The sequence below is a fragment of the Salmo trutta genome, chromosome 31, assembly GCF_901001165.1.
Source record: "Salmo trutta chromosome 31, fSalTru1.1, whole genome shotgun sequence".
NCBI lineage: Eukaryota > Metazoa > Chordata > Actinopteri > Salmoniformes > Salmonidae > Salmo > Salmo trutta.
In genome coordinates, this window is record NC_042987.1 from 35,451,064 (window position 1) to 35,564,089 (window position 113,026).

A 113,026-nucleotide genomic window follows, 5' to 3' on the forward strand; every position below is an offset into this window, starting at 1 on the left:
GCAATACGCCAGTTATGTGAAGTACTGGTGCCATGGCAGTGTAAAGGACCTCTGTACCAGTCTGGTTCGCAGCGATGCCCCACGGGGGCAGGCTGCACCTGGAGAAGACAAGGTGGCCATGTTTGATGACCCGGTACAGCAGGTGGGAGGATCAGATGGTTTCTATTATTAATATCTATTAGGATAGATACTTTATTGTACATTTAGTAGAATTGGCTGGTCAGTATGATGTCTAGTACAATTGGCTGGTCAGTATGTTGTTTAGTAGAATTGGCTGGTCAGTATGTTGTTTAGTAGAATTGGCTGGTCAGTATGATGTTTAGTAGAATTGGCTGGTCAGTATATTGTTCAGTAGAATTGGCTGGTCAGTATATTGTTTAGTAGAATTGGCTGGTCAGTATGTTGTTTAGTAGAATTGGCTGGTCAGTATGTTGTTTAGTAGAATCGGCTGGTCAGTATGTTGTTTAGTATAATTGGCTGGTCAGTATGATGTTTAGTAGAATCGGCTGGTCAGTATGATGTTTAGTAGAATTGACTGGTCAGTATGTTGTTTAGTAGAATCGGCTGGTCAGTATGATGTTTAGTAGAATCGGCTGGTCAGTATGATGTTTAGTAGAATTGGCTGGTCAGTATGATGTCTAGTACAATTGGCTGGTCAGTATGTTCTTTAGTAGAATTGGCTGGTCAGTATGATGTTTAGTAGAATTGGCTGGTCAGTATGATGTTTAGTAGAATTGGCTGGTCAGTATGATGTTTAGTAGAATTGGCTGGTCAGTATGTTGTTTAGTAGAATTGGCTGGTCAGTATGTTGTTTAGTAGAATTGGCTGGTCAGTATGATGTTTAGTAGAATTGGCTGGTCAGTATGTTGTTTAATAGAATTGGCTGGTCAGTATGATGTTTAGTAGAATTGGCTGGTCAGTATGATGTTTAATAGAATTGGCTGGTCAGTATGATGTTTAGTAGAATTGGCTGATCAGTATGATGTTTAATAGAATTGGCTGGTCAGTATGTTGTTTAATAGAATTGGCTGGTCAGTATGATGTTTAATAGAATTGGCTGGTCAGTATGTTGTTTAGTAGAATTGGCTGGTCAGTATGATGTTTAATAGAATTGGCTGGTCAGTATGTTGTTTAGTAGAATTGGCTGGTCAGTATGTTGTTTATTAGAATTGGCTGGTCAGTATGTTGTTTAGTAGAATTGGCTGGTCAGTATGTTGTTTAGTAGAATTGGCTGGTCAGTATGTTGTTTAATAGAATTGGCTGGTCAGTATGTTGTTTAGTAGAATTGGCTGGTCAGTATGTTGTTTAATAGAATTGGCTGGTCAGTATGTTGTTTAGTAGAATTGGCTGGTCAGTATGTTGTTTAGTAGAATTGGCTGGTCAGTATGTTGTTTAGTAGAATTGGCTGGTCAGTATATTGTTTAGTAGAATTGGCTGGTCAGTATGTTGTTTAGTAGAATTGGCTGGTCAGTATGATGTTTAGTAGAATTGGCTGGTCAGTATGTTGTTTAGTAGAATTGGCTGGTCAGTATGATGTTTAGTAGAATTGGCTGGTCAGTATGTTGCTATCTGTTGACACTGGAATTCTCCAGTCAGCAGCATAATAAAAGGGTTAATAGATGTGTATTTTTCATGTTGTTACAGTGAGCATGATGGTAATGATGATGATGATAATGTGTTATATTTTATACTCAGGTGTTCACAGTAACAATGACAGAGCTGCAGAAGGAGGACTCTGGATGGTACTGGTGTGGTGTGGAGGTGGGAGGAGTCTGGAGTGCCGATGTCACAGCCTCCCTTCACATCAATGTTATCCAAGGTGAGAGGACACAAGTCCCCCCTTCTCCCTGAAGTGTGTACTCATTTGTGCACTCTTTCCCTTCATTTATGCACTCGTTCACACACCGAGTCACAGTCCCACTCCCCATTCTAACCCCTTCTCCCTTAAGTGTGCACTCATTGGCTGTGTGGCGGAGTCAATCACCACCTTCCGGAGACACCTGAAACCCCACCTCTTTAAGGAATACCTGGGATAGGATAAAGTAATCCTTCTAACCCCCCCCTTAAAAGATTTAGATGCACTATTGTAAAGTGGTTGTTCCACTGGATATCATAAGGTGAATGCACCAATTTGTAAGTCGCTCTGGATAAGAGCGTCTGCTAAATGACTTAAATGTAAATGTAAATGTTCTGATTGGCTGTGTTCTGATCTTAATCACGCCCCCTTTATGCATGTAAAAGCATTAGATTGGTGCAGGCACGGCTAGAGGGAGTGCCCACCATATTCCACCATCACACTACACCATTCCTTATAAATCTACGAGGGGGAGTGAACGAATGCACACTTTGTCAGAAGGGTAGAGAATTGGAATGTAGCCATTCACACTCATTTGCTCCTCTTCATGTATTTGAAGCATTGGATTGGTGTGCTGGTCTGGTGGTTGTTATAGTATGCTGTGGTAGTTAGTCGGTATGGCTAAACTACATGTTAATAAATATATGTGTTGTTCTGGTGGTGCTGTACAGGTATGTCTGTGGTGAACAGCATGGTGAGCGGAGAGGAAGGGACCAGCGTCACTGTCCAGTGTCTCTACAGCCAGGGATACAGGTACGACTGGACATCACCTCTGTAGCAGGGCTGGAGAATCGCTGTCCCTGGAGAGCTACTGTCCTGTAGGTTTCACTCCAACCCTCATCTAACGCACTTGATTCAAATATTTATAAGCTGAATAAGGTTAGTTACAACTGGGGGTGGAGTGAAAAGTGACAGGAAGGTAGCTCTCCAAGAACAGGGTTGGAGAGTCCTGCTCTATAGGGTACATAACCAAATCAAATCAAAGTGTATTCATCATGCACACAGTTTAGCAGATGTTATAGTGGGTGCAGTGAAATGTTTATGTTACTAGCTCCTAACAATGCCGTAAAAAGTAAAACAAGTACACAAATAATACAATAAAACATTTCAATCTTGAAATGTCAGAACGAATCCAATTAACCCAAATAGCACTGTAACAGTGATCCAGATGCAGTCTATACTGATCCAGATGCAGTCTATACATATATACACCAGATGAATTTACACAAGATATACTAAGAATGACATATACAGCAGTAGATATACTAAGAATGATATGTACAGCAGTAGATATACTAAGAATGACATATACAGCAGTAGATATACCAATAATGATATGTACAGCAGTAGATATACCAATAATGATATATACAGCAGTATATATACTAAGAATGATATGTACAGCAGTAGATATACTAAGAATGATATATACAGCAGTAGATATACTAAGAATGATATGTACAGCAGTAGATATACTAAGAATGATATGTACAGCAGTAGATATACTAAGAATGATATGTACAGCAGTAGATATACTAAGAATGATATGTACAGCAGTAGATATACTAATAATGATATGTACAGCAGTAGATATACCAATAATGATATGTACAGCAGTAGATACAGCTATGTCAAGGATGCTATGTCAAGAATCCAGTATATACAGGGCATTTTGAAAGTATTCAGACCCCTTGACTTTTTGTTACGTTTACAGTCTTATTCTAAAATTGTTTTTGTTTTTTAATATATACTCATCAATCTACACACAATACCCCACAATAACAAAGAGAAAACAGGTTTTTAGAAATGTTTGCAAATATAAATATAAAAAACAAAAATGGAAAAACCTTATTTACATTAGTATTAAGACCATTTGCTATGAGACTCGAAATTGAGCTCAGGTGCATCCTGATTCCATTTATTATCCTTGAGATGTTTCTACAACTTGATTGGAGACCCTGTGTGGTCAATTCAATTGATTGGACATGATTTGGAAAGGCACACACCTGTCTATATAAGGTCCCACAGTTGACAGTGCATGTCAGAACAAAAACCAAGCCATGAGGTCGAAGGAATTGTCCGGAGAGCTCCGAGACAGGATTGTGTCGAGTCTCAGATCTGGGGAAGGGTACCAAAAAATGTCTGCAGCATTGAAGGTTCCCAAGAACACAGTGGCCTCCATCATTCTTAAATGGAAGAAGTTTGGAACCACAAAGTCTCTTCCTAGAGCTGGCCACCTGGCCAAACTGAGCAATTGGGGGAGAAGGGCCTTGGTCATAGAGGTGACCAAGAACCCGATGGCCACTCTGACAGAGCTCTAGAGTTCCTCTGTGGAGAGGGGACAACCTTCCAGACGGACAACCATATCTGCAGCACTCCACCAATCAGGCCTTTATGGTAGAGTGGCCAAACGGAAGCCACTCCTCAGTAAAAGGCACATGACAGCCTGCTTGGAGTTTGCCAAAAGGCACAAAATTCTCTGGTCTAATGAAACCAAGATTTAACTATTTGACCTGAATGCCAAGCGTCACGTCTGGAGGAAACATGGCATCATCCCTACGGTGAAGCATGGTGGTGGCAGCATCATGCTGTGGGGATGTTTTCAGCGGCAGGGACTGGGAGACTAGTCAGGATTGAGGGAAAGATGAACAGAGCAAAGTACAGAGAGATCCTCTATGAAAACTTTCTCCAGAAAGCTCAAGACCTTCAACAGGACAACGATCCTAAGCACACAGCCAAGACAACGCAGGAGTGGCTTCGGGACAAGTCTCAATGTCCTTGAGTGGCCCAGCCAGAGCCCGGACTTGAACCCGATCTAATATCTCTGGAGAGACCTGAAAATAGCTGTGCAGTGACAATCCAACCTGACAGAGCTTGAGAGGATCTGCAGAAAAGAATGGGAGAATCTCCCCAAATACAGGTGTGCCAAGCATGTAGTGTCATACACAAGAAGACTCGAGGCTGTAATCACTGCCAAAGGTGCTTCAACAAAGTACTGAGTAAAGGGTCTGAATACTTATGTAAATGTGTTATTGCATTTACATTTCATATATAAATTAGCAAACATTTCTAAAAACCTGTTTTTCCTTGGAAATTATGTAGATTGATGAGGGGAAAAAATTATTTAATCCATTTCAGAATAAAGCTATAACGTAGCAAAATGTGGAAAAAGTCAAGGGGTCTGAATACTTTCCGAATGCACTGTAAATAAATATGTGGTGTGTATAAACCAGTGTAACTAAAATACAATGTGCAATAGAATCAGCAATGTGGAGAATACAGTATTTAAATACACAGTACAAAACCCCATGGTAAAATGGATAGAAATTGGAGGAATTTAGCTTCTGGATCAGAGTCCGGAATATAAACATATATGTATGTGAATGGTGTGTAACCTGTCTATATAGAATACCCTAGTATTAGATCTGAACACCTGCTCAAAATGTGACTTGTGGCAGAGAGAGTACATCTACAGTAGGCCTGTGATTTTGTGCAGTTGCCAGTAGGATTGTGGGTCTGTGTCTGTCTGTCTGTGTGTTGTCAGGCAGAGTGAGAACTGCTGGTGTCGTAGTGACTTGTGTGTGTGTGTGTGTGTGTGTTGTCAGGCAGCATGAGAAGCGTTGGTGTCGTAGTGGTGACTGGAGCTCCTGTCTAGTGACAGATGGTGAAGGGCGGTATGAAGACCAGGCAGTAGAGATCAGAGATGACCTGACCAAGGCTTTCACTGTCACCCTGAAGGGACTGGCCCAGAGAGATACAGGTTTGGAGAATATAACTCATAAGAAATAATATACCATGGTGCAGTTATGTGGATTTTGATGATGAAGACCATTATCTATATATTATATTGTATCTGCAGGATGGTAATGGTTATTATTATCATGGTAATATTCTAATGTATCTGCAGGATGGTAATGGTTATTATTATCATGGTAATATTCTAATGTATCTGCAGGCTGGTAATGGTGGTGGTTATTACCATGGTAATATTCTAATGTATCTGCAGGATGGTAATGGTTATTATTACCATGGTAATATTCTAATGTATCTGCAGGCTGGTAATGGTGGTGGTTATTACCATGGTAATATTCTAATGTATCTGCGGGCTGGTAATGGTGGTGGTTATTATTACCATGGTAATATTCTAATGTATCTGCAGGATGGTAATGGTTATTATTACCATGGTAATATTCTAATGTATCTGCAGGCTGGTAATGGTGGTGGTTATTACCATGGTAATATTCTAATGTATCTGCAGGCTGGTAATGGTGGTGGTTATTATTACCATGGTAATATTCTAATGTATCTGCAGGATGGTAATGGTTATTATTACCATGGTAATATTCTAATGTATCTGCAGGCTGGTAATGGTGGTGGTTATTACCATGGTAATATTCTAATGTATCTGCAGGCTGGTAATGGTGGTGGTTATTATTACCATGGTAATATTCTAATGTATCTGCAGGATGGTAATGGTTATTATTATCATGGTAATATTCTAATGTATCTGCAGGCTGGTAATGGTGGTGGTTATTACCATGGTAATATTCTAATGTATCTGCAGGCTGGTAATGGTGGTGGTTATTATTACCATGGTAATATTCTAATGTATCTGCAGGATGGTAATGGTTATTATTATCATGGTAATATTCTAATGTATCTGCAGGCTGGTAATGGTGGTGGTTATTATTACCATGGTAATATTCTAATGTATCTGCAGGATGGTAATGGTTATTAATATTATCATGTGTGTGCAGGCTGGTACTGGTGTGCTGCAGGACAACAACAAGTGGCTGTCTACATCCTGGTCACTCCTCCATCCACAACAGGTACATGATGATTAGATATGATTGGCTGAATCAGGAGTTAGAACAAGCAGGATTAAGAAACCTGTTGTGTGTGTGTGTCCCACAGCACCTGCTCCTACAGTGACATCCCCACCAGAAGAAAGCCCCCAGTCTGTTCCTGTGTCTCCGTCTGTGTCTCCGTCTCTGTCTCCTCTTCCCAGACACGTAGCTAAAGGAGCAGACCACCACAGGTAACACTGCAGACCAGGGAGGGATAGGTAACCATGGGTAGAAGTTACCACAGCTATAGGTAACCCTGTGTGTGCGCGTTGCAGGCCACTATGGGAGTTTCCTCTGATGGTTTGTGGAGTTCTGTTCATCTTGATGGTTCTGGTGCTGCTGCCATGGAAGATACTGGACCAATACAGTGAGTCCTGAACTGGGTATAGTAGGTTCATAAACAACCAGAAGGCATGACATGCATATCACATTGGAGGTTTCTAGTGAACCAAATGCAGGCCATATTCATAACTAGTTCATGGAAATGTGTCCTGTTACAAGTTACAATGACGCCGTCTGCTGGTAGACAATGGAATAAGCATATTATATTGCTCTTAAGTTAAACCTCACCATATCTTTCCAGACAAAACACACAGGACAAGACAGGCAGAGCTGGAAGCCAGACTCAGTGTAAGTCCACTACAACTTTCAGCTGATCCAGATTCAGTGTAAGTCCACTACAACTTTCAGCTGATCCAGATTCAGTGTAAGTCCACTACAACTGTCAGCTGATCCAGATTCAGTGTAAGTCCACTACAACTGTCAGCTGATCCAGATTCAGTGTAAGTCCACTACAACTGTCAGCTGATCCAGATTCAGTGTAAGTCCACTACAACTGTCAGCTGATCCAACACACAAGGGGTGTATTCATTACACCAATTCTGTTGCAAAATGTTTAGTCTGTTGCGAAACGTTTTGCAACCATAAACCATTTACTCCAAACAGAAAACGCAAATGAGTTTCTATTGTACAAGGTCCCTCCTCGTTTCGTTTGCTTCCGTTTGTTTCTTAAATAGTAAACCGTTTCCATAATGAATACACCCTTGGTCCCCTTGTTATAAACACCTGTTAGTTGGTTGACTGACTGACACACACCCTCCCCCCAGGACCCCCCAGGTGACGACTGGCAGAACACCTCTGTCGTCTTCCTCAACTCCGCCTCACAGAAGGTGTACGGTTTCTGACCCCGTCCACCCTCCAGTCACCTCTGACCTCTAACGTCCACCCTCTATCTCTGGCCACCTTTCTTCAGAGCTGGGCGCCATGTTGCTGCCACTAAATATTCCATCCATCCAACGATATGTTCAGTACCATGTTGTATGATCCATCATTACCACAAATGTTATTGTGATCATTACCTGACATGTTAAATAATGTTACCATGTTTACTGAAATCAGTGTGTATATAATCTACTGCAACTATTTGTTTGTATTACATATTTACATTTTCTATAAAAAAAAAACATTTTAAGAAAGAATTACAGGAAATGGACTAGTTATTATAGTTCTCAGTATACTGGTTGGACAAGTTGGTATAGAAAGGGACTAGTTATTATAGTTGTCAGTATACTGGTTGGACAGAAAGGGACTTGTAAGACCCTACTTATTTTCCCACATAAGTTGCATAGGCAGAGAGCTCTAAATATTGTACAACATTTTGTTATTCTTTTGTGTCTTTTTATAGCCTGGATTCGAACCATGGTGTCTGTAGTGATGCCTCTAGCACTGAGATGCAGTCGCTTAGACCGCTGCACCACTCGGGAGCCCACTCAGGGTTAAGCTTAGGGGTAGGTAAGGTTAGGGTAAGGGTTAAGATTAGGTTCACTGTAGGTACGTCCCAAGGATCAGTATACATTGTATGCGTTGACCTCTGCATGGTATCTTCAGAGATTCTGCGTGAGCCCATTTAAAGCACTACGTCCAGTTACATCCAGACAAAAGCGTCAAATCTCTATTTGAGATGTAAATGGCATGTCATCGAACTGCCCAGCCACAATTTTTGCGATCTCACTTGTTTTGGAGAAACGTATCCGATCATCGATACACTTCCTCTTTCAGCAAAACATGAACAAAGGCTTCAAAAACACCCATAAAGCAATGCTATCAGTCGTGATGCAGCTCTTTAAAAATGTTGTACACCTGAAACTGTATTACATTACATTATTATATTCCATGTTGTGCGACTCGAGCGATACATCTGTGTAGCCTACGATACTTTTCCCTGTGCGCGGGCAACATGGAGAAGCAGCACAGCTAAATAGGGGAAAACCACATGAGTCGCATAAAATGGAATATAACCTTGCAGATAAAGTTTGGAAGTTGCAGATAAAGGCAGATCACAAAAAAGTTTCTGGTCACTTCTAAAACATGCCATTTGAATCGAAAATTGAAACTTATGAAGTGAACTTCCTGTTTAACGGATCAACAGGAAGAAAGCCTAATGTTCCAAGTCACTTCATGTTTCTTAGCGCACCCAAATGTCAATGATCAGCCATACTGTACACACCATACACACCCTGCCTTTCAGCTTGTTCATTCATATTAGATGAATGGGGCAAAACTTAGAGCGACATCAGGTTTTGATTAAAGAGAGATCAGTAGTCTGCAACCCTCAACAGGCTCAAGAACACTAATGGACGATTTATTTATTCCCCACCTGCAATATGGGAACAGCTGATAAAATGTCACAATTAAAAAATGATTCACTTATTAATTACACCCATGTGTCAATTCCTCCCTAGGAGAGGTGGTTGTGAAGTCAGGCGCAGGACAGTAATAATATAGAGAAGGCGTTTATTAAAGAGTCCATCCATAGAACAGGCACAGGACCACAACAGCAGCCCACTAAATAATCCGGAACACAGTCCAGAAAATACACCTGTCTAACATAACAAAATAAAACGCAAACCAACGACAGGTACGCAAACAATCCCGCACGAAATCAAACTGGTAGGGCGAGATAAATACCCCACTAAGTAACCTAAACAAGACACAGGTGAAACACAAGACAGACAAAACCAAACAAAAAGGAAAAGGGATCGGTGGCAGCTAGTAGACCGGCGACGACGACCGCCGAGCGCCGCCCGAACAGGGAGAGGAGCCACCTTCGGTGGAAGTCGTGACACCATGTCCTTTTTGTATATTTTCCAAGAAACCGAATGCCCTTGTTTGAGCAGAAAGGAAAACAGGTAGTCTGGGTATCAGTCTTAAATCAATACACACACACACACACATACTGAGTGTACAAAACATTGACACCTTCCTAATATTGAGTTGCTACCCCCCCCCCACCCCATACAAAAACATTTATTCCAGAAATGTTCCATAAAACTAAATGTTCTCTCAAATGTGTTGTACACATTTGTTTACTTCTCCTTTTCCAAGATAATCCATCCACCTGACAGGTGTGGCATATCAGCAAGCTGATTAAACCGCATGATCATTACACAGGTGCACCTTGTGCTGGGGACAATAAAGGGCCACCCTAAAATGTGCAGTTTTGTCACACAACACAATGCCACAGATGGACGTGTAGGACAGCGTGATCCGGCGACTTCACACAGCCATTGAAGAGCAGTGGAACAACATTCCAAAGGCTACAATAAACAGCCTGATCAACTCTATACGAAGGAGATGTGTCGCGCTGCATGAGGCAAATGGTGGTCACACCAGATACTGACTGGTTCCGATCCACGACCCTACTTTATTTTTAAGATATCTGTGACCAACAGATGCATATCTGTATTCCCAGTCATGTGAAATCCATAGATTAGGGCCTAATTCATTTATTTCAATTGACTAATTTCCTTATATGTACTGTAACTCAGCAAAATCTTTTAAATTGTTGCATGTTGCATTATATTTTTGTTCAGTGTGTGTTCCAAAACAAAACAAAAATCCAATATTGAATATCAAGAAATAAGGTTGGTGAGTTCATACACATAAACGTGTCTAAAACATGGGTTATGAGGACTCATCACATCATACATGAATGGCATGTCTAAAACATGGGTTATGAGGACATACATGGAAATCTGTTGACAGCAACAAGCAGAGTGCGGGTGCAGCAGTTCGTGGGAGAAGGATGCAGTGTGTAGCAGGGATGAGCAGCGGGCTCTCTCTTATTGCAGAAAAATCACCTTCCCAGTCAGTTTGAGTGTATTGGACATTCATATTGCAATGTACAGCCTTACCTCTGAAGTTTGCACCCATGAAACGGGGGTATCCGCCTACTCAGTGACACCAACAGATTACAATTCTGATGAGTTGATAAATATTAGCGCCGTAACTCTTATTGCGGGTCTTTAACTGTGGGAAATCACTTCACTAGTCAGCCTATTGTGCGCATTGAGCATTCGTTTTGGACTGTAAAGTCAGGCAATAATAGCTATGGACGCTAATATTTGTGTAAACTCTTTGGAATTGTAATATGTGGGTGTCACCGTGTAGGGCTTTAGGCTGACATCCCATTTCATGGGAGAGTACTCGATAGGTGTCGTCAAACTTGTTCCACGGAGGTCTGAGTGTTTGCAGGTTCACACTCCTTTGTACTTGATTGATGAATGAAGGGCACTGTTACGCACGCCTCTCGGAATAGGGAACGCAACACCCTGCTACAACTCAACTCTCCGTGGTGTGAAAGAGGTATGGACTGTAGGTGTGAGTAAGGATGACAAAAAGGCAGAGAACACCATTTACAGGGAATTTATTCCATCGCACAGTAATTTGGGGGAAAAGGTGCTGGACAGAACCAAAGCAAAGAAAGTAAATATTAAAGCCCCCTCCTACCTTACCTGCCTCCCCACTACTTACCTAACTAGCACCACCTGGTGCACTAACCAAAATACAGGGGACGGTCCGCCCAGGTCTTACCTAGTGTGCATAGACAGTAAACTACTACGGGTTATGTATGCCCGCAGGCCTCTTGCCTAAGCACTCCCTAGGTGCCTTCCCCTTCCCCCCTGGGAACAAATGAAACAGAATAACACAAATAAGTTATAATCAAAACACTGCGTCCTATTGACACACAACCAATCAGCAACAACGAACACAGTACATACCAAAATTCTTAGAAACAACCAACATGCTATAACCCTCAGCCATTAGCCTCCTCTCTCAGCCTCCTCTCTCAGCCATTAGCCTCCTCTCTCAGCCATTATTAGCCTCCTCTCTCAGCCATTATTAGCCTCCTCTCTCAGCCATTATTAGCCTCCTCTCTCAGCCATTATTAGCCTCCTCTCTCAGCCATTATTAGCCTCCTCTCTCAGCCATTATTAGCCTCCTCTCTCAGCCATTATTAGCCTCCTCTCTCAGCCATTATTAGCCTCCTCTCTCAGCCATTATTAGCCTACTCTCTCAGCCATTATTAGCCTCCTCTCTCAGCCATTATTAGCCTCCTCTCTCAGCCATTATTAGCCTCCTCTCTCAGCCATTATTAGCCTCCTCTCTCAGCCATTATTAGCCTCCTCTCTCAGCCATTATTAGCCTCCTCTCTCAGCCATTATTAGCCTCCTCTCTCAGCCATTAGCCTCCTCTCTCAGCCATTATTAGCCTCCTCTCTCAGCCATTATTAGCCTCCTCTCTCAGCCATTAGCCTCCTCTCTCAGCCATTATTAGCCTCCTCTCTCAGCCATTATTAGCCTCCTCTCTCAGCCATTATTAGCCTCCTCTCTCAGCCATTAGCCTCCTCTCCAGCCAGTATTAGCCTCCTCTCTCAGCCATTATTAGCCTCCTCTCTCAGCCATTATTAGCCTCCTCTCTCAGCCATTATTAGCCTCCTCTCTCAGCCATTATTAGCCTCCTCTCTCAGCCATTATTAGCCTCCTCTCTCAGCCATTATTAGCCTCCTCTCTCAGCCATTAGCCTCCTCTCTCAGCCATTAGCCTCCTCTCTCAGCCATTAGCCTCCTCTCTCAGCCATTAGCCTCCTCTCTCAGCCATTATTAGCCTCCTCTCTCAGCCATTATTAGCCTCCTCTCTTAGCCATTATTAGCCTCCTCTCTCAGCCATTAGCCTCCTCTCTCAGCAATCATCTCCTTTCTGAGGAACAGAACACTGTCTTATAAAGCTTCAGAAGGAGTTAGTAATTGGAGACAGCTGCGTCCTGACGAGGGGGCGGGGTCAGCTCTCCAATCAGCAATGGGGCCGACCAATCAGCTGCTTGGAGAATTTCAGGAAGCCATTTCCTGAAATACCTGCATGAAAATATACAAACCATAACACAGAAAATGGGGAAGGTAACAGGCACTAATTAGTAAGAAACTCCCCTAACCTGGTTGTCTAGGTCTTAAATTGGAAGGAAAACCCAGCAGAGACTAGGCCCTCCATGGAATGAGTTTGACACCCCTGCTCTATAGGCAAGGCTGTACCGTTCAATTCGAACAATGACCAAATGACCCCCCAAATGACCCCTGACCTGCTGGACCTTCTGATATGGTGACACATATTTTCATATGCCGCCATAGCATTTTAAAGTGGCCTTTTGTCCCCAGCACAAGGTATAAAATACATTAAAATATATACACACATTAGTGTGTAGAGCAGTATTCAACTCTTAGCCTAGAAATCCGGAGCCTGCTTGATTTCTGTTCTACCAGCTAATTGAATTGCACCGGTCAAGTCTAAAGCAGTCCCTGATTGGAGGGGAACAATAAAAAAAAACAAGTGGACCTGGCGTTGAGGTCAAGAGTTGAGTTTGAGGGGTGTACAGTCACCTCTCGCTGTACAACCTCTATAATTAGAAGTTATACTAACATACTCTGGAACACAGTTCATATTAGATGAGAACCACGGTGGATTGGTAAATGAACAGATGAAAATAAATGCTGGACAGGGATGGATCAGGTTTAATATGTTTCCAGCTATTGCAACGGCTGTCGTAATGAGAAGGGACCAAAGCGCAGCGTGGTAAGTGCTCATGATTTTATTTCACTATGAAACACTCAAACAAAAATAACAAAACAAAAACAAGTCAACAGTTCTGTCAGGTCACAGATAACAAAACAGAACACAACTACCCACAAACACAGGTGGGGAAAAGGCTGCCTAAGTATGATTCCTAATCAGAGACAACGATAGACAGCTGCCTCTGATTAGGAACCATACTCGGCCCAAAACAAAGAAATACAAAACATAGAATGCCCACCCCACACCCTGACCTAACAAAATAGAGAAATAGACCGTCTCTCTCAGGTCAGGGCGTGACAGCTATTTTATCTTTAGTTTTAAAATACCTTTTAGTCTGAGTCTCATTAGTCATTTCATCCTTCGTTAGTTTTAGTTATCAGTCCACGGAAACCGTGGACAATGTGTCTAATTTTTGTAATTATCAGTCGACTAAAACCTTGGACAATGTGTCTAATTTTAGTCACAACTCAAAGCATTTTTTCCCGCTATTAAATAATGAATATTTAGTGCTAAATATCCTCTGAGTTCTATCCTGGGTACATGCGGAGCGAGAGCGGCAACACAGATGAATGAATAACGGCATACATGGGAAAATAGAGCTTCTGATGTGACCAAAGCAAAAATATCCTCCATGAAAGTAAGAGAGGAAGTAAACATTGCTTCTCGTTGAGATTAGTTACAAGTCATGTGTCCTGGTGCCTTGCATCGCATCAGTTCAAAAGAGTGAGGAGCTGTGTGGGAGGATAGCCAGGCAGATCAGCTCGATCAGACCGTGCAACTGAAATATATCAGTTCTGCAAATAAAATGTCCCCTTTTCTCCGATCCTAAACATGCAGAATATTTCATACAATACTCTTATTGGCAGAATTTACATCTTATCTTTGCGAAAGGACAAATGCTCACTAACGGGGATGCAAACAAATGTGGACAAAACGAGAGAAATAAGCTTTTTGTACTGAGTGTACAAAAAGCTACTGAGTGTACACTGAGTGAACATTTCTGGGGTCTTTTATTTCAGCTCATGAAACCAACACTTTACATGATGCGTTTATATTTTTGTTCAGTGTAGAAACAATACTGTTTACTCCCTCTCTTACTTTCATGAAGGCTATTTTTGCTTTGATCACATCAGAAGCTCCATTTTCCCATTATTCATTCTCCCGTGTTGCCGCTCTCACACAGCATGTCATGTCAAATGTCCATTAGCCTCAGGTGGAATTCTCCTCCAGTCATTTTCGTAGACTAAAATGGAAAGTACATTTGTAACAGTTATCGTTCCCCCCTTAGGGAATCTCGTTATCATCATCATTTTTGTCAGAAAAAAATATGTAGACGAGTATTTTGTGTCGTAGTTATTGTTTACGAAATTAACACATGAAGGATGGTTTAAGGTTGAGTGTATAGTTATACTGCAACTTTAGCAAATGATGCCGATGTTGTGTTGATAGCCACCTATTGTAATCATTATTGAAGCAGATGTATTGATACTCACGTTTGCACTTCAGTCCCTGCCACCTTAAGAGGCGAGAATGGTCCTCGGCAAACGACACATTTCTCTATTCCAATTTTGGTTTCAACGGTGTCATGCTTTGGGCACTGTGGAGAAAATAAAATTGGTAAACTGATTATTCATAAACCCTGCCTCGACATCATTACAGCACCATAATGTTCAATTTGTTACCTTGTGCAGGGCCCTATAAAATCTGCATTGTGGAGATTAAAATGGATAAAATAAAATAAAAAAGTTGTGGGAAAGCAACTAAATGTATTGAATTAATTAGCCTGTTAATCATGAAGAACAAAATGAGTCAGTGACTTATTTTCCTGCAGCTTTCTTAAACGGCACAGGAATGCCCGTGTGCGTACGCACGCACGCAAGCACGCACGCACGCACGCACACACACACACACACACACACACACAATTTATAAGGGCTAACATGGTGTTGAATTACATGAGTACATATTTAGAAAAATATTATGTCATACATACATTTCAATTGCCCTATAACTCCTCCTGCTCTCACTCGCCTCTCACCTTTGACCCAGAGTCCCCGTCTAGCTCATCCTCCATGTTGCTGTGCACTAGGGGGTCCTCTGAAACAGGCGTTGAGGGGGGTTCCTCTGAAACAGACGTTGAGGGGGTCCTCTGAAACAGACGTTGAGGGGTTCCTCTGAAACAGACGTTGAGGGGGTCCTCTGAAACAGACGTTGAGGGGGTCCTCTGAAACAGACGTTGAGGGGGTCCTCTGAAACAGGCGTTGAGGGGGGTTCCTCTGAAACAGGCGTTGAGGGGTTCCTCTGAAACAGGCGTTGAGGGGGTCCTCTGAAACAGGCGTTGAGGGGTTCCCCTGAAACAGACGTTGAGGGGTTCCTCTGAAACAGGCGTTGAGGGGTTCCCCTGAAACAGACGTTGAGGGGTTCCTCTGAAACAGGCGTTGAGGGGTTCCTCTGAAACAGACGTTGAGGGGTTCCTCTGAAACAGGCGTTGAGGGGGGTCTTCTGAAACAGACGTTGAGGGGGTCCTCTGAAACAGACGTTGAGGGGGTCCTCTGAAACAGGCGTTGAGGGGGTCCTCTGAAACAGACGTTGAGGGGGGTCCTCTGAAACAGACATTGAGGGGGTCCTCTGAAACAGACGTTGAGGGGGGTCCTCTCTGTGTGCTGGTCCTGGAGGCACAGAGACATAACATACAGAATGAGGCCATCGTTACATTCAATAAAAACATTCTTGATTTACACCTGCAAGCTGCAGCTCTGCCAAACTTCTAGCTACTGCATACAAAATGTACTCGTTTAGCTGCTTGTAAAGTCATCAGCTAGTCAGCTGTGGTAAATTCAATTTATTGGACATGATTTGGAAAGGCTGAGGGAGGGAGGTTGAGGGAAAGATGAACGGAGCAAAGCTCCCGAGAGATCCTTAATGAAAACCTGCTCCAGAGAGCTCAGGACCTCAGACTGGGGCAAAGGTTCACTTTCCAACTAGACAACGACCCTAAGCACACAGCCAAGACAACGCAGGAGTGGCTTCGGGACAAGTCTCTGAATGTCCTTGAGTGGCCCATCCAGAGCCCGGACTTAAACCCGATCGAACATCTCTGGAGAGACCTGAATATAGCTGTGCAGCAACGCTCCCCATCCAACCTGACAGCTTCAGAGGATCTGCAGAGAAGAATGGGAGAAACTCTCCAAATACAGGTGTGCCAAGCTTGTAGTGTCATACCCAAGAAGACTCAAGGCTGTAATCGCTGCCAAATGTGCTTCAACAAAGTACTGGGTAAAGGGTCTGAATACTTATGTAAATGTGATTTCTGTTTTTTATTTTTAATAAATTAGCAACAATTTCTAAACCTGATTTTGCTTTGTCATTATGAGGTAATGTGTGTAGATTGATGAGAGAAAAAAACAACATTTAATTCATTTTAGAATAAGGCTGTAACGTAACAAAATGTGGAAAAAGTCAAGGGGTCTGAATACTTCCCGAATGCACTGTATATACAGCCTGAGACTTGTGCAAAAATAAATGCTCCTTACAAGCCAGAATTCTGATTAAAATTGCATTTAAACTTGCTCTACTGGTGGCCTGTGCGGTTTGTTCTACTGCTGCTCCAAAATGTAGACAAAATATCAACTGCGTAGAATTATTAACCAGAATTTCAGTATGCTGGTCTGTATATCAGTTTGTACTTCCGTTTTCAATACTGATGCAATTCGCACATGACAAACACTTGCACAATATGGCAGAGCCTGACCATACAGCAAACATTCCCAGCTGATTGCAGGAAATGTGCTTCGGTCACTTATTTCAATCGGTTACATTTAGCTATTGTTGACATATTGTGCAACACCTGCAATGAGTCAAGAGATTGAAAATAGAAGCGGCAGAATATACCGGCGCCGCAAGTCAGGTAAACAACACTTTCCTGTGGATACCCCATCTCCACCTCATACCATCAAAAGGACCAACAACATGTACAACATTCTGGCTTATAGAGATTGTCCTTTTTACAGCGACTTCTTTCAGACTGGTAACCATGGTAACAGTGTTTAGGCAAATATGTATCCTTTGATCCAATAAGTGTACACCAACACGTCTAGAGCCCTTGATCACATATTTAACCCTGAGAGAATGCCTACAGTAAATACCAGTACCGGTTCAGTAACAGTAAATACCAGTACTGGTTCAGTAAATACCAGTACCGGTACAGTAAATACCAGTACCGGTACAGTAACAGTAAATACCAGTACTGGTTCAGTAAATACCAGTACTGGTACAGTAAATACCAGTACCGGTACAGTTACAGTAAATACCAGTACAGGTACAGTAAATACCAGTACCGATACAGTAACAGTAAATACCAGTACTGGTTCAGTAAATACCAGTACTGGTTCAGTAAATACCAGTACCGGTCAGTAACAGTAAATACCAGTACCAGTCAGTAACAGTAAATACCAGTACCCGTACAGTAACAGTAAATACCAGTACTGGTACAGTAAATACCAGTACCGGTACAGTAAATACCAGTACCGATACAGTAACAGTAAATACCAGTACTGGTTCAGTAAATACCAGTACTGGTACAGTAACAGTAAATAACAGTACTGGTACAGTAAATACCAGTACCGGTACAGTAACAGTAAGTACCGGTACAGTAAATACCAGTACCGGTACAGTAACAGTAAATACCAGTACTGGTTCAGTAAATACCAGTACCGATACAGTAAATACCAGTACCGATACAGTAACAGTAAATACCAGTATTGGTTCAGTAAATACCAGTACCGGTACAGTAACAGTAAATACCAGTACCGATACAGTAACAGTAAATACCAGTACCGATACAGTAAATACCAGTACCGATACAGTAACAGTAAATACCAGTATTGGTTCAGTAAATACCAGTACCGGTACAGTAACAGTAAATACCAGTACCGGTACAGTAACAGTAAATACCAGTATTGGTACAGTAAATACCAGTACCGGTACAGTAACAGTAAGTACCGGTACAGTAAATACCAGTATTGGTACAGTAAATACCAGTACCGGTACAGTAAATACCAGTACCGGTACAGTAACAGTAAATACCGGTACAGTAAATACCAGTACCGGTACAGTAAATACCAGTACTGGTTCATACAATCTTGGCTGAAGCAAAGGAAAAACCCATACAATTTTCCCTCTTCTTTGATTTTTCACGTGGCCAAGCAATTGAGGCTACGGATTGTACCTGTAATATTCCCCTTGAGCTTCTCCCTCCCTTCAATGTGTACAATATGAACAAGCTGATCTCTGTGTGCATGTCACAGACAGGGCTCCACAACCCACCTGGCAGCAGTGGAGAGAGACATTACTGAACAAAGCAGCACTATTTCTCTCAATATGCTGGTATTCATAATTCCATAATACAACAGACAAGTATGTACACACCACAAACACACACACCAAAGGCTGTGGCAAGGGGACTGATGCTAGAAGGCCAATATGTGACGTTGGCTTCATCTAGTGGCCAAATAGGGAAGCAGAAGCTTGGCTTCCCAAAACACCTTTAGTGTCTTCACCTAATTGCCTCCACACACCTGTTTCAGCTTTGTTATTAACTGAGTGTACAAAACAATAGGAACACCTTCCTAATATGGTGTTGAACCCCCTTTTGCCCTGAGAACAGACACAATTCGTTGGGGAATCTACAAGGTGTCGAAAGCGTTCCACAGGGATGCTCGCCCATGTTGACTCCAATGCTTCCCACAGTTGTGTCAAGTTGGATGGATGTCCTTTTGGTGGTGGACCTTTCTTGATACATACAGGGAAATGTTAAGTGTGAAAAACACAGAAGCATTGCAGTTCTTGACACAAATCGGTGCATCTGGCAACTACTACCATAACCCATTCAAAGGCACTTACATTTTTTGTCTTGCCCATTCACCCTCTGAATGGCAAACATACAGTAGTGGCCAAAAGTTTTGAGAATGACACAAATATTAATTTTCACAAAGTCTGCTGCTTCAGTTTGTATGATAAATAAAGGTGAAATAAAAATAAAAATAAATGAAAAATGATGGCATTTTGCATATACTCCAGAATGTTATGAAGAGTGATCCAATGAATTGCAATTAATTGCTAAGTCCCTCTTTGCATTGAAAATTAACTGAATCCCCCAAAAATATTTCCACTGCATTTCAGCCCTGCCACAAAAGGACCAGCTGACATCATGTCAGTGATTCTCTCGTTAACACAGGTGTGAGTGTTGACGAGGACAAGGCTGGAGATCACTCTGTCATGCTGATTGAGTTCGAATAACAGACTGGAAGCTTCAAAAGGAGGGTGGTGCTCCTCTGTCAACCATGGTTACCTGCAAGGAAACACGTGCCATCATCATTTCTTTGCACAAAAAGGGCTTCACAGGCAAGGATATTGCTGCCTGTAACATTGCACCTAAATCAACCATTTATCGGGTCATCAAGAACTTCAAGGAGAATGGTTCAATTGTTGTGAAGAAGGCTTCAGGGTGCCCAAGAAAGTCCAGCAAGTGCCAGAACCGTCTCCTAAAGTTGATTCAGCTGCGGGATCGGGGCACCACCAGTACAGAGCTTGCTCAGGAATGGCAGCTGGCAGGTGTGAGTGCATCTACACGCACAGTGAGGCGAAGACTTTTGGAGGATGGCCTGGTGTCAAGAAGGGCAGCAAAGAAGCCACTTCTCTCCAGGAAAAACATCAGGGACAGACTGATATTCTGCAAAAGGTACAGGGATTGGACTTCTGAGGACTGGGGTAAAGTCATTTTCTCTGATGAATCCCCTTTCCGATTGTTTGGGGCATCCGGAAAAAAGCTTGTCCGGAGAAGACAAGGTGAGAGCTACCATCAGTCCTGTGTCATACCAACAGTAAAGCATCCTGAGACTTTATTTGGATCTCTTTTATTCCACATTTGGACTAATCTTCCAAGAGTCCTTAAACATTAAAATACAATTTATAATACAAACACATTTTCACTGTTACAAACATACATAATATACTAACATAATGACCCGATATATACTCAATCTAAAAAATACTATAGTCCCACAACATTTCTATGTATTATATTTAAATGGTTTTAAAAGAATGTTTAAATGTATATATTGAAAGGTTCATTTATTCCATTTCTTTATTGCTCTAAATCGAAATGTTATTTTGCCTATTTCTCTTTTCTGTCTGGATAACACATAGATGGTGGACAATCTATTCCTAGTATTTACTGAATGTCTGTCTCTTACCAACTGAATACTGTTGTGAATAGAATTTGGCCGTTTTAATTGATGTATATTATGAAATAAAATAAGTATGTTTTTTTTCTTCAATTATCTTGTCGATTGATGACCAACCAAGAACATTGCGCATGACTGCAACAGAAGAACCATATCTCCACCTTAAAAGAATCCTTGCTGCTTTGTTCTGTGCATTCTGCAGCCTCCTAACTTCACTTGATGATGCACTTCCCCAGACTACAGAACAGTAGTTCACCTGACTCTCAATTAATGCTTGTGTTATTTTCTTAAGAATTTTCCCTGGTAAATATTTAGCTATCCTTCTGATTATGCATGCTGTTTTAATATTTTTTTTTTTTTACATAGATTAGTTATTTGAGACGACCATGATAAGCTGTTGTCTAGCTGTACTCCCGGTAGTTTGGTTTTTGCCACTTCTTCAATTTGTACTCCTTCCATACTTAATTGTATCCCATGTTGTTTTGGCCTTTTCCTAGTGGAACAGACCAACATAACTTTGGATTTCTTGGTGTTTAAAACAAGTTTGTTCTGGCAACCCCACTCCCTAATATTCTCCAAATCGCCTTGTAAAGCTTGCTGTACCTGTTGAACCGATTGTCTTGCTGCATAAATTGTAGTATTATCTGCAAACATAGTAGCTTGAGTTTCAGCTAAGGCATAAGGAAGGTCGTTGGTATATATTTAGTAAAGAAGTGGCCCAAGGCAGCTGCCCTGCGGTATTCCACAGTTTAAAGCATGAGGGGAAGAAAATGAACCATTGATATAGGTGGACTGTTTCCTGTCAGTTAGATATGACTGTATCCAATTCAATGCTACCTCCTTAAAACCATAATGCATTAATTTTGTCAAAATTATTTCATGATCCACTCAATCAAATGTTGCACTGAAATCGAAATATAGTACACCCACAAACTTGCCATTATCCATATCATTGAGCCACTGGTCAGTCATGTCAACCAATGCAGTGGTAGTGGAATGTTTTTTGCGATAAGCATGCTGATTAGCTGTAATCAGATCATTCTTTTCCATATACTCCCATATTTGTCTACTCACAATACCCTACAATATCTTACTGAGTGAAGGGAGTAGACTAATTGGTCGACTATTGGCAGGAATAATGGGTTCTTTGCTGTCTTTCGGAATAAGACACAGTTTCACATGCTTCCATACACTTGCAAACATCCCCTTTTCCAGTGACCCATTAAATATGTATCTCAGTGGAACTACAATCTGGGGAGCAGCACAGTGAAGCAAAAAGTTGTCCATAAGACAATAACCTGTAGATTTACCATTGGGTAATGACTTCAATAGGTTTAACACCTCCTCCACTGACACCGTTTGCAGACTAAAAGAGCAGGTCTTGTTGCTCATAATATAATCATCAATCCATTGGACAACAGCTTGTTTGGAAGAATGTATGTTTACATTGTTGCTCAATAAATGAATTTTCTTTGTAAAAAAATCTGCAAAACAACTGGCAATATCAACTGGTTTTGTTATTATTCTTAGACCATTCATGAAATTGAAATTCATCATTTCATTCAAGCACCAACAATTCATGCAAATAAGACAGGAAACAACTGCTTTCTATAGTTTTATTGCAATAAGATACAGATATACTTCCAGACATTCAATTAATGACATTATATTGAAATATTGCAAGAGACAGTCCTCAATGATATTGATCCGAATATGAACAACTAAGTGACTAACAACATTTTCAACAGATAAAAGATGACGTTTTTTTTCTTCAAAAGAAATGTAATGGAATAAAGCAGTATAGATTAATACTACAATATACAACAGACTGGTACTGTGCAAGAAGAAGACTCAAGAACAATGAGATTTTCATGAAATAGTTCATAATAATACAGCTACTGGTAACTTGGGGCGCGTTCGTAAATTCACTCTGGCTATCTACTCCGATTTCAGAGCACTCTTGTCTGAGTGTGCTAGAGCGCAGAACAACTGACGAATTTACGAACATTCAACACCTGTTGAATATGGCTGGTGTCAGTAAACATCGGCAAAAAGTGTAATAAAAATGGTTGCCAGCAGCACAGTTAGTCACCAACGCTCTGAATAACATGAAAACAGCCTAAATTAGCTCTTCTAGGGCGAGACATTCTCAGTGGGGTTTGTATCTGGAAGTACCTAGCAAGCTAGCCAACGTTAGCTTGGGTGCTTGACTGCTGTTGAGGTCAGAACACTCGGCTCAACCCGACTCCTCGGTCAGAGTGTCCAGTGTGCTCTCAACGCGCCAAGAGCAAAACGCTCTGATTTTACCAACAGACAATCGGACAACGCTCTGAATTTACCAACGGACAATGCTCAATTTACAAATGCCCAGAGGGCACTCTGGCACTCCAGATTGAATTTACGAACGCACTCTGGCTCTCCAGAAGACATCAGGAAACAGAAAATCATTGAAAATGAACAAAAAAAAAATACTAAAAAAAGAGACTAACTACACAGTGTGCAGTTGTAAGTAGTACACTTGTATTGTACAAGAGCCACGCGCAGTTGAATAAAGTTCAGGGAAACACGACAATGAAGAAACAAGCTGGTGATCTACCGGAGGTCAACAAGCTCTGAGAACGGGAAAGATCTACCGGAGGTCAACAAGCTCTGAGAACGGGAAAGATCTACCGGAGGTCAACAAGCTCTGAGAACGGGAAAGATCTACCGGAGGTCAACAAGCTCTGAGAACGGGAAAGATCTACCGGAGGTCAACAAGCTCTGAGAACGGGAAAGATCTACCGGAGGTCAACAAGCTCTGAGAACGGGAAAGATCTACCGGAGGTCAACAAGCTCTGAAAACGGGAAAGCAAGACAGTGCTTGTACCCTTTTCACACTACTGACCCGTTCACAGAGCTGCACTGCGCCCGCCTGGTTACACATCCAGCATAGCTCCAGGAACCGGCCAGGACTACCGTTCGGGTCGACAAGATTGTGTGAAAAGGGTATGAGTGTCTGGAAGATACTCCTCAGTCTAGACATTGAGTCCATCTGTGTAGAGTGTGGGATATCTGAACCAAGTGACTTTTTTCCCCCTTTGCTCTCACAAGCTCCACTCTACCATTCCACAGTGGGGTGAACTTTCTTCCCAGAACATTTTGTGTTGAACAGCAATACAAAATATTATGCAAACCACTGCCAACGGGTTTCTCAACCACAAGTTAATCATTCACTATTCTTATGGCAAGAAACAAACATGTTTGTGGGACTTGCTGTAAGTAGCCACATAGCTAGTTTTTCTATATACATTCCTCTACACAAAATAAATGACAAAAATCGATCAATATCAACTAGATCAAAAATAGGTAGTCCATCTGATCATATATCCACACATTAAATATTCTACATTTCTGGTGCGAGTCCCCAATAATGAGAGTACAATATACTCTTGACAATATGCCTATTGGTGGTCAAAATGATAGTAAAAAAAAAAGTATAACTGAGCAAAATAAACATTACACTGAAAATAAAAAGTTTTGATAGCCAAAAAAAGGATTCTGTTCAAGTTGAACAAAGTGGGCTCATAATTGATCAATTCAAAATATATTTGATATAGAATTCCTTATATGACATCTTTATTTTTTTAATATCGTCCTCACTAGCATCTAAAACAACTCCAGCCAAAAAAAATGCAACCTTACGAACAGACGGTATTGGACCACAGCCCCCATAATGCAACACTACAGAGAATTGGACCTGGACCACATTGGTTTCTAACGGAGTCCCCATGCATTCACATGGGTCTCCATCGTTGTCCGTTAGCATGACTAGAATACCAATGAAGGCAACAACAAAAGCCATCATGAAAATACAGGCATCCGAGTTGAACTGACAATACTATTACAAGCGATCGTAGAATGAGTATAGTAAGCTTAAGGACATATTGCCTGCTTTGCATGGCTTAGATAAAACTGAAGGGAGAAGGGGATTGATGTCTACACACAAATGTCTTAGCTCCTATACTGCGCTGCGTTTCTAAGGTGTAAAAGGTTTGGAATTTGACACAATCGTTACAAAAATGAATAAATGTACCAAAATCCCTTGCTGACACTTTGACATGTCTTCCAGTATGAAAACAGCATGCATTGTAACAACAATTAACGTGTTTGGCACTTGAATTTTGATGTCCGATTCTAAATGGCGAATACAAAACTTTAAAAACAGGTTTTCCATTCCATCTTTGCGGTCTGCATGTACGTGGCCTCAGAATACATTTCTTCTAGAAAGCGGTATCTCAAATGACCCGTTTTATTTTTGTTGTCCGACTGCTTGTAATGGACATGACTCTAATGAACTCTGGTTTTATGTGTGTGTGTGTGGACAGAACCGATCACCCAAACAAACATTTCTCATTGAAAATAATAAGTACCGCAAAGAACCACAAGGCTGTTTATTGTTAATGCTGTTCATCTGCCGACGCCATTTTTTTTCTTCTTTTGTTCTCTCACCAGACATATTTCGGCAATACCCCCAATAAGTGAGGTCTTTCTTGGGGTGGGGTAAACTAGGGATTTTGGTCCATCCACATTAGTTATAGTGGCGTAGCCAACGGTTGGTCAATCGTAACGTCCGATGGCTGCCTAGGAGAGATCAGACTCATAAAAAAACAAGAGCTGAACTGTGTACAGAGGGCCAGATGCCACTGCTAGTACATGACCTTGGCCCAGTTGGGTGACAATAGACCAAAGGACAAGGTCGTGTTCAGTAGGGAAATGGGAAAATGTGTATATTTTGGTTCCCATTTGAATTTTGTTACCATGTTTTGCAGCTACTGGACACAACACTGGGCTTAGCCTAACCATGATTGTACAAATCGGAAGTTGTTCATAAGACAACAGTCTGGATTTGAGGGGTAGGTAGACGAGATGGCAGTACTTCCCCTAGTAAAAACAACGATTCCTTAGCTCTTTAATTCCCTCATCTGTGGAAATTGTCAAGAGACTTTGCCTCACAGCAGAAACGAGACATACAAGGGAAGCATTGTAGCAATAGTAAACAACAGAGTGGATGAGTTAACTAGAATGATATGGGATAAGTCATAACGTAAGTACCGAAAAATAGGGAAAACGTCGGGAGAACTAACGTGACAACTTCCTCAGACAAACATCTGTTAAGTTAGTTTGCATTTCTCTGTTTAAATAAGCCGGGGATTTTAGAACCACAATAAGGCTTCTCTTTTCCAACGTTATAGACATTTGACACCGGTGTCGATACTCAGACGTGGCATCTGTATAGTTGGTGGAAGATCGGAGCAGGCAAGATGAAGGTGTCTCCTCAGCGAGGTTGACCTGGAGGAGGTGGGAGGTTGTCCTTGGAGGAGCACGAAAGTGGAGGAGAAGGAGGTGGCAGTGATAAAATGTTTATGTTTGAACAGGCAAGGGCTTTCTCTCACCATCTCCTTCCTGCTCTCCTTCATCCCCCTCTCCTCCTTCTTCCTCCTCCTCCTCCTCTTCCGTGTGCTGCTCCAGCTCCTCGCGGGTGATCATCTCAAAGTCATTTCCATTGCTGTGCTGCGAGCCCTCGTCCTCACGCCGGTCGCTGTCTGTGTCAGAGCGCTCAGCGGTACTCGCTGACATCCCCGTCCCCTTCGCCACCTCACCTTCTTCCGTCCCCTGTGGAACTGTGCCCTCGTCTCCTTCACCTTCCTCGTCTTCTTCCTCCTCACCGTCACCCTCTTTCTCATCGCTGGTCTTGCCCTGGCTCTTCTTGCTGGAGTCCCGCGGGCCCTTGTACTCGTGCGTGTAGAGCGGGCGGAAAGAGTCGATGAAGCCCACGTCAGCCGTGAGGTTGGGCAGGAACCAGAAGTGGTGGCGTCCACCCGTCACCAGCCAGATGATCATGAACAGGATGCAGCGAGCTGAGGGGAGATAAACATTGTCAAATGGCATTGTAATGTCAAAGCAAAGGCCAGCAACTAACGTCAACGGTGCTGAGGGGAAGCAACGCAACCCTGTGACGTCAGCTTTGGTGCCGTGTCACCCAGTTTGACTCACGTCTCTAGGTAAACACAAGATACATTATTTAAAAAAAGTAAAGGAACAAAACGGAATTTTAACTTTATTGGAATTCCCTGTTAAATGGTTACTGCAAGATTCTGGCATTTAATTGGCTCGCGAAACTACCACTTAAGTTCTTGCATAATGCACACAGAGACATAAAAATGGTATCCACGAGTTTCTGACTCGTAGAACAAGGGCTTAATGTCAGAATCTGGCAGTATCCCTTTAAGGGTTGGATAGGAGTATTAGCAATATGGTGATCACACGCACAGGGAACGTGGGGGGGGCAGGGGACTGTTCAGCTGTGTGGAGAACAGGCCGTAGCTCAGGTGGCTGAGTTCCCTGATGATCTTCTTGTCCTTCCTGCGACACCTGGTGTTAATAGGTGTCCTGGAAGGCAGGCAATGTGCACCCAATGAGGCGTTGCTGTCAGCGGCAGTGGAGTTGCCGTACCAGGCTGTAATGCAGCCCGACAGTACGCTCTCGATAGTGCTCCTGTAGAACACAGAGCCCTCAGGATACATTTCTTCAGCCTCCTGAGGTTGAAGAGTTGCTGTCGTGCCTTCACCACGGCATCTTGGGGTTTGACCATTTCAGCTCCTTGGAGAAGAGGAACTTGATGTTTTTGACTGTCTCCACGACAGCCCTGTTGACAGGGAAGGGGCGTGCCCAGCCTGGTTCCTCCTGAAGTCCACAATCAGCTCCTTTGTTATGCTGACGTTGAGGGAGAGATTGTTTACCTGGCACCACACCACCAGTGCCTACCTCCTGTCAGAGAACTTGATGAAGGAGTTGTAAATGTGTGAGGCCACGCAGTCGTGGGTATACAGGGAGTACAGGAGGGGACAGAGGACACACCATTGTGAGGCCCCCGTGTTGAAGATCAGTGTGGAGGAGGTAATGTAGGCTACGTTTGTCAGGAAGTCGAGTTGATGTGGTGTTTGACTTGCCTCTTGAAGCACTTCATGATGACAGAAGTGAGTGGTACGCAGTGAATGGTCCTCCGTGGAGACCGCAGCACGTAGCCCTCGTTGTCCTCGGGGGCTCACCTCGGCGGCTCACCCTTATGCTCCAAGCATGAGAAAAAGGGGTTTAGCTCGTCCGGGTGTTGGTGTCCGTCATTGGCTTGCTTTTTGTAATCCGTGATCGTTAGAAGCCCCTGCCACATATGCCTCGTATCCGACCCGCTGAATTACTCCTCCATTTTGTCCCTATACTTCTGTCTTGCCATGTTATCGATCCGCTTGGGTCGCATGTGCGCTGTTTAACCATACAGTTGTCCCAGGTCACTTTGCCCTGTTTATAAGCAGCATTTCTCTCCTTCAGTTTCCCGACAAGGCTGCCATCAATCCACGTTTTTGGATTCCGGTAAGTTTTGAACGATACCATCGGTATCACATCATCTCTGCATTTTTGTCGCCCTATTCAATGATGTTATCCCCAGACGCGACCTGGAACATATTCCAGTCCACGTGATCAAAACAATCTTGGAGCATGGATTCTGATTGGTCAGAACAGCGTTGTACAGACCTGACCACCGGAAGATCCCTTTTGAGTCTTTGTTTGTAGGCGGGGAGGAGCAAAATGGAGTCGCACTCCGATTTGCCGAAAGGAGGACGAGAGAAGGCAATTCTACCTAGAGCATTAGGAGGACAAGTTGGTGCTAGCATATTGAGTTACACTATTTTTAGTTGTACACAAGTGTCTAGAGGTTGGGTGTTTTCTTTCTTACCAACAGCCAACAGCAGTATACTGGCCACGAAACAGCCTGCTGCCACGCTCAGGTAGTACACACCCACACGCATCTCAGCCGGCCACAGCGGGAAGAGAGTGGCTGCAATCACTGCAATTACTGGAAACAGAGACGCAGGCCTTAGTACAGTGGAAAATAAGCATTGTTATTCCCTTTACCAATTCATAGGGATGGGCATTTGAAATGTTGACTGTTCGAGTAATTGCATTTTTTTCAGTACTCAAATAAAGTTATTTTTAGAACACAAGGCCTGTACTGGAATTTATCTGTATGCTAACAGAGCTCAACAATGCCTGATTAATCAAACCACTACAGATAACAAATCCTAATTGCCCCATATATACGCACACATGTCAAAAAAACAAGTGCCATTTTAAGATTAATTTATTGAAACTGTAAAATCAACTAATTATATATTACATATACTGCTCAAAAAAATAAAGGGAACACTAAAATAACACATCCTAGATCTGAATGAATGAAATAATCTTATGAAATACTTTTTTTTTTTACATAGTTGAATGTGCTGACAACAAAATCAAACAAAAAATAATTAATGGAAATCCAATTTATCAACCCATGGAGGTCTGGATTTGCAGTCACACTCAAAATTAAAGTGGAAAACCACACTACAGGCTGATCCAACTTTGATGTAATGTCCTTAAAACAAGTCAAAATGGGGCTCAGTAGTGTGTGTGGCCTCCACGTGCCTGTATGACCTCCCTACAACGCCTGGGCATGCTCCTGATGAGGTGCGGATGGTCTCCTGAGGGATCTCCTCCCAGACCTGGACAAAAGCATCCGCCAACTCCTGGACAGTCTGTGGTGCAACGTGGCGTTGGTGGATGGAGCGAGACCTGATGTCCCAGATGTGCTCAATTGGATTCAGGTCTGGGGAACGGGCAGGCCAGTCCATAGCATCAATGCCTTCCTCTTGCAGGAACTGCTGACACACTCCAGCCACATGAGGTCTAGCATTGTCTTGCATTAGGAGGAACCCAGGGCCAACCGCACCAGCATATGGTTTCACAAGGGGTCTGAGGATCTCATCTCGGTACCTAATGGCAGTCAGGCTACCTCTGGCGAGCACATGGAGGACTGTGCGGCCCCCCAAAGAAATGCCACCCCACACCATGACTGACCCACCGCCAAACCGGTCATGCTGGAGGATGTTGCAGGCAGCAGAACGTTCTCTACGGCGTCTCCAGACTCTTATGTCTGTCACGTGCTTAGTGTGAACCTGCTTTCATCTGTGAAGAGCACAGGGCGCCAGTGGCGAATTTGCCAATCTTGGTGTATTCTCTGGCAAATGCCAAACGTCCTGCACGGTGTTGGGCTGTAAGCACAACCCCCACCTGTGGACGTCGGGCCCTCATACCACCCTCATGGAGTCTGTTTCTGACCGTTTGAGCAGACACATGCACATTTGTGGCCTGCTGGAGGTCATTTTGCAGGGCTCTGGCAGTGCTCCTCCTGCTCCTCCTTGCACAAAGGCGGAGGTAGCGGTCCTGCTGCTGGGTTGTTGCCCTCCTACGGCCTCCTCCACGTCTCCTGATGTACTGGCCTGTCTCCTGGTAGCGCCTCCATGCTCTGGACACTACGCTGACAGACACAGCAAACCATCTTGCCACAGCTCGCATTGATGTGCCATCCTGGATGAGCTGCACTACCTGAGCCACTTGTGTGGGTTGTAGACTCCGTCTCATGCTACCACTAGAGTGAAAGCACCACCAGCATTGAAAAGTGACCAAAACATCAGCCAGGAAGCATAGGAACTGAGAAGTGGTCTGTGGTCCCCACCTGCAGAACCACTCCTTTATTGGGGGTGTCTTGCTAATTGCCTATAATTTCTACCTGTTGTCTATTCCATTTGCACAACAGCATGTGAAATTTATTGTCAATCAGTGTTGCTTCCTAAGTGGACAGTTTGATTTCACAGAAGTATGATTGACTTGGAGTTACATTGTGTTGTTTAAGTGTTCCCTTTATTTTTTTGAGCAGTGTATATATAAATAAATAAATAGCCAAAAAGAATTATCTCCAAAAAAGACACTAACATCAACAGTGGCGCTTGCTTGTAAAAGCCTATGGCTGTACAATGGCCTAGCCTTGTTTTGTTAATTTCCCCGAGCCCTTATCACAGTCAAGAGGCTCCTATTTCATAGTAAAAATCATGATGTAACATAACAGAATAAAATATAAACTTTTTTCCAAATTGAAAAAAAGTTGCCAGTGCTAACTGATGTGCGTCTGAAACAGTTATTCTCAGAGTGCTCGCTTGAAACTGGGCTCAATTTGTCGAGGTGAATTTTTTTCTGGGTTGCAAAACAGAATCTGTCTTTTCGATAGAGACGTTCGATTTAGTTTATTCTGCCATTCTTTGGAATTTAAAAAACAATTCCACATTGTTAATCCATTTGGTGATGGTGATGAATTGCAGCCACAACATCTGTTTGGTGAGTAGACCTAGGCTTAATGATTGAAAATACACGCCGTCTTTATCAAAGTCACGTTTTCACTTTTTTTTTTCCCACGGTCTATGTTTAAAAGTGTTATAGCCTAGGCTAACCTATTCTAAATGGCACAAGCAGTTCGCAAAGTAGCCTAAGCGGAAAAATGACGTGACGCAATTATTCCAAACCTGCTGCGCTCCTCGTTGGAACCACCTATTTCCCTACTTCAATCAACCAGTCCATTTTGAACGCGATAAAACTGTTGTCATTTGGCAAGGAATGTAGCTTGTGTATCCCATCAGGTAGATATGTTTTGATAGGCATTTATTTCTGTAGGCCTAACAGAAGCCTGTGTGCTCATTTAGCCCGCATGTGTAGAGGGAGTGATCAGAACTCAATTGCGTTAGTGAGACACGGAGGGGAAAGGGAATTTAGGGACTGAGTGATGCTTGGATTGGTTTCTTTTTTATTGTGCCTCGCAAATGCACATGGACAAATTGAACACTAGAACCAAAGCAGATAAACGTTGTCTTTAAGACAATGTTTCAACCTCTGGTTAGAGATCGAGTTTTGACCTCCATTCCGACTACTCATGACCATCCCTACCAATTCAGTTGCAATTATCAGTTATTTGTGAAAGACAGTTTAATCAGTTATCAAAATGTAATATTCTAGGTAATTAATACTACAATTCCACTCACCCAGAATCAGTCCCATGGCAAAGGTTTTAAAATGGACTGGGTCGTAGATCCAAACAAATACCTGGAAAGTGGAGTAAATATAATAATTTAAAGTTTCACCTTAGAAAAAGTTATTTATTTATCAACCACAGCGATTCACCATTTTTCACATATCACATGGTGAACTCCGTGCAAGTCACATTGAACCTCTTGCCATCATATCATCATCACCATCATGTCATGCTTGCATGGCAAACTAACGCCACAAAGAATGTCTCTGGTCATGGAGAACGTGCCTCATTAAGTGCACCCTCAAACAAGGGTAAGCTCTTTTGCTCTGGAATTCTCTCAAATGTCACAGGGAAAAACAAACACCAATCTTCTGAATTCATGCCACAAAGATCAGAATGTTCCCCGTCTTTTAAAGTGAATATTACAACAATGACCTCTGGCTACACGCCGACTGAAACATGCTCACTTTTCCAGAAAGTCCTGCTTTCATATTTTTACCCATCCTAATCTTTGGCGAGGCGGAGCCCTTTTTCCCAGGATTCCCTGTGTTTCAACTCACCTCATTGCCATCCAAGAAGAGCTGATCCTCATGAGGCTCCAGTTTGAATTTCTTCTTCACGTCTTTTTTCTTCTTTGGCGTTCCGGGGCTATCATCCTGAGCACAAAAAAAAAAACTGCTTGGTCATATGGCCTTTATAAGAAAAATCTAAACCGCTTCAGTGGTCTAACCTGTTACGAACTATACATGTTCATAGCCTATATATTCAGTTCATTCAATTTACATACACTCTTCTCCTTCTTTACATCTGAAGCCTCTGCATCCTTGGAATCCTTCTTCTTATCTTTCTCCTTCTTTACATCTGAAGCCTCGGCGTCCTTGGAATCCTTCTTCTTCTCTTTCTCCTTCTTTACATCTGAAGCCTCGGCGTCCTTGGAATCCTTCTTCTTCTCTTTCTCCTTCTTTACATCTGAAGCCTCGGCGTCCTTGGAATCCTTCTTCTTCTCTTTTTCTTTCTCCTTGTCTTTCTTGATGTCCTTCTCTGGCTTCTTCTTCATGACTTTCAGAGCGCGGTGGAAGAATTGCTTCTTCAGCAGCCTGGAGGAGGAGAGCAGAAAACACCAGAACACATAAGATGAACCGTGGTCAAATATTGTTCAGTACTTCATCATATTGTTTCAGATTTTGTTTGGGAGCCCCTGAAACCACCGAGAGCCTGTATAGTCCTTGTAGAACCTTTCACATTACACACATTTTGCCCCGAACTTCCTAAGGACATAGGGACAACATACAAACATGGAAGTTGTAGTGAACAATGTGTAACGTGAAAGCAACTTTAGTTCTAGTGTAGGGTGGTAGTTAAACAACTACCAGCACTCCCACATTAGACTAACTTGTTGCAGTAGTCCACCACAGAGTCTCTGGTGGTGAAAACGGCTTCCTCTCCCTTCTTGGCCTTGGCCCACTTGGAGTCCAGCAGACAGTCCACCGCCTTGGAGGCTGACAAAGGGAAACAGACAACCATGTTCAAAAATGACATCAAAAGGTAGTAGAGAGATACTGTACGTTGAAACCCAATGACTATCATGCTATGAAAACATTCTGAAATCCTGGCCCCTGGGGATGTGTACAAAAGCTCCTCTCCAACAGACACAGCACACGCCAGAGATATTTAACCAACGACTGTGCAAACAGCATTTACTGACACTGTTGACAGAATAGGTCTGCTATGGGGCTAAAGTCATTGGGCAAATGTAAACATTGGCAGGTCAACAGTACTACTATGAGATATAGTGAGAGGTTCTGGGTCAAAAATTAACTATTCCAACCCTCAACTCAGCAGGACCAGAAGAAATAACAAATAAATGCCGATTGTCGTCTCTCACATCAAGACACCGTCGTCATTAGGCCTACTGCTAAGGCCCAGATATGTCCTGACTGTTCCTGACCAAGAAAAACTTCAGGCCTTAGTTAAAGATGCACTATGCAGAAATCGCTCTGCCATTTCCCTGCTTGCTTAAATTCTAATAGTTCGCCCAAGTTTGTGTGACAAAACAAGCAAGTATTGTGTAGAAAATTATTGTACCATCTAAACAGCTGTGAAACATTTTGCATAACCAAAAACATTGTATTTTCAGCTGTTTGAAGCTGGTGTACAAAAACTAAAGTAAGAGACACTAAACTAAAGAACAGGAAGCATAGAAATAGCGCACATAGAACAGATCTACAGCTTCTTAGACTTGCTTTCAATGAGAATGACAGATCTGTAACACACATTTCTATGCGAATTGGGTCAGCCCAAAAATTATATATTGCAGCTTTAAAGTGTAACATTTGGGTTTTCCTAGTCAAGTGGTCAAAAATAAAACACTTCTTTAATCCCCTAAAAGTGTTCCTCAAACCATTCCCCACAATGATAGCCTATTTGAAGTAGGGATATTCCAACAGTACCACACCTGATTCAACGAGGCCTAGTCACAGGCTTGTTGATAGTTGACTAATTTAAGCACTTTATGTGCTAGTACTGAAATATCAAATGCTGTGGGGACCGGCACCAACTGCTGCTGACTGGTTTGAGAATCACTGTCCTAAATGAGTGAACAAAGGAGAGCGTATGAACGGAGCACTGACCGATGAAGTAGTCCACCCGGTGGCCCATCATGTTGGTGGACTTGGTGGGGCAGTTGAAGCGGAGGTACTTGGCCACCGCCTTCTCCTCCTTGGTGGGCTCACTCACCTCCTACACAGTGAGGAAAAAGGGGAATCACAAGTCTGTGTGCTACTATGCCATGTTGAGTTGAATACCATCAACACTTACTCTTTTGCTGCGACACGTTTGCTGCTCCTGCCCCCCCCCCTACTAACAGTTACAGACCATAGACCAGGGTTTCCCAAACTCAGTCCACGGTGACCCCAAAGGGTGCACCCATTTTTCCTTTTGCCCTAGCACTACACAGCTGATTATAATAATCATCAAGCTTTGATCATTGCTGTGTTAAGGCAAAATCCACCAGAGGACCATGTTTGGGAAACACTGCCATAGATATAGGCTAACACTGTAGGGCCTACAGCAATGCTACAGACAGAGACAAGAACGCAGACCAGTTAAGGAGCAGATCAGACTGTCAGCCCAGGGCAGGGGTGGGCTTTAGGACCTCCCGCGGTGAAGTCAAGTCAATCAGCCAGTCATATTCACAACACATAATATATACATGTCATATATACAATATACATTGTCAGCAGCATACCACCCTGCCTCCAACTGCTGGCTTGCTTCTGAAGCTAAGCAGGGTTGGTCCTGGTCAGTCCCTGGATGGGAGACCAGATGCTGCTGGAAGTGGTATTGGAGGGCCAGTAGGAGGCACTCTTTCCTCTGGTCTAAAAAATAAAAAAATGAAAAATAAATAAATATCCCAATGCCCCAGGGCACTGCCCTGTGTAGGGTGCCGTCTTTCGGATGGGACGTTAAATGGGTGTCCTGACTCTCTGAGGTCATTAAAGATCCCATTGCACTTATTGTAAGAGTAGGGGTGTTAACCCCGGTGTCCTGGCTAAATTCCCAATCTGGCACTCATACCATCACGGCTGTCTAATCATCCCCAGCTTACAATTGGCTTATTCATCCCCCTCCTCTCCCCTGAAACTATTCCCCAGGTTGTTGCTGTAAATGAGAATGTGTTCTCAGTCAACTTACCTGGTTAAATAACGGTAAAATAAATAAAATTTAGCAGATGCTTTTATCCAAAGAGACTTAGAATCATGCGCGCATATATTTTACATATGTGTGGTCCCAGGAATCGAACCAAGTACCCTGGCGTTACAAGCACCATGCTCTACCAACTGAGCTACAGGAGGAGCAGCACCATGCTCAACCAACAGCTACAGGAGGAGCAGCACCATGCTCTACCAACTGAGCTACAGGAGGAGCAGCACCATGCTCAACCAACAGCTACAGGAGGAGCAGCACCATGCTCTACCAACTGAGCTACAGGAGCACCATGCTCTACCAACTGAGCTACAGGAGGAGCAGCACCATGCTCAACCAACAGCTACAGGAGGAGCAGCACCATGCTCTACCAACTGAGCTACAGGAGCACCATGCTCTACCAACTGAGCTACAGGAGGAGCAGCACCATGCTCTACCAACAGCTACAGGAGGAGCAGCACCATGCTCTACCAACTGAGCTATAGGAGGAGCACCATGCTCTACCAACTGAGCTATAGGAGGAGCACCTCCATGCTCTACCAACTGAGCTATAGGAGGAGCACCTCCATGCTCTACCAACTGAGCTATAGGAGGAGCACCACCATGCTCTACCAACTGAGCTACAGGAGGAGCACCACCATGCTCTACCAACTGAGCTACAGGAGGAGCACCACCATGCTCTACCAACTGAGCTACAGGAGGAGCACCACCATGCTCTACCAACTGAGCTACAGGAGGAGCACCACCATGCTCTACCAACTGAGCTACAGGAGGAGCACCACCATGCTCTACCAACTGAGCTACAGGAGGAGCACCACCATGCTCTACCAACTGAGCTACAGGAGGAGCACCACCATGCTCTACCAACTGAGCTACAGGAGGAGCACCACCATGCTCTACCAACTGAGCTACAGGAGGAGCACCACCATGCTCTACCAACTGAGCTACAGGAGGAGCACCACCATGCTCTACCAACTGAGCTACAGGAGGAGCACCACCATGCTCTACCAACTGAGCTATAGGAGGAGCACCACCATGCTCTACCAACTGAGCTACAGGAGGAGCACCACCATGCTCTACCAACTGAGCTACAGGAGGAGCACCACCATGCTCTACCAACTGAGCTACAGGAGGATCACCATGCTCTACCAACTGAGCTACAGGAGGATCACCATGCTCTACCAACTGAGCTACAGGAGGAGCACCACCATGCTCTACCAACTGAGCTACAGGAGCACCATGCTCTACCAACTGAGCTATAGGAGCACCATGCTCTACCAACTGAGCTATAGGAGCACCATGCTCTACCAACTGAGCTACAGGAGCACCATGCTCTACCAACTGAGCTACAGGAGGAGCACCACCATGCTCTACCAACTGAGCTACAGAAGGAGCACCACCATGCTCTACCAACTGAGCTACAGAAGGAGCACCACCATGCTCTACCAACTGAGCTACAGAGGACAGGATTAGGGTGAAGTTGCCCCTAGACTCTTATCTAGGTTCAGTTTAGCATTTTCCCTACTAATGGTTAAGGTTAGAATTGGGGGAGGGAAGGCTGACATCCAGCATATGACCACGTGGTGTTGAATGGCATTCATGAATTGAAGCATTTCATATGATTTCTAAAGAAGCATTTATAAAATCAACAAAATGGAATGATGTAACATTAGGCTATTTCACTGGGATTTCCAGAAATAGTCTTATGGTGATATATGGGACTGTAGTTCTTGTTTGGACATTACAGACAACAAACACAAACTCTATCATTGGCCAATTCCCTCGCACCCCCCTCCATTTTGCTCAGTTTCATAATCTCCTGCTTCGTGCCTACTGACTGAACATGGTCCGACACTGAAGCCAGTACTGCCTGCTAACATGGAGGGGAATGAGAGAGCATCAGCACAATGAGATGGCCCAGCTGGCTGGCTTCGCAGCTATACAGCACATGATGAAGCAAGGAGGGCTTTGAAACAGGGTTTTGGTTCAGGTATGGGCATCATCAGCCACAAAATACAGACACACGAGGCCCCACTAAATGGAAAAAACTCCCCCGTCTTTACCTGAGCCTATCCTATGAATATGAGGGTGACTTAGGCCACCCTCGCTTCCCCTATGAAAGACAGTTCTAAGTTCAGTAAGGCCCGCCATAGCAAAAGCATTTCGCAATAGGCAAACTAAAACCTGTTCTTATTGGAAATATCAGGTAGTAGCTTATCTCCTCGTTTCACAACGTTGTCTTGATAGTCCCTACTCTCTCAGGCCCAGTTGTCCCCACTCTCAGCTGCCCACGTCGTGGCCAAATAAACTTAAAGTCCAAATCTGGTTAGTCTAATAGTTGGTGAGGATAGCATAGCCACTGCCAGCTATCAAACCTGGGAAGTGTTTTGCTCAATGTTTATGCTCAGCGAAAGTTCACTTCACTCATCATGGTAATAAAGCAACATAGTAATCAGTTATTCAAAACATGTGCTTTTCCATTGCCATATCATGAGACAGAGCTAGAGAGAAAAAAAGAGAGAGAGCACAAACTGGATATAAAGGAATAGATGTAATTTCAACTATTGCATAATAACATACCCTGTTCCTGCAGCCAGGAGAAGGACATATGGAATATTAAGCAATTTGACCACTGACAGCCAAGGTGTTAATGGATTCGATTAACTTCCATTACACTACAGTAAGGTATATTATTGTCATCAGGTTGTATTTAATGTGAGTGTAACCGGTGTGAAAATGGCTAGTTAGTTAGCGGGGGTGCGCGCTAATAGCGTTTCAATTGGGTGACGTCACTCGCTCTGAGACCTGAAGTAGTTGTTCCCCTTGCTCTGCAAGGGACGCGGCTTTTGTGCACGATGGGTAACGATGCTTCGTGGATGTCAGTTGTTGATGTGCGCAGAGGGTCCCTGGTTCAAGCACAGGTTGGGGCAAGGAGAGGGATGGAAGCTATACTGTTACATTGGCATGAGTTTGAGGGTGGGTATAATTTGTGGAATGTTCCAAAAGGAATCGGTCCCAAAAAGTTTAAAGTACAAGGTTGTCAACAAACAACGCATACAAAGTTGCATGATCAATTCACCTAGCTAACTAGCTGCCGAATAGGCATCAACTCACCTCGTAGCTTATTCTTAATGTTTGTCCATAGGCTACCAGAGACATTTTTCGGAATAAACGTGGTGAGTGAAAACTTAATGATGTAGCCCACTCCCTATCCGGTATCTTATTCTGCCGCTATACAACTTTGTATGCGTTGTTTGTTGGCAAACTTATTATTTACGAAGTTTTGGGAACAGATTCCTGTTGGAACGTTCCACAGATAATACCCACCCTGAGTTTGTCTCAAACAATTGACAGGGACTTACCCCAAAGAAAACTGGTCCAGCATTACTTGCAAAACTATTGCAATTTGTACAATGACCAATTCACCTCGAAAGAAATCACGCCGCAATCTAGCTACGTCTAGTTAAACCACGTCACCGTAGTTTTAATGAGACTATTCTCTTGTGGCCATCAAACATCAATTAATGAGGATGTGCTGGCGCATCAGTGGCATTTGGCTTGCCAAAACAGTAACATTAACTAGCTATTTATATATTCCAGAAAACACGTCTTGGCTTTTAACATCTGTTTGCCCGCCATGCAACCGCACCTTGCTTTACTATCATTGTGATGGTAACGTTAGCTGGAGAGTTTTGTTAGTAGCTGGTAGTAAAGCTAGTTGGCTACGGGTTTGCGCTAGCTTTCTCTGCCTGGTTTCTGAGATAGCCTGGCTAACTAGCAAATTGTAAATACCTAACGTTGCTGTAACGTTACCTAATATCTTCCTCCTTTTCACAAAAAAGGTTTTCTTAACCGGTAACGTTCACTAACTAGCTAGCTAATGTTCTGAAATAGCTAGGTTTTGCTATTTGAAATATTCGTGTTAAATATAAATGTTATGCAAAATGACTTCCTGCAAAATTAAATATTTCAGTCGTTAACGGTAGCTGCTAGCACAGCTTTTCGCCTATTATCAACAGCATCGAATCGCTAGCCACATTACCATACTAGAAAACTAGTCTGTTGCGGGAAATATTTCAATCTTGAAAATAAACTCTCTGTAATACATCCAAGCAAAAACTATCTTCTTCCAGTTAGCGTTAAAATGATTTTTACCTGGATCCGTTTCTTATGCCTCCTGCGCTCCGCCATGATTCTCCAACACAGCTCGTCTGACGTGTAATCACGTAGGACGTACGGGTAATATCGCGAGAGCAAAATGGCACACAAATGTACGTTCCAAAACACGGTTCCTTCAATAACGTCCCTTGTTCTTCTTCGGTGGGGGTTTATCAGCGGTTGGCATCCAACGTTATGGTGCATTACCGCCACCTAATGTACTAGAGTGTGGGCTAGAGACAGGGAGAAACTAAATCCTTCCTGCCAGCCCTGTTGCTCTTAAAAAAGATAACAACATATTTCAGACTATATCTAATGACGTTCTATTCAATATACTCTTTAAACACATTTCCTGTTATCCCCTTCTCCCTGACCCAATAATTAATTGCCAGCTGCTGTCTCCTAATCTGCAATGGCATTTCCCCCATCTCCATCTGTAGTGCAAATCAAATCAAATCAAATTTATTTCTATAGCCCTTCTTACATCAGCTGATATCTCAAAGTGCTGTACAGAAACCCAGCCTAAAACCCCAAACAGCAAGCAAAGCAGGTGTAGTGCAGCCACTGGGGACGTCCAAAACGCACCACTACATATTCTGAGTCCTTGTCCCTGTATGACATCTAGCCTTTCCAATGATGTCCGGGCTGCCGAACCATACACTATACTTCTATAGTCTATTACAGATCGGATCAACGCAACATACATGGTCCTGAATGAGGAACCCCCCCCCCCACTCCTTCCCCATCAGACAGCGCATCACATTTAGTACCTTCTTACTCTTTCCCACCACTCTCTCAATGTGTTCTGACCAGGTCAGTCTAGTGTCAAAGTATACCCCAAGAAACCTGAAGGCCCCCACCCTCTCCAAGTTTCTCCCATATAACCTCAAGCATACCTCATGTCCCACCTTCCTCCTGGTAAAGAACACTGTCTGAGTTCTCTCTACAGAGAACCTGAATCCCCACATTAATGCCCACTTCTCTATCTGATCAATTGCTTCCTGTACCTTCCTGACTCTATATGGCACATTTCTTCCTCTTTTCCATAAGTCCCCATCATCTGCAAATAACGACCTCCCAATATCCGGCTGTACCTGAGAGTAAACAATCTTTGATCAGGATTGAGAACAACAGAGGACTAATCCACCTCCCCTATGGTGTACCTTTATCCACCATGTAGCTTCCAGAGAGAGACTTCCTGACCCTCACCTGGACAGACCTTCCAAACAGGAAATCCTTTATCCAGTTGTATGTTCTTCCTCCTACCCCCATAATATCAAGCTTGATTAACAAGCTCCATTATCATACGCTCCATAATCTTACATACATGTGATGTTAAGGCTATTGGCCGATAGCTTGTTGGCCTCGTTGGGTCCTTCCCTGGCTTCCGGATAGGTAATACTACTGCTTCCTTCCAGCTGCCTGGTAGTTTCCACTCCTCCCATACTCTATTGTACAACACCAATTACTTATCCAGTGCCTCATTACTAAGATGGGCCAATAAAATATAGCACACCTCATCTTTCTAAGGTGAAGTTAACCCAGCCTTACCTATTGACATTTTCACCTCTGCCATGGTAAATGGTGCATTCAACACATCCTTTACATCCTCCCTCCTATCCAGCACTCCAAGATGCTCCTCTCTCGTTACATATCTCCCCCTCTGCCCCTCTGATCAATTTGCAGAGCTATGCACTTGGACAAACGCTTTGACCATCATCTCTGCCTTCTCCTCATCTGTTACTGCCATATCCTTCCCACTCGTCAACACTGGATAATCCCACTCTCTTCTGACCCCACTCATCCTCTTAATCATCCCCCACACTTCTCCCACTGGTGTCGCCCTTCCAATGGTGTCACAGAACCGACGCCAATATGACGTCTTTGCCTAACGAATAGTTAGGGCCTGGGCCTGCTTATACTGAATCAGATGTTGAAAGTTATGTGTCCTTTTCAGTACTCTAAATTCCCTGTTCCTACTCCTCACCATTGCCCCACACTCCTCCTCCGTCCACCACGGGACTGCTTTCCTCCTCCTCCTCCTTCTCCCTGAACTCTTAAGTATCACCTCAGTAGCTGCCCCCACTAAAGCTATTCTCAGCCAGTTATTCATACTACCCACTTCCCGTCTCATATCCACCTGAGACATCACCCGCTCACTTAACTCCTGAAACTGATCCCACTTTGCCCTTTCAAACACCCACCTGCCTACTCCATCCACTGACACCTCCTCCTCCCTCTGGCTGTCCATACTATGGGGTAATGATCACTCCCTAATGTCGACTCCTCCCATACCTCCCACTCACAGATTCCTGCCATCGCACTAGATACCAGAGTGAGGTCCAAGGCAGACTCTTTCCCTGTGTCTACATCAATCCTGGTCCCTCGGCCATCTTTCAGACACACAAGATCTTTAACTTCTATCAGATTTTCCATGACTTGGCCATTTCCATCCATCCGTCCCCGTCCCCCCAGAGTGTGTTGTGGGCATTAAAATCCCCACACCACATGACCTTACTTCTATCCTGGCCCTCCACTCTCTCCAACTCTTCTAGGTCCAATACTTGACACGGATTATAGTAGTTCACTACCACTATCATCCCTCCTCTCATCCACACTACCACCACAGATGCCTCACAAGTCCTTAACTGGCAGCTTCATTAAATAGTACTTGCAAAACACCAGTCTCAAGGTTAACAGTGAAGAGGCGACTCCAGGATGCTGGCCTTCTAGGCAGAGTTTCTCTGTCCAGTGTCTGTGTTCTTTTGCCCATCTTAATCTTTTCTTTTTATTAGTCAGTCTGAGATCTGTCTTTTTCTTTGCAACTCTGCCTAGAAGGCCAGCATCCCGGAGTCGCCTCTTCACTGTTGACGTTGAGACTGGTGTTTTGCGGGTACTATTGAATGAAGCTGCCAGTTGAGGACTTGTGAGGCGTCTGTTTCTCAAACTAGACATTCTAATGTACTTGTCCTCTTGCTCAGTTGCTTTTTCTATTCTGGTTAGAGACAGTTTGACCTGTTCTGTGAAGGGAGTAGTACACAGCGTTGTATGAGATCTTCAGTTTCTCGCATGGAATAGCTTTCATTTCTCAGAACAAGAATAGACTGACGAGTTTCAGAAGAAAATTCTTTGTTTCTGGCCATTTTGAGCCTGTAATCGAACCCACAAATGCTGATGCTTCAGATACTCAACTAGTCTAAAGGCCAGTTTTATTGCTTCATTAATCAGCACAACAGTTTTCAGTTGTGCTAACATAATTGCTAAAGGGTTTTCTAATGATCAATTAGCTTTTTAAAATGATAAACTTGGATTAGCTAACACAACGTGCCATTGGAACACAGGAGTGATGGTTGCTAATAATGGGCCTCTGTACGCCTATGTAGATATTTCATTAAAGATCTGCCGTTTCCAGCTACAATAGTCATTTACAACATTAAAAATGTCTACAATGTATTTCTGATCAATTTGATGTTATTTTAAACGGACAAAAAATGTGCTTTTCTTTCAAAAACAGGGACATTTCTAAATGACCCCAACCTTTTGAACAGTAATGTATATCACTTGTTGGTTTATTCCTCTGTACTGGTACAGATCTACTACTCACACCACTCCTCTCAGGATCCCTCCCCCTTGACTCATCTTCCTCTACTTTCTTCACTGCCTCAGCATATGAGAACTTCTGCACTACTCTAACCCTGGAAACCTCAACCTGCCTCTCTCACACCGGACATTTCTGATCCACAGCCCCATGGCACCCTTACTATTACCATGTACCATTACTTTCCCCAATGCTACACATTCCTTTGTCTCATGCCCTTCTGCACACTTCTCACACCTAGGAACCTCTCTCCTACACACTGCTGCCACATGCCCATAAGCTGGACACCTGTAACAACGTAATGTATTCGGCACAAAAGCTCGTACAGGATAACTTATATATCCTAACATCAATTTGTCAGGCAAAAACTTAACATCAAAACTCAAAAGAACAGACAATGACTCTTCTGTTCCACCACTCATGCCGCCCTGTCTGCGTCGGACCAAACGACGAGCATCACAAACACCGGGAATCTTCCCTTTCAGTTGGTCAGCTTTCACATTTACCGCTACCAAGTTAATCACTCCTTTCAATGGCACCCTTTTCTTGAGAGCAAAATCACATCTCGGTGCCCCCATTCATTTAACACGGAGCACTTGCTCCTTCTGACCAGCAGAAACACAAACAATTATCACAAGACCACTTCTGGTTACCCTCACCGATTCCACAGCACCCAACTCGGTTTTCACCCACACCTGAAACCACAAATGGATCCGCCAAAAGGCAAGCGTCGTAACCTTAATTCCTACACTAGCCTAACTTTAACTGTAAACCTTTTTAACCGTTAACCATTTTAAATGTAAACTTCAATGGGGTATGGACGTCCCTAGGATCCCGGGTAGCATGGACCATTCCAAATACCCCTTTTCTATCTTGAAAGGTGAGTTTCTTCAACAAGAGACCCTTCTTCGAGAAATCATATCGAATTAACCACCTTGTAATAATAATGTTATCTTATGGTAATTATATTTGGCTACTGTTAGTATCAAAGCATGTGTTTTGAATTTGAAATAACCTTACCACCACTGTATCTCAAACGACAGGGTCAAGGGTGTTCATTCTAATATACACGGGTGGACTGGCCCTCTGGCATTTCGGACAAATGTCAGATGGGCTGATAAAAAAAATGTGCCCAGTGGGTCTGTCTAACTTGATCATTATCTGGCTAATAATGGGGGCCTCAAGGAAAAAAATGTCCCGGTGTTTTAGAAATGCCAGGGCCGATTTCTGGTCTCAGTCTGCCCCTGAATGTAGATAAACTGGATGAGTCCCAACTATACAATTTCAGATAAAGTGCAGCTATCTACATATAAATTATTTATATAGTGTTTATATGATTGATGTTCAGTGTCCATTGCTGCCTAAAAATAGTTTCCATACTGAACCAGAAAACATAGAAAACTTATAAGAAACTGTGATTTGATAGGCTACATTGTGACATTAAAATCAATCATTTATATTCATTAAAAGTGGTAATGTCACACATATTCATTGGAAAGCATTATGCTACAAAAACACAATTAATGCATTAACATTTACATAATACAGCTTATTTTCCCCCCAAACACAGAGGTCATGTGTATATTCAGTGTTCTTCCCATTCTTCATCAAGCCATCTATATTTCTAATGGCTTGGGGTTTATTGCCTCCATCTTGAATCTGAAACATGGTGGAAAAAAAGTACCAAACATTTCAACTGTAACTAAATACATACAAAAAATGCCATCATATACCTAGCAGTTTAAACACTGCAGGATACACACTAGAAAACTGAACACCATTGCCTGATGGAAATGGTTAGCAGCTCAAAAGCAGCTCTTTGGGCTGAAACACTTGCTGAATTCCTAATCGAACCCTACTTCCTACTCCCTGTGCACTTCTGAAGGTTGGACAGGTGTATCCAACACAGCAACAATTCCATCTAGCCAATCAGAGGGCAAGATGGAGCTATTGCTATATCACTGATACCCATCCAATGCTTAAAAATCTACATGAAGTCCTTAGAGGGTATGTGTCTATGTGTATGTGGTAGAGGCTAGTGGTCGACTTGGATCTGAGCCACTGGCTGACGACTCTTCTCCCACGCACTGATGCCTCAGGCAGTTCCACTGCTGGCCGAAGGGGGAGAGGGGTTGTCAGTTTCTGGGAGGGAGTCGGTTGGTTTCAGGCCCTCTGGGTCTCTGGTGCACGGGCTGCCCATCATCTCCACACTGTTACAGTTAACAGGGGAGCTGATCTCTGACGATCGGCCTCCTCCTGCCTTCTCAGGGGCGGCCTGCAGAGCGGCGGCGGCGGCGGCGAGCGGGACGTTCATCATATAAAACATGCTGCCTAGCCGTCGAGACACCTCGGTGGGACAAAGATAGAGATGCCATAAGGTATTATAATAAACAATGTGCTGAAAAAATGTGGATCAATACTTTTTTCCCGAAAAGGGTTGCAAATATTTAATCCATTGAAAATTAAATAGACAGCACTTGAAAATCTTTTGGTCTGCTGTCCGAATTTGTTTGATCTACCTGTGATCGTATCTTGAGTGCAGGGCCCAGCTTCAGTCCCATGGTGTCCAGTAGATGGTCTTCTGTCAGGAGCGGCAATGTTTCCCCATCTATCATGTGGTCCTTGAACGTCTGCAGGGAATAATCAGGTAATATGAGGAGGAGGAATACAGGAACGTTTAACCAGTTAGAAAAACATCCTTTAAAAGGTAGATGCAGCAGTATGACACTATATACAGCGAGGCAACTTTCTGTTTACAAAAATCACCAACAACAGAATTCAAACCTGCAAAGTGGGACTGCCTCGAGGGAGGGTGCAAATTGTTAAGAGACAACAGTGATGTTGTTGTTGACTTTTGTAAGCAGGAAGTCACTACTGTTTTGATGATGACACCAACCTGAGCATATTCAGAGCAGCTGGGTATGTTGTTGATGAAGTTGTACACGTCGTCCACTGTCCACTTCCTAAGGTCCTGGATAGAGGACATATCTTCTCCGTTGAGAAAGAGATTGGGGTGCCCTGATCAAAACAAAAAACAAAGTGTGTTAGCACACATACGGCTCACATCAATCCTTGGTCAAATAAATGATACAAATCAAATCAAAGACAGCAGCACAAGCCCCTGAGTGTTTTGATCAAAATAAGACTGTAGAAAGTAGACCCACCATGAGGGAAAATGTAAGGCATGCCTGGGATAGGTCCACTGGCGGAGGGATACTGGAACGCAGAGCATTGGCCAGGCATGTCTTTGTCGCTGGCGCCACTGTTACAGTTGGTAACGTCAGGGCAGCCATCTTGACTGTTTATGCAGGCCTTGCGCAGGCCCTGCTCCTCCTCCTTGTAGCTCTTCCTGGTGCCCGCCGAGAGCTGTGCGTCCATTTTGGTTTGATGTTGTTTGCTGGCCGCCTCCCCTCCCATGTCCATTTTCCCCTCCGCCTCTTTCTCCTCTCCCGAGGCACCGCCAGGACTCTGCTCCACGCTCTTGTCTTCCGATTGGCCCTTTGGGCCCGACGCATGGCTCTCTGCGCTCTTGGGATTAGTTGCCCTGCGACCGGCCCTGCGGCTCCTCTCCCTCTGCAACGTGCTGATTGGTGGATAGGGGCTGGAGGACATCAGGAGGCTGTTGGCCTGCATTTCCTCCAGGGTGGTGCGGTGGACGAAGACATCGTGGCCGTCTGGGAGGCGTTGGCGCCCTCGGAACGCCATGGCATTGGACTGGTACATCATGGGCGCCTCCATACCCATCAGACCCTTCTGATGGGCGTTCTCCATCTCCTTCTGGTGGAGGATGGCATTCATCTCCATCCTGAAAAACAACCAATACAAACCAGTTAGACGTAACAATACGCCAATCAGACTTAACAATACACCAGTTAGACGTAACAACACACACCAGTTAGACGTAACAATACACCAATCAGACGTAATAACACACCAATCAGACGTAACAACACACCAGTTAGACGTAACAATACACCAATCAGACGTGACAACACACCAATCAGACGTGACAATACACCAATCAGACGTAACAACACACCAATCAGACGTAACAACACACCAATCAGACGTAACAACACACACCAGTTAGACATAACAACACACCAATCAGACATGTAGTGCATGAAACAGGCCCTTGGTACTAAGTTGAAGGGGGCCGTAAAAGGGAGGGCTAGGATTTCCAAAGCCCTATAGTCCATGACGTGTACTTTGACATGCCCTGTAACATGCAGCTGCAGGTCAATGTCAGACCGTACCTGGCGATGTTCTGCTTGTGGATGAGCTCCTGTCGCCGGGCAACTGTCTCCATGGGCTCTGAGGGCATGAAGCTATAGCTAGCTCCAGGGAAGCCCCTGCCAGGTATACCAGGGTGTGGGGGCATGGGCGGACCGAGGTGACCCCCCATGTGCATCTGCCTGACCTCAGAAGATACCATCTCAGAGGGAGGAGCTAGCTCTCTTTCCATGAAACGGGGCTCAAACTGGGTGGGCACCCCCTGTAGCCTCTGCTGTCCCTGGGCCAGGATCTGAGGAGTCATGGTCATCTGGTTCCTCATCATCATCTCCTGCCGCTGACGTAGCTCTGCGACGCAACACAGCGCAACACGATTCAGATTCAGAGTGTTTAATAGTCACATGTACAGGGTTGCAGGTGTGATTGCAGGGTACAGTGAAAATCTTAGGCTTCGAGCTCCAACATGCAGGACAAGTGAAATACCTAACCTTCTGAAATACCTAGCCTTCAATGGTGGATGTGTCACGCCATTTAGAAGTCGATACAGAACTAGGGCCCAAAGTTTCTACTGACTATGTGACCAGATCAGGTAAAGTTCTGGGCCCCAGCAATTACCTAGGTCAGTGAAAAGCTCCTGGCTCTAAGGTATGGAAGAGTATGAATGCTCTTGGTTAGGTTGAGTGAATTTTCTAGGCAAGGATGAACGAGCTAATACCTAGGACTTTAACTCAACAGGCTAACATAGCCTTGAGACATGCAGATTCAAGCCAGGTGGATCAGCCTTACCTCCAGCAGACATGCCGTTGACCAGGCGGTACCAGTGTTTCTCATCCAGAGCCCCCTGCTCCCCCATCGCTGACATCTTTCTCAGCTGCTCCCTCGGGGTCATGGCCTGACCTCTGACCTCTAGGAAACTGCCTCTTTGTGGAACCGAGATCAGGAGATTAGTATTTAAGACCAGTGTTTGTCAACCTGTGGCCCGTGGACCAGCATTGGTCCCTGGGATATTGCTGACTGGTCCCTCAGATGGTTAGCTAACAGTGATTTAGTCTGTTTTCAAGTACTTGTTTTAATCTAATTGGTCCTTTAAGAAGGAAGGAACCTTGCTTACATATACCAGGTACAGGAAAGACCGCACTTGCCCAGTACAAAAAAAGTAAAGTGGTGTTGAGCAGATTAGTGTTAATTAGTCTAAGTTAAGTCCCCTTTTAGCAACCTTCTTTAAATTGCTTGTCATTTTCATATTTCACCACTAGGAGGCAACCATGACCTATACATTGAAAGGTCTTCTATGATAAAAAATTATGGCGTACAGTTACTGTGTGCTGATGTAACTGAACAGATAGATATCAAACATGGGTGGTTGGTGTGACTCAAGACCGTGTTAGCCCAATTAACTAAGTTATAGCCCAAGAGGGATGCAACATAAGTCCTCAGGTCTCAGAAAAGATTAGGCTACTACTCGTCAGTGATCACGTGTGTACTGTCGATTAACAAACCCTGTCGTTACAATACTACCATAACTAGTACACTTAATAGGCATGTGAGGATTGCTAATCATTGCTAAGCATGTTTTCATCAATGGTCTTTAAGGGAGAGAGAGAGAGAGACTGATGACATTGAGATAAAGAAAAAAATTAACTGTTGTCAAAGGTGACAATGAAGTTTCGGTGGAGCAACCAAAGCTATATCGAGGATTGAGGAATACTGTCTAGTCTCTAGATTCACCTCAGAGCAGAAGGAACATTGGAACATTTTCTGCCTCCATATACCTCTTTCTCTCTGCTACAACAACAATCCTTTTAATTAGCACAATTTTAGACACACACACACACGCACGCACGCACACACACACACACACACACACACACACAGTGTATATCATTGCAGCTTGTCATTACACCCGATTGACTTAGACACCTCTGATTAGCATCTAATGAATAAATATTACACTGAACAGACAGTGCTTTAATCCAGGACCAGTATGGGCTGAAGATTTATATCCATAAGGAAATGGACTCCAATTTTTTAACACATACTACAGGAAAATATTATGTCAGAGGTGTCTCTAAAATAACTGTGGTCGTGGCATTACTGAAATTACTGGGTATCTCTCCTTTATGGTGTGTGTGTGTGTGTGTGTGTGTGTGTGTGTGTGTGTGTGTGTGTGTGTGTGTGTGTGTGTGTGTGTGTGTGTGTGTGTGTGTGTGTGTGTGTGTGTGTGTGTGTGTCTAGATACACCTATGGGGTAACCTACGACAACACACCCCTGTCAAAATACACTTGGCTAAATATCCCCCCATAAGATCCAGCCTATCCCTAACCGTTAGCAGCCCTTAGCCCCAGTCAGTCGTGTACCGTATTACCCCACAGTCCCCTAAAGTTCCCTCACAGACCCATCTAATCTGGGCTCCAGTAATCCTCCTGTTAGTCCCAACTAGTCTGCCAGGACCCGAGAACATCTGCTGACCCGTGTGTCTTCCAACCTGGCCCTCCCTCCCCCACTATCCGATTAGCTAAATCCTGACTATACAGCACTTTAAAGGGATGTGTTGGTGGTAATCCGGGCGTTTAGGAGTTTTACCTCAGCAAACCTTGCCTGTAAGCACACCAGACAATACACCTTCAGTGATAAGCCTATTAGCCTCCATCAGCCCCTTGAGATGTCCTGAAAACACCTTGGGGGATAAATCTGGTGGAGGGAAATTGGTTTATGGGGAAATATGTGGCGCCACACGCAAGCATGGCCACCCTGGTCCCTGCCACCAATGTCACTCTCCACCCAACCTTTTATCTTTCCTCTATTAAACTCAGCAAATATACACAGGGACGGATAGAGGTAAGAGAGAACATTTATAAAGATGACATACACCATAGTGAATTAATACAATGACGGTTCAAGGTTTATCTGTCCTCCTCAGGTAGCCTGACTGTAAATTGACATAAGTGTTTTTTTTTGGGGGGGGGGGGGGAAATCTGTGTATTTTGTGTAATAAGAGTTTGCGTGTTAAATGTCTCCATAATGTGAGTGTAAGAAAAATCTATTGCGTCATAGTGTCATTTTGCCTGTGTGAATGTTAGTATAAATTAAATCACATTTTATTTGTCACATGAGCCGAATACAACAGGTGTGTTTCACCTTACTGTGAAATGCTTACTTACAAGCCCTTAACCCAACAATGCAGTTTTAAGAAAATAGAGTTAAGAAAATATTTACTAAATAAACTAAAGTTTAAAAAAAAGTAACAATAAAAAAACAATAACGAGGCTATATACAGGGGGTACCGGTACCGAGTCAATGTGGAGGCTATATACAGGGGTTACCGGTACCGAGTCAATGTGCGGGGGTACAGGTTAGTCGAGGTAATTTGTACATATAGGTAGCGGTAAAGTGAGTATATCTATGAGTATAAGTATGTCTATGTGTGTATAAATGAATGAAAACTCACCCGGTTAGTGACCAAACCAACGCTACGAAACAACAAACAGACTACTGTACATTCAAGCCTATCCCTACTATTATCACTGAACTACCAGTCAGAAGAGGGGATACTAATCTTTGAGGTATAGCGCTCAGCTGGAAAAACAGCTTGTACTCAGTAATTAATCTTATACAGGAAGAGTAGGGCTTGTATGAACTTGAACCAAGAAGAGTCCGAGAGAAGCCAGAGAGGCCTGGCCCCTATTGCAGCACACACTAGGACTTGCCATACAGCAGAGCAACTACTGTACAATTCAGTAAAATGCCTGTTGCAATCTGGTCCAAGTTATCAGTCAACCTACCAGGGTATTTACAAACAGAACTGGAACTAAATCCTCCATGTGTATTGATCACATCTTTACTAATGTTACAGAAATCTGCTCTAGAGCTGTATCCACACCCATCAGATGTAGAGATCATAATAGCCTTAACTAGAAAAAACAATGCTCCAAAGACTGGACCGAAAATTATGTTTAAACGATTATACAAGAGGTTTTACAATGATTCCTATGTTAAAGACGTGAAAAAAAATTGTTGGTCAAACAACAAATTCTGAGCCTTCATATTCATGCATAATGGACCAAACAATGAAGGACAAGCACTGTAGTTTTGAGTTCTACAAAGTGGGTGTGGAAGAGGTGAAACAATTGTTGCTATCTATAAATAAGGACAAACCACCTGGTACCAACAACATGGATGGTACATTGCTGAGGTTGATAGCGGAATACAATTTAAGCCTAGAAGACGATGTGTGCCCTCAGAAGTGGGGGGGCAAAGGTCATTCCGCTACCCAAGAATAGCAGAGCATCCTTTAATGGTTCAAACAGCTGACCAATCAGCCTGTTACAAGTGTTTAGGGTGTCTCTGCCACCCCAGGTAACTCAAGCTAGCGATAAAACCAGTTTCAAAAAGCAGATAAAAGAACAACTTACTGCACAAAGTGGACTGTGAAGAGACACAGCCATTTTATATATCTTGTTTTGTAATTGCACTGTACTATGTATTAGACCTAGATATTGTGTGTATGTACTGATATGTAACATTTTGAAATGATGCATTTCAGTGCTTGACTAATAATGTTCCGTACTATGTATTAAGTCATGTTTCATGTGGACCCTAGGAAGAGTAGCTGATGCTTTTGCAGCGGCTAATGGGGATCCTAATACATACCAATACCAATACAAATGGCTCAGTTTGTTAGAGCTTGGTGGCGGCAGAGACACCAGTGTTGTGGGTTTGATTCCAGCATGGGCCACATAGTGAGTATATGTGTCATTATTACTGTATGTTGAGGGTGCTGTAAGTAGCTTTGTATGAAACTGTCTGTTAAATGAGCGTATCATTCGATTCAGTAATATTTATTTGTCATATTTTCGAATAGACCCCCTGAATAAATGGTAACACTTTACTAGACACCCAGTGTCAAAACACGTTAGGACACGGTCATAACCTGTCATAATATGTCATAACAGCTGACTTAACGTGTCGTAACCTGTCATAATATGTCATAACAGCTGACTTAACGTGTCGTAACCTGTCATAATATGTCATAACAGCTGACTTAACGTGTCATAACCTGTCATAATATGGTCATAACACTGTCATGACCCATGTATTTACACCTGTTGTGACATATATTGCGTTATTTTATGGCTGGTTATGACACCTAAACAAGAGTGTCAAAACCCATATTTTTCTAAATAGTTTTTTCCCTGCCTAGAAGTTTCCTTTCATTTGAAAGTTTGTTTCATAAATCCTTTGTTGTTGTTGTAATTAATCATATTTTAAATAACTTGTAGAAAATACACCTTATGACATTGTCATGAAGCATTATGACCATCCTGTGTCACTTTACTTGGACTAAGAAAATACACTTTATGACCATCCTAATCATATAAGCCACATAGGCCTATCAAGTACAGGTCCTTATAAGAATTAGTTTTTAACTGACTTGCCTAGTTAAATAATGCAGATCATCTGCGTTTAAAAAAGAAATATCAGTCATGAGTCTAAAAGAGGGTGTCTTGTCCTGCTCCTGAAATCTGCTCCTGCTTTCATCCCAGTCATCAACAACAGAGCACTGCGGTGGATGTATGTCTGATATCAATGTGTGTGCAATTAGTACAATGATCATTTAATATGGGTTGTTTCTCCCAAAAATTACATAACATAAACATACTGTTGACATGTAGGCTATGGTGTAATGGAATGTTTTGCCTTGTGTGGTAGGTTTTGTGGGGTTTTGACAGTCTTATGTAGGTGTCATAACCAGCCATAAAATAACACAATATATGTCACAACAGGTGTAAATATATGGGTCATAACATGTTATGACGCTGGGTGTCAAGTAAAGTGTTACCGAATATATTAAAAGTCGGTCAAATGACCACAATGCGTATTTTGAAGGGATAGTTAACTCAAATATCAAACTATATTACTATATCGTCACCTCCAAAACGTAATAGATGACCTTTAGATGACCTTTATATGGAGTCCTAAACATTAGACTAATGACACTCAGTTAATCAATCCTCACTAACTGACTAACTAACTAAGCTCCTACTGTAGCCGATTCTATGGTACAGTTGAAATCAAGCCACCAAAGTAATGCCATTCATTTAGATAAACATGTACATTTTTAAAAACCTTAAAATCTTGAGGTTTTCGAACAGTGAGATTTAGGAGTTTCCTCCATTTGATCTGACATGTTTGCACACAGCAAGTGGAGTTTTGGCCTGCATGTGACAAGTGGAAGCCTGTATCTAAGACTAGAGCTCCGGGTGCCTGGATTTGCGGCTGCCCGGGCTAATCTCATTACAAGAATGAATTAAAAGAAAATTGCTGACGACTTACATGAAGCCTTGCATTTGGGGAGGTCATATCAGACAAGACAGAAGCATCGTCTGGAACGTTATAATCCCCTTAAGTGACAAACAAATGCCAGACATACTTTTGCTGAGACCATCAACACATTGTTAGCATGTTTGAATGAACCCGAGATGTAGATATCGATGAGGTTGATATTTTAATTAGATTTTGATTTAATTAGATGAGCACATGTGAGTACCGGCCAGGTTTGAGAGGCAAAGTAAAAAAAAAATTTTTAACTGTCCGTGCTACCTACAACTGCATAGTTCACAGCATCATTACCTAAATATTTTACATAAATACAATAAAATAACTCAACAGACAAAAAGTTAAAGGGATAGTTCAGCTACAGTATTTTACATATTTTTATATTTATTTCCTTACCGTGAAAGTAGACTATAGACAGGGTTGAGGAGTAAAGAATTACATTTTATCTGATGACAAAAAAAACGTAACTAATCAGTTACGCTACAAACAAAAATATTGTAATCAGATTACAAATACTTTTGAAAAAACGAATTGATTACTTCTCTGATTACTTTTTAAATTCGGAAAGGAAAAATATACATTATGACAGTTTTCCATTTTCTCAATGACATTCAGCATTGAAAAAAGACGCAAGTTTAAGTTTGTTCCTCCTAATCGAGTCTGACCACAATGATGACACACCAAATGCATTTGATAGATCATTTTTGTCTTGTTCTAACGAGGAAAGTAATCCAAAAACGAAATGAAAGTAAAAAGATTAGGTTGCTGAGTTTGGGTAATCCAAAAGTTATATTACTGATTATAATTTTAGACAGGTAACTGTAACGGATTACATTTAGAAAGTAACCTACCCAACCCTGGTGCTGATCTAGGATCAGTTTAGCCTTTAATAACATCATAATGAATAAGATTATATGAGAAACTTACCAAACCCCTATCTAGGAGTGACTGCAATCCATACTTTTTTGGGGGGGGAGTTATCCACAGTTAGACTAAACATAGTCAACAAATGCTAAAATTAGCTTTTTTTTACCCCGAATTTGAATAAATCACTGAACTATCCCCTTAAGGAACAACTTTTGTGAATACAAAGTGATTGATTGCAACTACTGTAAAATGCATTTCACAGTGTGTATTAGTTGAATACATACAATTTAAAATATATAGAGTCTACGTAGACTCTTCAACCTTCTTCTCCCTATTCCTCTCTCTCTCTCTCTCTCTCTCTCTCTCTCCCTATTCCTCTCTCTCTCTCTCTCTCTCCCTATTCCTCTCTCTCTCTCTCTCCCTATTCCTCCTCTCTCTCTCTCTCCTTCTCTCTCCTCTCTCTTCTCCTCTCTCTCTCTCTCCTCTCTCTCTCTCTCTCTCCCTATTCCTCTCTCTCTCTCTCTCTCCTCTCCTCTCTCTCTCTCTCCCTCTCTCTCTCTCTCTCTCTCTCTCCCTATTCCTCTCTCTCTCTCTCTCTCCCTATTCCTCTCTCTCTCTCTCTCTCTCTCTCTCTCTCCCTATTCCACTCTCTCATTCATTCTTCATTCTGTGTGTTTCAAAAGCTGAACACTAAAATAAGATTTTATTAAATTGAATAATGCAAAGAGCACAGATCTGTAAAAAATAAAATAAAATACAGTAAAACTCCTTAGAATTTGCGGAAGGTTAATTTAAAAAAGTTATTCGACGATTTCCGTTTAGTAAACTTCACAATTTATGTGAAGCACATGATGGAAATGTGAGTTGCAGTATTTGGAACATATGTTGGATAATGTGATTTCCCATCTCATTTAAATATTATGGTTATTTTGCTCACGCCCATTGGTTCATCCACACTGAACAAATAATAATATATATATATATATATATATATATATATATAGAATTTGCGGAAGGTTAATTTAAAAAGGTTATTCGAATATCGAATAACCTTTTTAAATTAACCTTCCGCAAATTCTAAGGAGTTTTACTGTATTTTTGTATTTATTTTTACAGATCTGTGCTCTTTGCATTATTCAATTTAATAAAATCTTATTTTCGTGTTCAGCTTTTGAAACACACAGAATGAAGAATGAATGAGAGAGTGGAATAGGGAGAAGAAGGTTGAAGCGTAACAGAGAGAGAGAGAGAGAGAGAGAGAGAGAGAGAGAGAGAGAGGACAGAGGGAAGTTCATTTGACTCACCTTCAAGTTCCTGCCGATGAGAACAGCTTGTGACTGGCTTGTCCCAACGGAGTAGACAGAACGAGAAGTTCAACGGAAAAAAAAACTTAAAGCTACGCTGTATCTTCAGGTCAGGAGTTCACAAAATATGATGCTGATGGATTCCTCAGGGCCTTGGTATAGCAGCCTAGCTTGACACCTCTGATAAGTGGTGACCAGCCAATCAGCCACACCCCTGTCCTGTGTCAGCAGCTAACGGCTAACTAACGGCCTTGACCAAAAAAAAACTTTAAATATCGCTTTGCCTCAACTCTATTAGCCTGGCTTTATCTCCCGAGTTAAGCACCCCCCCCCCCTCCTATTTCCTGACATTGGGGTGATCTCCTCATCCAACTACGCACCGGCCGGACCAGGCGCTTCACAGTAATTACTCCCAGGAGAGTCCTGCATTAAGCGTTGGGAGGCTAAACCTCTTTCAACATTTACCTCACTAAGCCCTTGTTAGCACTTTAGGCCGCGGTTAAGACACCTAAATGCTTTAGCTTCCTTTTTCCGATGGCAGAAAAAGGGGTGGCCTTATAAGTAACCACTACCACTCGGTGGCCACTAACAGTACAGGGAAGGTTGTCCGTGTGGACTGTGTTATGTGGGAAGAACAACCATGTTTTTTGTTGTTTTTGTTTTGACAAGGTGTCTGGGTTTGGCACGACTATTAAGACTCTCTGTAGTTCCATACAGTGACACTGGCCAAACATCCAAGCTGGTCATTTGGTAGGAAATAAAATCCTGCTAAATGTGTGACCAGGATCATCCTCTCAGACGTCTTAATCTGACAGTTTGTACTCACCAGCCGCTTACAGCAGAGGCCCTTGGTGCAGTTCCTCGAATTATGCTTTTTTTTTTAATCCTGGAGGGATAAAGTGGGATTAGTCTACAGCTAGGTGTGCAGTATTGTGGGGGGCAGGGTGTTTCTGCTAACTAAGGGTGTTATTGCATGGGGGACAGTGGTGGACAGTCTCTCTCGCTCTCTCTATCCAGTTTAGGTGTGAGCATGAGGCTCCCGCAGGGTTAAGTGGACTCAGGATCGTCACGCTGTTGCCATGTTTGTCATACTAGCACCCTCCAGTCACTGTGCACGTACTCACACACACACACACACACACACACACACACACACACACACACACACACACACACACAGACAGACAGACAGACAGACAGACAGACAGACAGACAGACAGACAGACAGACAGACAGACAGACAGACAGACAGACAGACAGACAGACAGACAGACACAAAATCACACAGACAAACACACACAGACAGACACAAACACAAACACATACACAGACAAACAGACACACACTCACAGACAGACAGACAGACAGACAGACAGACAGACAGACAGACAGACAGACAGACAGACACAAAATCACACAGACAAACACACACAGACAGACACAAACACATACACAGACAAACAGACACACACTCACACAGACAGAAACAGACAGACAGACAGACAGACAGACAGACAGACAGACAGACAGACAGACAGACAGACAGACAGACAGACAGACAGACAGACAGACAGACAGACAGACAGACAGACAGACAGAAAATCACACACACACAGACAGACACAAACACATACACAGACAAACAGACACACACACACACACTCACACAGACAGACACAAACAAACACAGACAGACAGACAGACAGACACACAAGCCCAGAATTTCAGTCTCAATCGTTTATTTAAGAAGAGTAGATCAACTTTGTCTCAAGATGTCTTAAGATGAAGGTGGTGATGGGGCTGAACTATCGTTGAAGTTGAGATTTTAACATTGTTGAGAAGTAATGAAGATCGAAAAGGAATTTAGCATTTCGTTGGACGCTGTGTACCATACAACTAATAATACATACAACTAATAATACTGGAAACTTGCCCATGGACTTCGTAGACAACTAAAACAATGTAACATCATGCATTTAGAGATTTAACCACAGAGGTTTTTTTTCAACTGCAGGCATAACGTTACTTGCTAACTTAGCGAGCTAACGACAGTTGTTAGCTAGCTAGCTAGCTAAACAGTCTTCATAATATCAAATTTGGTAGTGCTAAAACAAGAAGTCACAAATGCATTTCTTCATGTAGACCCTTTTCTAGTACACGACACACTGATTCTTGCTTGAACAGTCACTAAGATTATATTTGGCTGTGATCTTTGCAAAATAACTATTTTGGATGCAGCAGTTGTTAGCTAGAATGCTAACACTCATTGAAATAGGCTGTACCAAAAATCTAGTCTCTGAGCAATTTTACTGGTTGAAGTTGAAGTGTTTTTTAAGTATAATACAGTTGATTTGCGACGATGACACAAACATTATATTAAGCGAGACATTCTTACGAGACTTAAAATCCAAATTTAATCCAAAAGTAACATGCAACATGTAAATAGAGGCTTTTTTTGCTGCCGTTCTAAAAGAACTCACTCTTGTTCCGCCAACAACTTGCGCTCATCGCCCTCGTGCTGGAAATGTTTGCAAACACAGAAAAGGGTCTTTGAATAAATATTATTCTGAACTTAAATACATTATACATTAAATGCTTTGCTTGCTTACCTCAAGTTGAAAAACAGTTTGTAAATCCTCCAGGTTTTACAGACTGTCATTTTGAGTCTTGTATCAACTGTCTGACTGAAGAATTTTCCATGAATTTGAACAGTTGAACATTCCAAAATTCCAAACTTTCTTGAACAGGAATACAAGGATAACAAGGAAACAGTAAACATGTCATTCCCCACGAATGATGCAGAGCCCCCTGTTGGAATATCAGTTATAAAAAATATATAGCTGCAAGCAGCAATTGCGGGGGCCAAGCACGCCATAGCCACATATAAGTCACCATTTGGTCAATCGGAGTGACCTTGGATTGACCTATCATTGTGCAAATGTTCTTGACAAAAGACCAGGTGTTTATTTAGTGTCATCAAATCATATAGGAAGGAAGAGTAGCAGCATTTTATCAAAACAATCTGTTCCCCCAAAAAGTCTAATTTGCAGAAAATCGAATGGGCAGAGTGCATACACTGAGTGTACTAAACATCAGGAACACCTGCTATTTCCATGACATACACTGACCAGGTGAAAGCTACGATGCCTTATTGATGTCACCTGTAAAATCCACTTCAATCAGTGTAGATGAATGGGAGGGGACAGTTGAGCTTTGAGACATTTGAGACATGGATTGTGTGTGTGCCATTCAGAGGGTGAATGAGCAAGACAAAATATTTAAGTGCCTTTGAACGGGGTATGGTAGTAGGTGCCAGGTGCAAAGGTCTGTGTCAAGAACTGCAATTCTGCTGGGTTTTTCATGCTCAACATTTTCCCGTATGTATCAAGAATGGTCCACCACCCAAAGGACATCCAGCCAACTTGACACAACTATTGAAAGCATTGGAGTCATCAAGGGCCAGCATCCCTGTGGAATTCTTTCGACACCTTGTAGAGTCCATGCCCCAACGAATTGAGGCTGTTCTGAGGGCAAAAGGAGGTGCAACTCAATATTAGGGAGGTGTTCCTAATGTTTTGTACACTCAATGTACGTCCTTATGGGAAACTTGTTGCTCGAATTACATGCCGTGTTAGAAATAGTGCAATAGTACATGCTATCCCCAACCTTGAGAGGAATGACATGTATGTCATTTGTTTTGAAAGTGGAGTGTAAATGATTGGTTCATGTACAGCTGTCTAACCAAGAGTAACAAGGCAACAGTAAACATGTCATCCCCCCACAAATGATGCAGTGCCCCAACTTGGGCCAATTAGTGATAAATTATTCAATAATATGGATTAATGAGAGAACAAACAACAATCAAATCTTATGTCAACTGTATGGAATTACAGGGCCCATAGATGTTGTTCACTGTTCATGAATGGGCAGAGCTTATGGATCCTTATGGGAAATGTGTTTTATTTAACTAGGCAAGTCAGTTAAGAACAAATTCTTATTTTCAGTGACATCCTAGGAACAGTGGGTTAACTGCCTTGTTCAGGGGCAGAACAACAGATTTTTCATTTGTCAGCTCGGGGATTTGATCTTGCAACTATTTCAATTATTAGTCCAACGCTCTAACCACTAGGCTACCTGCCACCCGTGTTACTCGTGAAGAGAGGCATATATAGCTCAAAAGGGACAGGAGATATGCTTGTTCAAAGTTTTGAATTTCAGTTGATTACTATAGCCCTGTTTTTTTAACTGTAATGCAGTTGATTAGTAACGATGACGTGAACTTGTATTGGGGTTGACATACAAGCATTTTTTTTACATTTATTTTTTACCTTTATTTAACTAGGCAAGTCAATTAAGAACAAATTCTTATTTACAATGACGGCCTACCAAAAGGCAAAAGCCCTCCTGTGGGGACGGTGGCTGGGATAATTTTTTAAAATAAAAAATATTTAATAAAATAGTATAGAATATACTCTGGTTTTTACCTCAAAATAATGTGAAATACACATCACCGGATGTTGGTGGAACCTAAATTAGGGAGGATCGACTCGTGGTAAAGGCTGGAGCGTAATTAGTGGAATGGTATCAAATACATCAAAAACATGGTTTCCATGTGTTTGATCCGATTCCATTCGCTCTGTTCCGGGACGTTATTGTGAGCCTCCAATCAGCAGCCTGCTGTGAAACATATATAAACAATAGCCTAAATCAGCGTTTCCCAAACTCGGTCCTGGGGATCCCAAAGGGTGTACGTTTTTGTTTTTGCTTTAGCGCTACACAGCTGATTCAAATAATCAAAGCTTGATGATTAGTTATTTTAATCAGCTGTGTAGTACTAGGGCAAAAACAAAATGTGCACCCTTTGGGGTCCACAGGACTGATTTTGGGAAACTCTGGCCTAAATGCAGACTAATTTTGATGGGGGCAATGAGAAGATTCTAAATCTTTCCCGAAAGGGGGGACACGTGAGTGGCATTTCCATTGTTTTGGTAGAATTTGATATATCTCTCTTTACCACATCTATAGGAGTGCAGGCCAGAGTGATCCTCACATGTATTTTAATTATGTTTGCCTTTTGTGGCAATGTTTTGAATTAAAATATAAAAAGAGTGGCCTGGACCCTGAGAAGGCTCCACATGAGGCTGTTGAACCAGAAAGATAACCGTTTGTGAACGGTTTCTGTCTGTCTGCCTGGGGGGAGGGGCTGTCAAACCAGACAACCATATTGTGAGGGGAATGCTCACTTCATCCCCAAAAAAGAAGAGGAACTCACTAATAAAGGACTTAGGAATTAAGTAAACAAAGTATTAAGATACTTAGCTAAACCGCTAATTTAAGAATCTCCCTGGTGTAAGCTGGGATTTCTGTTCGGCTTGTTTGCACCCTGTATTATGTAGTCACTGTGAAGTGGGTTTAGCCTTATAAAGAGCTCTAGCTATAAATTCCATGGTTTGTTCCCAGAGACTGGACAGCATGAGATAAAGGCTCACGACAGGGCTGTCCAATAACAGTGCTAAGCCTCTATAATGCTTCAAAGGTAAACAATGCATTCAAATTTCACTGTAATTATTATATATTTTTTATTTTTCAACAGAATAAATACAGCACACACAATCACTTATATATTTAGAAGGATAATCCTGGAGTAACAGGCATCCCTGTTGCTTTTGGACACATCGCAGTACGATAACATATTGCCCCTAATATTTACTTATATTGCTGTAATAGAAAATCTGGATCTATTTGTGATAAATACATATAAATAATATATTTACTTAACTTGTACTATGATTACAGTACAAAAAGGGCCCCCACAAGTGTTAGTCGTGTGACCAAGTATGGCGGACAATGGATAATGGTGGGAGCATGTGCAGACGTCAGGGAGAAGGGCAGAGTCTGAATTCCGCCACGGTCATAGTGCCATCTAGTGCTTCACAGAAAATCAGTTTAGGAAAAAAAAGATATACTGTACTGAGCATGTGAATTCACAGTAGGACACTCATCTCTAAATACCTATTTACTTGTGAGACAATATGGAATGCATATGGTAGCAATATTGTCGTATAAGGTGACAGAGAATGTTTTTTATGCCTTTGTTGCATCATTGGACTGGTTTCTCTTTTTTAAATCCTACATTTCCTTGCTGAATGTGACAAAAGCTTCCATTTTATAGAGTCACCTCACTGAACAGCGAGGTGATTGGAATCATTATAAATACTAGTCAGAAAAAGTACACATTCACACCAGATAAACGTTTCTAGTATAATTTTATTGCATTTCCTCATAAGATAACATATACAGACCAAACACAAAACAACCATGCAGGTATCAACCATTGGACGTTGTACAGCAGTCTATGTGCATGCCATGTTATGAATGCAAATCATACGTATGTTGTAGACTGAATCATGTCTCTTAGGCCCACAGAGGCATGTCGGCGCACAGCTCTTGGCTCTGGTTGGTGACGGTCATCACGTCGATGTCGATGCCATTGGAGGTGAACACCTTGTCCAGCTCCTCCAGTTTCTCCTCAGATAGGGTGGACTCTCTGCTCAGGATCCAGGCAAAGTCAGCATGGAAGGTGCCCAGGATGTCGGTGCAGCCGTAGACCACGGAGTGGCCCTCGTAGTCAGTGGACAGAACCCAATAGTTGCCGGGGGGAGAGTCTGCAGGAGAGGAAAACATATTCAAATACATTTAGTAGTTTATTTACGAGAATAATTAAAAGAAATATATGGATTATAATTTTACATTTTTCTACAGAGGTCCATATGAATATTAATATTGTTACAAAACCCATAACTAGCATAAGGATATTGTTGCACTCGCTTTGTCTATGGGTCCTAGGCCTCGTTACATGGTCTGTAACCTGAATGTGTGCATTTCTGTGAGACGTCTGTGTATATGCCTTGGTGTTGAATGTACACGTGCTCAGGGAGACAGCAACCTTACCTTGGTCCAGGGCCAGCTCAGTCTTTCTTGACCTCTTGGTCATCCAAGAAGACTATTATTTGTTTAGATGATGAAACGTGAATATGTACAAAAAGGAAAAATACCGAAGGAATGTCCAAACTAAAGACAAAAACAAAGGAAAGGCCTCATGGCCACCAAACAAACCAAGCAGCCTTACAGCTTTACAGTTTACCAGCTGCTACTATGACTGACCATCACCTTCAATGGCAGGATGTGCTGATCAACAAGGCTCAGCATCTGGACAAGGTTGCTGCTGCCCCCTGGGGGATGGAGTGTGGAAGTGTATCCTGTCAATATGTTTGCCTGACCGTGCGCTAACACTACACAGCCCACTACATAAACGTACACATACAGGGTCAGCCCACTACATACACATACAGGGTCAGACCAGACATGGGTCAGAAGCAGACCACTTAAGAAGTCAAATGGAGTTATTTAGGTCTACCTCACGAGAATGTTGACACAAGTATATTAGACTTGACGTGTGTTTACCCTCGAAGAAGGTGACTTCCAGCTTGGCGGGCTCAGAGGGGTCCTTGGCCTTAGCATAGCCAGTAATAGCACTGACAGTGTTATCAGCACTGAGAGAAAAAAAGGGAGAGAGAGAGGTTAGAGGTTAAACACATTCAACAATGGCGTTTCATGAGGCCTACTAACTCATGGGCCACTACTCAATCAATGGCAGATAAAGGAAAAGAGCACACATTCACTGGGAATGTTTATGCTATAGCTGAGGTGATAACCTTGTTAACCGACTCACCACCACGTAAGCTGCGGACATTTTCATTGGCTAATGACATCACATCCCACCTGTCCTTAACATACCATTCTGAGTAAACCTACAGTGCGGTTTTCCATTACATGTACTTGATTGAATAGGAGGCTCAGACTTGGGTTAATAAAAGGTAGTCTGCTCTCCTGGAATGAGATACAAACATTGAATTTTGACTATCTCTTTAAAGGTGATTTCCAACAATAACTAACAGCATTGAAGCACGAGGCAAAACTTCTCTGTTGCTTCAGATCAGGCAGCTATCACATCGCAGCTATGGAAACGCACCCATGCACAGGTACTCTGTGATACTCTACGAGTGCATCATCTTGCATTGCACTCATCTACATCTGCATTGCTGCTCGTGGGAACGTCATATCGCTGAGTCTCAGTTGAATGTAAAAAATAAATAAAAAATGTACTTTTTCAAAACGTTTTAACTTGATCTCTTTAATGTGTACGTACAGCAGCTCCCTGTTGAGCACACCAACGACTCCGGGGCTCTCCAGGGAGTAGGTAGCTGTGGTACACTCGCCCTTCTGGAAGACGGCAGGGAGCTTCTTGATCTCGTACCACTTGCCCAGATACTGTTGACAAAGGTCAAAGGTCAAAGGTCATATGACAATGTGATGCTATGGTATGGCTTAGAGCTCAGGGGTTAGGTTTCCCCTATGTACAGATCTAGGATCAGCTTCTCCTGCCCCAATCCTAAACTTAACCATTTGTTGGGAATGGTTGCAAAACTGACCCCAAGATCAGCATCTAGGGGCAACTTTACCCTACTCCTCCATGGCTTTATCCATACCTGCAGCTCACAACATGCCAGTGGTTTGATCGAAGGCGACACTTTGGTCACACTTAAAGTAGATACAAGTTGCTGTATACCTGTGTAGTAATGCTGTAATAACATTGTATTCATTGTTTTTTTAATTAAAGTGGAAATAGGAACAATCTCTCTTCCACTTGTGTAATAACACAAATTCTCAAACGCATTACTATGTAATGACAAAACAATTACTAAATGAATAGGTAACAATTTATGAATACAACACAGGAGGTTGGTAGCACCTTAATTGGGGAGGACGGGCTCATGGTAATGTCTGGAGCAGAACTGGTGGAATGGTATCAAACACATCAAACACATGGTTTCTATGTATTTGATGCCATTCCATTTGCTCCGTTCCGGACATTATTATGAGCTTTTCTCCCCTCAGCAGCCTGCTGTGGAATACATTGTTACTCAAGTAATGACACTGTTATTACACATGCATACATGCAATTCCATGTTATCACTCAATTAATTACAATGCTACTGCACATGCATAAGGGCAACTTCAAATACAGTAATAAAAGTTAGGTATAGTCACCCTGGCGGCGTCGAAGTTAGCTTGGACTGGAGGTTGGGGGCATTTTCCAGGGCGTAAGGTTTGGGCGTTAGCGGTCAGAATAGACAGCAGAGTCAGAGAGAGAACCTGTAGAGCCTGCATCTTGGGTCCTGGGTAGGAACAGACACATGCGCAGAAAAGTAGAGACATTTTCACCAACTCCATTGGAGGACAATGCAAATTGACTTCAAATATACAGTGATTAATTCATATCAAAACCTTTTAGGAAACAGAACAACATACTGTATAAACAATTATCCTAGACACTGGTCAAGATACGTCAATTTTATGTCAGAAGTACGTTACGAATGCAATGCATTGTGCCTAACAACTACAGACCTACAGTGTGCACAGCGTCATTCTTCAGGCAATGGGAAATCGCAGAGCTTCAAGAATCAGAGAGAGAGAGAGACAGGGGGAATGGGTCCCACTTACCTGCACTTGTTCAGAAGATCAACCTGTTTCAGTGAAGTTCAGTGGGTTATAGACGTCTATTTATACGTCAAACTCATTAGTTATGCGGCTGACGCATGGCTTTCATGTCGGGTTTTCTCAGAATTCCAGAATTGAAAGTGTGTGTGTTAGTGTTTGTATTAGGGTTGGGAGTATGGCACCTGTTCAAATGGACCTTGTGGAAACAAACTCCTGGCTGACTCTGCTAATGACTGACATGTTAGTGGTTTCGGTTGTTACACAAGTGAAATAACACGCCATTTTGCAGATGCTTTTATTCAAACCGACTTACAGTTGTGAGTGCATCCATTTTCCGTGTTGGTGACCCGGGCGGGAATCAAACCCACACAATCCTGCCGTTGCAAGCGCCATGCTCTACCAAAGTACTAAGTAATAACATGTTAATACACAGTGTGTTTCTACACAGGCAGAAGCGTAACTTGACTTCTTACCACTTTCTTAGATTCTTTACCATCGCAAAACATTGCCAGTATTCAAGCTATGACTTGCGAAAATGTGCAGCAAAGCGTTTAATTTGATCCCCTCATCCATTTGACTACAATTTTTTTGAACATTTCTTAACTGGGGTTACAAAGGGAGCTTATATAGGGGTTGACTTTGTGTTGTCCCAAGGGTGGCAGGTAGCATAGTGGTTAAGAGCACTGGGCCAGTAATTGAAAGGTTGCTGGATCAAATCTCCTAGCCGCTTTGGATAAGAACATCTGCTAAGTATTCAGACCCTTTTCTATGAGATTGAAAACTGGGCTCAGGCTGTTTCCATTGGTCATCCTTGATATGTTTCTACAACTTGATTAGAGTTCACCTGTGGTACATTTAATTGATTGGACATGATTTGGAAAGGCACACACCTGTTTATATAAAGTCCCACAGTTGACAGTGCATGTCAGAGCAAAAATCAAGCCATGAGGTCGAAGGAATTATCCATAGAGCTCCAAGACAGGATTGTTTCGAGGCACAGTTCTTGGGAATGGTACAAAAATGTTTCCAAGAACACAGCAGACTCCATCATTCTTAAATGGAAGAACTTTGGAACCACCAAGACTCTTCCTAGAGCTGGCTACACGGCCAAATTGAGAAATCGGGGGTGAAGGGCCTTGGTCAGGGTGAAGGTGACCAAGAACCCGAAAGCCACTCTGACAGAGCTCAAGAGTTCCTCTGTGGAGAAACTTCCAGAATGACAACCATCTCTGCAACACTCCACCAATCAGACCTTATGGTAGTGGCCAGACGGAAGCCATTCCACAGTAAAAGGCACATGACAGCCTGCTTGGAGTTTGCCAAAAGGCACATAAAGGACTCTCAGACCATGAGAAACAAGATTCTCTGGTCTGATGAATACAACATTGAACTCTTTGGCCTGAATGCCAAGCGTTACGTCTGGAGGAAACCAGGCACCATCACTACGGTGAAGAATGGTGGTGGCAGCATCATGCTGTGGGGATGTTTTTCAGAGGCAGGGATTGGGAGACTAGTCAGGATCGAGGGAAAGATGAACGGAGCAAAGTACAGAGAGATCCTTGATGAAAACCTGCTCCAGAGCGCTCTGGACGTCAGACTGGGGCGAAGGCTTCTGGACAAGTCTCTGAATGTCCTTGAGTGGCCCAGCCAGAGCCCAGACTTGAACCCGATCGAACATCTCTGGAGAGACCTGAAAATAGCTTGGAGCTCCCCATCCAACCTGACAGAGCTTGAGAGGATCTGCAGAGAAGAATGGGAGAAACTAGCCAAATACAGGTGTGCCAAGCTTGTAGCGTCATACCCAAGAAGACTCAAGGCTGTAATCGCTGCCAAAGGTGCTTCAACAAAGTTGAAGGTGCTGAGTCACTGGCTTATTGGTGCTCTTCCATGCCCCTAGGAGGGGTGCGTCACTTGAGTGGGTTGAGTCACTGACGTGGTCTTCCTGTCTGAGTTGGCGCCCCCCCGTGGGTTGTGCCGTGGCGGAGATCTTTGTGGGCTATACTCGGCCTTGTCTCAGGATGGTAAGTTGGTGGTTGAAAATATCCATCTAGTGGTGTGGAGGCTGTGCTTTGGAAAAGTGGGTGGGGTTATATCCTGCCTGTTTGGCCCTGTCCGGGGGTTTCTTCGGATGGGGCCACAGTGTCTCCTGACCCCTCCTGTCTCAGCCTCCAGTATTTATGCTGCAGTCATTTATGTGTCGGGGGGCTAGGGTCTCTCTGTTATATCTGGAGTATTTCTCCTGTCTTATCCGGTGTCCTGTGTGAATTTAAGTATGCTCTCTCTAATTCTCTCTTTCTTTCTTTCTTTCTCTCTCTCGGAGGACCTGAGCCCTAGGACCATGCCTCAGGACTACCTGGCATGATGACTCCTTGCTGTCCCCAGTCCACCTGGCCGTGCTGCTGCTTCAGTTTCAACTGTTCTGCCTGCGGCTATGGAACCCTGACCTGTTCACCGGACGTGCTACCTGTCCCAGACCTGCTGTTTTCAACTCTCTAGAGACAGCAGGAGCGGTAGAAATACTTTCAATGATCGGCTATGAAAAGCCAACTGACATTTACACCTGAGGTGCTGACTTGTTGCACCCTCGACAACTACTGTGATTATTATTATTTGACCATGCTGGTTATTTATGAACATTTGAACATCTTGGCCATGTTCTGTTATAATCTCCACCCGGCACAACCAGAAGAGGACTGGCCACCCCTCATAGCCTGGTTCCTCTCTAGGTTTCTTCCTAGGTTTTGGCCTTTCTGTCACAATGGGTGGCTTGTGGATTCAGAAGAGTCAGGCGCAGGAGACAGAAAGATTCCGTGAATGAATTTAATAAAATATCCACACGGAAAATATGCAAGGTATGTAGTGCAAGGTGTGCAAAAAGAAACGCACCACCCTAAGAAGAACGTAACCAGGGACACAGCCCAAAGGGAATAGCGTAACTCCAACAATACAGAACCATATGACAAACACACCCTGACCAACAAACAATCCCGCACAAACAACAAACCTAACTAACTAGCCTAAATACCCCTCCACACTAACAACTAACACAAAACAGGTGAGCTACTAACCTAGGCCTAACTAACAGAACGTGAAACATAAATCGATGGCAGCTAGTAGGCCGGCGACGACGACCGCCGAGCGCCGCCCGGGCGAGGAGGGGCGCCACCTTCCGTAGGTGTCGTGACACTTTCTAGGGAGTTTTTCCTAGCCACTGTGCTTCTACACCTGCATTGCTTGCTGTTTGGGGTTTTAGGCTGGGTTTCTGTACAGCACTTTGAGATATCAGCTGATGTAAGAAGGGCTATATAAATAAATTTGATTTGATACTGAGTAAAGGGTCTGAATACTTATGTAAATGTGATATTTCCATAATTTTTTATATTTTTTTTATTTGCTAACATTTCTAAAAACCTGTTTTTGCTTTGTCATTATGGGGTATTGTGTGTAGATTGATGAGGGGAAAAAACTATTTAATCCATTTTAGAATAAGGCTGTAACGTAACAAAATGTGGAAAAAGTGAAGGTGTCTGAATACTTTTTGAATGCACTGTATACAACGAGCAAAGTGATCATGCTGTTTTTACGTGGCTGCTATGAAAGTGAGCTGTTTGCGTGTGATCAGGGGTGTGTTGATTCCCACCTATTCTGTTGAAAAAAAAAATCTTAACAGAAGAATTCAGAATGAATCGGGGATAAAAATACCTGAATTTGTCCAATAGAAACTATTATTTACAACTGTTGGACTAATGATTACACCCTAGATCAGTTAGATGCTGGCAAGAGTGTGCAATGCAGAATTGAATGTGTCCCTGTCTGTCACCTTAATTATTCAAAATCTCGACCTGTGCAACTACATTGTAAACTTTTATTTATAGGCTAGGTTGTAGCAACATGATGGGTACAGGGACAATGTGGGTATCATGTAGTAGCCTAAACCTGTTGCTGTTACATTGAGCTGGGTGAATGGAATATGAATGACAGTCATCCAATATGCTGTAATGGAAATCAGTAGAGGTGTGTGGGTAACATCACTGGGGAAGCTATGTGCCGCAAAAAAGCCATATTACAATCAATATGTTGTGATAATTGCGTTGTTTGCTCTATAACCTGTTGGTTCATTTCAACATCATCAAATCACCTAGCTATGCTTAGTGTAATACAGTGACAATTAAAAGATACAAAAAAACATTTTGTCCAATCAATGTAAGCTAAATATAATGTGACTGTCCATGGACTGATTTCTGTGTGTGTGTGTGTGTGTGTGTGTGTGTGTGCGTGCGTGCGTGCGTGCGTGTGTGTGTGTGTGTAGTTGTGTGTGTGTGAAAGTACAAAAAACATGTTAACTCACCCTACATGTAGAGAAATGCCATCCTCCTCTCATTCATGTTGGTGAAACATTCTATGACTCCGTCATACTGTACACGCTTTTATTTGTTGTTGTCCTAGGCTACCTGGCTAAAATGCTTTCTCGCTAGCCTAACTTCCTTTCATGGGCAACGTTAGCGATTAGCCAGCTAGTTAACAGTAGCCTACTACATCAAGCTACATAATGAACATCCATCCTCTCAGTCCAGGGCCACAATGTGTATGAATTTATGGTTGGATCAGAGTCGCCTTTATAGTCATTGGCCAGTACGGAGAATTGACTAAAACCAAAAGGTCAAATCCCTATCTCCATCCATGGCTAATTTAGAAAAAGGTTAATTTTAGCTACCTAGCCACCAGAGGACAACAACACAAGAGATGCGACAAAGTTGTTTCTGTCAATTACGTATTTCTCTTGAAGAGATGTGATAGGAGTGAAGCCAAATCCAAACAGGCTTCCTATTGACACTTTTTTTTTGGTGAACCAGCAGTCTAAGGCACTGCATTCTCAGTGCAAGAGGCGTCACTATAGTCTCTGGTTCGAATCCAGGCTGTATCACATCTGGCCGTGATTGGGAGTCCCATAGGGCGGTGCACAATTGGCCCAGCATTGTCCGGGTTTGGCCGGAGTAGGCCGTCATTGTAAATAAGAATTTGTTTTTAACTGACTTGCCTAGTTAAATAAAGGTTCAAGATTTTTTTTTTAACCAAAAATATTTTCAAAAATCACAGTTGAGCACACTTAGTTTAACTCAACACTGATTGGCTATTGTTTTATACTTTTTTTTATCAAGGGAGACCAAATGCTCGCTAGTAGTATAATGTGTGTGATGATTGCAGGATCTTGACTCTTTAAAGATCTTATAGAATATTGATTAATATCTTGTCAGAATCCTGAAAGATCTTGAAAGATCGTCGTTATTTTATCTTGTCAACATTTGCAGCAGCAAAAGTTGCATTAAGCACTTCAGTTTGTAATCTTCTTTTCAAAGATCTTGTCAATTCCCTGTGTCTTATTTTATCATTCCGTTGATAACGAATCCAAAGAGGTTTTGCTTATCATGACATGGAGGTTTGTGGCTTAGGATATTTATATTTTTTGGGTTGTTACCACCTTTACAAACCCTAAAAATTGTATTTATCATAACTCAACACAATTGGTTACTACTTGCCTGGTACCAAACGGCGTCAAGTGATCATTGTTTGAATTAATACCAAGGAATTCCATAGGTTATTGTGTAATTACTATTTTATACTGCAATATCACATTGCTTTTATGTCATGAATACAAAACTAATAGCAGTAAATAGTATCTTATATGTTAGAAATTCCATGATAATATGGTAAAACACAACTATAAACCATGAATTACTATATTTCTAAGGTATTGTTGTCTTTAAATGATTTTTTTTATTTTTATGTTATTTAAAAAAAATGTAACCTTTATTTAACTAGGCAAGTCAGTTAAAAACAAATTCTTATTTACAATGACGGCCTACCCGGCCAAACCCGGACAACGCTGTGCCAATTGTGCGCCGCCCTATTGGACTCCCAATGACGGCCGGATGTGATACAGCCTCTAAGGCACAATGTCAAAGGTGCGGAGGTATAGCGGTTGTCAGGGTGTTATTGTTAAAGAGAATGTGTTCTCAATGACTTACCTGCTTAAACCAGTGAATGACATTGCATTATTTGCCATTTACGTAAACGGTAAGGACGTGACCCCTGGAGCCCATCAACAGGAGCTAGTGTCCCAGGATGGGAGTACCTTTGCCCCTTCATCAAACACGTTCACACAGCGGACCCCCCCCCCCCCCGAGTGTGTACACAGCTGTCTTACACACTGGGTTCTGCCACCCTGTAGCGTAGCACGTGACAGTCTAGTGGTTGTATAAGGCTGTCAATCATAATTATGCAAGTTCTACATCCATGTAACTGACACCTGTTTCACATTACACAGTGGAGCTGTGTGGTTACAGGTACCGTATAGGAGCTTCAAACTAAATGCTGGTTGGGTTTGAGTTCAATTATTAGTCAATTATTATCAGTAAAGTTATCTGAATACTTGGGGTGTATTTATATTGTCTACTGTCTCAAAACGAATACTTTGTATGAAAATGTTTAAAAAAATGTTTTTATAAAAGCACATAAACTATGCAAATAAGAGACAATAAAATAAAGTATAACAAATATGACTAATTATGATTTCCCAGTACTTGCCAATACTACTGATATGAATCAACATACATTTGACAGTAATTAGTTATGTTAGTTAAGGCCAGATGTTCCTCAGTTCACCATATGGTGAGGTATCCATGTACTTCCTGTTCACTCATGACTGCACGGCCAGGCACGATTCCAACACCATCATTAAGTTTGCCGATGACACAACAGTGGTAGGCCTGATCACCGACAACGATGAGACAGACTATAGGGAGGAGGTCAGAGACCTGGCCGTGTGGTGCCAGGACAACAACCTCTCCCTCAACGTGATCAAGACATGGGAGCTGATCGTGAACTACAGGAAAAAAAGGACCGATCATGCCCCCATTCTCATTGACAGGGCTGCAGTGGAGCAGGTTGAGAGCTTCAAGTTCCTTGGTGTCCACATCACCAACAAACTAACATGGTCCAAGCACACCAAGACAGTCGTGAAGAGGGCACACCAAAACCTATTCCCCCTCAGGAGACTGAAAAGATTTGGCATGGGTCCTCAGATCCTCAAAAGGTTCTACAGCTGCAACATCGAGAGCATCCTGACTGGTTGCATCACTGCCTGGTATGGCAACTGCTCGGCCTCTGACCGCAAGGCACTACAGAGGGTAGTGCGCTACAACCTTGTCCCTTCTGGGTGCTGTCCACTGACTATGACAGCTACACCCTGGTCCCTACTGGGTGCTGTCCACCGACTATGACAGCTACACCCTGGTCCCTACTGGGTGCTGTCCACCGACTATGACAGCTACACCCTGGTCCCTACTGGGTGCTGTCCACTGACTATGACAGCTACACCCTGGTCCCTACTGGGTGCTGTCCACTGACTATGACAGCTACACCCTGGTCCCTACTGGGTGCTGTCCACCGACTATGACAGCTACACCCTGGTCCCTACTGGGTGCTGTCCACTGACTATGACAGCTACACCCTGGTCCCTACTGGGTGCTGTCCACCGGCTATGACAGCTACACCCTGGTCCCTACTGGGTGCTGTCCACTGACTATGACAGCTACACCCTGGTCCCTACTGGGTGCTGTCCACTGACTATGACAGCTACACCCTGGTCCCTACTGGGTGCTGTCCACTGACTATGACAGCTACACCCTGGTCCCTACTGGGTGCTGTCCACTGACTATGACAGCTACACCCTGGTCCCTACTGGGTGCTGTCCACTGACTATGACAGCTACACCCTGGTCCCTACTGGGTGATGTCCACTGACTATGACAGCTACACCCTGGTCCCTACTGGGTGCTGTCCACTGACTATGACAGCTACACCCTGGTCCCTACTGGGTGATGTCCACTGACTATGACAGCTACACCCTGGTCCCTACTGGGTGCTGTCCACCGACTATGACAGCTACACCCTGGTCCCTACTGGGGTGGAAGGATGCTTTAAGTCATTTTATTAAATGCCTGCATGCAAAGATTTGTGTGTTTTGTTACTCTTTCTGATTCACACCTGAAAATCATAGCTTACATCTTATTTTAAAGTTTGACATCCTCCAAAGTCTTGTTTAAATTACAAATATTACTGTGTGGACTGAGCTTGTTAGAACAAATTGCTTAGTAAATACCTAGTAATGCCTGCACTGCTAAATAGAGTGCTACTCAAACATTTCCCAGTGAACCATACAACAACAACAAAAAAGAACAGACAACATAATTTAAGTAAGAAGAAAGAAATAAAGGTCCTGGATATCTTCCCCAAGTGTGACATTAATATTTCATGACAATGTCCCAGAGAGTGCTGTCCATCCCAGTCCATCCTATTCCATCCCAGAGAGTGCTGTCCATCCCTGTCCATCCTATTCCATCCCAGAGAGTGCTGTCCATCCCTGTCCATCCTATTCCATCCCAGAGAGTGCTGTCCATCCCTGTCCATCCTATTCCATCCCAGAGAGTGCTGTCCATCCCTGTCCATCCTATTCCATCCCAGAGAGTGCTGTCCATCCCTGTCCATCCTATTCCATCCCAGAGAGTGCTGTCCATCCCATCCCATCCTATTCCATCCCAGTCTATCCTATTCCACCCCAGTCCATCCCTGTCCATCCCAGTCTATCCTATTCCATCCCAGTCCATCCTATTCCATCCTATTCCACCCCAGTCCATCCCAGTTCATCCCAGTCCATCCTATTCCATCCCAGTCCATTCCAGTACATCCCAGTTCATCCCAGTCCATCCTATTCTATCCCAGTCCATCCCATTCCATCCCAGTCCATCCTATTCCATCCCAGTCTATCCTATTCCACCCCAGTCCATCCTATTCCATCCCAGTCCATCCTATTCCACCCCAGTCCATCCTATTCCATCCCAGTCCATCCTATTCCATCCCAGTCCATCCTATTCCACCCCATCCCATCCTATTCCATCCCAGTCCATCCTATTCCACCCCAGTCCATCCCAGTTCATCCCAGTCCATCCTATTCCACCCCAGTCCATCCCAGTCCATCCTATTCCATCCCAGTCCATCCTATTCCATCCCAGTCTATCCTATTCCATCCCAGTCCATCCTATTCCATCCCAGTCCATCCCAGTCCATCCCAGTCCATCCTATTCCACCCCATCCCATCCTATTCCACCCCATCCCATCCTATTCCACCCCATCCCATCCTATTCCATCCCAGTCCATCCCAGTCCATCCTATTCCACCCCATCCCATCCTATTCCATCCCAGTCCATCCTATTCCACCCCAGTCCATCCCAGTTCATCCCAGTCCATCCTATTCCACCCCAGTCCATCCTATTCCATCCCAGTCCATCCTATTCCATCCCAGTCCATCCTATTCCACCCCAGTCCATCCCAGTCCATCCTATTCCACCCCATCCCATCCTATTCCATCCCAGTCCATCCTATTCCACCCCAGTCCATCCCAGTTCACCCCAGTCCATACTATTCCACCCCAGTCCATCCTATTCCATCCCAGTCCATCCTATTCCACCCCAGTCCATCCCAGTCTATCCTATTCCATCCTGCCAGATTGTTTTATAACATTTATTCTGGTATGTCCCCATGACTCCAGTTTGCTAATTGTTTACCTTATGTCAGAAATAAGCCCTCGGGTGCTACAAAGACGTTCATTCATGACAGAGACTTCAGTGTGGCGTGACCCAGGAGAGAGAAGCTTCTCTTATAAATACACATCCTGAATTGACCAGATATCCTGACCAGAGAGAAAGAGGTAAGATGTGCTTTTTGCTGTTGGATGGGATTTCATATAAAGATAAATGTTTTGAATGAATGAACTCTATCAATGAATAAATTAGAAAACTTGTTTGGGGAGTTCAAATGAACGGTAGAATTTGGTTGGTACCATAGCAAGAGAAATAAGGTAGAGTTTGCTGAATATCTGTGTCATCTGAGACGAAGAGACCAACAGCAGGGACTGGGAAATGAAACAAATCTGATCTCTATATAGCTGTCTATTTACAAATAGCAGTGAACTTAAAATAACCCAATGATTGATGTGTGTTACATGGTTGATACTGAAACACATTTATATTGATTTTATTTTTTCTTTGTAAAGAATCTTTTTTTTCTGTCTTGAAAATGTGACTAATTAGGAGAAAGTGTGAGTGACATTTGTCAGCCATTTTAAGACAGATATCAGAGATACTGTATGTTTTGCGTTTATGACAGATAGAGATATTATATGTTAATATTTTGCATTTGAGGAAATGATGGCTGATGCGTCATCTGTCCTCCTTTTCTCCATTTACTATTTGAATCGACAATGAAAAAACACTGTTGAGATGGAATATCCTGTGGTTTGCTCTCTTTAACCATCGTTCTATTTGTAAAATGGACAACAACAACATCTAAGGCCAGTTTCACCAATTATGCCTATTCCTGAACTGACTTCTTGTCCCCAAAAATGTTCTATTATATTGACAAGATAGTCAAGTGACCGCTCTAATAATGGAAATACATGTCATCGAATATGGAAGGCAGGTGGGAGGAGGCCAGATCAGGTGGGACCATTCTAGCCAATGAGAGGGCAGATACACATGTGAACAACAGGCCCTAGAGATACTGTATATAAAGGATTAATCTTTGTATCTGTGCCATTATAGATCTGTGACCGCATGGGAAGCACTATTGAGGCTATCTCCATTTTACAATGTAGTTAATTTTCTTCTTCATTGACTGATTGCACCAAACTCATAGGAATCTCCACCCAGTTTACTATTTTAAAATGGTGGAAGCCCTCAACTCAAATGTCCATGCTAAAACTAGATATCTCTATGGCAACAGGCACAACTCAAAAGTTGCCAAAAATCCAAGTGCGTCCACTTATATTAGTGCATTTCTAAACTCAGGAGGCCGCATAGGGGAGAACGGCTCATAATAATGTCTGGAATGGAGTAAATGGAATGGTATCAAACACATGAAAACCATATGCTTGATGTGTGTTGGATGCCGTTCCATTGATTCCGTTCCAGCCCGTTCTCCCCATTTAAGGTGCCACCGGCTGCCTGTGATTTGTAACAACCTAACCATTAAGAAACTTATTTTCGATCAAATAAGCCTCATGTGGCAAATTAGGATAAAACATTTTGTTGACCAAATTCTACACTCTCATTAACCTCCATACAAAAGTTCCTCACTTCGTGGATTTATTTTCGTGAACAGATTTTGGGCGGAGTAAACCTCTCGCTTCGCCTCTTCCTCTCTGTTGTCCCTCAGAAAATGTAATTTTTTTAAAGCTTTGTTTTCTCTGTTGATTGATAGTAATTATTTTCAGGTGACGGCTGCCCCTGTGACCATGACGCCATTGTTTGCTCTCCTCTTGCCTCTCCTCCTCCTGCCCCTCGTCAGTGCCCAGGTTCCCCACTGGGGGCCTTGTCCGGAACCAGCCGTCCAGCCCGCCTTCAGCATGAAAAAGGTACTAACCCCCTGCCTGACCAATCGACAAAGATCATTTACCTACTGTACCTGCCAATCAGTCAATCAGAAAATGAAGAGACCATGACTAATGTAGTGTTTAGTGTTCATCTTGTAAGACAGGTAGATTTAGAATGACATTCACTGTGATATGTTCATGATAATAATCATTTATTTAAATAACTTCTATAGCATTTTATCACAGAAAGAACCAACAAGCACAACAGCATGTTAAGTTGGAGATTTTGAGAATTTGGAATGTGTATGTGTTTATTTACCCATGGTTCTAGTTCATGGGTAGATGGTTTGAAATCGCCAAACTGCCTGCCCAGTTTGAGAAGGGGAAATGCATCGAGACCAACTTCTCCATGAAGGCTGATCAGACCATTAGAGTGGTCAGCTCTGAAATATTGTGAGTAGATTACGTACACCTAGGATTGAAAAATTCCGGTAATTTAAATTCTCCAGTTTTCAAAAAATCCTGGTTGGAAGATTTCAGATTTCCTGCTTATTTCCTAATACTTCTGGGAAAACCAGGCAATATTGGGAAAGTTACAGGAATTTTTCAACCCTAGATACACCTTTTGATTACATATACTTTTTATCATGAACAATGTTGTTTGCAAATTCAAAGTAGTTTATGTAGTTTATTTCAGTTGTGACACATTTTATTTCAGTTGAAAATCAGCTAATTTCAGTTGACATGAAGATAATTTCAGTTGCTGTACAGTTCTTTCTGTTGAAATCCTTTGATATGAATCTCATGCTTTTGACCTTTTGGTGACCTTTGACAGAAAGGGAGAGCTAAGGACTATCGAGGGGACAGGAGTCACAGAGGACTTGAAGAACCCAGCCAAGTTAGGCATCAGCTACTCTTACGGTGAGTGTTTTGATCAGCTGTTACACCATAACTACAGTAGAGCAGGGCAACCAGGGTTGTGTTCAGTAGAGAGAAACTGCATTAAATAGGGAGGTACTGCCTGAACTTGTCCTACACCTCATCTAGGGCAGGAGTACCACTGCCCAGCTCCGGTCCTCAAGAGCTCCAGTCTATTCTGGTTTAAGCCAACCCTTTTCTTCTTACAAGTGTAACCAGGGTCGTGTTCAGTAGGGAGAAAACTGTTTGAAATGGAATAAACCCTGGATTGCTGATGCTTTGTATTGGCCAATGAGAGGCTTTGAAGCCACCGGCCATCATATTGGCACTCCCCAGAAGGAACAGTCGTTCATAGGAATTCTACAGTATTTCAATAAAATGTTTCAAGGACAAAATTGTATGTATTTAAGTATTTTTTGGGTTGCAGTGGGGAAAGTAACATTAGAACTTGCAAAAATATATATTATTATATATTTTTCTTTTTTTCTTTTCATGCTCACATAATATTATAAAAATATGTATTAAGGTGTAATTGAATAAACATGGCACATTTTTGTTTTTACATTAATAAATTACTTTCTATAGCTTCTAAAGTATTTTTTACAGCGGTGGGGGAGTTCCAAGATGGAGGCACGGCGGCTTCATAACAGCGGCCCCTGTCTGTCATCTAGTGTATATATAAATTATTGAATAAAACAGGGAGGTAGCTACAACATGAAATTGTCCAATAAGATTTTGTTTGTTTGTTTTCCGTTGCTAAATGTTTTGCTACAGTGTGCCCTACTAGACATGTGTGTAGACTTCCCAGCTAACAAATTACATTCATTGGTCAACAAAAACGAGAAAGATGCTAGCCTTTAAAGACAAACTGAGCAGTAGAGATCATTCACCACAGAGTTCAAATGGTAGGGGTTGTTTTTGAAAGTCAGGAGATGTCATGAGTTGGACCTGTTAGCCCATCTCATCCCACTTTGTTGATCTTGACATCATTTGAGATAATTACATTTCCTGCAGTTTGAAGAAGTCATCACGACTGCAATCACGTTATAATCAGTGGAATAAACGTAATGTGATCAGGTGCGTTTTGCCTTCATGTGTTTGTTTCTCATCTCTGTGTCTCTAACAGTCCTGCCCTACTCTCCTTACTGGATCCTCTCCACTGACTATGAGAACTCAGCGCTGATCTATTCCTGCACCGATGTCCTGCGTCTGTTCCACATGGACTTCGCCTGGATCCTGGGCCGCACACGCACGCTCCCCGCCGCCACCGTCGACAAAGCCAGGGAGATCTTCACAAGCAGCAACATTGATGTTAGTCGGATGGTTGCCAGCAGGCAGCAGGGCTGTGATTAGACCCTCTGAGAGATTCAATAGAATTGGATAGAGTAGAGTAATGTAGAGTAGAACTTAATTTTCCCACAGGGACATTTGATTTGCAACAACATAGTATGCAAGAGATGCTGATGGAAACAAGTTATATATTTTCCCTCATCTGTGTAATAATATGTTAGTTCTGGCAAACTTCAGTGACATTTCACTAATTATTCAGAGGAATCGTTAGAGGAAAACAATGTACAGTAATAGTTTGTCTGTTTTATGCTTTTCTGTCAAAAGTATATATATATATATTCCAGTTACAATTACGTTATTTTAAATCCTATGACTGGAAATTAATTGTTGTGACCTAATTTAAAATGTTTGTCACAAACTGAAAACATGAGTATTCTCATTACAGGCAATAAAGTACAAGGAAATCAATATCATGTGAGCTTGATTGGACAGATGTATACTGCCACCTTGTGGCTACTGTAAAAAGAGAATGCATGACAAATGCATTGAGTCTTAATACGTTAAAACTCCTAACATTGTTTTAATCCATCATATGGTCTCATTTAACATAGTCTTAAACTAAACACAATGTTGGTGTAAATGTGCCTTAGGAGGCACTTGTATATCCGGCACGTTTATTCTGTTGCATGCGCGTTCCTTGTCTCCCCATCGGATATATTTTTATATGACACTGCATCAAAACCGGCGACGGCAGCTAGCTAGCGGCTAGCTTGCTAAACATTCAATTATTTAATTCATGTATGACAATTAAAGACCGATAAAACTCAACCGTGATGAAGCCAGCAGTCGACGAGATGTTCCCCGAAGGAGCTGGGCCATACGTGGATCTTGATGAGGTTTGCAAACATTTGTTATGCTTCAGAATTGTTAGTTCGGTAGCTATGTTAGATAACGTTAACATTACCTGTAAGCGAGCTACTGTAACTAGTTAGATTTCCTCTGTATGAACTCACACTAGAAGTAAACAAGCTCTATTTGGTGGCTGTAGGAATTTTAATTGAGCTTTTATTGAATTTAGCCAGTTCACCACTGTCGTCTTCGGTGGGGGTTTGTCAGCGGTTGGCATCCAACGTTATGGTGCATTACCACCAACTACTGTACTGGAGTGTGGGCCAGAGACGGGGTGAAACTAAATCCTTCCTGCCAGCCCCGTTGCTCTTAAAATAGATAATAAAATATTTGAGACTATATGTAATGATGTTCTACTCAATATACTCTTTAAACAAATTTCCTGTAACTACTTCTTACTAGATCTCAGCCTCTCTCTTTCCCTCTGATATTGCCCACACTGTAGCAAAACATCAAATTACCTTTTATTGGTCACATACACATGGTTAGCAGATGTTAATGCGAGTGTAGCGAAATGCTTGTGCTTCTAGTTTCTGACAGTGCAGTAATATCTAACAAGTAATCGAACAGTTCCACAACAACTACCTAATACACACACATCTAAAGGTGTGAATGAGAATATGTACATATAAATATATGGATGAGTGATGACCGAGCTGCATAGGCAAGATGCAATAGATGGTATAAAATACAGTATATACATATGAGATGAGTAATGTAAGATATGTAAACATTATTAAAGTGACTAGTGATCCATTTATTAAAGTGGCCAATGATTTTGAGCTTGCATGTAGGCAGCAGCCTCACAGTGTTAGCCATGGCTGTTTAACAGTCTGATGGCCTTGAGAAGCTGTTTTTCAGTCTCTCGGTTCCAGCTTTGATGCACTTGTACTGACCTCACCTTCTGGATGATAGCGGGGTGAACAGGCAGTGGCTCGGGTGGTTGTTGGCCTTCTTGTGACATCGGATGCTGTAGGTGTCCTGGAGGGCAGGTAGTTTGCCCCAGGTGATGGGTTGTGCAGACCACACCACCCTCTGGAGAGCCTTGCGGTTGTGGGCAGTACAATTGCCGTACCAGGCGGTGATACAGCCCGACAGGTATGTGAGGGTTTTAGGTGACAAGCCAAATTGTTTCAGCCTCCTGAGGTTGATGAGGCGCTGTTGTGCCTTCTTCACCACACTGTCTGTGTGGGTGGACCATTTCAGTTTGTCCGTTATGTGTACGCCGAGGAACTTAACTTTCCACCTTCTCCACTGCTGTCCCATTGATGTGGATAGGGGGGTGCTCCCTCTGCTGTTTCCTGAAGTTGAGAGGTTATTTTCCTGACACACTCCGAGTGCCCTCACCACCTCGCTGTAGGCTGTCTCATCGTTGTTGGTAATCAAGCCCACTACTGTTGTGTCGTCTGCTAACTTGATGATTGAGTTGGAGGCGTGTATGGCCATGCAGTCGTGGGTGAACAGGGACTACAGGAGAAGGCTGAGCACGCACCCTTGTTGAGGATCAGCGAAGTGGAGATGTTGTTTCCTACCTTCACCACCTAGTGGTGGCCCGTCAAAGTCCAGGACCCAATAGCACAGGGTGGGGTTGAGACCCAGGGCCTCAAGCTTAATGATGAGCTTGGAGGGTACTATGGTGTTGAATGCTGAACTGTAGTCAATTAACAGCATTCTTACATAGGTATTCCTCTTGTCCAGATGGGTTAGGGCAGTGTGATGGCGATTGCATTGTCTGTGGACCTAATTGGGGCGGTATGCAAATTGAAGTGGGTCTAGGCTGGCAGGTAAGGTGGATGTGATATGATCCTTTACTTGTCTCTCAAAGCACTTCATGATGACAAAAGTGAATGCTGCTGGGTGATAGTCATTTACAGTTGAAGTCAGAAGTTTACATACACCTTAGCCAAATACATTTAAACTCAGTTTTTCAATTCCTGACATTTAATCCTAGTGAAAATTCCCTGTCTTAGGTCAGTTATGATCACCACTTTGTTTTAAGAATGTGAAATGTCAGAATAATAGTAGAGAGAATGATTTAATTCAGCTTTTATTTCTTTCATCACATTCCCAGTGGGTCAGAAGGTTACTTACACTCAATTAGTATTTGGTAGCATTGCCTTTAAATTGTTTAACTTGGGTCAAACGCTTCGGGTAGCCTTCCACAAGCTTCCCACAATTCCTCCTGACAGAGCTGATGTAACTCAGTCAGGTTTGTAGGCCTCCTTGTTCGCGCACACTTTTTCAGTTCTGCCCACAAATCTTCCTAAGGATTGAGGTCAGAGCTTTCACCCAACTTTAAACATCAGCTATCTGAGCAGCTAACCGATCGCTGCAGCTGTACATAGCCCATCTGTAAATAGCCCACCCAATCTACCTACCTCATCCCCATATTGTTTTTATTAACTTTTCTGCTAATATGCACACCAGTATTTCTACTTGCACATCACCATCTGCTCATCTATCACTCCAGTGTTAATTTGCTAAATTGTAATTACTTCGCTACTATGGCCTATTTATTGCCTTACCTCCTCACGCCATTTGCACACACTGTATAGACCTTTTTTTCTATTGTGTTATTGACTGTACGCTTGTTTATTCTATGTGTAACTCTATGTTGCTGTTTGTCGCACTGCTTTGCTTTATCTTGGCCAGGTCGCAGTTATGAATGAGAACTTGTTCTCAACTGGCCTACCTGGTTAAATAAAGGTGAAAAAAAGAGCTTTGTGATGGCCACTCCAATACCTTGACTTTGTTGTCGTTAAGCCATTTTTCCACAACTATGGAAGTATGTTTGGGGTCATTGACCATTTGGAAGACCCATTTCCGACCAAGCTTTAACTTCCTGACTGATGTCTTGAGATGTTGCTTCAATATATCCACTTAATTGTCCTACCTCATGATGCCATCTATTTTGTGAAGTGCACCAGTCTCTCCTGCAGCAAAGCACCCCCACAACATGATGCTGCCACCCTTGTGCTTCATGGTTGGGATGGTATTCTTCGGCTTGCAAGCCTCCCCCTTTTTCCTCCAAACATAACGATGGTCATTATGGCCAAACAGTTCTATTTTTGTTTCATCAGACCAGAGGACATTTCTCCAAAAAGTATGATCTTTGTCCCCATGTGCAGTTGCAAACCGTAGTCTGGCTTTTTTATGGCGGTTTTGGAGCAGTGGCTTCTTCCTTGCTGAGCGGCCTTTCAGGTTATGTCGATATAGGACTCGTTTTACTGTGGATATAGATACTTTTGTACCTGTTTCCTCCAGCATCTTCACAAGGTCCTTTGCTGTTGTTCTGGGATTGATTTGCACTTTTCGCACCAAAGTACGTTAATCTCTAGGAGACAGAACGCGTCTCCTTCCTGAGCGGTATGACGGCTGCGTGGTCCCATGGTGTTTATACTTGCGTAGTATTGTTTGTACTGATGAACGTGGAACCTTCAGGCGTTTGGAAATTGCTCCCAAGGATGAACCAGACTTGTGGAGTTCTACAATGTTTTTCTGAGGTCTTGGCTGATTTCTTTAGATTTTTCCCATGATGTCAATGCAAAGAGGCACTGAGTTTGAAGGTAGGCCTTGAAATACATCCACAGGTACACCTCCTATTGACTCAAATTATGTCAATTGGCCTATCAGAAGCTTCTAAGGCCATGACATTATTTTTCTGGAATTTTCCAAGCTGTTTAAAGGCACAGTCAACTGTAAACTTCTGACCCACTGGAATTGTGATGCTGTGAATTATAAGTGATATAATCTGTCTGTTAACAATTGTTGTAAAAATGACGTGTGTCATGCACAAAGTAGATGTCCTAATCAACTTGCCAAAACTATAGTTTGTTAACAAGAAATTTGGGGAGTGATTGAAAAACGAGTTTTAATGACTCCAACCTAAGTATATGTAAACTTCTGACTTCAACTGTAGTTCAGCTACCTTTCCCTTCTTGGGTACAGGAACAATGGTAGCCATCTTACAATATGTGGGGACAGCAGACTGGGATAGGGAGAGAAGACTTGCTCCACTGTCTCTGTTAATGGCAATAATCACACTTTCCTGTTGGATGCTTTCCTATCACATTAAGGTCTTATTCAACCGGCTGTGTCCCACCCTTAATCTTGTAAAATTAGCCTCCCCTCTGTCCCTTCCTGCCGCCTTCCCCTCCCCCGACTTTCCTTTGTACTTGAAATAAATGCCTGCCCTTGGTATCTCTATTCCACTGCTCCTGCCATCTCTGCACCATCACTGTCCATATCAGGCTTTTTGCCTTTGACTTGCTCATTGAAACTACAACCTCAACATCCCCACTACTAAGTGCTTGTTTAGCCAGTACATCAGCTGCCTCGTTCCCCTCCACTCCCACATGAGCTGGGACCCAAGTACATCTTATATGTATACCCATCTGTCTAATGGGTTTGTAGTACCTCATAAAAGCAGGTCTTGTCTGCTACGTGAGCTAAAGGACTGGAGACTCATCAACTCTGCACATGAATCAGAGCAAATAACTACTCTGTCTGGCTTGACTTCCTCCACCCACTGCAAGGCCAACAGTATGGCCATCAGCTCTGCTGTATATACAGCCAGATGATCTGTAATACGTTTCCTGACTTCCTCCACCCACTGCAAGGCCAACAGTATGGCCATCAGCTCTGCAGTATAAACAGCCAGATGATCTGTAATACGTTTCCTGACTTCCTCCACCCACTGCAAGGCCAACAGTATGGCCATCAGCACTGCTGTATATACAGCCAGATGATCTGTAATACGTTTCCTGACTTCCTCCACCCACTGCAAGGCCAACAGTATGGCCATCAGCTCTGCAGTATAAACAGCCAGATGATCTGTAATACGTTTCCTGACTTCCTCCACCCTCTGCAAGGCCAACAGTATGGCCATCAGCTCTGCTGTATATACAGCCAGATGATCTGTAATACGTTTTCTGACTTCCTCCACCCACTGCAAGGCCAACAGTATGGCCATCAGCTCTGCTGTATATACAGCCAGATGATCTGTAATACGTTTTCTGACTTCCTCCACCCTCTGCAAGGCCAACAGTATGGCCATCAGCTCCGCTGTATATACAGCCAGATGATCTGTAATACGTTTCCTGACTTCCTCCACCCACTGCAAGGCCAACAGTATGGCCATCATCTCTGCTGTATATACAGCCAGATGATCTGTAATACGTTTCCTGACTTCCTCCACCCACTGCAAGGCCAACAGTATGGCCATCATCTCTGCTGTATATACAGCCAGATGATCTGTAATACGTTTCCTGACTTCCTCCACCCACTGCAAGGCCAACAGTATGGCCATCAGCTCTGCTGTATATACAGCCAGATGATCTGTAATACGTTTTCTGACTTCCTCCACCCTCTGCAAGGCCAACAGTATGGCCATCAGCTCTGCTGTATATACAGCCAGATGATCTGTAATACGTTTCCTGACTTCCTCCACCCTCTGCAAGGCCAACAGTATGGCCATCAGCTCTGCTGTATATACAGCCAGATGATCTGTAATACGTTTTCTGACTTCCACCCCACATTCCTGCACTACAAATGCTGACCCAGTATGTCCTGTCCTTGGATCTTTTGAACCATCTGCGTAAATGGCCACAAAATCCTGATGCACAGTATCCAGACATCTATTAAACAAATCAGATGGATCAACACCCTGCCTATCTTTCTGTAGTCTCTCCAACACTTCTAGATCAACTACTGGAGGTGGGAGTAGCCATGGTGGATTTACAGAAATAGCTACAATGGACTAAACTCCCTTCCATACAGTCCCATCTCCTTTGCCTGGGTATTACCCACCAACCCAAAACTTGTTTTCTGTCCTCACTCATGTTCCCAGCATGCCTGTAAAATCTCTTTCACAGGATGAGACACCCCATGTCCCTGTAGGTTGACCCAATAATGAATTGCCAGCTGCTGTCTCCTAATGTGCAGTGACATATCCCCCATCTCCACCTGTAGTGCAGCCACTGGGGAGGTCAAATCAAATTTTATTTGTCATATGCGTCAAATACAACAGGTGTAGACCTTACAGTGAAATGCTTACTTACAAGCCCTTAACCAACAATGCAGTTTTAAGAAAATACCCCCCAAAAAGGGTAAGAGATAAGAATAACAAATATTTAAAGAGCAGCAGTAAATAACAATAGCGGGGTTATATACAAGGGGTACCGGTACAGAGTCAATGTGCGGGGGCACCGGTGTTGAGGTAATCGAGGTAATTATGTACATGTAGGTAGAGTTATTAAAGTGGCAATGCATAGATAATAACAGGGAGTAGCAGCAGTATAGAAGAGGGGGTGGGGGGGCAATGCAAATAGTCTGTGTAGCCATTTGATTAGATGTTCAGGAGTCTTATGGCTTGGGGGGTTGAAGCTGTTTAGAAGCCTCTTGGACCTAGACTTCGCGCTCCGGTACCGCTTGTCATGCGGTAGCAGAGAGAACATTCTATGATGGGTGGCTGGAGTTTTTGACAATTTTTAGGGCCTTCCTCTGACACGGCCCGTCAGGAAGTCCAGGATCCAGTTGCAGAGGGAGGTGTTTAGTCCCAGGGTCCTTAGCTTATTGATGAGCTTTTAGGGCACTATGGTGTTGAACGCTGAGCTGTAGTCAATGAATATCATTCTCACATAGGTGTTCCTTTTGTCCAGGTGTGAGAGGGCAGTGTTGAGTGCAATAGAGATTGCATCATCTGTGGATCTGTTGGGGCGGTATGCAAATTTGAATGGGTTTAGGGTTTCTGGGATAATGGTGTTGATGTGAGCCATGACCAGCCTTTCAAAGCATTTCTTGGCTACAGACGTGAGTGCTACGGGTCGGTAGTCATTTAGGCAGGTTACCTTAGTGTTCTTGGGCACAGGGACTATGGTGGTCTGCTTGAAACTTGTTGGTATTGCAGACTCGGACAGGGAAAGGTTGAAAATGTCAGTGAAGACACTTGCCAGTTGGTCAGCGCTTGCTCGGAGTACACGTCCTGGTAATCCGTTTGGCCTTGTGACTGTTGACCTGTTTTTAAAGGTCTTACTCACATCGGCTGCGGCAAGCGTGATCACGCAGTCGTCCGGAACAGCGGATGCTCTCATGCATGTTTCAGTGTTTAGCTCGTGTCACTGGGCAGCTCTCGGCTGTAGTCTGTAATAGTTTGCAAACCCTGCCACATCCGACGAGCGTTGGAGCCGGTGTAGTACGAGGCCTGAAACGCCCCACTGCATTTTCTGAGCACTTGTATGACATCTAGCCTTTCCAATGCCGAACCATACGCAATACTGCCATGGTCTATTACAGATTGGATCAATGCAACATACATGGTCCTGAATGAGGAACGCCCAGCCCCCCCCCTCCCCACTCCTTCCCCGTCAGACAGCGCATTACATTTAGCACCTTCTTACTCTTTCCCACCACTCTCTCAATGTGTTCTGCCCAGGTCAGTCTAGTGTCAAAATATACCCCAAGAAACCTGAAGGCCCCCACCCTCTCCAAGTTTCTCCCATATAACCTCAAGCATACCTCATCTCGCACCTTCCTCCTGGTAAAGAACACTGTCTGAGTTCTCTCTACAGAGAACCTGAATCCCTACATTAATGCCCACCACTCAACCTCATCAATTGCTTCCTGTACCTTCCTGACTATATATGGCACATTTCTTACTCTTTTCCATAAGGCCCCATCTGCAAATAACGACTTCCCAATATCTGGCCATACCTGAGAGTAAACGTCATTGATCATGATCGAGAACAATAGAGGACCAGTCACGCTCCCCTGCGGTGTACCGTTATCCACAATGTAGCTGCCTGAGAGAGACTTCCTCATCCAAATAGACCTTCCAAACAGGAAATCCTTCTTCCAGTTGTACGTTCTTCCTCCTACCCCCATAAAATCAAGCTTATTTAACAACCCCTCCTTTCACATCATACTCTAAGACAGCTACAACAGTGTCCTTGTTCACCTGAGCCTTCCTGACCTCTGCTTCTAAGCAGAGCACTGTGTCCATAGTTTCCCTACCCTTCCTGAACCCACTCTGATGTGGCGATACTAGCCCCCTGCTCTCCAGGAAGTAAGTTAGCCTCTCCGTAATCATACAGTCGTGGCCAAAAGTTTTGAGAATGACACAAATATAAATTTTCACAAAGTCTGCTGCCTCAGTTTCTATGATGGCAATTTGCTTATACTCCAGAATGTTATGAAGAGTGATCCAATGAATTGCAATTAATTGCAAAGTCCCTCTTTGCCATGGAAATGAACTGAATCCCCAAAAAACATTTCCACTGCATTTCAGCCCTGCCAGAAAAGGACCAGCTGACATCATGTCAGTGATTCTCTCGTTAACACAGGTGTGAGTGTTGACGAGGACAAGGCTGGAGATCACTCTGTCATACTGATTGAGTTCGAATAACAGACTGGAAGCTTCAAAAGGAGGGTGGTGCTTGGAATCATTGTTGTTCCTCTATCAGCCATGGTTACCTGCAAGGAAACACGTGCCATCATCATTGCTTTGCACAAAAAGGGCTTCACAGGCAAGGATATTGCTGCCAGTAAGATTGCACCTAATTCAACCATTTATCGGATCATCAAGAACTTCAAGGAGAGCGGTTCAATTGTTGTGAAGAAGGTTTCAGGGCGCCCAAGAAAGTCCAGCAAGCGCCAGGACCATCTCCTAAAGTTGATTCAGCTGCGGGATCGGGGCCCCACCAGTACAGAGCTTGCTCAGGAATGGCAGCAGGCAGGTGTGAGTGCATCTGCACGCACAGTGAGGTGAAGATTTTGGAGGATGGCCTGGTGTCAAGAAGGGCAGCAAAGAAGCCACTTCTCTCCAGGAGAAACATCAGGGACAGACTGATATTCTGCAAAAGGTACAGGGATTGGACTGCTGAGGACTGGGTGAGTGCTACCATCAGTCCTGTGTCATGCCAACAGTAAAGCATCTTGAGACCATTCATGTGTGGGGTTGCTTCTCAGCCAAGGGAGTGGGCTCACTCACAATTTTGCCTAAGAACACAGCCATGAATAAAGAATGGTACCAACACATCCTCCGAGAGCAACTTCTCCCAACCATCCAGGAACAGTTTGGTGACGAACAATGCCTTTTCCAGCATGATGGAGCACCTTGCCATAAGACAAAAGTGATAACTAAGTGTCTCGGGGAACAAAACATCGATATTGTGGGTCCATGGCCAGGAAACTCCCCAGACCTTAATCCCATTGAGAACTTGTGGTCAATCCTCAAGAGGCAGGTGGACAAAAAAAACCCACAAATTCTGACAAACTCCAAGCATTGATTGTGCAAGAATCGGCTGCCATCAGTCAGGATGTGGCCCAGAAGTTAATTGACAGCATGCCAGGGCGGATTGCAGAGGTCTTGAAAAAGAAGGGTCAACACTGCAAATATAGACTCTTTGCATCAACTTCATGTAATTGTCAATAAAAGCCTTTGGCACTTATGAAATGCTTGTAATTATACTTCAGTATTCCTTAGTAACATCAGACAAAATATCTAAAGACACTGAAGCAGCAAACTTTGTGGAAATTAATATTTGTGTCATTCTCAAAACTTTTGGCCACGACTGTACTTTCTATAATCTTACATACAGTGTGGGAAAAAAGTATTTTATCCACTGCTGATTTTGTATGTTTGCCCACTTACAAAGAAAGGATCAGTCTATAATTTTAATAGTAGGTTTATTTGAACAGTGAGAGACAGAATAACAACCAAAAAATCCTGAAAAATGCATGTAAAAAATGTTATAAAATGATTTGCGGTTTAATGAGGGGAATAAGTATTTGACCCCTCTGCAAAACATGACTTAGTACTTGGTGGTAAAACCCTTGTTGGCAATCAGAGGTCAGACGTTTCTTGTAGTTGGCCACCAGGTTTGCACACATCTCAGGAGGGATTTTGTCCCACTCCTCTTTGCAGATCTTCTCCAAGTCATTAAGGTTTCGAGGCTGACGTTTGGCAACTCGAACCTTCAGCTCCCTCCACAGATTTTCTATGGGATTAAGGTCTGGAGACTGGCTAGGCCACTCCAGGACCTTAATGTGCTTCTTCTTGAGCCACTCCTTTGTTGCCTTGGCCGTGTGTTTTGGGTCATTGTCATGCTGGAATACCCATCCATGACCCATTTTCAATGCCCTGGCTGAGGGAAGGAGGTTCTCACCCAAGATTTGACGGTACATGGCCCTGTCCATCGTCCCTTTGATGCGGTTAAGTTGTCCTGTCCCCTTAGCAGAAGAACACCCCCAAAGCATAATGTTTCCACCTCCATGTTTGACGGTGGAGATGGTGTTCTTGGGGTCATAGGAAGAATTCCTCCTCCTCCAAACACGGCGAGTTGAGTTGATGTCAAAGAGCTCCATTTTGGTCTCATCTGACCACAACACTTTCACCAGTTGTCCTCTGTGTCATTCAGATGTTCATTGGCAAACTTCAGACGGGCATGTATATGTAATCTTGAACAGGGGAACCTTGCGGGTGCTGCAGGATTTCAGTCCTTCACGGCGTAGTGTGTTACCAATTGTTTTCTTGGTGACTATGGTCCCAGCTGCCTTGAGATCATTGACAAGATCCTCCCGTGTAGTTCTGGGCTGATTCCTCACCGTTCTCATGATCATTGCAACTCCACGAGGTGAGATCTTGCATGGAGCCCCAGGCCGAGGGATATTGACAGTTCTTTTGTGTTTCTTCCATTTGCGAATAATCGCACCAAATGTTGTCACCTTCTCACCAAGCTGCTTGGCGATGGTCTTGTAGCCCATTCCAGCCTTGTGTAGGTCTACAATCTTGTCCCTGACATCCTTGGAGAGCTCTTTGGTCTTGGCCATGGTGAAGAGTTTGGGATCTGATTGATTGATTGCTTGTGTGGACAGGTGTCTTTTTTACAGGTAACAAGCCCTCATAGATATCATCCTAACTAACTCGCCCTCCAAATACACCTCTGCTGTTTTCAACCAAGGTCTCAGCCTCATTGCCTGCATCCGTAATGGGTCTGTGGTCAAACGACCACCCCTCATCACTGTCAAACGCTCCCTAAAACACTTCAGCAAACAGGCCTTTCTAATCGACCTGGCCGGGGTATCCTGGAATGGCATTGACCTCATCCCATCAGTAGAGGATGCCTGGTTATTATTTTAAAAGTGCCTTCCTCGCCATCTTAAATAAGCATGGTCCATTAAAAGAAATATAGAAACAGGAATAGATATAGCCCTTGGTTCACTCCAGACCTGTCTGCCCTTGACCAGCACAAAAACATCCTGTGGCGTTCTGCATTAGCATCGAATAGCCCCCGTGATATGCACATTTTCAGGGAAGTTAGGAACCAATATACACAGGCAGTTAGGAAAGCTAAGGCTAGCTTTTTCAAGCAGAAATTTGCATCCTGTAGTACAACCTCAAAGTTCTGGGACTCTGTAAAGTCCATGGAGAATAAGAGCACCTCCTCCCAGCTGCCCACTACACTGAGGATAGGAAACAATTTCACTACCGATAAATCCACAATAATTGAGAATTTCAAAAAGCATTTTTCTACGGCTGGCCATGCTTTCCACCTGGCTACCCCGGTCAACAGCCCTGCGTCCCCACAGAAACTCGCCCAAACCTCCCCCACTTCTCCTTCACCCAAATCCAGATAGCTGATGTTCTGAAAGAGCTGCAAAATCTGGACCCCTACAAATCAGCCGGGCTAGACAATCTGGACCCTCTCTTTCTAAAATTATCTCCTGAAATTGTTGCAACCCCTATCTGGAAAGAGAGGCCTGTTCAACCTCTCTTTCATATCGTCTGAGATTCCGATAGATTGGAAAGCTGCCGCGGACATCCCCCTTTTCAAAGGGGGAGACACTCTAGACCCAAACTGCTACAGACCTATATCTATTCTACCCTGCCTTTCTAAGGTCTTCGAAAGCCAAGTTAACAAACAGATTACCGACCATTTCGAATCTTACCGTACCTTCTCCGCTATGCAATCTGCTTTCAGAGCTGGTCATGGGTGCACCTCAGCCATGCTCAAGGTCCTAAACGATATCATAACCGCCATCGATAAGAGACGTTACTGTGCAGCCGTATTCATCGACCTGGCTAATGCTTTCGACTCTGTCAATCACAACATTCTTATTGGCAGACTCAACAGCCTTGGTTTCTCAAATGATTGCCTTGCTTGGTTCACCAACTACTTCTCCGATAGAGTTCAGTATGTCAAATCAGAGGGCCTGTTGTCCAGACCTCTGGCAGTCTCTGTGGGGGTGCCACAGGGTTCAATTCTCGGGCCGACTCGGTTCACTGTATACATCAATGATGTCGCTCTCGCCGCATACAACTCTCCTTCCGTGGCCTCCAACTGCTCTTAAATGCAAGTAAAACTAAATGCATGCTCTTCAACCGTTCGCTGCCCACACCTGCCTGCCCATCCAGCAACACTACTCTGGACGGTTCTGACTTAGAATATGTGGACAACTACAAATACCTAGGTGTCTGGTTGGACTGTAAACTCTCCTTCCAGACTCACATTAAACATCTCCAATCCAAAGTGAAATCTAGAATCGGCTTCCTATTTCGCAACAAAACATCCTTCACTCATGCTGCCAAACATACCCTCGTAAAACTGACCATCTTACCGATCCTCGACTTCGGCGATGTCATTTACAAAATAGCCTCCAACACTCTACTCAACAAATTGGATGCAGTCTATCACAGCGCAATCTGTTTTGTCACCAAAGCCCCATATACTACCCAACACTGCGACCTGTATGCTCTCGTTGGCTGGCCCTCGCTTCATACTCGTCGCCAAACCCACTGGCTCCAGGTCATCAACAAGTCTCTGCTAGGTAAAGCCCCTCCTTATCTCAGCTCACTGGTCACCATAGCAGCACCCACCCGTAGCACGCGCTCCAGCAGGTATATCTCACTGGTCACCCCCAAAGCCAATTCTTCCTTTGGCCGCCTCTCCTTCCAGTTCTCTGCTGCCAATGACTGGAACGAACTGCAAAAATCTCTGAAGCTGGAGACTCTTACCTCCCTCACTAGCTTTAAGCACCAGCTGTCAGAGCAGCTCACAGATCACTGCACCTGTACATAGCTCATCTGTAAATAGCCCATCCAATCTACCTCATCCCCATACTGTATTTATTTATTTATCTTGCTCCTTTGCACCCCAGTATCTCTACTTGCACATTCATCTTCTGCACACCCTACCATTCCAGTGTTTAATTGCTATATTGTAATTACTTCGCCACCGTGGCCTATTTATTGCCTTACCTCTCTTATCCTACATCATTTGCACATGCTGTTTATAGATTTTTCTACTGTATTATTGATTGTATGTTTGTTTATTCTATGTGTAACTCTGTTGTATGTGTTGAACTGCTTTGCTCTATCTTGGCTAGAACTTGTTCTCAACTTGCCTACCTGGTTAAATAAAGGTGAAATAAATAAAAGTTAACAGCAAGCTTTAACTTGGTCTTTTGTTTAGACATGTCACATTAACGTTAGCTAGCTAAAATATGAACTATAATCCCAATCCATAGAGTAACGTTACTAGCAATACAAACCGATTGTCATAGCAAGCTAAAGTTAACCAAATAACGTTAGGTTCATTGTTAGTTAGCAAGCCAGCCATCAAACTCCAGCTAGCTAGCTAACAGCAAGCTTTAGTTTGCAATGAAAACAACTTTCGGACAAAATTAGAAACATGTAATATCTGAATCTGTAGCTAGATTCTTACCTGTATACATGGATGAAAGCTTCACGGCAGACTGCAACCCCTTTTATAAAACATCCTGTGTTGCTTCCGTTTAGTTTGCTCAGCTTGTTTGGCCCGCTGTGTTCCACTGATTTCAAAACGTGTTATTTTCAGAGTGAGTCAGCCAGCATTGCACGGCACGATCGTCGTCCAGAAAGTAGTTCATCACAACTTTTTCTCACTGACCTTTGTTGATAGCGCCTGATAAATTCAGGGCAGCAATGTTATTGAGAGCAGTAGCAACATATTTGCAGTTCTCCATGGTTAAAGTTATATCTTAAAAAAAACTGCATTACGAGCAGCTCATTTTATAGACACAAGATGCAACACCGCAGACCAATCCAGCCCACTCATTATCTCAGCCAATCATGGCTAGCGGGAAGGTTGCTGTCTTTCTCTGTGGCTAAACCAACTAGGCTCGTAATTTTAACAATTTTATTCGGATTTACAGATGACATACAAGTTTGATATTAAGGAATATGAAAGTTCACATGTTCGAGAAGGCATTTCTGCCAAAAAAAATACGCATTTTGATAAAAATACAAAAATGACGTTCAAAAAGCTCTCCTGTGAAGTCGAGGCTTGCGACATACGCCTAGTTTCCTGAATCGGGTCACATTTGGACATTATTAAACTTGAAAAGCTGGTGAATGGCTGCTTCCTGAGCTTAAAGGAGAATCGCCATATTCAACGTCTCCTTTGTAAACCCAGATTCTGGTTCAGCTCACCACTAACTTTGAGCACTGCCGTCTTGTCTAACTTTAGTTGCAGCTGGATTAACTAACGTTAGCTGTTGAAGCCATACTTTGTCTATTGGCACAGGGAAACCCCCAGGAACACACACATAGCTACAGATTGTACACCAGATAATGGGAAATAGACAAAGATTTTTGGTATCCATTACTGGGCGTCCCATTACGGTACAGGATAGGTACTGTTTGGTGTAGCAAACCTTAACTTGCCGATTTTATTATCTTCTTTCTTGATTCGGTCAAACGTATCGTCTTTTAAAAGGTCAGTGTCCAGTTGCAAGTGGTTCGTTTTTGAATTTAGAAAACACTGTTATTAAATAAAAATGTTTTGCTCCATTAAGTAATCCAACAATGTGTACGCCGCCATATTGTCTATTTCAAATCTTCTCTCATTGATCGAGACAGGTGAGCGTCATCATGACATGCAGCACTTTGGGGTGAACACCCACCTGTCTCAATCAATGAGAGAAGATTTGAAAGTATCCACATTAAGGTTGGTCAAAAATTCTTTGTGCTTCGCCAAATGGTACCTACCTAATAATGCCTATCAGCCAGCTGGAACAAGAGTAATGAACGGACTCGGCGATATTTGAATAGCTAATACCAGCAACCCTCAGAGAGGCCCGTCTCTTTAACTGTGTGCTCGTTGAGTTCACCTCCATCACCTGCTGAATTTTCTATCCTGACAGGCCGGGGGGAGTACAGGACTGCTCATGGACCTGGCCACCAATGAGAAGGCAGTTCATGCAGACTTTTTCAATGGTAAGATTTAAGAACACCTGTTTGGGTGAAATGATAACTGTACATCTCCCATAGTTCCATATTTACTATCTATCCTGTCAGAGACAGAGGTGCTGCTACGTTCTTGTGAATATTGGTCAGGGCCATGTCCCCCTTGCATCCTATATGCCAGGGTTTCTCAAACGTTGGTTTTTGTCCTAGCGCTACACAGCTGATTCAAATAACCAACTCATCATCAGACTTAGATGATTTGAAACAGCTGTATAGTGCTGGGGCAAAAAAACCCAATGTGCACCCATGGGGTGCCCCAGGACCAAGTTTGGGAAACCCTGCTATATTCTACCACTCTTTTTGAAGACACTCATTATTCATAAAGGTTCATCCATGCCCAGTACACAAAGCTGGTTGCAATGACGTGATTCTGACATATATTTTGTGACGTCATGGTCAGGTTGTGTACTGCTAATAAAAGGATATTTTCTAGACGTCTCTTTAGTGATATTTTTTAACTGACAAGATAACAAACTAAGTATGAAGTTTGAGAAAGGAATCGTGGCTAATTGACCAGATAACCAAAATGTCTTTTCCTAGACACATTGATGTTGTCCTTGTAAAAAAATGTTGTTAACTGGTTGTAAGACGGTAATATGACGTCTCAACAAGCAGAAAATGACATTGACGTCCCATGCGAAATTTAACATCCGTGGATAGACATAATCTGACCAGAATAGTCAGATTAATTTTGTAATGTTGTAGTGTGGTTAACTTTGCAATGTTGCTGACTCAAAATAAATAATAGCAATGATAACCTTTGTGCTTTTCAAACATTAAGAGTTCCAGCTGCTAAAATTACTAAAACATCACTGAACAGTATCAAATATATGCATCATTTTGATATTGTAGTGATCTGTTTGCGAACGGCAGCGGTGTATAATGCAGCGGTGTATAATGCAACGGTCTATAATGTAACAGTGAATAATGTATTGAGGCCCTTGCGGGTCTCGATACCAGGTCTCACAGCCCGTAGGCATCACTGCTTCAATAAGGGTTAATCCTTCAGTTGCATACGTAGAGATGGTTTGTTACAGTATCAATCCTGAAACTCCTATCATGTTAACACTCACAGCATCAATTCAACTGTAATTTAAACACATTGACTTGGTAGGGCATTGGACCTTTGAATGCGTTGAGGTTGCTGCCTTTAACCAGAGCAGCTGACCTTTATTCCATATGAGCCGAGTCGTCAGGGCAGATTGAATCCATTAGGGCATGTCTTCCTCCAGCAGCTCACCTCCATTCAGTTTCTTCAGAACTCTGTTGGCTTCTGGAGCAGCAGGAAGCATCTTTACCGGCCTCAAACCGTCACTCCTGTTTTTTTTATTTTACAAAAGTTAGTTTTATAATGTAGTGTGATCCCTGTCTTGAGGCAAAATAACATCAAACATGACTTCTTCTCACCATATGTCTATAAAATCCGCGATGTGGAGAACGCGGACGCAATCACGGAATCCAGACATTAAAACGGAACAACAATATTCAACAATGTATTGAAATTGATAGGGAATCAACTAAAATATATTGAAAATAAATATATTTGCCCAAGTGTATAATGAACAGAATGCACAAGTATTTTGTATTTCCTGCAACTTTCTGAAAAGGCAACGATAATGCCCGTGTGTGTGTGTGTGTGTGTGTGTGTGTGTGTGTGTGTGTGTGTGTGTGTGTGTGTGTGTGTGTGTGTGTGTGTGTGTGTGTGTGTGTGTGTGTGTGTGTGTGTGTGTGTGTGTGTGTGTGTGTGTGTGTGTGTGTGTGTGTGTGTGTGTGTGTGTGTGTGTGTTGTGTGTGTGTGTGGTGCGCTCGTCTACCACTTTGTGTAGCCGTTAGCGACGATGTTTTGAAAACAGCCTTCAGGGCCCATTTTTTTCAAAAGTTATCTGGATTTCGCCTATCAGGTGGGATTAAAATGCACAGAAATATAATGAACAGAACAGACAAACCATTGTTCTATTCATTATATTTCTATACGTTTAATCCTGTCTGATAGATGAAATCTAGATGGATCACTTATGAAAAACTGGTCCCTGGTAGATGGAAAGGCTTTCACAAAATCTTTCTGAATTAAATGTTAACTGCATAGTAGCCTATGCTTACCTGGCAGAATGATATTTTCATTAATCCAACTCTATCATTACATGTGTGCTATATGAAACACTGGAATTAAAGGGTAACTGTATTGTTTGAGAGATATGCAGCATGTTATTAGGCACACCTGGTTAAAATGGTATGCACGTGTTCAGTGCGTGATATTGGAAATATGTATCTGATTGGATGCGCATAGTTTTATTGGCAGGCCTCATTGGTTGTTAGCCAATGTATTCAATTGTGTTTCCTTTGAGCGGGAGCAGATGGACGCAGCCTGGAACCGGCTATGTAGTATCCACTGTCACATTGGAAATAAACCTCTTCTTCCCAGACCTAACAAAATGGTCTCCTGGTGTGTTTTAAGAATCGTTGTGGACTTAGAACATCCACATTTGTTTTTCTATTAAATGTTTTTCATTTTAAAAACCAGATAATATGGAAACCTGGAAAAACAAAAGTAAATAAATAACGGAGTCTGATTCACTAGCCTACCCAGACCACCTCTGCTGGAACACCCAGGGCTGTTATGCCAGACGTTTGTTTATAGGAGACAGAATGTATTTCCTCTTTGTTGCAATAGCTAGTTATGTGACTGTGTCTAGTTGAAGAGGCTTCCCTCAAACTTAAAGTGGATTGATTGACTAAATCAAGTAGCTCACCATTTTTTTATTTTTGTGTGTATTTTGATTAGTTTAGAGCATTGTTTTCCTAATCAAAGTCTTTCCTGGAATACCCCCAGCCAGTCCACATCTTTGATCTATTCCAGAACTAGCAGTAGCTGATTTAACTAATGAGGGGCTTTTGAATCAGCTGGCTGGGGGTGCTCAAGGTGAGCTCTGTGAATCACTGGGTTTAATGGTTGATTTAGAAAAACATTTTTCCATTCGTTTATTGACAGTACTGTAGAATACAGCATTTGTGTACACAGTAGGCTGCATATCAGACCTGGATTCAAATAGTATTTGTTTTATTTACAGTTTTAATCATCTGTGCTTGATCTTGCATGGCACAATGGAACCAAAGAGTCTCACAAGTGCAAACCCCAGCCATCTGGCACTCCAGGCAGGCTCAATCAAATGGCCAAAGTTTCTTTAACGATGTAAAATATTAGGCTAATTGAACCCAGGTATATTAAGTAAGTGGCTACACATTTTCCAATTGAGTTCAAAGAAGATGCACAAAGAGAGTTCCACAATGTCTTGAAATGTGGCTCCTAAAAGATATGTCCCTTAAACATGCCTCCCTATTTATTTTATGTAACCTTTATTTAACTAGGCAAGTCAGTTATGAACAAATTCTTATGTTCAGGGGCAGAACGACAGATTTTGACCTTTTCAACTTGAGGATTTGAGCTGTACGCTCTAACCACTAGGCTACCTGCTGCCCCCCCTATAAACATGTAACATATGAGATGGGTACTTGTGTCTATTTTAACATCCCGTCTTAGAGTGCAGGTAATGTACAAGTGGTTGGTTTGGTAAAGTCTTTCATTTTGCTTAAAGTATTGTTTTCCTATTGTCTGTCTTTTCCTTGATAGTATTGCCAAAGTATGGTTTTTGATAACAACAGCTTTTAGGGGATTGACTTCCATAGACAATGACTTGTGAAGATCACGGAATATTCTAAATTCATGCATCTGTTTTTTTCTTCACAGATTTTGAAGACCTTTTTGATGACGATGATGTCCAGTGAGGAAGATTATGGATTTATTTTTGGGGGGGGATTTTATTTTTAATAAGGTGATTGAATGAAAGAGAGGATGATTTTCTGGGACTACATGGAAAACTGGCTATTTAAACTCTAATGATATACAATTTACATTCAGCCAAATAGCTAGTTCGAGGTTTTAACAAAATCGCCACTGCTGCCACCAGATGTTGCACCATTCCCCCAAAATATGTTGGAATGTTCCAATTTATGAGTTGCTATCATGCTAACGTAGCTTCGACAGACTTCCAAGCTGGATTGTAGGTTTGTGTCTCTCTCTCCCCTCTTCTCTCTGAGAACACCTGTTCCTCAGGCATGTGGAGCATAATTATATACGGGATGATCCCAGAGCCTCCGATGCAGTCAGATTGCAGATGGCAGATGATGAATGCGGCGCCGCAAAGAATCGCTTAAATTATTTGTAATGACAAATAAAAGCCTGAGAATAATGATAGTTCCTAGGTTTTATAAATGGGCACAGTGAGGCTTGATGGATATGGTGTTTTGGATTAATATCCTGTTTCATTTTGTCTCCATTGGTTACATAAATGTTAAGGAGAAAGATGAGAAAATGCATATATCACTTGTCCATGTATTTGGTTACCTTGGAAACACTAGAGCAGGACACAGTACATTATAAAGCTCTATATACTGTATAAACAGTACCAGTCAAAAGTTTGGACACACCTACTCATTCCAGGGTGTTTATTTTTTTAAACTATTTTCAACATTGTAGAATAATAGTGAAGACATCAAACTATGAAATAACACATGGAATCATGTAGTAACCAAAAAAGTGTTAAACAAATCAAAATATATTTGAGATATATATGACAGCTTTTGCACACTCTTGGCATTCTCTCAACAAAATGTTAATTGTACTCCACAAAGAATACATGAATAATCTGTATTTTCTAAAGTAAACAACTGAAGCACAAAGTTTGAGTATATTTAATGTTGATGTGGAGAGTTGTTGATTTATTGGCGTGATCCAATTCCACCTCACATATGCTATGATTAATTGCTCAGGACACATTTTGATGTTCCAAATCCAAAATGTAAATAATTCCTGGTCTTTACAATTAACACTTTCCATGTCAACAAATAATATTTATTTTCAATCAAGTGTGGATGACGAGGGATCTAGCTAGGAGGGTGCTACGTCACAGAACATTCAGAACAAATCTGTTGCACAGAACAGAGTTCTATTGTGATGTTGAATAAATGATGATATCAGCTCTTCATTTCCATAGCTGTGGGATGTAGGGGTGCTGAGGGTTCTGCAGCACCTCCTGAGATGGATATTTTTTGTGCACTGGGACTTTTTTACTCCTGTGTGAGCGGACAAAAATAGTTTCAGTACCCCCACCACTAAACATCTTTCCTCGGCCATGTTTATCATGTTTCAGAATGTTTCACCTCGTTGACTGATCACACCACTGTACGTGTTCTCTTCCCCTGTTGGTGGCGTGTAGTTCGTCAAACGAACACATGGAAAAACTGCTAACATGAAAGTGGTGGTAGGGCCTCATCATTTTTACAGCAAGGGTCTGTTTTTTTTTAACGAGTTTTCTTAGTCCGCAAGTGTTAAGAAACCGCTTTATGGGCTTTTCACACAAACTTCCCTTTGCTTAATGTTTCCATGAGTATAATAACTTTGACATTAACAATATGGTTACTATTAACTTAAGAGTTGTTTTCAAGGCAACTGGTTCATTGACCTATAGAATGCCTCCATGCATGGACGACTGAGGAGGTAATGTCTTCACTTTGCACGTGGTCCATTTGATCATCCATACATTCTATACTACATATTATTCAAATGTGGCATAGCCCTTTTTCCCACCTTCCATGTGGCATGACGTTGCTTATGAATGGTTTATGAAGCATCTACGAAGGCTTTATAAAGGGCCATTTGAAGGCTTCATAAAGCTTTTCAAGTTGATTCCAACAGAACCAGCTCAGTGCCACTGGTCCCGGTTGGCATGTTTCCAGGTGTCAGTCAGAGCTCAGTTGGTAGTGTGCTCATGAAGGTCTCTGTGTAACAGTGTAGGTTCCGTCCCTCTCTTCGCCCCAACCCGGGCTCGAATCAGGGACCCTTGCACACATCAACAACTGACACCCCACGAAGCATCGTTACCCATCGCGCCACAAAAGCCGCGGCCCTTGCAACGCAAAGGGGAAACCCTACTTCAAGTCTCAGAGCGAGTGACGTCACTGATTGAAATACTATTAGCGCGCACCACCGCTAACTAACTAGCCATTTCACATCGGTTACATCTGCTTGGACAACAGTCGCTCTCTTCAGTTGTGTTTCCAGGAAAGACGGTGTAAAAAGTTAAGATAGTGTAACAGTCAGTATTATTCTGCATTCTTGGGACATCCTTAATCCTATCCTTAACCATTATAAATTTCAACTTCAATGGGGTAGGGACGTCCCAACGTTTCTGGATAGCACGGACCATAGTTTAACTGTCTGTGGGACCTTTTTTTTGTTGTTATTTTAAATCTGTGTAATTCTGTCCTTGAGCTGTTCCTGTCTATTAATGTTCTGTATTATGTCATGATTTGTGTGGACCACCAGCAAGAGTAGCTGCTGCTATAGCAACAGCTGATGGGGATTCTAATCAAATACAAGAGGAATGTGTTATGAGATATATGACTAGCTATTGACTATGGCTGGAGACACTGCACATAGAGATACTGTATATAGTAGTAGAAGGTAGGCTAGCTCTATGGCTGGAGACACTGCACATAGAGATACTGTATATAGTAGTAGAAGGTAGGCTAGATCTATGGCTGAGTGAGGGATCTTCACATTCTATTATACTACACTAGCTGTTCTGTGAGAAACAACACAGTCAGAGATAAGTTTACTGTTTTTAGGGTCTTACTGAGTGAATCCTGCTGCCTGAATCAGCTCTAAGATCCATAATAATGGCTGTTCTATCCAAAGACACTGATTTGTTGTCTTGATTGATATTTGTAGCCATCTTAAACCCAAGTTCCAAATCAGTGTAAAACAAATAAGGTACATCAAAATGGTATCCTGTTAATCAGGTATTTATCTACCCAGGGGTCTTGCTGTTCAGTTGGGGTAATTACAGGCCCCCTATTGGTCCATCAGCGGGCTGTACAGCAGCCAATACCGGAGCTTGTAAAAGCATGCTCCAGCCATACGACATGCCTTTTTTGTTTTGTAATGATCAAGAAGCTCCTTAAAAATGTTGCCCTGCGCTCCTCTCCCATACAAGGGAGCAGAAAGGTAGGGTGCACACACAGCTCAGTGAGCTATACCCCCCCCCCCCCCAAACCAATCAACCCAGAGAGCCACTGGCTCCTTCAGGATCTCAGAAGGGCAGAGCTTCACTTGAACAACAGGTAAGTCCTGGAATATAATGCATATAGTGTGTTACAGTGGTGTGCTTATAAATAATCAGAATAATGTTTTACATTTGTAAAGCGCTTTTCATTATACAAGAATGAGCTCAAAATACATAAATGTGTAATGTTTGCTAGATGTATGATGTTCACTAATGTGACTTTTTATATACAGTTGATGTATATTGTTTATATAACCATGGCTAAAGCTGGGTTTATTTAGTACCAAGCTCTTTGAATGGTAGGAAAGCTAGTGTCAGTTACTACATGCAAGAGTTTATTTCAGAATCTACAATGATTCAGTTGTTGTTTTGGGAGCAAAGCTGGCAATGGATTATCATTATAACAGATGGGAGTTCTATTCTGTTAAGTCAATCCCTCCATCAGTGGTAAAGCCAGTAGCAGAATACATAATTCCAGTGAATTACATTTTAATGCCTTTTCAAGACTTTGCCTCAGGAAAAACTGTATAGTCCGAGCAAGATAAGCAGGCTACATGATATTGTTTTGCAGAAAGTAAAAATATTTTTTGTTGAAGTTACTAGCCTTTGGTGCTTTAGTGCATTGCTCCAAGGTCAGCTGTTCTTCAACCTTGATAGAAGAAACAAATTAGACTGATTTATCCATTTACAGGACAATGACTTGGGTCTGTATAAACAACTGTTTACTGCAAAGGTTATGAATTTCCATGACCATACACAAAGGTTATGAATTTCCATGACCATACACAAAGGTTATGAATTTCCATGACCATACACAAAGGTTATGAATTTCCATGACCATACACATAGGTTATGAATTTCCATGACCATACACAAAGGTTATGAATTTACATGACCATACACAAAGGTTATGAATTTACATGACCATACACAAGCAGACATTTTGTGAGCTAGAGGAGCCGTTCAGTATTGGAAACGTATAAATGCTTATAGGCTACATGTTTATAAATGTTTACAAATATTCATTTATTATTGGTATGTACACTACTTATACATAAACATGTATAAAGTCTCACCTATTTTAGCATGTTCAGGAATAAATCTCACCCTCTCTTACCTGTCCCCCCCCCCCCCCCCCAAATACTCAATATTCCCAATTTCACCCTCAGGAGACAGACAAAGCTGAAAATGGCACGGGCAGGAAGACCAACGTTTTCCCTGATCTACACTGGAATCCTCCTAGTGTTATCACCAGGTGAGGGAGAGTGCTGTGCTTCAGCACTTTGTGAAAGACATGACTGACTGATTTACTGACTGGCACTTTATATCAGTCGCTTTAATGAAGCCCAGTGCTTAATTTGTAAAGCGGGAGGTGCCAGAACAAAAAGTGAGCAAGAGGGGGGTGACCTGAGGCATGATAATTTTTTTTCTTCACTTTTATAATAAAGCATTGCATTTATATCACATTTGCATAGTGGCATAGAGCAGTAGATGGAGGCACTTGCAGAAGTTGCACACATGGGAAATATTTTTGGGACTTTTATAAACGCATTTCATTTTACATAACTGAAGACTAGTATAATCTTTTTTTTTAATGCTGCGTTCAAAACAACAGGGAACTCGGAGCTGGGAAATCTCCAGCTTCTGACTTCAGTGCGTTCAAGACAACAGGGAATTCGGTAAAACAAGCTCCGACTGGAAAAATGTGTTTTGAACGGTCATCTAACTCGGAATTCCAAGTGTGGAACTCTGGCCTCTTTCTAGCACTCAGACTTTTCGACCTGTAGATCACTGACATGATTTGACCACGTTCCAAGTTGTCTTGAAAGCACCATAATACCGCACAATGATCGAAATGGCAGGCTACTTTGACACAGAATCTGAGATCAGTGAAAACGACCTTGTCTAGGTGTAAAACGATCTCTAGGTGTGTGGAGTCATATTGTATGCTACAATATGAGGAGGAAATGATAGTCTGTAAAAATCTGTCGTTCTGCCCCTGAACAAGACACTTAATCCACTGTTCCTAGGCCATCATTGTAAATAAGAATTTGTTCTTAACTGACTTGCCTAGTTAAATAGAAGTTAAATAAAAATGCTTTCCAATTTCACTGACTCACCCAATGATGCGCAGCTCACTAGCTAGTTTTGGCATTTGCGCTCGTGCCAAAAGCCTCTCTCTCTCTCGTTTTACTTTGTAAAACAATATTCTTTAATTTAATAATTTCACCTTTATTTAACCAGGTAGGCAAGTTGAGAACAAGTTCTCATTTACAATTGCGACCTGGCCAAGATAAAGCAAAGCAGTTCGACAACATACAACAACACAGAGTTACACATGGAGTAAAACAAACAGGCAATAATACAGTAGAAAAATAAGTCTATATACAATGTGAGCAAATGAGATGAGATAAGGGAGGTAAAGGCAAAAAAAGGCCATGGTGGCAAAGTAAATACAGTATAGCAAGTAAAAAACTGGAAGAGGGGTAACTTTACCTAGCAGGGTCTTGTAGATGACCTGGAGCCAGTGGGTTTGGCGTCGAGTATGAAGCGAGGGCCAGCCAACGAGAGCGTACAGGTCGCAGTGGTGTGTAGTATATGGGGCTTTGGTGACAAAACGGATGTCACTGTGATAGACTGCATATTTGGAAGATGATAAAATATTTTGGTAGCCTACAGCTGACAGATTATAGTCTTCTCTTTTCAGCAGGAGCCATTTGCTTTCCAACGTGTTTTCCCGCAATTGTAGAAATATTGTGAAGGTCATTTTTGTCTACATCCTGTTCGTTCACTGACAGATTTGTAGTGTGTTTCCGACTGTATGCCATGCCTTGTTTTTGGGCTACACTATTTTTAATAAGCTATTCATCCTCTGTGGCAAAATTATAGTCTTTCTTATGGTGTAGTAGGCTTTTCTGAATTATTTAATTACTTTCTGAACAGACAGCAGGAACTCTATAACTTTGGCAAATTTATTTCAATTGATCGGGTGTGCTCAGCTCCCCCAGAACCGTTCATGCGGCTCTATTTAAGCAAAAAGGGGTGTGGTAGGAAGAGGTGCGGTATATGGCCAATATACCACGACTAAGGGATGTTCTTAGCACGACGCCAGGTGGAGTACCTGAATACAGCCCTTAGCCGTGGTATATTGGCCATATACCACAAACCCCTGAGGTGCCTTATTGCTATTATAAACTGGTTACCAATGTAATTAGAGCAGTAAAAATAAATGTTTTGTCATACCGGTGGAATATGGTCTGGTATACCACGGCTGTCAGCCAATCAGCATTCAGGGCTCGAACCACCCAGTTTATAAAAGGTAATACATTATGAAGTGCAACGCTGGAGAGATGAGCTACAGGCTCATGTCTATCAGAGCAGCGAGAGGGAGAGAGATCCATAGAAAGTGAATTTCATTCAAGTTCTGTGATAGATATAGGGGAGGGGGGCAGCAGGATAATTAACGAAAAGAAAACTAACTTTGTTATTAGAATTTTTACATTGCAAAAACTGCCAATTATTTTTCAGGCCACTAGAGGTACCGGATCCAGTCAAATACGTTCTAGAACGAAACAGTCCAAAACGGAGAGGTGACAGGATCCAGTCAAATACGTTCTACAATGAAACAGTCCAAAACAGAGAGGTGACAGGATCCAGTCAAATACGTTCTAGAATTAAACAGTCCAAACGGAGAGGTGACAGGATCCAGTCAAATACGTTCTAGAACGAAACAGTCCAAAACAGAGAGGTGACAGGATCCGGCAAAAATGTAAGCACTGCTGTAGCCCAATAGATAGCTTTATAACCAGTCACTTTACTGTGGCCCAATAGATAGATAGCTTTATAATCAGTCACTTTACTGTGGCCCAATAGATAGATAGCTTTATAATCAGTCACTTTACTGTGGCCCAATAGATAGATAGCTTTATAATCAGTCACTTTACTGTGGCCCAATAGATAGATAGCTTTATAATCAGTCACTTTACTGTGGCCCAATAGATAGATAGCTTTATAATCAGTCACTTTACTGTGGCCCAATAGATAGATAGCTTTATAATCAGTCACTTTACTGTGGCCCAATAGATAGATAGCTTTATAATCAGTCACTTTACTGTGGCCCAATAGATAGATAGCTTTATAATCAGTCACTTTACTGTGGCCCAATAGATAGATAGCTTTATAATCAGTCACTTTACTGTGGCCCAATAGATAGATAGCTTTATAATCAGTCACTTTACTAAGCCCAAAAGCATTCTACATAGAGCATCATTCATACCACTAATTGGATGTTAGGACATAATCATTTATATCTACAATGTCACTAAAATGATGGGCTGTTACTACACTCTACATCAAACTAATGCTTGTACAGTAGATGATCACTTGTCAGCCACAGGGGAATACAGTCTAAAGTGTACACCACCATATAAAAATACATACATCTCTGATGCCATTGTAGCTGAACTCTAGTCTCATTAGTCAAGGTAAGGCACCGTAGACGTCTCACCATAACATAACCAGTTGACGAGGCGTTTTCCCTTCTGCCATAAACCTCTGAAGGAAACCCCTGGTGCTTCTAACGTACAGAGACACAACGTACAGAACATCAGATTCCGCCCCCTCCCTCCCCCCAAAACATCTTACTTTATAGTGGGGGTTTAATTGGGTGGGGGGGGTCTTCTGGGCTCTCTTTGTAGTTTTATGGTTTCCACTGACTTCCAGGTGGTGTGTCTGTACAGTATGTGTATGTTTAAAGGATGTGTGTGTATGTTAATGGTCAGGATGCTGCCTGGGCTGTTCCTCTAAGTGCCGGCTCCTGCCATGTTCTCCCAGGGACCTATTAGCAGAGCCACACAACATCTGGCTCTCGTCGACTCATGTCCCTACCGTTGTTTTACAGAGTTTCTGGGGGCCGGCCCGGTGAGGCAGAATGTGGAGGAGGGTGAGTGAGGGGGACTGGTTTGAATGAGACAACAAGGGAAACAAGGATATTAGCATGTACAGTACCATTCAAGCTGGTTGAGAGAATGCCAAGACTGTGCAAAGGGTGGCTACTTTGAGGAATCTAAAATATTACACTTTTTTTGGTACTACATGATTACATATGTGTTATTTCATAGTTTTGATGTCTTCACTATTATTCTACAATGTAGAAAATAGTACAAATAAAGAAAAACCCTTGAATGAGTATGTGTGTCCGAACTGTGGTACTGTGTACTGGACAGTATGTCATACTAAAAGATTTTCAGACATAAACAGTTAACTCACTTACTGTGATACCATTTTACATACACCCTTACAGTACACACACAAACAGCCATGTAGTGGTGTACTCACACATACTCATGTACAGGTGTTGTGTTTATTTAATCTAATATGGCTCTTTTTGAGTCCACATTCTCTTCTTAATATATGCTGTCTTTCTCTCTATTGTATCAGCATCTTCAGTATCCAGGGATGTCCGCAGTAAGAGGAGTCTTCCTGTTCACATGCCCGTCCCCCAGCAGCTCCCTGACTTCTGGGGATGGTACAGATTCTTCATGGATACTGGTAACCAGGAAGGAGTGAGTGTCAAACAATCCACTGACGTTGTTTTGAGTGAACGTACTTTTGGTTTGATAGCTACCAGTTTATCTTAATCCATATTCTTCAGTTTATTCACTTGTAGATAACTGGTACTTTGTACTGTGCCTCTCCACCACCCCCATTAGCCCTTGACAGTCTAGATTGAGCCAGGCACAATGGAACCAATGGTATAGTCAGGAAAAGTGAAAATTTGACCCATCTGGCTTTTCAGGCAGGGTCAATCAAATGTGCAAAGTATTTGAAAGACAACATACAATTTGAACCCATATCTGGATCTGATGGGAGTCTGTCTCTTCCCTCACTTAAAGATCGAGGATCTAGACAAGATGTACGTGATCTACCTGCAGAACAAGCACCGCTCCGAGGAGGGTCCCACCTTCAACCACTACCTCACCCACCTCAGTGCTATCTACAAGACCTGCGCCGAATCCGACGACCCAGAGTGCATCGCCGAGTCCACCAGCAAGCCCAAGGCCAAGGTGTTGATGCCCGCGCCCATCAAGACCGCCACAGTCGGAATGTGCAACCCTTATATCGACCCCTACTGCCTCTTCCCCATGACCCCTAAGATGGCTGCCCCAAAGCCTCCTCTGACTCCAGCCCCGGCTCCGGTCAAAGCCGCCCCAGTGCCTGTCCTGACCCCCTTCCTGCCGTACCCTCTGAAGACTCCCACAGGGCTCTACTACGCCCCAGCCCTGGAGCCCTTCCTCACCGCTGAGCAGAAGACAGAGCTGCTGCGTATCTGTAACTTTGACGACACAGAGTGTCTGCAGTACCACCTGCGTGCCGCCTACGGCTACAGGCCCGCTCCTGGACCCGCCCCGTCCTATGCTGCCCTGGGTTGCGATCCCACCAAGGACCCCTACTGCCGGCCCCAGTTGGTGAAGAAGGCCCCCTCCGGCTTCTTCCACCTGTACCCCACCTGCGACCTGGCCACCGACCCCCTGTGCATGGCTAGCGTAGCGACCCCTCCACCCGCTCCCCTGGAGACCCCCAAGGAGCAGCACTGCAACCCCCTCTTTGACAAGGGCTGCAACCCCCTCACTGCCACCAAGCTGGCGGGCCTCACCAAACCTGTCCTGGAGTACACGCCCAAAGACGTACCTGCGCCAGCCCCCGCCCCTTTGGCGTGTGACCCGCGCTACGACCCATACTGCCTGCTTGGTGCCGCCGCCGCGCTCCATAAGGCCCCCCCAGCGCTGCCTCAGTTCCAGAGCCGCTCCCGCCTGGGTGTCCTCGGGAAGACCAAAGAGGGCCATGACTGCTACGTGCACTACGACAAGGACTGCACTCCTGTGGAGGCCAGCGACGAGCCCAAGACCCCCGCCGTACCCCAGTGCCACCCCTACGACTTCACCTGCAACGGCATGTCCGCCCCCGCTACCCTCACCGCCGAGGCCAACGAGCCCAAGAGCGGTGTGATCTTGCCCGATCCCGACTGCGACCCCGAATACGACTACAACTGCCGCCTTCGTCGTGCCGAGGACTCCCCCGCTGCAATGGAATCAGCGGCCAAGGAGGAGCCGGTGCAGCAGAAGGCCGGGCCCGGGTACGCTGTCCCACAGTTCGAAGACTTCCTGAGGAGTTACATGGGCCAGTATAGGAAGAAGTACATTTAACAAAATACACGTCACTCAAATGTCAACTAGACGATAGATCGCTAGAACTGGAACAAAGTGAGACAAGTTCATGTTTTACACACACACACACACACACACACGCACACACACTCTCATGGTCCTCCCAAGGTGCTAAAATATCTCCCATGGTCCAATACTGCTAAAGCAGGACGGCTAGTGCTTTATCAACAGGAAGTTCCAGACCTGCAATAGTTAATCAGATTTGCTCATGTAACAGGGTTGGTTATGTTTCCACTTGCCTCTAAAGCAATGTGTACTTAATGTTCAAGCATTCGTATTGGTTGGTTCAACTGATGACAATAAGGTGTGTTGTGATTGGCCCCGCTTGCAGATAAGGGGAGATCGCGAACGTCAGGTCTTCCCAATATGAAAATGTGATGCAAGGGGTAGGTCACGTTCTGAATACTGTTTTATATTTTATATTTTACAATGTGTACAAGTTTGCTGTACGTTACTGATTTATACATGTGTGGGTATATGGTACCTGTTAGGGATTGAGGGGCTTTATGGAATGTGCTTTGGCATATGATTGCTGTAGATAAGTGTTAGCTAGCATACACCGTTGTAATGGTCACATAAGCCCACTGCTAACACAGTTGTCTTCATGCTACAGCTTTTGCCATCGACAGCCATCAGTATCATTAAGCCCTGCACAACTACTGTGCTGTTTCTCATTTAACAACAGGAATAAATGATGCTCAACTGGGACCACTGGCTGATGTGATTTATTAGGAGAAAACACAACGCAAGGAGAGTACGATATACATCTGTTACACTCAATTACAGTGCCTGAAGGTATATAATTGTACTGTCTGTGATATACTGTCTGTGATATACTGGCTGTGGGGAACCCAACATTAGTCCCTCTAGGTTTTATGGTCCCATAAAAGTCTATGTGAAAGTTGAGCATTTAATACTACGTTTGTCTGTAGAAATAAATGTCTGTATTGTGTTTGTAGAATAGGGTTAGCTAATATACTTGAAGACGGCCTAATCTAAATTTGTGTCGATGTGTTGGTTTTCTGTGGTTGTACATTGTCCATTTCCAGTGTTTTGTGAACACTCTCCTGAGTGTATTTAATGTTGTTTTCATAGTATTTCTAAAACCTGTCAACCTCAAACCCTTCCTCTGGTCAGTTTGTTTATTTTAGTTCCAAATAAAAAGTTTTGAAACAAGCTTGAATTTTCTTATGGAAACATTAATTAATACCCGAACTACACAACAACATAACCGATATATCACAGTGGTTTTGATAATGTGTGAATACACATGAAAACACAGTAAAAAGCCATTGCTGTCTGAAATGTATGTCATATTAGCAAACATGTTCAGCATTTTAGAGGTAAGAATACTTACTGCAGGTCATCTCCTGAATCCAGCAGTGGTGTCAGCAGTGGGATCCAGGGGTGTGGTGAGGCCATTGTAGGTGTATCCAGGAAGTCACAATGAGTATCAGTATCATGACAGATCTTCTCTAGGACTGAAAGCTGACTGAAACATCATATGAAGACTCAGATGTAGAAGACGTATTTCCAATTAGCCATGGACTCATTGTTTACACATAATTCATGGCTTTTCTTAGACACTACCCTCTGTAATTATTGGGACAGTGAAGCATTTTTGTTATTATTTTGTCTCTATACTCCAAAAGTTTGGATTTGAAATGAGACAATGGCAATGTGTTAAAGTGCAGCCTGTCAGCTTTTTAATTTGAGGGTATTTTCATTCATATAGGAGGACCGTTAAGAAATTACTGCACTTTTTGTATGTAGTCCTCCCATTTTAGGGGACCAAAAGTGTGTATTAAAGTACTAAGTATATGTTCCCATATTCATACCATGCAATGACTACATCAAGCTTGTGACTACACATTTGTTGGATGCATTTGCTGTTTGTTTTGGTTGTGTTTCAGATATTTTGTGCCCAATAGAAATGAATGGTAAATAATGTGTTGTCACCTTTATTCTAAATAACAATAGAATATGTTTCTAAACACTTCTACATTAATGTGGATGCTACCATGATTACGGATATTGCCGAAAGAATCGTGAATAATGATGAGTGATACATTATTTGACACAATAAAATTACACAATACAATATTTTCCATTCATTTCTATTGGGCTCAAAATAATCTGAAACACAACCAAAACAAACAGCAAAAGCAAATGTAGTCACAAGCTTGATGTAGTCATTGCATGCTAGGAATCTGGGACCAAATACTTCACTTTTTACTATTTTGATACACATATGAATGAATTCTTTTAGTTTCCTAAAATGGGGGGACTATTTACAAGTGCTATAATTTCGAAACGGTTCACTTAATATTGATTAAAGCTGACAGTCTGCACTTTAACCCCATAGCCAAAATAAGAAAATATGCTTCACTGTCCCATTAAATACGGAGGGCACTGTATCTTGGACTGGACATTGAATTACCAGAGCTCCAACCAGCCCTCATTAAAGTGCTGACACCAAATGAACATACAGTACAGTATATTACCTCCTGACTGAGAAGCATAGAAGGAAATACCACAACTGTTTTGAGTTTCACAGGTATCAATTTGCGTTAGCAGCCACTGTTGGTGATGGGGGCCTCTTGATTTTCAACTGTCACCAGACGGATCACAAACACTGGGTTCAGGTTGTCATTACATTCTCCCCTGGGTGCTACCTGCTTTTAAAACTGTCAGCAGCAGTTGGCTACACCTTGAGGCCAAAGTGTGCTTCTGGAAACTTGTGGAAATATGTCCTGAATTGCTGAATTGTCTTGTAAATGTTTGGTTTCTGGTGTTTCTGAGTTAAGACCATCTCCACTAGGGAATGGACTACTGAGGATAAATCAGATTTACTGCTCACTGAAACCATCTCCACTAGGGAATGGACTACTGAGGATAAATCAGATTTACTGCTCACTGAAACCATCTCCACTAGGGAATGGACTACTGAGGACAAATCAGATTTACTGCTCACTGAAACCATCTCCACTAGGGAATGGACTACTGAGGATAAATCAGATTTACTGCTCACTGAAACCATCTCCACTAGGGAATGGACTACTGAGGATAAATCAGATTTACTGCTCACTGAAACCATCTCCACTAGGGAATGGACTACTGAGGATAAATCAGATGTACTGCTCCCTGAAACCATCTCCACTAGGGAATGGACTACTGAGGATAAATCAGATTTACTGCTCACTGAAACCATCTCCACTAGGGAATGGACTACTGAGGATAAATCAGATTTACTGCTCCCTGAAACCATCTCCACTAGGGAATGGACTACTGAGGATAAATCA

At 42.9% G+C, this 113,026-nt stretch overlaps 7 protein-coding genes across 11 annotated transcripts in view; 4 read left to right on the forward strand and 3 right to left on the reverse strand.

Annotated features, from left to right (window-relative positions):
* The window catches only part of pigr (polymeric immunoglobulin receptor), a 9,918-nt gene extending 1,738 nt beyond the window's left edge, over positions 1-8,180 (forward strand). Inside the window, exons 2-10 of the mRNA XM_029726400.1 lie at positions 1-142; positions 1,696-1,819; positions 2,527-2,608; positions 5,461-5,615; positions 6,613-6,684; positions 6,770-6,893; positions 6,978-7,069; positions 7,286-7,332; positions 7,809-8,180. The exon at positions 1-142 is cut by the window's left edge and continues 82 nt beyond it. Of these exons, the coding sequence (XP_029582260.1) occupies positions 1-142; positions 1,696-1,819; positions 2,527-2,608; positions 5,461-5,615; positions 6,613-6,684; positions 6,770-6,893; positions 6,978-7,069; positions 7,286-7,332; positions 7,809-7,886 (916 nt within the window). The 3' untranslated portion in view covers positions 7,887-8,180. The remainder of the gene's footprint in view (positions 143-1,695; positions 1,820-2,526; positions 2,609-5,460; positions 5,616-6,612; positions 6,685-6,769; positions 6,894-6,977; positions 7,070-7,285; positions 7,333-7,808) is intronic.
* Positions 8,181-22,453: 14,273 nt separating this feature from the next.
* Positions 22,454-39,751, reverse strand: LOC115170107 (translocation protein SEC62). 2 transcript variants are annotated; one of them, XM_029726402.1, is made up of 9 exons: positions 39,648-39,751; positions 34,418-34,526; positions 33,181-33,286; positions 32,757-32,884; positions 32,575-32,702; positions 32,348-32,443; positions 31,798-31,858; positions 28,623-28,742; positions 22,454-26,748 (listed from the first exon to the last, which is right to left on the reverse strand). In XM_029726402.1, exons 1-9 carry the CDS (start codon positions 39,681-39,683, stop codon positions 26,252-26,254), a joined length of 1,281 nt encoding a protein of 426 aa, XP_029582262.1. In that variant the 5' UTR covers positions 39,684-39,751; the 3' UTR covers positions 22,454-26,251. The 2 variants fall into 2 exon arrangements, with proteins under 2 accessions (XP_029582262.1, XP_029582261.1); XM_029726401.1 differs by having other exon boundaries at positions 32,575-32,884.
* Positions 39,752-44,683: 4,932 nt separating this feature from the next.
* Positions 44,684-58,754, reverse strand: LOC115170108 (sterile alpha motif domain-containing protein 7). Of its 3 annotated transcripts, XM_029726406.1 has the most exons (9): positions 58,599-58,754; positions 58,470-58,507; positions 56,816-56,875; positions 48,268-48,401; positions 47,505-47,829; positions 46,413-47,053; positions 46,145-46,266; positions 45,768-45,878; positions 44,684-45,595 (listed from the first exon to the last, which is right to left on the reverse strand). In XM_029726406.1, exons 4-9 carry the CDS (start codon positions 48,368-48,370, stop codon positions 45,344-45,346), a joined length of 1,554 nt encoding a protein of 517 aa, XP_029582266.1. In that variant the 5' UTR covers positions 48,371-48,401; positions 56,816-56,875; positions 58,470-58,507; positions 58,599-58,754; the 3' UTR covers positions 44,684-45,343. The 3 variants fall into 3 exon arrangements, with proteins under 3 accessions (XP_029582266.1, XP_029582265.1, XP_029582264.1); XM_029726405.1 differs by lacking the exons at positions 56,816-56,875; positions 58,470-58,507; positions 58,599-58,754 and adding an exon at positions 55,990-56,372; XM_029726404.1 differs by lacking the exons at positions 56,816-56,875; positions 58,470-58,507; positions 58,599-58,754 and adding an exon at positions 50,931-51,451.
* A 3,484-nt stretch (positions 58,755-62,238) lies between these two features.
* Positions 62,239-65,706, reverse strand: LOC115170109 (apolipoprotein D). Its single transcript, XM_029726407.1, has 5 exons — positions 65,554-65,706; positions 65,101-65,228; positions 64,199-64,320; positions 63,454-63,542; positions 62,239-62,654 (listed from the first exon to the last, which is right to left on the reverse strand). Exons 2-5 carry the CDS (start codon positions 65,218-65,220, stop codon positions 62,404-62,406), a joined length of 582 nt encoding a protein of 193 aa, XP_029582267.1. The 5' UTR covers positions 65,221-65,228; positions 65,554-65,706; the 3' UTR covers positions 62,239-62,403.
* Positions 65,707-75,233: 9,527 nt separating this feature from the next.
* On the forward strand, positions 75,234-79,653 carry apoda.1 (apolipoprotein Da, duplicate 1). Its single transcript, XM_029726408.1, has 5 exons — positions 75,234-75,315; positions 76,866-77,019; positions 77,309-77,430; positions 77,813-77,898; positions 79,022-79,653. The coding sequence occupies exons 2-5, from the start codon at positions 76,900-76,902 to the stop codon at positions 79,246-79,248; spliced, it is 555 nt and encodes a 184-aa protein (XP_029582268.1). The 5' UTR covers positions 75,234-75,315; positions 76,866-76,899; the 3' UTR covers positions 79,249-79,653.
* A 111-nt stretch (positions 79,654-79,764) lies between these two features.
* Positions 79,765-99,751, forward strand: LOC115170111 (COP9 signalosome complex subunit 9). Its single transcript, XM_029726409.1, has 3 exons — positions 79,765-80,081; positions 95,275-95,347; positions 99,123-99,751. The coding sequence occupies exons 1-3, from the start codon at positions 80,019-80,021 to the stop codon at positions 99,158-99,160; spliced, it is 174 nt and encodes a 57-aa protein (XP_029582269.1). The 5' UTR covers positions 79,765-80,018; the 3' UTR covers positions 99,161-99,751.
* Positions 99,752-101,399: 1,648 nt separating this feature from the next.
* On the forward strand, positions 101,400-109,723 carry LOC115170112 (proline-rich protein 36). Of its 2 annotated transcripts, XM_029726410.1 has the most exons (6): positions 101,400-101,897; positions 101,958-102,556; positions 103,668-103,753; positions 107,399-107,440; positions 107,938-108,062; positions 108,393-109,723. In XM_029726410.1, exons 2-6 carry the CDS (start codon positions 102,378-102,380, stop codon positions 109,701-109,703), a joined length of 1,743 nt encoding a protein of 580 aa, XP_029582270.1. In that variant the 5' UTR covers positions 101,400-101,897; positions 101,958-102,377; the 3' UTR covers positions 109,704-109,723. The 2 variants fall into 2 exon arrangements, with proteins under 2 accessions (XP_029582270.1, XP_029582271.1); XM_029726411.1 differs by lacking the exon at positions 107,399-107,440 and having other exon boundaries at positions 101,400-102,556.
* The last annotated feature ends 3,303 nt before the right edge of the window (positions 109,724-113,026 follow it).

Excerpts from the sequence above, each read along its gene's own strand:
- LOC115170107 (XM_029726401.1), bottom strand. The coding sequence starts at position 39,683 with ATGGCGGAGCGCAGGAGGCATAAGAAACGGATCCAG. Across the intron at positions 32,885-33,180 it reads GTGGTGGACTACTGCAACAA|GCTGCTGAAGAAGCAATTCT; the intron begins GTTAGTCTAATG and ends CTCCTCCTCCAG. Across the intron at positions 32,444-32,574 it reads ATGTAAAGAAGGAGAAGAGT|GATGATAGCCCCGGAACGCC; the intron begins GTATGTAAATTG and ends TTTTGTGCTCAG.
- LOC115170108 (XM_029726406.1), bottom strand. The coding sequence starts at position 48,370 with ATGACCCCGAGGGAGCAGCTGAGAAAGATGTCAGCGATGGGGGAGCAG. Across the intron at positions 46,267-46,412 it reads GCCTTACATTTTCCCTCATG|GGCACCCCAATCTCTTTCTC; the intron begins GTGGGTCTACTT and ends TGTTTTGATCAG. Across the intron at positions 45,879-46,144 it reads GCTGCTCTGAATATGCTCAG|ACGTTCAAGGACCACATGAT; the intron begins GTTGGTGTCATC and ends TATTCCCTGCAG.
- LOC115170109 (XM_029726407.1), bottom strand. The coding sequence starts at position 65,220 with ATGCAGGCTCTACAGGTTCTCTCTCTGACTCTGCTGTCTATTCTGACC. Across the intron at positions 64,321-65,100 it reads CTAACTTCGACGCCGCCAGG|TATCTGGGCAAGTGGTACGA; the intron begins GTGACTATACCT and ends CTTTGTCAACAG. Across the intron at positions 63,543-64,198 it reads GTGCTCAACAGGGAGCTGCT|TGCTGATAACACTGTCAGTG; the intron begins GTACGTACACAT and ends TTTTTCTCTCAG.
- apoda.1 (XM_029726408.1), top strand. The coding sequence starts at position 76,900 with ATGACGCCATTGTTTGCTCTCCTCTTGCCTCTCCTCCTCCTGCCCCTC. Across the intron at positions 77,020-77,308 it reads CCGCCTTCAGCATGAAAAAG|TTCATGGGTAGATGGTTTGA; the intron begins GTACTAACCCCC and ends CCATGGTTCTAG. Across the intron at positions 77,899-79,021 it reads AGGCATCAGCTACTCTTACG|TCCTGCCCTACTCTCCTTAC; the intron begins GTGAGTGTTTTG and ends TGTCTCTAACAG.
- LOC115170111 (XM_029726409.1), top strand. The coding sequence starts at position 80,019 with ATGAAGCCAGCAGTCGACGAGATGTTCCCCGAAGGAGCTGGGCCATAC. Across the intron at positions 80,082-95,274 it reads CATACGTGGATCTTGATGAG|GCCGGGGGGAGTACAGGACT; the intron begins GTTTGCAAACAT and ends CTATCCTGACAG. Across the intron at positions 95,348-99,122 it reads TCATGCAGACTTTTTCAATG|ATTTTGAAGACCTTTTTGAT; the intron begins GTAAGATTTAAG and ends TTTTCTTCACAG.
- LOC115170112 (XM_029726410.1), top strand. The coding sequence starts at position 102,378 with ATGATCAAGAAGCTCCTTAAAAATGTTGCCCTGCGCTCCTCTCCCATA. Across the intron at positions 102,557-103,667 it reads GAGCTTCACTTGAACAACAG|GAGACAGACAAAGCTGAAAA; the intron begins GTAAGTCCTGGA and ends TTTCACCCTCAG. Across the intron at positions 108,063-108,392 it reads ATACTGGTAACCAGGAAGGA|ATCGAGGATCTAGACAAGAT; the intron begins GTGAGTGTCAAA and ends CCTCACTTAAAG.